This window comes from Malus domestica, chromosome 03 (assembly GCF_042453785.1).
Source record: "Malus domestica chromosome 03, GDT2T_hap1".
NCBI classification, from domain to species: Eukaryota; Viridiplantae; Streptophyta; class Magnoliopsida; order Rosales; family Rosaceae; genus Malus; species Malus domestica.
The window spans coordinates 33,717,688-33,835,000 of NC_091663.1; the positions used below are offsets into that span (position 1 = coordinate 33,717,688).

The 117,313-nt window shown below is 37.5% G+C and overlaps 11 protein-coding genes and 4 long non-coding RNA genes across 19 annotated transcripts; 6 read left to right on the forward strand and 9 right to left on the reverse strand.

Annotated features, from left to right (window-relative positions):
* Nucleotides 1–352: 352 nt before the first annotated feature.
* LOC114824054 (uncharacterized) lies at nucleotides 353–1,090 on the reverse strand. 2 transcript variants are annotated; one of them, XR_011579515.1, is made up of 3 exons: nucleotides 851–1,090; nucleotides 673–728; nucleotides 353–577 (listed from the first exon to the last, which is right to left on the reverse strand). It is a non-coding gene; the product is annotated as an uncharacterized lncRNA (long non-coding RNA). The 2 variants fall into 2 exon arrangements; XR_011579514.1 differs by having other exon boundaries at nucleotides 353–580.
* Nucleotides 1,091–3,371: 2,281 nt separating this feature from the next.
* Nucleotides 3,372–8,289, reverse strand: LOC103432081 (asparagine--tRNA ligase, cytoplasmic 1-like). The gene is made up of 7 exons (XM_008370250.4): nucleotides 7,857–8,289; nucleotides 6,812–7,376; nucleotides 5,217–5,807; nucleotides 4,300–4,556; nucleotides 4,084–4,213; nucleotides 3,918–3,976; nucleotides 3,372–3,759 (listed from the first exon to the last, which is right to left on the reverse strand). Exons 2-7 carry the CDS (start codon nucleotides 7,298–7,300, stop codon nucleotides 3,576–3,578), a joined length of 1,710 nt encoding a protein of 569 aa, XP_008368472.3. The 5' UTR covers nucleotides 7,301–7,376; nucleotides 7,857–8,289; the 3' UTR covers nucleotides 3,372–3,575.
* Nucleotides 8,290–16,933: 8,644 nt separating this feature from the next.
* On the forward strand, nucleotides 16,934–21,014 carry LOC139194289 (uncharacterized). Its single transcript, XR_011579051.1, has 4 exons — nucleotides 16,934–17,486; nucleotides 17,850–17,941; nucleotides 19,636–19,729; nucleotides 20,714–21,014. It is a non-coding gene; the product is annotated as an uncharacterized lncRNA (long non-coding RNA).
* Nucleotides 21,015–24,215: 3,201 nt separating this feature from the next.
* LOC103432074 (uncharacterized) lies at nucleotides 24,216–27,166 on the forward strand. Its single transcript, XM_008370243.4, has 5 exons — nucleotides 24,216–24,699; nucleotides 25,311–25,422; nucleotides 26,313–26,378; nucleotides 26,537–26,734; nucleotides 26,830–27,166. The coding sequence occupies exons 1-5, from the start codon at nucleotides 24,507–24,509 to the stop codon at nucleotides 26,855–26,857; spliced, it is 597 nt and encodes a 198-aa protein (XP_008368465.3). The 5' UTR covers nucleotides 24,216–24,506; the 3' UTR covers nucleotides 26,858–27,166.
* Nucleotides 27,167–27,784: 618 nt separating this feature from the next.
* Nucleotides 27,785–36,738, forward strand: LOC103432065 (actin-related protein 4). 2 transcript variants are annotated; one of them, XM_008370232.4, is made up of 21 exons: nucleotides 27,785–27,924; nucleotides 28,040–28,131; nucleotides 28,858–29,031; nucleotides 29,120–29,193; nucleotides 29,773–29,853; nucleotides 31,182–31,242; nucleotides 31,376–31,425; nucleotides 32,000–32,054; nucleotides 32,348–32,425; nucleotides 32,517–32,570; nucleotides 32,816–32,869; nucleotides 32,959–33,019; nucleotides 33,624–33,675; nucleotides 33,856–33,922; nucleotides 34,685–34,747; nucleotides 34,851–34,913; nucleotides 35,225–35,287; nucleotides 35,737–35,801; nucleotides 36,114–36,182; nucleotides 36,316–36,393; nucleotides 36,488–36,738. In XM_008370232.4, the coding sequence occupies exons 1-20, from the start codon at nucleotides 27,912–27,914 to the stop codon at nucleotides 36,359–36,361; spliced, it is 1,335 nt and encodes a 444-aa protein (XP_008368454.3). In that variant the 5' UTR covers nucleotides 27,785–27,911; the 3' UTR covers nucleotides 36,362–36,393; nucleotides 36,488–36,738. The 2 variants fall into 2 exon arrangements, 1 of the variants encoding a protein (XP_008368454.3); XR_011578900.1 differs by lacking the exon at nucleotides 33,624–33,675 and having other exon boundaries at nucleotides 32,959–33,044; nucleotides 33,830–33,922.
* A 407-nt stretch (nucleotides 36,739–37,145) lies between these two features.
* On the forward strand, nucleotides 37,146–38,052 carry LOC139194839 (putative FBD-associated F-box protein At5g38570). Its single transcript, XM_070819759.1, has 3 exons — nucleotides 37,146–37,151; nucleotides 37,529–37,657; nucleotides 37,747–38,052. Exons 1-3 carry the CDS (start codon nucleotides 37,146–37,148, stop codon nucleotides 38,050–38,052), a joined length of 441 nt encoding a protein of 146 aa, XP_070675860.1.
* Nucleotides 38,053–46,423: 8,371 nt separating this feature from the next.
* On the reverse strand, nucleotides 46,424–48,865 carry LOC103432055 (fatty-acid-binding protein 3, chloroplastic). The gene is made up of 5 exons (XM_008370223.4): nucleotides 48,482–48,865; nucleotides 47,578–47,679; nucleotides 47,261–47,416; nucleotides 46,961–47,175; nucleotides 46,424–46,734 (listed from the first exon to the last, which is right to left on the reverse strand). The coding sequence occupies exons 1-5, from the start codon at nucleotides 48,684–48,686 to the stop codon at nucleotides 46,576–46,578; spliced, it is 837 nt and encodes a 278-aa protein (XP_008368445.3). The 5' UTR covers nucleotides 48,687–48,865; the 3' UTR covers nucleotides 46,424–46,575.
* Nucleotides 48,866–55,786: 6,921 nt separating this feature from the next.
* LOC103427372 (solanesyl diphosphate synthase 2, chloroplastic-like) lies at nucleotides 55,787–59,890 on the forward strand. The gene is made up of 6 exons (XM_029100308.2): nucleotides 55,787–56,651; nucleotides 56,789–56,913; nucleotides 58,124–58,251; nucleotides 58,335–58,438; nucleotides 58,782–58,909; nucleotides 59,076–59,890. Exons 1-6 carry the CDS (start codon nucleotides 56,414–56,416, stop codon nucleotides 59,622–59,624), a joined length of 1,272 nt encoding a protein of 423 aa, XP_028956141.2. The 5' UTR covers nucleotides 55,787–56,413; the 3' UTR covers nucleotides 59,625–59,890.
* A 3,558-nt stretch (nucleotides 59,891–63,448) lies between these two features.
* Nucleotides 63,449–65,566, reverse strand: LOC103432105 (uncharacterized). The gene is made up of 2 exons (XR_528970.4): nucleotides 65,108–65,566; nucleotides 63,449–63,596 (listed from the first exon to the last, which is right to left on the reverse strand). It is a non-coding gene; the product is annotated as an uncharacterized lncRNA (long non-coding RNA).
* A 2,595-nt stretch (nucleotides 65,567–68,161) lies between these two features.
* Nucleotides 68,162–77,184, reverse strand: LOC103432113 (polycomb group protein EMBRYONIC FLOWER 2-like). Of its 2 annotated transcripts, XM_008370280.4 has the most exons (22): nucleotides 76,959–77,184; nucleotides 76,716–76,872; nucleotides 76,541–76,596; nucleotides 76,332–76,446; nucleotides 76,062–76,221; nucleotides 75,904–75,972; nucleotides 75,298–75,437; nucleotides 75,029–75,091; nucleotides 74,749–74,870; nucleotides 74,147–74,211; nucleotides 73,832–73,884; nucleotides 73,460–73,513; nucleotides 73,315–73,374; nucleotides 72,811–72,857; nucleotides 72,596–72,717; nucleotides 71,705–71,743; nucleotides 71,493–71,628; nucleotides 70,729–70,777; nucleotides 70,201–70,284; nucleotides 69,858–69,937; nucleotides 68,965–69,054; nucleotides 68,162–68,541 (listed from the first exon to the last, which is right to left on the reverse strand). In XM_008370280.4, exons 2-22 carry the CDS (start codon nucleotides 76,839–76,841, stop codon nucleotides 68,421–68,423), a joined length of 1,851 nt encoding a protein of 616 aa, XP_008368502.3. In that variant the 5' UTR covers nucleotides 76,842–76,872; nucleotides 76,959–77,184; the 3' UTR covers nucleotides 68,162–68,420. The 2 variants fall into 2 exon arrangements, with proteins under 2 accessions (XP_008368502.3, XP_070674599.1); XM_070818498.1 differs by lacking the exon at nucleotides 71,705–71,743 and having other exon boundaries at nucleotides 76,959–77,171.
* Nucleotides 77,185–80,471: 3,287 nt separating this feature from the next.
* Nucleotides 80,472–82,028, reverse strand: LOC139194840 (F-box/LRR-repeat protein At4g14103-like). Its single transcript, XM_070819760.1, has 2 exons — nucleotides 81,084–82,028; nucleotides 80,472–80,972 (listed from the first exon to the last, which is right to left on the reverse strand). The coding sequence occupies exons 1-2, from the start codon at nucleotides 82,026–82,028 to the stop codon at nucleotides 80,472–80,474; spliced, it is 1,446 nt and encodes a 481-aa protein (XP_070675861.1).
* A 12,601-nt stretch (nucleotides 82,029–94,629) lies between these two features.
* Nucleotides 94,630–95,806, reverse strand: LOC139194139 (uncharacterized). The gene is made up of 3 exons (XR_011578901.1): nucleotides 95,672–95,806; nucleotides 95,146–95,580; nucleotides 94,630–94,833 (listed from the first exon to the last, which is right to left on the reverse strand). It is a non-coding gene; the product is annotated as an uncharacterized lncRNA (long non-coding RNA).
* A 1,269-nt stretch (nucleotides 95,807–97,075) lies between these two features.
* LOC103432129 (putative F-box/FBD/LRR-repeat protein At1g78760) lies at nucleotides 97,076–102,673 on the reverse strand. Of its 2 annotated transcripts, XM_070818499.1 has the most exons (6): nucleotides 102,518–102,673; nucleotides 100,632–102,128; nucleotides 99,445–99,518; nucleotides 98,032–98,974; nucleotides 97,789–97,917; nucleotides 97,076–97,696 (listed from the first exon to the last, which is right to left on the reverse strand). In XM_070818499.1, exons 4-6 carry the CDS (start codon nucleotides 98,965–98,967, stop codon nucleotides 97,379–97,381), a joined length of 1,383 nt encoding a protein of 460 aa, XP_070674600.1. In that variant the 5' UTR covers nucleotides 98,968–98,974; nucleotides 99,445–99,518; nucleotides 100,632–102,128; nucleotides 102,518–102,673; the 3' UTR covers nucleotides 97,076–97,378. The 2 variants fall into 2 exon arrangements, with proteins under 2 accessions (XP_070674600.1, XP_028956145.2); XM_029100312.2 differs by lacking the exons at nucleotides 100,632–102,128; nucleotides 102,518–102,673 and adding an exon at nucleotides 99,933–100,422.
* A 1,593-nt stretch (nucleotides 102,674–104,266) lies between these two features.
* Nucleotides 104,267–104,956, forward strand: LOC103427382 (3'-5' exonuclease-like). The gene has a single exon (XM_008365437.3). The coding sequence runs from the start codon at nucleotides 104,267–104,269 to the stop codon at nucleotides 104,954–104,956; it is 690 nt and encodes a 229-aa protein (XP_008363659.3).
* Nucleotides 104,957–113,945: 8,989 nt separating this feature from the next.
* Nucleotides 113,946–116,469, reverse strand: LOC114824234 (FBD-associated F-box protein At4g10400-like). Its single transcript, XM_070818500.1, has 4 exons — nucleotides 116,289–116,469; nucleotides 114,729–115,666; nucleotides 114,438–114,572; nucleotides 113,946–114,350 (listed from the first exon to the last, which is right to left on the reverse strand). Exons 2-4 carry the CDS (start codon nucleotides 115,662–115,664, stop codon nucleotides 114,057–114,059), a joined length of 1,365 nt encoding a protein of 454 aa, XP_070674601.1. The 5' UTR covers nucleotides 115,665–115,666; nucleotides 116,289–116,469; the 3' UTR covers nucleotides 113,946–114,056.
* Nucleotides 116,470–117,313: the final 844 nt, after the last annotated feature.

The following is a 117,313-nucleotide window of genomic DNA, read 5'->3' on the forward strand; positions in this document are numbered from 1 at the left end:
AGGTAGATTTCTGAGCAAGTTGCATGCTAGCTAAACTTGCTATTATATATATATATATATATATATGTATGTATTCCTACAATTTCGACACAAGAAACTAGTATACTAACTACCAAATGATATTGAGGTTTCTTGTCTTTACATTCTAACAAAATTACATGATAGTACAAACAGAATTTGAACCACAGTAATAGGTGCTTGAAGTAATTTTTTGTGCTTTAATTTGTCATTCACACTACTTTAAAAAACTTTACAGTGCGTGAATTGACATCTTCACGTTGGGTTGAAAGCGGTACAGTATTACTTTAGTTTTGAACGAAATGAAGAGTGTATCTTTGAAAAAAAGAAGAAGAAAGATAAATTAATCTTTATGCAATTTGAACCAGCTAGCTAGCTAATATGCAAAGAAAGAAACATATATGATAAAGAAAATAAGAGTCATACGATTACTAGGTACTTCTTCGATCGCTGAGGAATTTATAGAATTACTGACAGGATTTGCTCCTGAATGTACTTCGTGCAACGCTTTCCTTTTGACATGATGATGATTTCCTTCAACAGATGATGAATAGTAGAGCTGCTGATGATTGACATGAAATAGATCAGGAAGTGCCTGTGTGAAAGAGAGAAGAAAAATATAGTAGTCCTCAAGTTTGTATTCTGTGTAGTTACCTTGACCCGGAAATCATTTGATGATTCTCTTACTACCTTAGTCTTGGTATCCTCATCTGAAACAAACACAGGTTCATGTTAACTCATCAGAATATATGTGCGGGAGAGGGAGGGAGAGAGAGAGAGAGAGAGAGAGAGAGAGAGAGAGAGAGAGAGAGAGAGAGAGAGAGAGAGAGACCTTGTACTTTTCTTGTGGCCAAACTTGAGTGAGCAAAGAGATCATGGGAGAGGGAGACTAGAAGGATTAGGAGAAAAATCAAGTAGAAGTTCATAGTGTTTCGTTAGTAGGGGATCATGATAGAATATTGGTGATCAACGATAAGAAGTGTGGTGGAGAGAGAGAGAGAGAGAGAGAGAGAGAGAGAGAGAGAGAGAGAGAGAGAGGCTCCAATGCAATGCATAGGGAGATGATGCTCAGTTCAGACAGTTTGAGATAGACAACAAAAGATAGTAGTACGTTTGTCTATTGTAGTTGGGGATGCACATGGAGAAGTGCATTCACACGCATGTGTGCATATAAGCGATCCTTTTATTGTAGGAGAACAACTTACATAGAAATTGTACATTATCACGTGATCTCTCGTGCCAGTACAACGAGAACATATGGACTAAGTTTTTTTATTTCATTGGCACCAAGATCCTATAAATTTTTTTATTTCATTGGCACCAAGATGTCATTGAAGCAGTATACTTATATCATATTAGTCGTTAACTCATTGCATGCTTCTTTGGGGATGTTTTTATATCTATTCAAGTTTGACTTGTTTTTTCGGCCTTTGGTCCTGAATGTGAGTAAAAGACGAAAAGGGGAGACGCATTTGGAAAACTACGTTTGTAACTAGGACAACCATGTAGCAGCGTTCCCAACCAATTATCGCATGAAATAGCTAAAACTTGACGGGGAGTGATAAGATTGCAATACTGTTATCTTAGACCATCTTCAATGAAAATGTCAAATTATAAGAGTTAAATTACAATTGATAGCTGATGTGGCAATCTGATATTTTATGTTAAATTTTATACTTATCAGAATTGTCAAATGTTATTTTCTTATTTTAATATACTTTTAAATTGTTGTAATTGTTAAAAAAAAATTATTGATTGAATGTTAGTTGAATAAAGGACCCACCATTAAAATGAACTAAAAATAAATTTGACATTAATGTCCAATTTGACTTCTAATCACAAAGCCTTTAAATCTAATAAATAAATAATACTTCGATTGTATAGACTTTTGATGTTAAATATGCACAGTGACATCCCACTTAAGATTTTGACATCTCATTCGAAGATGCTCTCTGGTCTCGTTTGGCAGTTCGGATTGTACTCTACTGACTATTTCTATCGGATTGGATAAATAATCACTGAATAGTACTGACTAAATTAGTCGGGCGTTTGGTGCAGTATCAGATTAATGATCGTATTATTTATATAGTGTTTGATATTATATCGGATAGGAGGAAAACTTAAAAAAAAAAAAAAAAACAAACAAACAACTGAAAATCTAGTTCCCAGATCTCTCCGCCCCCCCCCACCCCCCAAAACTTCCTCCATTTCTCTCCCTTCTTCTTCCCCGACTATGAAGAATCCCAAATAATGAAACCCATATCTCTCCGCTGCACCCCCAAACTCCCTCCCTCTCTCTCTTTTTCTTCTTCCCCGAAGGTAGTTGCAGGTGACAGGGAAGACGATGGCAGAAGGCGACGACAATTGCAAGCGATGGCAGAAGGAAAGCGACGGCAGTTGCAGGCAATGGCAGAAGGCGACGGGGACAGTGATGGCGAGAGAAGGTGACGGGGAGGACGACAGCGATGGCAGAAGGCGACGGGGACCACGCCAAGGAAAGGCGAGAAATAGTGGCTCGAGTTCGCGAGCGGAGAGCGAGAGCAAGAACAAGCGGAGAGGAAGAGACGAGGTTGACTAAGTTATACGGTGAATTTGGACGGTATAACAAAGCAGGTAAACACCGGGTAAAAAAGGTGAGCCCGGATTATTTAATCTAGTGCCTATTTAATCCAAACGGCACCAAACACCGTACACCATATTATTAGTACCATCTGATGCCTTATACGGTGTGCCAAACAGGACCTTAGTGTCTAAATTGCCCGTAAGCACCTTATGGTTTTGTTGGTAAATGTCTTCAGCTGATTGTGTTGTATCAGGAAAGGATTGAAAAACAAATGCAACAAAGGAAGCGGGCCATAAATAATTAAGGAAAACTAATTAAAAGGGCTTGAAAATTTTAAGTTTTAATGATAAGGACAAAATAAAGAGTAAAATAAATAGTACCATGATTGACTTTTTAATGTAAAAATATGATTTTTCGTTAAAATGAACCGTACTAAAAGCTTTTCGTTAAAATTCCCAAATAACTAATCAAAAGTTTGGCTCGCGTTTCAAGAGCTAGGTGTTAGGCTTTCACATGCTCACACAAAAAAAAAAAAAAAAAAAGAGTTACCAAAACATTTCCGATATTATTCACTTTTAACGAAAAACCACATTTATACATTTATCTGATACTATTCACTATACCTATAAAAAAGACTTTTCATTAAAAGAGAAGTTTTTTTGAACTTTTCGTTCTAAAAAAAAATCGATCGAGGAGAAAATACATCAACCAGCAACAAATCATGCATCCATAATCTTCCAACACGCAAGAAATCAAAATAAAAATTGAGCTCCGGAAATCACACGCACAATTTAAAGTTAAGAATCCGCAAAACAGGCATTTTTAATAGATCTGCTTTTCGAAGAAGAAATCAATTTGACAACAGCAATTCTTCGTTCTAAGTTCTTCCGAATAATAATAAGCCAATACTGTAGTTAACGTAGATAAAGGCAAAGTGGGGACACGAGCCTATATCAACTAATTCGAATGCATCCCTTTCAATCTATAGACTAATTCAAAGATCTGCTCTTCCTGGATATCTAGGGAAGGGAATAACATCTCTGATGTTGTCAATCCCGGTAGCAAAGAGGACCATTCGCTCGAATCCTAACCCAAAACCACAATGTTTGACAGTCCCAAAACGCCGCAAGTCAAGGTACCACTCGTATGGCTCAGCAGGCAGACCCATTTCCTCAATCCTGCAAGTCAGTTCATTTTAACATTACATAATACAACTACGCACTCCAAAGTATGGGGAGAGAGATTCTGCAGACGTCTCCACTGGAAAGAAACTAAATAATATAACAATAATAACAACAGCAGATAAGATCACTAAAACAGACCAATGAAATAATACCTGCTCATAATAATATCGTAACGCTCTTCCCTTTGGCTTCCCCCAATCAACTCTCCCACCTGAAATATACAAAAAAAACATAAATGATAAGCGAAAGATACACAATGCTAAAGTATACAACAGAGCAGTGAACTCAACGATACAAAGTTCAGAGTACAATGCCCACCTTTGGTACCAAAACATCCATAGCAGCCACTGTTTTTAAATCATCATTGAGCCTCATGTAGAACGCTTTGATCCCCTTAGGATAGTTGTAAACGATAACAGGTTTTTGAAATAATACTTCTGTCAGGTATCTGCACAAAACCAGAACGAATCAGTGAGGTCAATTTAATAAGTAACCATAATAAGACAAACCAGTAGACTAATTCTAAGGGACTACCTTTCGTGCTCAGATGCCAAATCAATCCCCCACTCTACATGGTTCTCAAACTTCTTGCCCTTTTTCACAGCATCAATTAGCAGATCTACTGCTTCTGTATAGGTAATCCGTTTAAAGGGTGTCTTAGCAACCATTGTTAGACGATCAATGCAAGTTTTATCAATTTTGTCAGCCATAAATTCCATGTCTTCCCTGCAGTCGTCAAGTAACCACTGACACAGAAATTTCACATACGCCTCTGCACAGTTCATATCATCCTACATGAATACACAAACTATAAGACATCTGCATGACAGTAGGATTCAAAAATACAAAAATTCATGAATACAACTCCTATGTTCCCACGATAAACAAACCATTCTCTAAATCTTACAAAGCATTCAAAAAAATGATAGAGAGAATTGAATTCCGACAACCAACTAAACAATGAAAATAAAGGACCTTTAACAATACTTCAAATTAAGGATACTAGAAAGCAGATATTAGTTCTAATAGAGAATCCTAAAAGAAGGCCAGACAGTCATTTTCTTGGACCACTGTAAAATCTGTATTGTAGCGAAGTAAACCTAATGCTGAGGATTTTGATATTAACATTATTGCATCTACATAGCATTTTGACATGAAAGTTGCCATTATATTGCAGATAATTCATCTCTAGCAACAGTGACCAGTGAGTAAGAGGGGTGTTTTAACAATACTTCAAAGTTCAAAAGAAGACACAAGAAACAAATAGGAATTAAAACAGAACAAAAGGGTTTAGGAAGACTGTTAAGAAGCTTAAGCTAGATTGTTGAATTAAACATGTTCTTAAGTGTAGGTGACCGAAGCATAACACTGGGATATAACATAGAAGACATATATACAACCTAACATTAAAGTACGCAATGCATCTTTGACCACAATAAAGCTTCACACACCTCAAGTTCTGCAAATGCAATTTCTGGCTCCACCATCCAGAACTCTGCCAAATGCCTTGAAGTATGGGAGTTCTCAGCTCGAAAAGTAGGCCCAAATGTATAGACGCTACTAAGAGCACACGCATAAGATTCGACTTGTAATTGGCCAGAAACAGTCAAAAAGGCTTGACGGGCAAAGAAATCTTGGGTATAATCAACCTTCCCATCCTTTCGAGGGATACCAGGTTTAAGCTTAGATCGCTCCTCCAGCTTTAAGGCATTATCCTTTGCCTTTTTAAGCTCAGCCACAGCAGCACCAATTTCCTGCTTACTTGCTTTAGCAGATTTCAGCTGTGCAACATCATCTCCTCTCTCCTTGATGATAAGCTTGGCAGCTTCTATGTCTGCTTCTGATGGAGGAGGGTTCTCAATCAGATCCTTTTCCAACTTTTCAGCTTCACTAAACAAGGTTGTGACTTGAAACATCTCACCAGCACCCTCACAGTCACTGGTGGTGATAATTGGAGTTTGCACATAAAGAAATCCATGCTTATGGAAAAATGAGTGGGTTGCAAATGCCAATGCATTTCTGATTCGGGTAACTGCAGAGATCTGAAAGCAGATACAATATAATCAAATCAAACACTAATTGTCAAAATCATAAGAGGTCCTACAAGCAAGATAAAACTAGAAAAGGCCTTGGAAGCAACACATTATCATCAACAATAACTGCCCTTTAAAATCTCTCCATAAAAAACCAATGTCATATTCAATCAACCATTTTTTTAAAGGAAAAAAAAAGCCTCCACATAATTCATATTTCATTAAAAATTATAAGAAAGAGTTATATTAATGAAATTAATAAGAGTCAACAAGCTGTCCAAAACCAGCATTACATCAATAAGCAGTAAGCTAAAATGGTAAAGAATACACTTCCTGACACAAGTTGAAACCCATAACATTAATTAGGCTCCTTAAAACAGCTGCTTTCCAATCAGCTAAACAATAAATTGTAATGTCTTAAAATGTGAAAATAATTGAAGCGCAAACAGAAGGCCAATCTCACTTAATCCAGTAACACCTGCATCCCCTCCCCACGGTGATTGTCAAAATTCCTTCTTTTCCTCTCAGACCAAATAAACTAAAGCGCCAAAGAACACAATATACTCAACATCATAATTTTTTTTGTTACTTCCAGCAAAGGCTTATGCCTTCTAACTTCCAAGAAAAGAAGGAAATGCATGAAGCTGGAATTACGCATATCTCATTCATTCTTTTCAATAACTACTACTACTTTTCTTCCCTTTTTAAATGAAACCAGATGATAACTACTAATTATCCATTATCTACGGATCTTTTCCTTTTCACCACTAATACCACAGAATGCTCTGATGGCCAAGTACATGTTTCTAATCAAACAGAACGAACTAAAATACATATACAATAGTGCATAAAGTTATATTAATCATAATGATAAACACAATTAAAAAAAATTAAAAAAACAAATCAACACCCAAGGGCCCAAGTACAAATTAAAAATTTCTATAGGCACACAATATACCTGCGTGTATGGTTTATGAGTTTAAACGTGTTTCATATTGATGCAAATAACTTACAGTGTTGGTTCTGGAACGCAAATGAACATGCTCCCTCAAAAACTCGAGGGTGAGTCTGGTCTTGGGCAACGGGTATTTAGCTGGGTCAACCAGACCCACATGGATCACCTTCTCAACATCAAGCTCCACCTTCTGCTTTTTCCCATCTGGGGGAAGCTTAAGCACACCATCCACAGACAGGCAAGTACCGGTCTGCACAAGCTGCCCAAGGTCATACTTGTCAGCCTTCACAATCACCTGAAGGTTGCTGGCGCATGACCCGTCATTCAGCTCCAGGAATGCAAATGCATCCTTGTCTGCCTTGCGACCAGTCTTCACCCACCCACCAATCCGAATTTTCTGCCCAGCCAACCCAGATCCTCCATCAGGTCGCGAAATAATGGAACGGATGAGGACTCTATCAGAAAACTCCGCTTTAAGAACGGAGGCATCGTCGCTTAAGGTTACTGCAGCAAGCTGGGCACTTGGAGGCGTGGAATCATCAGCCATTAGGAGTTGGAATTCACACTCAAGCCAAAGGAAATAGCTTGAGATGGCAGCTGGGTATTGTTACCCAGGCAAATGTCTGCAAAAGACAAAGGACAACCGATTATTACGATTCAATCTTCAAAATCAAGTGTGTGCATGTGTTTTCGAAAGCATCAAGAAAATACAAGAAAGGAACAACAGAAACAGGAGTAAAGCTAAACACAAATATAAACCTTCATCGAAATTTATAGCACACACATGCAAAACATCCATGGATGCAGCATCAAACACAACCAGCCAAACCAAAACAATGAATTATTAAAAATTTCTAAACTTTATCAATTATCTAGTATGCCCATCACACGCACAACCGAAAAGTCAATGAAATCACACTAAACATTTACGAAATTACACTAAACATCTACAAAATTACCCTAAATCGCAGTTTTTCCACATCAATTTCAATAATTTATAAGTAACCAAACAATGTAAGCGACGACATTTAAACTAAAACAGTAAATCCAAATTTCAGATTCTAAATTTCTGATAGCGAATTGTGAATAGGAAATTTGGTTACCTGACACGGAAGTGAAGGGTTTTTTCGTTTCACTGCAAAACCCCAAGATATTTCGATTTCAGAGTCCCCCTCTCGGTTTCTTGAAACCTTAGTTGTGCACACTTGGGGCCGCAGCCACTCGTTCGCTCGCTCACCACCGCAGCCACCAAAGAGAGGGAAGGATGGGTTCTAGGGCGAAATGAATGAAACGACAAAGGATACAAAGAGAGTAATGCTAGTCAAAAAATAGAATTTGGACCAACAAAAAAGGGCAAGAAATACAATTTTTTTTTCTCTCTTTTCTTGCTTTCAACTTTAAATGATACGTTTTTATTCTGTCCGTGAGCACAGTCAAGCAAACTCATTATCTCAGAACATCGAAGAAAACCAGCACAAATTTTCTCAAGTTAGGCTTAAACAAGTCATTCATCAAACTCTAAAAGGTTGCAAGTGCATCAGTGAGGCCGAAAGCTGTTTTAGGCACATCATCAGGTTGCATTAGAATCTAGTGGTATCCATCGAAGATCAAGCTTGGAGAAATAGGTAGCACCATGTAGCTCATCAAGTAGGTCATCAATCAGAGGAATAGGGTATTTATCCTTGATTGTCAGTGCATTGAGTTCTCTATAATCAATACACATGCGCCAGGTTCCTTACTTCTTCTTCACCACAATGATAGGAAATGAAAAGGGGCTATAACTTGGTCGAATGTACCCTGCAGCAAGCAACTCTTAAACAACCTTCTCAATTTCATTCTTTTGCAAATGAGCATAATGATAAGGGTGCAAATTGGGAGGTTTTGCCTCAGGCACCAATGGAATATGGTGATCATGCATCCTCGAAGGAGGCAGCTGAGAGGGTAACACAAACAAGTCTTCAAGGGCTGCAATGAGAAGTTGCAAATCTTGTAGTTAAGATTGTGCTAAATCACTTATCTGTCCATTTTGATCCTCCAACAAAAAGAGACCTAAGTGTGAGTGGGAGAGTTCCTTGTCTAAGTGGTGGAGTGAAACTTCCTGGATAAGTGCTTCCACTTGAGGGTTGTGATACAACTTATAGTGTTGCTAATTCTTTGTGAATTCCATTGTCAACAATTGGAAGTCCCAAAGGACAAGGCTGATTGTAGAAAGCCAATGAACACCCAAAACAACATCATATCCTCTTAGAGGGGGGAATAAAGGTCCACTTCACACTCATAACCTCCCAAAGATAGAGAAGAAGACCTGCAACATCCATAATTTTTCACTTTTCCTCCATCTGGAATCATAACTTCAAAACATTGAGTAGATTGAGCTTGTTGCCCCTACTACCTCAAAAGCTTTGAATCTATGAAATTATGGGAACTACCAGAGTCCAACAAAATCCTAATAGCTTGTCCATTCACCGAGCCATTAACCTTCATCGTGTGAACAATTTGCTTAACATTAGTACAATAAAAAACACATTCACTCAATTCCATGAATTGTAATTCAGGATTAGATTCATCAACACGCTAATCAAGCAGTCCTAGATCAAGTTCATCAATCATAAGCAATTGTTTAAGACCACATTTATTACCTTTTGTCCACTTATCTAAGCAAAACCAACATTCCCCTCTTTCTCCCTTTTATTGAATCTCATATAGACTCAATTTTTTAATAGGCAAGGTTCCAGTTCTTGGTATAGTGTGAGGATTAGTCCCTATAGGTTGAGGCTTAGGGTTAGTAGCAACTCTAGAAAAATTTGACCTTATCTCAGAAATCTTAGATTCCAATTGCACTGCTATAGCTATAGCATCATGCACAGTTGCAAGCTTAAGAAGTTTCAAATCAAATTTCAACTCACGTTTAAGTTCTCCCCAGAAGTAGCACTTGAGGAGAATCGGACCCAAATCACTAGTTCTATTAGCTAACCTCCTTAATTCAGCTATATAATCTCTGAGTGTACATGTTTGTCTAAGCTTGAATAGTGACTTAGCACTATCATCGAACTCAGATAGACCAAACACTCAACAAAATGCTTTGGTAAAGTTTTCCCATCGTGGTGTGGTGTGCGCACAGTCCATCCATTTGAACCATTTAAGTGTTTCCCCTTCAAGGTGAAAGAAAGCCGTGAGGACGTGTTGAGTGTTAGGCGTAACACACCCTAACTCGGAATGTCCATCTGGACTCCGAATCGAGCTATGTTGGTCGATACTAGAAGGTGACGAAGCCATAAAGTGTAGTGATGTGGAAAATATGAATAAATTTAATGTGGAAAATATGAATAAATTTAAACCTTAAAATGCCTAAGTACAAGGGTGACAAACGCTGCCACTAAATCCTGGAGGGATTATAATGTTTTCAAAAAGGTTTTTATAAAACTTTATTTTCAGGCTCACGCACCCTTATTTTTCGCCATTCCAGGATTTAGTGGCAGCATTCATGTCGACAAAGATTTCTGGCGTACGTTCATATTGAAGACTACTTCATATGGTATAATTCTCAATCTACTTTACTGTACTTTACTTATGCTCTAACATCAATTGTGAAATGAGTTCATTCATGCTCACTAGCACACTCTTATACTTAGACACTTTTAGGTTTAAATTTATTCATGTTTTCCACATCACTACACTTTATGACTTCATCACTCTTCTGGTGTCGACCAACACAGCTCGATTTGGAGTCTAGGTGGACATTCCAGATCAGGGTGTGTCAAGGCGTGTTGTAGAACATGAAGAATCGGTCTGCCTTGTAGATCTAGGCTAATGGATTATCACAATCAACGAAATGAGGGAAATCCACGCTGGGAGTCCAGGATTGGCTAATTTGGACTTCTCGGCAGTTAAATCGGATATGGCTCACGCGGTGGGAGTTGATCATGAATCACTGGAGCTGAAGAACTCTCACTTTCCCGGCGAATTGCGAGTTCCCAGTGAAACTGTTCGAAGTACATCAGAAGACGATTATCCAGATGGACTGACAGTTTGGACTACAGGACCTCAGAGATGGTAGTATGAACGAAAAAGTTCACCGCCTCAGTGATGATAGAGTGGATATAAGCAATGGAAGCTTCGAGAGCTGAAACACGAGCGTCTATGGGTGTCACACGAGCGGTAGTAGGTCGGCGGGGCATACACAAAGGAAGGGAACTAGGAGAAAATGGGTGATACCAATGTTAGCACCCAAAATCTAGATTCGACCCTATAGTAATAGAGGTTACATAGAGAATAAGAAGAACAAGGGAATTTCTATTTTAATTTCAATAATGATCGTTGCCTCCACTATCAAGAGGTTGTAACAAACTCACCAAACATGTGAGTGCTAACTCAGCAATACAAGACAAAACATAATAAAAATATCCCTTCAACTTACTAAAATACTACTAAATCCCAACTTATTACATTTCCATACTAAAACTACTTTTTCTTTTTCATTTTCGTCATCTTTCTTGTGATCAAGGTAATCACAAAATTGGGTCATAACACCAGATTGCAACATCACATTCGCATGTCTGATGGTCGCACCAGAAACAACACTCATGCGATCAAGGTGGACCCCACCACTCTCCAGCGCCTCAACGATCAGCTTCCTATGCGCGTCCTCGCCCACCTGGCCGAGGAAGCATGTTGGGTAAGAAAGTTTTCCACCATAGGCACCCTGGTTAACGCCTTTGTCGCCGGGCAGGGTCTGTTCGCTCTTGGCCGAAATGATCCCACGTTTATTGCGTAGCCGGTCGATTTCAACGTAGATGTTGGCATTGGCAGAACCGACCACCAAGAGCGGCATGGTTGTGTCGGTAAGAGGGGTTACTAGGTTTGGGGTTTTTGACGAGTCTATGGAGAAATAAGGAAATGAGTTTGTTTTTTTTTATTGAAGATTTGGGTTTACCTTGTTGATTGATCTGGTTTGGTGAGTTGAGAAATGGGTTTGAATTTTTTCGTGCCATTGATTTGATGGTGAGAATGTTCATAGGTGGGGCCATGAAATGACGAGAATGGTCCTGGCTTACCTTGAATTTTTTTTTTCTCACACAAAAAACAAGAGTTATTCTTTTGATTTCCAATGATTTTTCACGGGATTGAGGCCCCAATTAGAATATTTTTCTTATTTCTTTCATTGGGTTCGATTTGAGGCTATGACTTCTATGCAATTAATCAGTGTCATTATGAGTTTTGCAGAAATTAGGTGATCAGAAGAAGGAGAAAGAGAAAATAGGTGAGATAACTAGTTTTTATTTTGATATTTGCTTTATTCTCATCCTCCTTCATTCCTCCACCACTTGACAAGAAAGACTTCACACCAAACCCAAAAGTATTAGCTTAGGACATGACATACCTTTATTTTTCTTATGTCACAAGAGCATTTTAGAGTTAGATTTTTAGGCCCTTCCTGAACTAAAATTCTGACTCCACCATTGAAAATGTTGCTACTCAGATTGCACTCATTGCTCTCTATCTCTCGTCTGAGTGAACTTTCAAGAGTGATGATGCTAGAAAATGAAGGGAACGTACCCGACAGTTTTCTGTTGAGACCTAAAAATTTTGTCACTTTTACTTTCCAATTTTACACTTTAAATTTTGGAAAATAAGCCACTTAGTACTACAGTCTATTGGTATTTATTTTCACTTGTAAGTGAGAGGTTTTAGGTTCAAATTTCGTAGATGGTGAATTCAATACTAAATTAGGTTGTCCATTGTGTGACTTAGCCAAACTTGACATGCTTCAATCCTGATATTCCCCGAACACTATAATAGACACGTGATGGCCGACACCCGAGGGTGACGAAGGCCATTTATTGAATGCAAATGCTGAGAACTAAAAATAAGAATAAGAATAATAGAAATTTAAATATAATGAATATGAAATTTAGGAACGTGTTCAGAGCACACATCTAATCTAGAACACTAAAAGAAAGAATACAAAATTGAATGAATAAAGGAATGTGGGTCCTACACCGAGATGACTCGAAGATGCCAATGCGGAAGTGCCTTGATGCCGGGATTGTACGCCTTGATTCTAAGTCCTGAAAGAGGTGCAAAACAAACATGAGTGGACCAAGTTGATATATATATATATATATATATATATATAAAATAAAACAGTTATCAACATACTAACTCCCAGGTTTTATGAAAACACATATAGCATGATAAATAAAAATAGGTTTTTCGAAACCTAGCATGTCGTGTAAAGTCTCAAAACATATCTCGTATATATAGTAATCGCTAGTGAATGTCCAATCTCACTCCAGGCCCCATGCCAGCTCCCCGTCCACGTGCCAATTGCAAGAGGAAAATCACCTTCAGGCCTCGTGCCAGCTTCCCGTGTCTCTTAGCCCGTAGTTAGAGATTATTTCTTCAAGCCCTATGCCAACACCATAACCTTGCCCGTGACATAATCTATCCCTCGCCCCTTAGCGAAATAGGGACCACTAGGTAAGTACAAAACCATAGAACATACATATATTTGAAAAGCAACTTCATAGTATAAAGTCATCCATCATCTATACTATAATGAGGTATTTGAAACATGTTCTAAATATTATATCGTCATCCATCATTACTTTAGTCTAAAGAAAGCATTGCAATTGGCACTGTTCTTTACTGTTCATTGTTTTTGGACCCCAATTTCACTTTATTTACGAGGCTGCCACTGGCTCTCTCTGCTACTGATCTTCATGCCGCGTGTTATAATCATGGAAAGGCAGGGGTGCGATGGTCATTTTAGTCTGTAGGGTTTCGAACGGGATGGGTGGGTTAGAGATTTTCATTTCCTTTCTTTCTGATGAGCTGCAGTGGGACTCGGGGACAGCATGCCGTCGGGAGAGAGAGAGCGAGCGAGCAGAGAGAGAAGAGAGACAGGGAGGAGAGAAGAGAGACAGGGAGGGAGAGAGATAGAGATTTAGTGAGAGGAAGGCATGCGGCTTGCAGGCAGACAGAGTCACAGGGGGTGTACGATTCGAGGGAGAGAAAGGGGGTTGGTTTCGAAAGCTCTACCTAGGGTTGTTTCAAATCTTTTGTGCTTTAGGATTAGGTTTACAAACTCTATTCATATCATGCAGCTTCAGATTCGAAATTGTGATTTTGGTCGGCAAGAATTCTAGGGTTTGTGACGTTTGTGAGGTTTACACATTTCAATCTCCTTTTGTCTTCGAATTCTCTCTAATTTATTGCTATGTGATGTAACTCTTATTCTGTGTATTTTACTGATCAATCGAACATGCAAAGGTAGTGATTGAAGCCTTTTGTTGCTGGTTTCCCTTCGATTCAAAATGTAAGCTTTCTTTCAATTCCTAGATTACTGTTTGAATAAACATAGGTTTTAACTGTTCATGATTTTTGCTAATAAATTAGGGTTTCTTGCATTGTATTTTTTTGTCGTTCTCTTGGTCTCTTTGCGTCTCGAGAACCTAATTGCAGGTTCCTTTTCCATCTTCAATCTTTGCTTTTTCATTTTTTTTTATTATGCTGCTTTTCTATTTCCAGGTTCTTATATGTTTTAATAAGCTTTAATTTCGTTTGATTAGCTTTAATTATATTTGATGTAGAGTATATCTATGCTTTGAAGCTCTGACATTTCCAGGCTGTGATTTGGTTTGACGTTTTGTGCTTGGCTTTACTTCTGTGCATAAAGAAATTTAAGAGTTTTCTCAATTTAAGTGTTTTTCTCAATTTGTTTTGTTCTGTGCATTTAAATTTAATTGTTTTTCTCAATTTTTTTCGTAATTTGTTTTTCTCAGTTTTGGTTATTTGAACACCTAAATCATGTTCTGTTTTTTATCATGTTGATTCAAAGAATGGCCCTTTCTTTTGCCAATCATTTAAACCTAAATGATTAAAAACAGTTCACACATTTGCTTCCATTTCCAAGCTGTCATTTGGTTTAAGGTTTTGTAATTTGCTTTGCTTCTATGCATTTCAATTTCAATGTTTTTGTCAATTTGCATTTTTATTTGCATATTCCAGCAAAGATAGATATTTTTTGGCCAGCCAAAAGTATAAAATGTCAATTTATTGGAGGTGCTTTTCATTTTGTGATTTAATTTTATTCCAAGATTTGTTAACCCAATTGCCATTTTACATTTAAGTTAAGTTTATTCCAAGGTTTTTCATTTATGCCTCTGTTACTTTAAAGCTTCATGTTTCTTTAAACTTCATGTTTTACAAGAATCTAAGGCACAGATGAAACTGTGCCAAACTTGGCATGTGGTCATTCAAACAATTGAATGAAAGAAGAAAATTATGGCAAAAGTGGTTGTTTGTGAATGATTGGACATAATTTTGTTCTTTCATTCAATTGTTTGAATGACCAAATGCCAAGTTTAGCAAGGTTTCATCTGTGCCCTGGATTCTTATCAGCCAAGCATCCCTGTTAATGAATCTGGATTCATATGGTTGTTGATTTGAAATTGCTTTTCACTGTGAGCAGGGTGCAAGTGGTTAATTAGTTAATTGTTTTCACTCAAGTTTTGCTGATTGTTCAAATGAGTTTTAATCACCTAAATCACGTTCTGTTTTTAAATAGGGAGGTTAGTGGGATCTGTTTTGATAAGTCCCTTTATCTTTCGATGTGAAACCCACAAACCAAGTAGTGACGGTTGAAAGCCTCAAACATGGCAGGCGTGAATTGGAGGTACAGTGACGGTCAACAATTGCCTCCGTTGTTGATGAATTTGGCCGTCAGAAAGAATCTTACGGTATGTTGAATTTCTTGAATTTCCATTATTTGGGTTTCCTCTATCCTAATTGCGTTGTATTTCTCATATCAGAGCTGTTACGGGTGGAGGCAAGCTAGAGCTGGTATAGATTATGAATATTAGTTTTGCACAGCGCTGTAATTTTGATTGGTGAGATCATCCTAATTTAAAAAAAGAACAGCCATCTTTCAATTCAATAGTAAAGGCCCTCATTCAAATATGAGTTTTGCATAGCACTGTAAATAGTGTGTAGTTGCAGAATTCCTATTTTGATTGGTAGCTTTGTTGTTTTTTTGTTAAGTTGATTTTAATTTATAATTAATTTACTTAATTTTTAGTACAATTATTTGCTTTCTGGTATTTCGAATCTTTGGATGGAGTTAGTCAAGAGGGGATTGTAATTTTTCAAATTTAGGCTCGACAAAATGATTGAAATTTTGAAACTTTAGGCAATTGAAGGCGTTTGATTTGAGTTTCCGCATTTGATTCAGTATGTAGTATATGTGACTGATTATGTTTTTGGTTGAGGATTGGGGATTTTGGGTGATTAGGTTTTAGTTTCTAGCTTTTGGGTTATTGGGTATATTTTGTGTGTGTGTGTGTGTGTGTGATTGGAGATCCAATCGCAGCGACGAATTGAAGAAGATGAAGATCATAGTGATGAACGGAGACGAACAGATCCTCTCCTTAGACATCGATCCTTATGAGATTGTAAAACCCTTACTTTTCACTTTAGTAGAAACCCCCAATTGATTTTATAGTTCTTTCAATTAATTTGGAAGTTCAAGTTCTCCTTTTTTTTTTTTTGTGATAGGTTGAGAATGTGAAAGCTCTACTAGAGGTGGAGGTGAGAAATTTCATTTAATTCATGATTTATTGTTGTTTTTATTTTAACCTTATTTTTGTGGGATTGTGCTGTTTTGGGGGAAAGCAATATTAAATTGAGTAAAGTTTAGGTCTTTCTGTAATTGGGATTTAGAGTAAGAGATGAAGAACTCAATATGATTGTAGAATTAAAAGTTTAGAACTCTTTTGGTTTGGAAGCTAATTTTAAATTCAGTTAGCTGATCAGTTAATAGAGAAATGTATAACGAATGAGTGCTCTTGGTGTCAGAGATGAAGACTTGAAAATGATTGTATCCAATGACGCCTTGAGGTATACTTGATAATGTTGTACTTTATGTGTAATTCACTGTATAATGTTCATGCATTTAATTGAAGGGGGGAGGGGTGATGTCGGTGTCACAAAGAGGTTTGCATGGTTTGCACAATCACAGGGGTGGGCGTAGGATTTCAGGGAAAAAAAGGGGGGGGGACTGAGCGGTGAGGCTTGAATTGGGGGGGGGGTTGTTTCTGCGTGTGTGGTCTTTAGTGAAATATGGATCCATAACAGCTTTAAATCTTATGCTTTTTACATGCTTTACTACTTTCTAATTGTTCAAGTCTGTCAATCGATTGATGGGTTTTTCTCTCAAATCATGAAAAGAAACCATATCTATGAGAAGGCCATGTTGTGTTGAAACTCTAAATTTCACTCTTTAGGCCCTCTTTGACTTGAATTCATAGCCAATGTGACTGCTTTTGCAAATTGAATTCAATTTTTAGCTCGGCAGAAGGCGTTTAAATTGGTGCAACTTTCCACTTCTCAGTTCTCTAATCCTAGGGTTTTGGTTTTTTTTTTTTTCTCTCTCTTCCTCTTGGTACTTTGATTTGGGGTGACAATGATGTACCCTGATCCACAACACCACAAACAACAGCACCCACAACATCAGCAACAACACCCTCAACATCAGCGGCAACACCCTCAACATCAGCAGCACCAACCTCAACATCAGCAGCAACATTTGCAACACCAGTAGCGTCAACAATAGGGCGGAGAATTTCATAGCCCCCCCTGGGCGCCACCGGCCCCAATGATGCATCAGCCGTCGGTATGCCCCCCGGAGTATCACAACCCACCTGTGCTTGCTCATCCTCTTCCTCCTTATGATGGTTTGTACCAAATTATGCCTTTGTCTTTGCTATTTTGTTCTGGTTCTTTTCGGTTTTGGTTGGAAATTAATGGAGAATAAAAGAAAACAATTGAATTGTGGGGAAGTACCTAAACAAGAATTTGGTTGCATTATACTTCTTTTGTTGACTGGGATTTTCAACTTTAAAGCGCATTAAACCTTTAGAATTGGTTTTGGATCTTGAAGTTATTGAGATTTGCAATTTAAAAGGGTAGGCCAGTGAGGCCAAGGGTGTAAATGATATTTGAAAATAGTGGTTTAATTTTTTTGAGAGGTTTAGTGCAGAATTTAATATAGTTTCCCTTTTTTTTATAATGAGTGACAAATGGTTTGTTTGTTGCAGCTCATGCTGACACTTTTCTTGGATAAAAGATGAGAAAGCTTACACAGAGGAGAGCAGTTGATTATACTAGCATTGTCGTGCGATATATGCAGGTAAAGTATTCATTTTTTATTATACTTTTGTTCTCAGCAAGAAGTCATCCTTTAATTTGACTGGCACATGTAGTTTGGGTGTGCATTTATTTGTTCATTTTTCTATGTTATATGAACCCGTATATTTTAAAAGTTGTCATGCGATATGGTCTTATCTCTTCTTAAGGAAGACACCATCATTTTAACATCTGTTCCGGGCCAGTAAACAGTCTAACAAACCTCCCTGGAACAACCCAACCACAACCCCTACAAAGGGCAGATCAGAACAGCAAATACCACATAAAATTAAAAACTCCAGTTCGGATATTAAACTCACAAAAGATCACTATGTTATGTCCTTTGGATATGTCTGTTTCATTTTAGGTGTAAATAACCTTTTTAAGGATTCAGGTTGTCATTGTCTCTTAAACTTGCAAATTTATGTTAGTGATCAAGTATCCTAAAATCATTTATTATTGTGTTCAGTTACTGGTATAATTTTTTTTTTTTTGGTCAAAATGGCGAGTTTCTCAATACAGTTTTAATTTTTGTGCGAATAATGTTTGTAAAAAGTGTGTTTTTATTTAGTTCACCATTCATGCTTTTAAAGATAAGAAGTCCAATGCTCTCTCAGATGTTAGTTTTGGGAGGCAAAGTTTTGAGCTTTCTGCATTAAATGTCTTATTTTTCGGACAAAATTTTGTGTTTTAAGATGTAATGAACAAATTGTTGCTGGTTGGGTTTTGTGTTGTTGCAAATTTACTTGAGATCCTCACTTGATATCCCATTTATGCTTCCTATGCTTCCTTCTGCATAAGGACCAACCCTGGACATCCATTACTCATACACTTCCTCTACTTTATAGCAGGCTGTGCTACCGAATTTGAGTTAATTTTTGTAACTTTTTTGTTAATTGTTGAATTGGCTTCTAATTATATGTTTTTGCCTTTTTAATTTACCGAGAAATTGATGAAATTAGAATGGAAAGTTGTTTATTTGGTCAAAATAGTTGAAAATTCACATTCCTTAATGCTATTTTATTGGTTGAGGTTGAATTTGGTACTTTTCCTTGGGATGCAAAATTTGTACTGTAATATTAACTGGATATACTCTTACTTTGATCTACCTGTTTAATGGGCAATAATCTAACTATCTGCTGAGTTGAAATTAGTCAAATAGGTTCTTTATTGACTGGGCTTAATAGGTTTTTGGTGGCATTTTTTATGAAGGTAATTTTTTTGGTGGGTTTTGTGTTTACTGTAGTGAATTTTGGGTGATTATGTTAGTGGCGTTTGTATTTGGGTTTGGGCTTGATGGGGTTTGTTTTTGATGATTGGTTGTTGGTTATGAACTTACTTTCTTGGATTTTTTTATATTTTGTTATTTAAATGTGTTGTTTTTTTTTTTTGGTGAAGAATTAAATGGAATTTTGTGTAATGTACTACATTGATGAGTGCTTTGTTTTCAGTCCATTCTTGGGTACATAATCTGATCTCCTGATAAGGGGCATCACCTGAAAAGGTATCACATGATTTGATTTCAGTTCAATGTTTCGTTCATTGTTCGGGGTTGTTATTATCAATGTAGAAGTTTTGTTCTCAGTTTGAGGTTCTGAATTATTTTGATTGAAAGTTTCGAACTTTATGACTTACGATTGAAAGAATAATTTTCAACTATTTTCATATAATGCAATTTCTGTTCTTGCAATTTGTTAGGAGCAAGATCGGTTGTTGAAACACCATTTGTGAGAGTTTGTGCGTCAACTAACATAAAACAAAGAAAGTCTTCACACCAAATGGATGGGAATCGGTAAACCATTCAGAACCTAAAACTCATTTCCTTGGTAATCTCCATTACTTATTGAATTAGTATTGTTATTATTATTATAATTTTTGCCCACAAAGAGAGCTTGATACTAAGAAAATGAGAAGCTTATGAAACCACAATAGGGTATAAATAGTCAATAATTTTATCCATTTGCTCTATAATTACTGCATAAAAAACTAAAAACCTAGACTATCTGCTGAGTTGAAATTAGTCAAGTAGGTTCTTGATTGACTGGGCTTAATAGGTTTGTGGTGGCATTTTTTATGAAGGTAATTTTTGGGTGGGTTTTGGACAAGAAACAAGAACCATTTTGCTTCATTGTTCCAAAGTATTATGTAGAGATTGCTTTAATATCTTGGCTTCTTGGCTGTATGTCGGGTGTCTGAGATAGGATTTAGGAGATCTGGTTTAGGTTTTGCAGAGAGAGAGAGGGGGGGTGTTCCGAAAGAAATGTGAGGGGATTTAGGCGAGGGATTTCAGGGATTTGTTTAGGGTTTCTTTTCTGCAATTTGCAGACAGACAGATGGGACAAGGGTGAGAAAGAGAGATGGGAGAATTTTTTGTGAGGGTAAAGGGAACGGGTAAGGGAGGTATGGGTATGGGTAGGGGATGGAAAAGCATTTCGTTTTCCATTTCTTCCTGAAACTCGAGGGATTTATGCGATTGCAGAGAGAGAGAGAGATGGGGGTGTCTGTTAGGTGCCCTTTAATTGTCACTTTTGTGATTTGTCCATCCTTGATTGTTGTGTGATTCATTCTCACGAACGTTCTATGCACAAGGTTTCATATTATTCCTTCCTTTTAATTTTGATATTATTGTGCTTAATTTCAATTCTGTTTTATTGGGTGATTGGATTAACAGACCTTGGATATTTTGGTATAATAATTTCACATCACGTGTTGCTCTTTTGCATCACCTTAATTGTTCGTCAGATGCTAACTTTTAATTATGTTTTCTTTGGGTCAGTCTCCATCTGGTAAATTTGTCCATCCTTCTGGAGTGGAGCACTATCTTTCTAACAGCATAAATGCTCTGAGAAACTGCCATGGAGACAAACAATTGTTTACTCCATTCTAGGTATGTTTTTCTTTAGTATTTTAGAGGGATTCTTAACTCTTCCCCATTGTAATCTTAACCTTTGTATCTATCTCTCTCAAAAGACGATGAGAGTAACAACTGTTGAAAAGCAAATTCTCAGATGTATCTAAGCTTATACATACATTGGACAAAAACTGAATCTTAAATTGGGGCAGTGAGTTCTGCAACATCCTGGTGCTGCATATATTGTCACTTTTAAAAGTTGTTTTATGTCATTTTCGTAGGGCAATTTAGTAGATATTTAGCACATAAAAGAAGATGCGTGAATCAATACATTTAACCTAATAGTGATTTGGTTCAACGTAAAGACTACTGCTAGGGCACTCAAGTCATTTTCTTAATTTGTGCGCATATATATTATACGTAACCAACACATGTTTTCAAAGGACGTTAGTGTTCAAGCTCTGTTGATATTTTATTCAGTTCATTTTGATTTTGTTTTTCAGTTGTGGTGATAGGATTGTTTTTTCTCTTTTCTTTTTTCTTTTTTTCCCCCCTCTGTACAGCTTTTCTAAAATTCAACTGTTGTTCTCAATTTGGTTATTTGAACCAAGGCCAGTTAGGATGTGCCTTTGGAAGGTCTCACTGCTTTTAAAGTTGAATGGTGCCAACTAAATATAATGCGTTCATTCTTCAGTGTGTGAGCGTATGTCTATGCACTGTATTTAGGGGTTGTTGTACGATTCTAGGGAGATAAAGAGAGGGGATTGAGAGGTCATGCTAAGGAGAGTATATTGCTTGCCACTGAGGAATATACTTCATATAATAGCAATGTGATGATGTGTGGCATATGATGTGTGGCATGCTTTAACTAAGGAATATTTTTGTGTAGTAAGAAAGCCATATAGAGTCACATTTTTTGTTTTTTGGTTTTTTTGGGATTTGGTAACTGAAATTTTGTGTGAACTAATGTTTTTTTTTTATTGGAAACCATCTCTTTCTAATAAAAGACGTTCAGTTTTTCCCACAAATTGTACAATGTGTTTATATGCCAGCTCACTTGAATGTATATAAAAAAGACTTTGTTCATAATTGTGTTGAATTTATTCAACTTAAACGTGTTTTATTCATCCGATTACACTTGAAACAACAGATTCCCGCAGCAACGCGCGGGCATATTTTCTCGTATATTCTATAAAGAACACGGGTAATAGGAAAAATAATAATAATTCAAACTAGCATCAATAAGCATGTTATCTCATAAAACGTAATCATTAAATCAAGCTTTTCATGTATGCATTTTTACTATTAAAACATGCATTTTAGAAGGGGTCCACTCACCTTACATTGTTGGTGCACAACCGTACAAATAGGAATAATAGAATCACCGCTATTAATTTCACCTAAGCACATAAAGAGTACAATTACCAAAACTATATTCAAACGATTGAATTTGGGAAAACGGACATTAAAAACAAGTTAAGGACGTTGAATTACCCTAAGAAGGGTCCCGAATAAATTTATAAAAAGTCAACACGAAGAATATTCCTTGGAATATTCCAACCGGATGTGAGTTTGGGCCGAAAGGTCCTATGCCCAAAGGCCTTGGGTTATAAGGGTTAATGGGTTAGGCTTTTAAGGGTTTCAAGGGTCACGGGTTGGGCTAAAGGCCCGTGGGTTTTGGGGCTGGGTTCAAGGAATTAAAGGGTTTTGGGCTGGGCTTGAAGCCTGGCCCAATTGTTCTTGGGTTTTTAAAAGAAAACCAAATAAATAAAATAAAAAGGATTTGGGTTAGGTTTAAAGCTTAACGAGTCAAGGCCCTGGGTTTGGTCGATTGGCCTTGGGCATGGAAGCCCGCTTCATGCTGGGGAAGAAGGCCGGATTTTGGCCTGAGAATTCTCGAGCTCCGGTGGAGCTCGAATCTTAACCATTCTAAATGATGTAAATACCAAAAATATAGATATCAAGGCAAAGAACAAGAATATACCATGAAAAGGTTGAGCTGACGTCGAGATCGGCCGAAGAATGCTAGCAAAGGCCGAGTTCCTCGTCGAAAAACATGGAGAATATTTCCCCGACATGTTTATGTGTCCAACAACATACAACACACTTAATTTACTGCCACACAACGTAAAATGACGAGTTAGAGGTTTCCCGAGGCTTACCCATGTCGGAGGGATAAGATATCTTGTTGGAGTCAAACTCCAAATAGTAGGGGTACCATTGTGCAGAGAGAGAATGAGAAAGAGAGATAGAGAGAGATAAAGAGAGAAAGAGTAGCACGGTGGTGTGGTGGTGTCGTCGTCGAAGTCTCCTTGGGTGTGGGGGTAATTGGGTGTGTGTGTGTGAGTTTGGGGAAGAGGGAAAGAAAGAGTTGTAGAGAGTTTCGGGGAGAGAGAGAGGTGAGTGAGAGAACAAGGAGAGAGCATATGGGGGGAGAGGTCGGGGGACACAAATTAGGGGTTGGACCCCTTAGTGTAAAATATATTATTATACTAAAAATTTTTGGAAAATACAAATACAGAGCCTTTCAATTTTACCGAAAAGTTTGTGTAACATAACAGAATGAGGATGTATTTATTCAATTGAAAATGGGTTAATTTTTGAGGATGTATTTCTTCAATTGAAAAAAGATTTTTTTTTTTTTTAAGGTCAATATTTTTATAAAGTTATCATTTCTTTTTGTAATAATATAGGTGCCCACACATTGAAAGGAGAAGAAGAAATAAGCGGTGGATGACAAAGCTACCAATAATTCACCGTCAACAAATCATTAACAAAGTGATAGATGACTCACTTACAATAAATCGCTAACAAAGCTTTTTGGTTTGTACTTTACGCTATTTGCTATAAGAGTAATGCGAGGGAGACTAAAATTGTAAACAAAGTTTTGAAAACTACAAGACATGGAAGTTGATAATTGATTTATTACTTACACATTGATAAACGTGCTTATTCTTATTGGTGATACATCATTTAGTTTGTAAATTTAGTCCCCCTAACATTACCCTTGTTATAAATAGGTGATGAGAGCTCATTGGTAAACACACCACTATTCTAAAAATATCTGACTGGACGTTAGGCAACTGACCACTGTCTTGATTATTTCCTAGACGTTTGAAAGTTAAGAAAGTACGCCTATATTCGCCTAGGTCGCGTTTCTCACTTAAACAGAAAATCGATAACTTTTGTTTTGTATTCTAATATTTCAATGAATTTTAAGAGAATTTTAAGAGACTTTGTAAATGCTTAAATGAACACTTATTATATGCTTGTTCTCAAAGTTTTCAATATAATATAATAATTTACCATTTTGTTTTGTAATTTATATATATCCCGTAGAATATGTGTGAGATCTCGTATTCGTAGTTTTGACACATTTGTATTAACCACGATGGTTGACAATGTGAAGTACAATCCAGAAATGATGACGTAGCCAGCAGAGAGACTCTTTCTCCAATACAATCTCAATGAGAGCCACATATCCAAAAACATAAATCTGCTGCTCCAAGTCCCTTCTAATACCGTGATCCAGCCAATCCAATTGCAGATATCAAATCAAAAGCAGAAGAAAACTATTAATCAACGGCCGTGCTTTAACTAACACCATCATCGTTTTTTCTTCGATAACAGAAGATCAATCTCAGCTGACGATTTCATGCCCATTCGGTTGTTGCAGGACCTTTGAAAGGTATAAGAGAGCTCAATTTCAAGGTCGTCAATGGCGTCTTCTAGTTTTTGTTCGAGCTTACCCACAACAACTGCTCGCATTTCCTCCAAAACCCAGTTCGTATATGGCTTGAAATCCAAGAAATTAATTTTGGGTTCCCGATCTTTGGTCAAACCCCAGAGGCTTTTCTCCTCTGTTCGTCGTATAATGGGTTTATCTGCTTCTTCCCCAGACAGAACTCAAGGTATTTTCTTTTCTTGATTATATATATATATACACACACACACACACACACACATGGTTGATGCTAGAGAGAACATCTACCAGAACCATATAGTCTCTAAAATATGGTCTAAAAGTATGCTATTTTCCTCTCTGTGTGTGTATATATTCATGGGCGTAGATGGTGTCCCGATGAAAAATTCAGTCAGAGTTTTGGTTCTCATTTAGTTTTATCTAGAGAATTGCTTTGTAATTGTATTTGGTAATGGATGATCTTTTGTTATCTAATCTCTTCTTGGAAGCGATCGCTAAGACCTAAGAGTCGCTTCGCTTTCAGATAACCAAAAAGCACTTCGAACAATGTTTAGCAAGAAACTTGAAAGTGTTTTCAAGTGCTTATGGGTTGAAAAAGCACTTGGAGTACCCCTGGATAATTTTCCGAGATGCTTTCAATTAAAGTTCTTCTATAAAAAGGCATGGCTGGGTCATATGCAATTATGTTGCAAAAAGTTCAAGGTTTTTTTACACGAAATTGATTTTGGTTATGTATATGCAGGATAATCTTGAATGTCAGGTGTTAAAAGTTCAAGGTATTTTTACACGTTGTGTTTCAATTTTGTTGGTAATGTGCAGAGACAGGTGTTGGTGATTACAAATCTGTAAGTGATCAAGAATGGAAGGAGAAACTCACAGAGGAACAGTTTTACGTTACTCGTAAAAAGGGAACCGAGAGGGCTTTCACTGGGTATGCTTCTTAATTCCTACTTCTGTTTCAGATATTTGGTAACTTTGGTTCATCAGTGTGGACTTTCATATGATTGCAGAACACCTGCTATAGCCAAAAGTTTGAGTTTTTGTTCATTTTTGGGAGCTTCTGAAGGCTGGAAGGCCTGATCAAATCTAGAGAATTTTGGAAACACTAGAAAGTTCAAAAAATACAATTTGAAATCTGAATTGAGTAATCATCTTGCAAGTTAATCTAAGTTTTGTTACCTATGGCTGTCCCGTTGTAGTCGTTTGCTTGTCTGGGATTTGGCCCTCTGAACCTAAAACAATAAAGAGGCCTTTGATAAACGAGGATGCTGATTAGTTCATTTTTCTGCGCTTATGCCCTTGAGTCTGTTAAGTAGGACAATATCTATGTAGAATGTGTTAGCTGATTAGTTCTTTGTTGACTCTGCTATTTTTCGCCCTCAGTCACCTCTCCATCTAGAACGTTGGAGAATTTTCTGGCAGCTCATGCATCGTAACCTTAGTCGTTATGTAGCATGCGCCTTATCTGCTGGCACAGAAGGAGACTTATCGGCCTTTAACTGTTTGTGTAAAGGTCTTCATGGTGCACTGTGCATAAGTCTAGCAAGGCTTTCTAACCATGTCTCGGAGCAAATATGACTCATGAACAAGTACTTAGGATGGTATATAGCATAAAGGATGGGTTTTCTCTTTTCAGCCTCATGTCTTGCACACACATCTTTTTACCAGTCGCAACCTGGAATACATGGCGGAATGAAAAATGTTGCTCGTGCTTCCCACATAAACACATCCAAAACGACCAATGTCGAGACAGCCACTTGCATTATATCAATAACCATTTTCTTCTGTTATTCATGTTGGCTTTTTCCTCTTAATCTTCAGGGAATACTGGAATACGAAAACTAAAGGAACATACCATTGCATATGTTGTGACACACCTCTTTTTGAGTAAGTATCATTCTTACTAATTTTGCATATTGTCCTGTATCCTAGTGGATAGGGTGATGTATTTTCACCCATGCGTCATGGGTCGAACTTTCCATTGAACATTATGCTCTTGTGTATTCTATAACATTGACTGATATTTCTTATATTCTCTTCTGCAGATCATCTACCAAATTCAATAGCGGAACTGGTTGGCCATCGTATTACCAGCCCATAGGTGACAATGTGAAGTCCAAGTTAGACTTGTCTATATTTATGATGCCTCGAACTGAAGTTCTTTGTGCCGCTTGTGATGCTCATCTTGGCCATGTCTTCGATGATGGTCCACCACCAACAGGAAAGCGTTACTGTATCAACAGGTGATTAATCACTCACCATTTTTTCTCCTTTTGCCCGGTTATTGAAGCATTTGTAGTCGTTTTGAGGTGATGACTCATGAGAAACTACCCTGCAGTGCCTCCCTGAAACTAAAGCCAGAGTAGGAAGCAACACACCCTTCTTGCGGGCCACCGGACCAAATACGTTGCCACCAGAGGGACACCGAGGTGGAGTGAGTCGCTTCGTTGAGTGAGATCGAGAGTTTAAGTAGTTGTTATGTTCATGTTACATAATGATAAGGAACTGTTGTAATACATGTTTATGAAGACCTCAAGTGCATATGGGCAAATTCCTTAGGCGAAATATACATATGCATATTAATATCTCATATATAGATTAGATTGCAGTATATAGTCGTTATATTGTACTTCTTTAATCTCTACTTTTGATTGAAATCACGATATGATTTAACATTTGAGTATCTTTCTACAACGTGTTGCAATCTGAGTGATTGTTTTGGTGTTTCATTACATCTTATCAACCTAGAACCTTAGGGTGCCTTTGTTTGCTATGGTTAGTATTCACTGGACTGGACTAACATTCATTGTAGTCTTGTGTTTGGTGCTGCAAAGGATTAACTTAAATAACGTCAGGTCGGACTCGCCTCGACTCGGGGCTTCGTTAAGCGTAGTTAGCTGATCCAGATTGAAAGCTTGGTATTAGTTAAGAGTATGTCACTGCCACTCATTCGATAGGCACACAACTACCAACTCTCTTATGATTTATTTATCTACGAATTTCAAATACTGACTAATTGATATCGGTTCTCTTTATTCATTAGTATAGACAGATATCGTTGACTATTCCAACTAAAAAATTTGAATTGAATTGTGCACACTATTAATTCGGTCAATTTCTGTAACTGATGTCACAATTTTTCTCATTAACCAAATTAAAAAAAAAAAAAAATTGAGTTCAAGTGGGACGAAAAAGAAAAAGAATCGAGGATCTGAGTGAAACAACAACACATAATTAGGGGCAAATTCGTAATATAGTTAAAATTAAAAATAAAAAATAAAGATAAAAACGCTGGTTTTCCCACTCTAACCCCCGAAATCCAAAATCCGTTAAACCCTTCCCTCTTTCCTTCTCCTCCAGCACTCGCAGAGCAGCCCGTCTCCTTCTTCCCCGAAACTCACCTCTCAGAAAGCTTCGATTATGTACGGAGGCGGTGAGTTCCGAGAAAACCTAACAGCACTCGCATGCTACAGAGATTTCTCTCTTTTTTTTCCTCCATTTTTTTTCTGATTTTTTTGGGGGAATTTCTGGTTTCTTTGGTGTTGCAGATGAGGTATCAGCTATCGTGCTTGACCTCGGCTCGCACACTTGCAAAGCCGGCTATGCCGGTGAAGAAGCGCCGAAAGCTGTCTTCCCTTCGGTATGTGCTTCCTTTCTGCTCAATTTTTAGTTCGACTTTGCATAGTGGCAGTTACAGTTACTCTGGTATGTTCTTTTTATTCTTGAAGTTCTTAATTGTTGTAGAAAATTTCACAACTTTGTTACTATGTTTAATCGAAATGCGAACTTGTAGTGGTAGCACTGAGGATTTTCATTTTATAGATTTGGGAAATGTTTACCCCTTTGGTCAAATTTAGTGGTAATGCAGAGTGTTTTTCAATTGCCCATTTGAAACTTTTAAGATTTTTAGCTAAAGAATTGTTCTTTATGAGTCATTTTGGGTACAGATTTGGTGTTTCGACCGTCCCAAAGTATTTGAATTGTATGCTGTTGTTTACTCAGAAGAATGATGAGTCCTTCATCTCAATTTTCCACACCATGATGGATAATGTGAAACTTTTGATGGAACATCTTTAATAGAGGGGGCGTTAAGGCTGGTGGGATATATGTGTAATCATTTGGAATTTTTGAAGAATGGATGAAGCTTTTCATTTTTTTTTTCCGAATTTTTTTAGACTTATTAGTTATGAAATTTATATGCATCGAATTTCCAGGTATTAGGGGATGGACCTTTCTAATTAAATCAGTCACATTAGGTGTAGAATTTGTTTACTGTGCGTCTGCCTGTTAATTGGATATTCATTATCACTAGTTCAAGTGAATTAAAAATGTAACCTTATTTTTGCATCTGTTTTTGTTCATTTAGGTTGTTGGGTCAATTGATCAGATGGAAGTTGATGCAACTGAAACGGAAAACAATTCTGGATCTGCTGTAGATCCAAAGAATAATTCAAAATCTCTTGATTCTGACAAAGCCAAGGGAAAACGCAAGTTATATGTAGGATCTCAATCCTTAGGGTACCGTCGGGATCATATGGAGGTCAGTTTTGAATTAAAGGCTTTTGTAATTGAAGCACAGTTCAGATCTTTTGTAATAATATTTTGATTAACTACTGCTGTTGTATCAGGTGCTGTCACCCATAAAGGATGGAGTTGTTGTTGACTGGGATGCTGTGGAGGGTATATGGGACCATGCTTTTAGGTAACTACTAATGGATGAATTATAATGGGTTAAATTTTTTTTTCTCATTTCAATTGTTGATTAGTGAGTTGATTTAAGTGAGATAAGGCATTCATATAATGCAACGGCCTGAGCAGTTAGCTTCTTCTACTAGGCTTGTGGACATAATAGTCCTAGTTTCAGTTTAGGATCTAATGATCAACAAATGATATATTGTAATTTTGGCAATCTATCTAGTACTGTTTTCTGTCGTATGTTATAACTGCGGTAATGCTTTGGTACAAAATTTCCTCGCTGATATTGGGTCAGAAGAATATTGATTCCATCTCTTTTCTAGGAGTGATCATCATATGTTATAAGTTTCTCTTGTCCAATTATATTCCATTTTTCATTTAATATGAGTTTGGACTTAACAGATATTGTAATACTGTAGCAACATATGTTGTTCCAAAAGTCCCATCCAATACTTTTACATATTGTGAAGGCTTGGATTTTATCCTTTTCCTAGTTAGTTCTCCATCTAGCAATTTCTATTTTCCAATAATTTAATTCTATTTCAGTATATTACCATATCACTAAGTGCTTTGCTATTATTTTCAGGGAATGCCTATTGGTTGATCCTAAAGAGCATCCAATGCTACTTGCAGAGCCATCTTCGAACACTCAACAACAAAGAGAAAGGTAATTTGGTAATTATTAAATTTTCTGATTAGTTCAAAATTGTAATTAAGTCAAGCCAAAATGCTTATGCGATTTTTTGTGTATTCTTTTGTGATAAACTTGGACTTCAGGGTTACCCCTATGCCTTTGAAAAGCTGAACTTTAGGTTTGATTGATGGGAAAGAGATAATTTAGGTAAACATGACATTTAACTACTTTTATTTCTCGAAAACGTAAGTGTAACAAGTTCAGATTTAACCAGGGATAGGCCTTTGGAGATAGGTAGCTTTGTCAATGGTATCATGACTTGTAGATTTAGACTGGTTAATGGGTGTGAACCATGTGGTTTACTTGATATTACTTACTTAAGAGCATCTTCAATGGAGAGATGCAACTACAAGTTCTACTCCAATGGGGGAGATGTGAACTTGGGATCCCATTTGCTTTTCTCTCTTTACTAGCGGGGTCCACCTTCAAAGATCTTAAACAACAAGATGGCTATTTACAGTTTTGGGCCAAGATGGGTACTTACATCTTGTCCATTGGAGTGCTTTCTGGACAACAAGAGATGCATAATGTCCATTCCAAGGCATCTTGCATCTTCCATTGGAGATGCTCTTAAGTATCATATATATAATCTTATGCAAGACTCTGATATACAATGTGATGTTTTCTGTTGTCGAAGCTGATGTCTTGATTATGTTCCTGTACTCTAATTGCATATTTGTTGTTTTTAACTTGTAATAAATGTTCCTGTACTCTACTTGCATACATTGGTTTCTTTGTTTTTAACTTGTAATACTTATATGGAGTCACTTGAGAAAATGGTTGTATTAACTCATTAGATTGACAAATGCATATAAATTTTTTGTTATCACATACAAGGCTGGTAAATGTGATATATATGTTATGCAAGTCTGTTATAGAATGAACTATAGTTTTTTGCTGTGTAGACTGATGGCTTCATCATGTCTGTGTACTGTTGTTGCATACCTAGATTTTGTTTTTCTTAAGTTTCTAACTTGTAATAATTGAGAGAGGATCCTTGCTGGATCCTTCAATCACTTCCGTTCATCGTACATCATGTGGTTAGAAATCATTGTACATTTTTTTATTTAAAATTGAATATAAACAGTACCAGACGAAAACTGGCCGCACGATGTACGATGAACGGATGTGATTGGAGGATCCGGTGAGGATCCTCATTCGTAATAATTATGCTGGACCCACTTGATAAAAGGTTTTATGCAAATGATATTATTTGTTACATAATTATTGATGGTTTAAATTGGTGTCTTTATGTAGTTTACTTTTTATGTTAAGTGATGGTTTTATCTTGTACCCAACAGGACAACAGAACTTATGTTTGAAAAGTACAAAGTTCCTGCCTTATTTTTGGCCAAGAATGCTGTACGCCCCTGTTCATCTCATCTCCCTGATTCCAACTTGTAGAACATGGATTACTATATACAGACTCTGTTCTTTGTTTCCTTTTAAATATCAGACTGCAATTGGTGAGTAACTGGAATTTCTTTTATGCCAGGTTCTCACATCATTTGCATCAGGCCGTGCTACCTCATTAGTAGTTGATGGGTAAGAGACTACATAATTTTGACTTTCGCCATATTTAATTTTAGTACTTGCACATCCTCTTTTGTTTTATTACAATTATATATTATTTCATCCTTTCATTTTCACGCTTATGCATAAGCTTAATTAAGTTAAACTGTTCACTTGGGACTCAATTTCTGTTCATGCAGACCATGGATCCACATGTTTTTGCTTTATGTTAATCCCAAGAAAGAGACTGTTGATGTCTATACAAATCCGTTCATCTTCTAAAAAAAATGTCAAAAAATTATCTCTATCAGTCGACTTTTGGTAAAAGTGGACACATGCAGAAACTTTCTGAAAATCTGATGTTTTTGGATGTAACTTTAGGAATCATAAACCAAACGATAATGTATCAATTGAATTTTTCAAACTTTATGGAATACTACATCTGTGGATTTGAAATTGTTTTATTACAATGTAGAACTTGTACGAGTTTTTAATATCGGTTCTAGTATGATTTAATGATGTATTGATTGTCCGTTTATATTTTGCCTGATTATTGTGAATGCAAAACTAACATATGGTATTATGCAAAATCACAAAATTTACCTAGTGGTGGAGGATCAACTACAGTTGCTCCAGTTCATGATGGCTATGTTCTTCAAAAGGTATTTCTCACTTTTCTTACCAAATTAAATGATTGATCTTGACAAGAAGTTAATTTGTTGGTCATTGTTATATGGTTACATTTCAGGGTGAGCTATGTCTTTTATTTTGTTCATGAGCTGCTTGTAGACTGAACTCATGCACTGTATAAACGTCTTTAGAAACCTTCTGTCCAAATTGAAAAAAACTGAAAATTTAAGAATGCTTGTTTCTATGATATCATTTGTAACCAATCATTCTCAATTTTTTGACACTCTTTTTCTTTCCTGTTTTGTTGTTTTTCAACTTGTTACAGGCTGTGTTATCTTCTCCTATTGGAGGAGAATTTCTTACTGATTGTTTGACAAAAAGTTTGGAAAGTAAAGGAATGACGGTGAGTGACTACACAAATTTGGTTTTGGAGGGGAATCAATGGCCTGAAATTACTGTTGTATTCTTAATTAATCCTTCTTATTTATTTGTAGATTAAACCCAGATATTCTTTCAAGAGAAAAGAAACGCGACCTGGAGAGTTTCAGGTACCTTTTGATTTTATTGGTAGATGTATTAAAAAATAGTTGTATGCAAGAGTTGCAAAATATGCTTCCATTCTGAAAATTATAGTGGTGGCTTGGTATACTGGCTGTCTGGTGATTAATTGTTCCTCTGGAACTATGCACTTTTGTTTATCTTGTTACCAATTGTGAGACTTGGTAGGTATTCGACTTTGATGCATATTTTTGTTTTCCTTATTTAGAGCTTAATGATATTCTCAATGTTGTAGGTAGTAGATGTTGATTTTCCAAATACCACAGAAAGCTACAGACTCTATTCCCAGGTTTGTGATTGACCAGAATATTTCTTATTGAGATATGAATCACATGATGTATTATTTTTCCAATTCTGCTGAATGTTTCTTCGTGGCAGAGGATAATTGCTAGTGACATTAAAGAATGTGTGTGTAGATCCCCGGACACTCCATATGATGGTTTGCTATTCATCCCTTCTCTCAAGTGTTTTAATATTTTTAGACTATAGACTTGGTCAATGACATCAATTTTTGTTCAGGATAGCAGATTCCATTTTTCGTTCAATTGGCTATTATGTTATTTTTGCTACTGAGATTAAACAATATTCATTTGTATAATACCTAATATTTGGAAGGGAATTTGTTTGGATTTTCCCTTTATTCACAAATGATATCCTTGATCGTTGCCTGGAGGTCCATTTATGAACTTATTTTCTCTAAAAGGTTTCTTGATTTATAAACTTATTCAAATGTTAAGGCAATTAGATGTGCAGAGATAGCTTAATTCTTTGACAGCTTGATCCGTTGGAGTTTTGGGATTTTTGCAGGCAAAGAATGCTTAGTTTTTTGACAACTTGATTGCTTGGAGTTCTACGATATCGTTTACATTTACATGATGAATGGATGATGCTCTACTCTTTTTTTTCTTTTTCTTTTTTCAATGAATCAACCTTGTCAGTTATTTTCATATTGTCCGTAGCTGTATTATATGCTCTATTCTTCAAGCAAAGAAAAAAAAATGTTCAATTAGCTTTCTAATAGGATTTTCATTTTCATTTTCCAGAAATCGCGTATTCAAACATTCCAATGACCTCATATGAGCTTCCTGATGGCCAGTGAGTCCTATTCTTTTGCATCTTTGAATTCCTTAGATCTGGTCTTAATCTTGTTAATTCATGGTGCACTTTGTTAAATGATGACTGCCTAATTTTGCGCATATTGTCTACTATTTAATTAGCCTTGATTTCTGTTTCTTATATAAATGTGTAGTTACTTTATGATCATGCATGATACAGGACAATTGAAATCGGTGCTGATAGATTCAAGATTCCTGACATTCTATTTAACCCATCATTGGCTCAGGTGGATGTCTTCTGAACTACATGATGCCAGCTTGTTACTCTTTTCTTGAATGCTTGAAAATCTCATGGGACACATTTGCATTTAACCATGATCTGTTATTATTTATTCAATAATTTCATTTAATTGACGCTTTGAAGTTACCAATTTCATCTTTATATGTGAACCTTGTGTGAAGTGAGATATGGCTGTTTCATTCTGACCAAATTATTATTATGTTTCTGACAAGAAATCTCTAGCAAAGTACAATGGACAATAAGTCCATCATATGCTCCGTCTGTTTTCAGCGTTCTTTACACTTAAGTGCTGACTCAAAGAATATCTCGAATTTGTTTCTTTTGACTGTTTTAGTTTTTAATCAGTAAATTGGCTTTCGTGGAATAGTTCATTACTTGATTACTAACTTCTTCATGTCTACTGATTGCATGGGTGATATTTTGATATATGAAATAAAATATGCTTGTGAAATAGAGCTTGGTCAGTCTCATAATTTGATTAGGCTCCTGGAATTTTTTTTGGATTGGATATTACAATTTAAAAAAAAAAAAAAATTGCTGGACCACATTATACAAGTCAATTGTAAATTGTACTTCATAAGAAAGTTTGATCCCTGATACTATTATGATATCCCTGTTACCAAATGCTTTTCTGTTGAAGTGATTTCTGGATGGATTAGTTGCATAAATATATGTTTTAATTGGTAAAGAATAATATATTTTTCATGCGTGTTTTACCTGTCATAATTTGTTTGCATGAAAATGTCAGACAATTCCTGGTATGGAGCATTTTGCAGAGATTGCTCCCGCTGTTCGTGGTCTTCCACAAATGGTAATTTTTTGCTTTATTTGACAATAAGTGGGTGTATTTCTCTTTTTTTCTTTTTCCCCCTCAATTTTTAATTCATGGTTAACCTCTCTGGTTTGCTCTCCAGGTTATCGAGAGCATTAACAAGTGTGATGTGGACATCCGTCGCGAATTATTTAGTAGCATACTGGTAAAATGCATGCACTCACTTATTTATTTTTCTTTTCAGAGTGTGAAATCACTTATTTTATGCGTGATATCTCTTATGTTTCCCCAAGTAATTGACAAAAATTAGCAAAAATTGGTTTACTTTAGACATCTGGATGCAAATAAATATCTTTTGGGACTTACTGAGAGTGTTACAATTTCTATGGGAATATGCGGACTTCCTGAAAGCGTTACATCCATTAACCTCAAAAGTTCCACAGAATTTCTTCACATGCGACGTAGCAGAACATACTTCAGAAATATAATATGGTTTTCCTTCTTTATTTTATACAGCTTGCCGGTGGCACAGCATCAATGCAACAGCTAAAGGAACGCCTTGAGAAAGATATGCTGGAGGTATAGCTTTTAAATGAAACACTACCATGGTCTTATTTCTCTTTTCCTGTTTCTTGTTATTTTTCTTCCAGCCAACGTTCGGTTATTGAATTTGGAATCTATTTGGTATATGGTTTCATTTAGCAGTAACAATTTCACGATCTCAGAATTCACTGTAAGATTTTAGTACTAAATGTGTTTGTGCCATTACAACTTAGGAGACTATGATCTTATTGTTGTGTTGTTCAATGTGTTTGTGCCGCAAGCAATAGCAAACATGCTTTTCCCCATTTCCATCAGTTCATGAAAACATTGGCCATTGGCTTAATAGTTTGATGTCATTGTTTTATCTACTCCCCTTTTCCAACTGGTAGTGTTTATTTGATTAATTATTTATAGCTTCATGGGCATTGAATAAAGACATAGTATTTCTAGTATGAATTATTAAAATCCCGTCATTCAATCTGCAGGAGTCTCCTCAAGCTGCTAGAGTCAAAGTATTGGTGGCTGGCAATTCAACAGAAAGGCGATTCAGGTAATATGCATAGCTTCAAGTCCTCTTTTCCTCTGCCCATGCCGGCACAAGATCCCGTACATAAGCAATTTGGCTGCAACTCTGCAACTGTTTGTTAATTTTCTGATTTATTTCATCTAAGGATTTACAATTTCACATCAATGATGCATTAACAGATCAAACGATGTGAAAAATGAATTGTGAAACTCACTAAACTGGTTTCAAGTTTCACCTTATCTAGTTATAGCTTATGTGTTGTTGAATTTAGTGTTTGCAATATACATTCATCCAATTTCTCATCCCCTGACTTCATGTTGGTGTTTAATTTTGCAGTGTTTGGATAGGCGGAAGTATATTGGCGTCTCTTGGTTCATTCCAGCAAATGTGGTTCTCCAAGGCTGAGTAAGTTTCATGACTTCACCAGTCTTGCTTATCTGTATTAAACGGTCTACATCGTAAATGGTGATTAAGAAATCATGTAAAGTGTTTTATAGTTCCTTCTTGATATTTTGCTTCATATGATTGCGATTGACAGGTACGAGGAGCATGGAGCTTCTTACATACAACGAAAGTGCCCTTGAATTTTCTGTTTTCTGATTAGCAAGTAGGAAAGGTTTGTGCTCGATGTCAACTTAATTATTACTTCCGGATTCTTATATTTTCTCCTAATATAAATTATAAACGCGAAATTACTTTTCTACGTTCAGGTCTCTCTCGTTCTCCATCACGCTAGCCTTTTCCCGAATGATCAAAGCTTCAAAGCCCGTGTTGTCGAAATGGATGGAGGGATGCTTTGTTTTGTATCGATCATCGCTTATCCCGTGTACCGCAATACTTTTCACTGCTGTAGCTTGTGTTAATGTCCGTTGATTAGGGTTCAGAGTGTTCATCTAGTTTATACACCAACTTTGCTAGCTCGACTAGTTTTATATGTCAAGGCCATATAACATTTCTAACAGCTTATGTTGCTTCTTACACGACCCTCTTTATTTATGGCCATCGGATTGATTAAACTAAACAGATTAAATAGGAGTGTGTGAAAGGCTAAAAAAGACATGTGAAAATCATTTCCCATCGCGGAAATGCATGAATTCGGATACCAGCCAATATTACTTGGGTGCACCCTAGATCGCATTTATCCACCCGAATTGCAATTGACAAATTTTTCGTCTTACAAATGTTATAATCGTTGCTGTCATTAACTATGTCGTAGATCACAATTTCAAAATCATCTAATAAATAAAAAAAAATAAAAAATTAAGAATACCGTTTAGCAGCCTATATGCATTTAACAAGTTGATGATTTTGGTTTTAATAGAAATTATCGTAACCATTTATTCCCTTGAATTTGATGAACAATTCAACATGGATGTGTGAAACCATTTCCAATTTGATTGACTTAGATGTCTAATTACTTGTCTAAATTACAAGTGACAAGTAATTACAAACCTTGTGCAATAAGCAATCCTAGTTTTACAGTATAATAATGTGGTTCAAATTCGTCTTTGGCGAGAATCAAACCTAAGACATGTCACTCACAAGTGAAAGGAATACCATTAAACCGTAGTACAAAGTGACATTTTGAACTAGATGGAGTGTAGAAACATCCACTTCATCCCACCTATTTTTAGTTGTCAATTATCATTGTTCGGCATTTATTCTATCAAATGCAATTCGGGATTATAACTACGTTCGCTTCCTGCGTGAGTATCTCTTTGATCATTGTTTTTAACTTCATTTTCATGTAGGGTGATTTGCCTGTTTTTGATAATTTGAACCAATTGGAGCTGGACTTTAGTGATTGCGATTACTCGGAATTGCTAACAAAGTTGCTCAAGAGCTCACCAAAGCTAGAAAATCTTGTTATCAAACGTCAAGTAAGATTTATTTCCACTGCTGCTACGTGTTTCCCGGTCTGCAGTCTTTCAGGATTCTCGTGTCATTCCTTCTTTTCAATGATTTTTAGTATTGTACCGAATCTGCTGAAGAATACTCAAACGCCGAGGATGAAGAATTTGATCCACCAGAGGCTGTGCCTATTTGTTTGATGTCACACCTCAAGATCACCACAGTAAACGAATTCAGGGGAAGACCGTATGACAAAGAAGTGGTGACATATTTGTTAAAGAACGGCGAAGTTTTGAATAAGATGACTGTTTCTACCATGAAGGCTTTTGGGGATCGCCAATCTGCAGAAGAGAATGCGTTGCGGAAGGAAGTTTTGCTGTTTCGAAGGGGTTCAAAGACTTGTCAAGTTGAAATGAAATTTTAGGTTTTGGTATGATTAATTTGCAGTTTGTTTTGTGTCACATATTTTCTCATCAACGTTCTTTTTCTTCTTCTAATTTAAAACATGAGCGCAATTCTTCTTTCTCATGTTTGGATCATCTCTTATGCTCACTAGTCATGCTTGTGCTGCTCTCCAATTTCAACTCATTTGGATCAACTCTTAAAATTTCTGTTACTTTCGTTGAATTTTAATCTAACGCCGGCTTTCCTCTGGAGATTTAAAGGCGACATTTGAGAATATATGTGTCGTTAACATGGGAGTCCGATAGTTATACCACGAAATAGAACCATTTTTTGAATCATTTGTACGTGTTTACTTACAAAGAGTGAAAACTTTGGGTGACCCAGTTTGAGAGAGAGATCATCAAAGCTTTGACGTTGGGTTTGCAATTTAGTTATATCGGGGATGTAAGTTCATAATCCTTGCTTGAGATTACTCGTGTTGTTGCCTCCCTCATCTTGTAGATTAGTCTTCTGTTATATCAGTATCTCAAAAGTGGAAATGTCCACGGCAGATTTTAATTTCAACGTTGAACTTTTATGGCCAACTTTTTTGTGATATATGTGCATTAATCATAACTGATGCTTTGCAAGTTCCGAATGGCGAATGCCCGTAATCGTCAAGCTGAAACAAAGAATCGAACACTACCATGTAACATGCCCATGATCAATGTTCTAGATTATTCTAGTAAGCAAGAGAGATGGCTGGAGCATGCTAGACAATTCTAGCATGTTATTAAGTTGATGGAAGAAGCTAGAGAGTACTAGCTTCCTTGGTTGCAAATGGAAAGATCTAGAAGCCACACTTTTGTGGCTAGTCTAGATCTTTCTATGCTAGAGGTTTGAAGAATACACTAGAAACTAGTAGAATGCCAAACCCTCACCTATAAATATGGGTGTGATGTTGTAGTGAACCAACAAATCAAGAGAGTAGTGAGTAGCAAAGGATCAAGTCCAAAGCTAGAGTTCCACTCCAAGAGTGAGAGTGAGAGTGTTCCACTACACATTGTGTGAGTGAAGTTTAGTGTGATAGAAAGTGTGTGTCCTACTTTCTTGTATCCATCAAGCCTTGTCTTTGGCTTGGTAAGACTACTCTTGTTGTACTCATCTTTTCATATAGTGAAGATTGATCCTTGTTTGGTGGACGTAGGCATAAATTGCCGAACCACATAAATTTTTGGTGTCCATTTTCTACTTTACTTTGTGCATTCTCTATCTTGTAGTACCGACATTCCTAACAAGTGGTATCAGAGCCCGGTTGGCTCGTACTACGAGATGGAAGGAAGTGGCACTATGATCAAACTCACCAACTCCAATTGGGTAACATGGAAGCCAAGGATGGAGGACATTCTCTATTGCAAGGATTTGCATGAGCCAATTGAAGGAGATGCCGCTAAGCCCGAGAGCATGTCCGATGCCGAGTGGAAGAAGATGAATCGCAAGGCTATTGGCACAATTAGACAATGGGTGGATGATAGTGTTTTTCACCATGTGTCTAATGAAACCAATGCTCGCGAGTTTTGGACGAAGCTTGAGTCCTTGTTCGAGAAGAAGACCCCAGCCAAGAAAGCCTTCTTGATCAAAGAGCTCATCAATGTGAAGTACAAGGATGGTTTAAGTGTAGCAGAACACTTGAACAATTTCCAGAATATCATCAACCAGTTGGCTACTATGAAAATGACGATCGAGGACGAGCTACAAGCGCTCTTGTTACTTGGATCCTTGCCAGACAGTTGGGAGACCTTTGTGGTGAGTATAAGTAACTCTGCTTCTAATGGTGTTCTTACTCTTGATAATGTTAAAAATAGCATGCTCAATGAAGATACAAGGAGAAAGATTTCTGGCACAGATAGCAGCCAAGTATTTGTCACAGAGAACCGCGGAAGAAGCACGAGTAGAGGGCCTAGAGGTCATGGCAGGAGTCCTAGCCGATCCAAGTCAAGGTTCAGGGGTGCATGCCACCATTGTGGCAAAGAAGGCCATATGAAGAAAAATTGTCGAGTTTGGAAGAGAGAGCAAAGGGAAGGAAACAATCAGAAGAAAGATGATACTGGCAATACCACCGCTGTCATATGTGGTGATGTACCAGAAATATTGTCTGTTGGTGAATGTCTGCATATGGGCAACTCTGACAGAGACATTGAATGGATCTTTGATAATGGAGCTTCCTTCCATGCTACGTCCAAACGGGAGTTCTTCAGTACATACAAAGAAGGTGACTTTGGCATAGTGAAGATGGGGAATGAAAGCTATTCCAAAATTCTTGGAATTGGTGATATCTGCTTAAGAACTAATCTCGGCTGCCAATTGATGTTGAAAGATGTGAGACATATTCCTGATATACGTCTCAATCTGATATCCATCGGTACCCTTGATCGACAAGGATATTATCACCATATTGGCGAAGGAAAATTGAAGCTTACTAAAGGCTTAATGGTGGTAGCAAGAGCACGACTTTGTTGTACGTTGTACCGGTCAAATGCCAAGGTTTTGAAAGGTGAGTTGAATGCTGTGGAAGACTCATCTCTAGACTTGTGGCATAAGAGGCTAGGCCACATGAGCGAGAAAGGCCTACAAGTTTTGGCAAAGAAGTCTCATATTCCCTTTGCCAAAGGTACGTCGTTAAACTCTTGTGAGCATTGTTTATTCGGAAAACAAAGAAGAGTTAGTTTTTCTGTTCCATCTACAAAGAAAGGAAACTTGTTAGATCTTGTTTATTCAGATGTGTGTGGTCCCATGGAAGTCGAGTCACTTGGAAGAAATAAATATTTTGTTACTTATATTGATGATGCTTCACGAAGGGTGTGGGTGTATTTGTTGAAATCCAAAGACCAGGTGTTTCAGACATTCCAGGAGTTCCATGCCATGGTGGAGAGGGAAACTGGGAAACCTCTCAAGTGCCTTCGTAGCGACAACGGCGGCGAGTACACATCTCACCAGTTTAGAGAGTATTGTGTAAAACATGGCATACGTCATGAGAAGACAGTTCCTGGAACTCCACAACATAACGGTGTTGCTGAAAGAATGAACCGAACCATCATGGAGAAAGTCAGGTGTATGTTGAGGACTGCAAAGTTATCTAAGCAGTTCTGGGGTGAAGCTGTAAGGACAGCCTGCTATTTGATCAACCGATCTCCATCAGTACCATTAGGTCTTGATGTTCCAGAGAGAGTATGGACTGGTAATGATGTGTCTTACTCTCATCTGAAGGTGTTTGGTTGCAAAGCTTTTGTGCATGTGCCCAAAGAGCAGAGATCGAAGTTAGACTACAAAGCTACACCGTGCATCTTTCTTGGTTATGGCGGTGAAGATTTTGGTTACAGATTATGGGACCCATACCAGAAGAAGTTTATCCGAAGTAGAGACGTGGTCTTTTATGAAGATCAAACAATTGGGGATTCGGATAAAGAGGCACAACCAGATGGCGCAGTCAGAGGAGTTGATCCATTAGCTTCAGATGAAGAAAGTCACGATGACATCCCTGAAGCAACTGCCAATGAAGTGCCTGCAGAATCAGATAATGCTGATCAAGAGGAGCCTGATCAAGATGTGCCAGACCATGAGATTGCTGATCAGGGGGAGCCTAGTCAAGAAGAGCAGATTCAAGGAGAATCCAATCAGGGGGAGCCTCTAGCCCCGCAAGAGAATGAAGATCAGGTCAGAAGATCCATCAGAAGTCGAAGACCGTCTACCAAGTATTCTTCATCAGAGTATATCATGTTGACTAATTATGGAGAGCCCGAAACATATGAGGATGCCAGAGCTCATAACGACAGTGACAAATGGATGAAGGCAATGGAGTCGGAGATGGATTCCTTATCAAAGAATGATACCTATGAGCTGGTGGAGCTTCCAAAGGGCAGGAAAGCATTGAAAAACAAGTGGGTGTTCAAATTGAAAAATGACGACAACATGACAAGGTACAAGGCTCGTTTGGTTGTCAAAGGTTTTGGTCAAAAGAAAGGAGTTGACTTTGATGAGATTTTCTCACCGGTGGTGAAGATGACTTCCATTCGAGTTATCCTTGGTATGGCAGCAAGCATGGATCTTGAGCTCGAGCAGTTAGACGTTAAAACTGCATTTCTCCACGGTAACTTAGAAGAGGAGATATATATGGAGCAACCCAAAGGCTTTGAAGTCAAGGGTAAAGAAACTTTGGTGTGCAAGCTCAAGAAAAGCTTATATGGTCTTAAGCAGGCTCCGAGACAGTGGAATAAGAAGTTCAACTCATTCATGGTGAGTAATGGGTACAAGAGAACTCATGCTGACTCTTGTGTCTATATCAAACAATTTTCTGGAGGTAAATTCATCATTTTGTTGCTTTATGTTGATGACATGTTGATTGTCGGTCAAGATGCTTTTATGATTAAAAAGCTCAAAGAAGAGTTATCTAAGTCCTTTGACATGAAGGACTTAGGGCCAGCCAAGCAGATTTTGGGCATGGAGATAATTCGTGACAGAAAATCCAAGAAGTTGTGGCTGTCACAAGAAAAATATGTTGAACAGGTGCTTGAAAGGTTCAACATGAAAGCAGCCAAATCGGTAAGCTCACCTTTAGCCAATCATATCAAGTTGAGCAAAGAGTCGTGTCCAAAAACATATGAAGAAAAGGAGAAAATGGCAGTTGTTCCCTACTCTTCAGCAGTAGGAAGTATCATGTATGCAATGGTGTGCACACGGCCAGATATTGCTCATGCAGTAGGTGTGGTGAGCAGGTTTCTCTCTAATCCAGGGAAAGACCATTGGGAAGCTGTTAAGTGGATTCTCAGATATTTGAAGGGGACTTCTAAGATGTGCTTGTGCTTTGGCGGTTCCAAACCAATCTTGGAAGGATTTACAGATGCTGACATGGGAGGTGACCTGGATGGCAGAAAATCTACGTCTGGGTACTTGTTTACTTTTGCAGGGGGAGCCGTGTCTTGGCAATCCAAGTTGCAAAAGTGTGTTGCTTTGTCTACAACCGAGGCTGAATACATAGCCGCTACGGAAGCATGCAAGGAGTTGTTGTGGCTGAAGCGGTTTCTCCAAGAGTTGGGTTTTAAGCAAAGTGATTATGGCGTTTATTGTGATAGTCAGAGTGCTCTGGATTTGAGCAAGAACACTGCATACCATTCACGCACCAAGCACATTGATATTCGTTATCACTGGATTAGAGATGCTATCGAGAACAAGATGCTACAGCTGAAGAAGATTCATACCGATAATAATTCTTCAGACATGTTGACAAAGGTGGTCACAAAATCAAAGTTGGAATTCTGCATTAAGGCTGCTGGGATGGACTCCAGGTAACTTGGAGTCATGATCGGAATTCCTCCCTCATGGACTGGAGGGGGAGATTGTTGGTATATGGTCCAGCCCATGATCAATGTTCTAGATTATTCTAGTAAGCAAGAGAGATGGCTGGAGCATGCTAGACAATTCTAGCATGTTATTAAGTTGATGGAAGAAGCTAGAGAGTACTAGCTTCCTTGGTTGCAAATGGAAAGATCTAGAAGCCACACTTTTGTGGCTAGTCTAGATCTTTCTATGCTAGAGGTTTGAAGAATACACTAGAAACTAGTAGAATGCCAAACCCTCACCTATAAATATGGGTGTGATGTTGTAGTGAACCAACAAATCAAGAGAGTAGTGAGTAGCAAAGGATCAAGTCCAAAGCTAGAGTTCCACTCCAAGAGTGAGAGTGAGAGTGTTCCACTACACATTGTGTGAGTGAAGTTTAGTGTGATAGAAAGTGTGTGTCCTACTTTCTTGTATCCATCAAGCCTTGTCTTTGGCTTGGTAAGACTACTCTTGTTGTACTCATCTTTTCATATAGTGAAGATTGATCCTTGTTTGGTGGACGTAGGCATAAATTGCCGAACCACATAAATTTTTGGTGTCCATTTTCTACTTTACTTTGTGCATTCTCTATCTTGTAGTACCGACATTCCTAACAGTTGCCTCCCACATCTTGTAGATTAGTCTTCTGTTATATCAGTATCTCAAAAGTGGAAATGTCCACGGCAGATTTTAATTTCAACGTTGAACTTTTATGGCCAACTTTTTTGTGATATATGTGCATTAATCATAACTGATGCTTTGCAAGTTCCGAATGGCGAATGCCCGTAATCGTCAAGCTGAAACAAAGAATCGAACACTACCATGTAACATGTCAAGTATCTAGTAAGAGAACGTTACTATTAATTAAGTGTTATCCTACATGTTTATTAATCTCACACACGTACGTTGTCACATTGCAGCAACGATCGAGCCTAATGCGGACGCAGAGTGTTCAAAAAGCTTGGGAAAATCCATCTGAGTTGTGGCCCATTTCAATCTGAGAGACTGATTAACCCTAAAATCTTCAGGCGCTTGAGCAACATTGAGTGCCTAGTTAATGATGGCAACCCTATTACATATGGTGCAACTGTCTCTTTTCAGTATGTCGCACCACACCGGTTCCCTCTTGATGTTTCCTCCCTCTCTTGCTCAAATTAATGTCTTCAATATGTACTCACACAAAGTAGTAGTGCTACAATGTATGAACTGCAGAAGTGGATAATGAGGAAGATTCGTTTTTATTGGATTTACAAGGCCTTGACTAGGTGTAACTTTTTTTGTTATTAATAAAATTTCAACTTGTGCCGTCGAGATCTTTAAAAAGAAAAGTAAAAAGGGTTGCAAGGCCCATTTTCTTATGACAGTTGTTTTACAATTTCACCTTGTTCGTGCTCTCGTCGCCTATGTTCTCGCAATGAAGGACAAGTTGGGCAAACAATTTGGATCTTCATAAGAAAAAACCAGAAAAGATCTTATTAATTTCCTTGTTGCTGTACAACTGAGGATGGATAATGTTGAACATCATCAACAAAAGAGAATTGCAACGGAGATTGATGTCAATAAATTTTCAAATGTGTTTTGGCTACAAATGAGGAGGAGAGTTTCGTGGGTTGCAAAACGTTTGATGAGTGAAAGAAGTTGTATAAGTCGACCATTTGGGTCCGTGTCCTTATTTTGTTCAACTTTCATTGTCACTGCTTGCTGCGGATGAGCCTTGTTAACAGAACCTGCATACAAATTATCAGTTGATTTATTGCAATAGAGTAGAATGTAATACACAGACCGGTCTGACTCGGTCCGGTTACTCGGTTTTGAATTTTTCGATTAATATGGTTTTTTTTTTTTCTTTTTCTTTTTTGTATCTTTAACATGGTTTGATTTGGTTTTCAGTTTGGCGGTTTTTATGCCCATCCCTACCTAAAATGTTTGCACCTCGAGCTTTCTTATGAAAACAAAAACTAAAAAACCAAGAAGGATGATTTGATAGTCCTATCGGATTCATATTCCTATTCCGATTCCTATTCTTGATAAGAAAATATTTGCATCGAATTCCTATCCTAGTAAGAAAATCATATTCCGATTCCTTTCTTGATAAGAAGATAACATTTGCATCGGATTCCTATTCCTAAGTAAGACAATGATATCTGCATCGATGGGGTGGTTGAGTTGTATTTAAACGCTTATAGTTTTATTTCCTTTCATTCATTCTCTTCAAGATCCAGTTAATTAATTAATTTTAATTCCAGTTTTAATGGCGGCTCCTCCACCTGTTAATTCTTGTTCGACATCGTCGACCAACTGTTGTTGCTGCTGCAGATCTTCGAAGCTTCGTCCTATTTTTGATCTGCTCTCAAATATACACAATCTTATGCCTATGGAGCTGGACTGCGTCAACTTTTCTGGCTGGAGGTATCGGATCGTCACCATACTGAGAGCTTACAATCTTATAGGCTACGTCGATGGCTCACTCAAATGTCCAGACAAATTCATCGTCCAAGATTCAACGACGGGGGAGGTGGTTAATCCGGCCTATGAGATATGGTGCATGGAGGATCAAGCAGTGATGGCGGGGATCAATGCTACACTCTCAGTTTATGACCTCAACAAAGTCATGGATTGCTCTACAGCCAGAGAACTATGGCTTCGACTGTATGAAAGTTTTCATATATAAAATAACTTGCTTGCAGCTTTTCAACCCTAAGTATGTACTTGACAGTTTGGCTGCTGCTCGGTCGATGGCACTGTTTTAAGTATTGCATTAGTTTGCCATCGAGCCGGAGCCTTCAAAGAGGCCTACCATGCTGAGGTTGTCAAGATGCGAGAGAGAAGATAAAAAATAACAAACCTGTATAAGACACTTAAATTTGTACGCCTGTTTATGCCTAAAATGTCTCTACCTAGAGCTTTCTTTCGTAATTCTCAGATATGCAAAAAGTGGATGAGCAACTGAAACAGACATTATCTGTCATGCTTATTTTTCTGTAAGCATTATTTGTGTTGTAGGTTGGACTTTAACCGGAGAGCAGTCAGCAAGATAGCTACCATAAGATGGTTGAGCAATATATTTTCTTTGAAATTATACCACTTCCCGGTCCAACTCCAATCCAAGGTACAAAAATAGATACATAAACGAAAGACATCAGCTCAAGTGGCCAACAGAGGAAATGAAAAAGCTTACTTGTAGCATCTACTTGAGGATTGATTCCAGTCCATTCAAAACCGAAGCTTTCAAGGAGGGAGAAACTGGAGTATCTCCGAAGAATACGTCAAACAGAGCAAAAGCCACGTTTTCTGATTCAATTTCAGCATCCACACCAGACGGAAGCCCATCAGACGAGATACAGACCTAAATATCACAATAAATCTCATTTGGTAAGATCGCATGCAAAGAAATTTTTTACATAGAAGTATAACATAACTATGTTGGTTTACGTTTGCAAACCAGCAAGCAACACAAACTAGTATCGGAATGCGTATCAAAGGAAATCCGAGAGAAACAATTTAGGGAAACATAGAACTCCCAAAAGCCTGCACTAGTTGGCACGCATAAGAAACCAGTAAATTATACTTACAAGCATTTTGGAAGGATCTGGCCAAGTCAAAAATATGAAAGTTCCTTTCTTAAGAGGTTGCCCTTGAAAGATGCTACGGAATGTGGATAGTGCAGATTCATCAACAGGAGTTGGTGATTTGATTCTTGGAGAGATGGCATCATTCAATGCGTCCCAAAAAGTTTTCCCATCAACATCTCTAACCAGAACAATCTGTAATGATTTCTCCGAAGGAGCTGCACTTAGGAAAAGTAACGTTAGCAACCTTTTTATATGCGAGTGTGTGTGGCAAGGAAGATGCACAATTTTTATGATTATTACATAGAAAAACGGAGCTGAACAAGGATGAATCCTCTTGAATCTCAGCGGTTGATCTTCCTTTCCAAGCATTCAAACTATTTAAGATGGACTGGTTCGCATATAGTCCTGCAGCATAGACTTTTACGCCAATAATTGCAAAGACCTTTTCCCTGTATCCTGCAACCATTGACAACATTGAAGTTATATGCTACATGCCTCGCCTCAATTTAATTAAAAGCTACTATAATCTCAGAATTTGTATCAAAAGCTAGCACATGGCTATCTTAATTTTCTTTAGAAAGAATGCATTTTGGTATATATGATATGAAGCAACTGACCAGTTCCAAGCAAGGTCAATGAACTCGAGCAACCTGGCAGACTCAAAGATGTTTGAAATTTCTCTTTGGTAACAGGCTCCTCCATATATTCTGCCCTTCCAACTGCAGTTTTGTATATATAGAAAAATACATCAGAATTTGTTATGAATGCAATCAAAGAAAATGCATAAGCATCCAAATATAACAAAATATATTTTCTTTACCTTCGTTCGTTGTCTCAGTCTTCAACGAAAAAGCAGAACAACAACAACAACAACAACAAAGCTTTATCCTACTAAGTTCGGTTAGATTTATGAATCCTAGAATGCCACTGCGCTCAGTTTTACTCTAAGTCTTCCGTTAGCTCCAAGTACTCCATATCTTTTCTTAAAGTCTCTTTCCAAGTCTTACAACTGGAGTTAGGTGTGTCTATAAGGTTAAATCTTAATCAGATTGTCTCCATGTTTTCAAAGTTCTGAAACCAGTATCAAATTCTACAACTTCACCAGGTATTGTTGTTTCATTTGAAGCAATATAATAACAAAATCGACTAAAGTCACTGACTTTCCGAAAACTACTCACTCTCTGACCAGAAATCTGATTGCTTTCCTGTCCTCCACCTCAATTCAACAACAATAAACCTATAAAAAAATATGACCACATTTACAAGATTTTTACCAGAGCTTTCTGCAGTCACACTATTTATCCCATGGACATTTTCAGATGCATTTCTTCTTGTTCTACATTACTGTTTTGATTTAAACAGAAAGAAAGTAAATTCTCTGCAGATAATTACCATGGCAACTGAAATTTCAAATGAAAATAATATACCAAAACCTTTTTAATTTCACACAGAACAAATTGAAGTTCAAATTCTGCAGATAACTGAAAAAAGAAGTGAGGAAACTGAGTGGGAATACTTCACCTGAAGTTGAGGAAGCATTCACTGCAAAAGGGGTCCGAGATTTAATGTTCTTCTGAAGGGAGAAGTGAATGGGGGTTTGGCAAATGAGAACACTTGGTTTTGAAATTCCAGTAAGGAATCCAATTCTGGGTTTGGGAATGCAGTTCCTGGTGGGAATGGGAGATTGGAGCCATTTGGGACTGCAAATTGCTTGAGCTTCAAACATGCTTTCGGCCTTTTGGATTCTGGAAAACCTGTTTTCGGTTTTCCAATCAAACTGTTTGGTAAGTGAAAAAGATGGGAGTTTTACTGCGCTTGTTTTTACTGCAGTAAATAAAGGAGAACTGTTCCGAAGTCCAGCTCTCTGGGCACTAATAAATGGAGTTTGAAACAAGCGTTGTAAAACCAATCATTAGTCGATCGATTATTTGCTGACTCTACGAGCAAACAAGGAATGGATTCATTGTCATGCGGCGTCTCCATGCAATAATACAATCTCATAAGTTAAAAGCTTATTGATATTATTGCTTAATTAGAATTGGAAACTACGATGATGGTAAACCAATTTCATATAAGTTTGAGGTTGTATTCGTTGCACAACTCAAAGTTTAAATGGTAAATTTGACCAGTTTCAAGTGTTTTATGTAGGACTTGATGAATCTCCGATAACGGTTGTCTTTGAAACAAAAATGTTATTCTTACTATATTTTTCATGTCACATTTCTATCATCTTTTTAATAAAAATGAAACTCACATACGTTGATATATATTAAGTTTAATATTTGGTTGTGTATCAAAATTAATTAACTGCTGTAATGGCAGTTTGTTTTATATACATCTTACACACACGCATGCATTTAAACAAATGCATGCAATAAACAAATGTGGTAAAGGTGGCGTGCTTGCTGCCCATGCTGCAACACATCAGAGCACAGGAGTCGAAACCATGTGGTAGTCTGCTGACAAGGAATATTGTACCCAGGTGCAGTAGTGGGACAAGTTCTCTCAACACTCCCCCTCAAGTTTGGAATGGATGTTGATTATTCCTAACTTGCAAAGCAAAGTTGTAAACTGGTATAAGCTCAGTGGCTTTGTGAAGATGTCGGCTGGTTGTTTCATGGTTGAGATGTGAGATGTCTCGATCATTCCACTTTGAACCCTTTCTCGTACAAGATGGCAGTCAATTTCTATGTGTTTGGTTCTTTCGTGAAAGACCGGATTCGAAGCGATGTGAAGTGCCGCTTGATTATCACAATATAACTTGACTGGACGTTTATGTTTGATACCCAAGTCTTGTAGAACAGATTTCAACCAAGTGACTTCACAACAAGTTGCCGCCATTGAACGATACTCCGCCTCTGCACTAGAACGTGACACGGTATTTTGTTTCTTGCTTTTCCAGGAGATCAAGGATTCTCCAAGAAATACACAGTATCCGGTGGTAGAACGTCGTGTGTCTCGACATCTGGCCCAATCCGCATCACAAAAGGCATTCAATTGAATTGGACTTCTTGCAGAAAGGAAAATACCTTGCCCTGGTGTGTGCTTAACGTATCGTAAGACTCGCTGGGCTGCCTCCAAGTGTGGAGTTCGAGGCTTCTCCATAAATTGACTAAGAATGTGGACAGCATACACCAAATCAGGGCGCGTGATTGTCAGGTAGATTAGTCTCCCAACAAGTCGTCGATAAGAGGAAGGATCAGTAACCCATTGTCCTTCGTCCTTTCTGAGTGATAAGTTTTGCTCCATAGGAGAGGTGGCTGGTTTTGCGCCAAGATGACCTGCATCCTCAAGTATTTCAAGGGCATATTTTCGCTGTGAGAGGGTGATCCCCTTGCTAGAGCGAGCAATTTCAATGCCCAAGAAATATTTTAATTGGCCAAGGTCTTTCAACTTGAATTGCTTCATAAGAAAAGACTTGGTATCTTCAATTGCTTGTATGTTATTTCCTGCCAAGATAATATCATCAACATAGACAAGGAGGGCAGTGAATTTACCATCATGGTTTCGGACGAACAATGAATAATCTGCCTTGGATTGTTGATAACCGGCCTTTCTAAGAGCACAAGAGAGTTTGATAAACCATTGACGAGAGGCTTGCTTAAGCCCATACAAAGATTTATGAAGTTTACAAACTCGTGTCTCCCCCTTTCGTCCGAAACCAGGAGGCAAGGACATGTAGACATCTTCTTCAAGATCACCATGGAGGAAAGCATTGTTAACATCAAGCTGGTGGAGGTGCCATTGTTGGACCGAGGCAACAGCAAGAAGTAGACGAACTGTAGTCAATTTTGCAACCGGAGCAAAGGTCTCTCGATAGTCTAAGCCTTCAATTTGGCTATAACCTTTGGCAACCAAGCGTGCTTTATATCTCTCAATGGATCCATCGGATCGAAATTTGATTTTGTAAACCCACTTACATCCAACCGGCTTCTTGCCAGGGGGCAATGGTTGCAGAGACCATGTCCTATTCGCAGCAAGGGCTGCCAGTTCTTCTTCCATGGCTAAACGCCAGTGAGGGTCGCATATAGCCTGTGAGAATGAGCTGGGTTCTATGGCAGCTGAAATGGAAGTGGTGAAAGCACGATGTCGAGCAGATAAACGATCGTATGTGAGGACATCAGACAAAGGGTAAGGAGTACCTGGTACTTTGGTCAACGCCGAGTGAGATGAAGGGACAGACCGAGAAGGGAGGTTGATGTCGATGTGATATTGTTGAAGATAACCAGGTGCATGAGTGGGTCGTTTAAGACGAGGTGGTGATGTGGAAAGAAAAGGAGATGAAACCGAAACAGGACTCACCGGCGAAGAAGAGGATGGATCGACGGAATCCTGCTCCAGTAGAATGGACGGATGAATGATGGGATCATCACAGGCAGTATCTTGAGTATGTGGAAACACAAGTGGTGAAACTGCAGCAGAAGATGAAAAAGGGAACACATGTTCATGGAAAATAACATCACGGGAGATAAAGATTTTACCCGTGTGAAGGTCGTAAACTCGATATCCCTTGGTGCCATATGGATACCCAAGAAAAAGACACCGTGTGGCTCTTGCATCAAATTTTGTGGGACGATGGTGGTGGGTGGAAGAAAAACATAAGCAACCAAACACTCGCAAATGTGCATACGCTGGCTGTTTGTGGTGAAGTATTTCATAGGGTGATTTGCCTTGAAGAAGAGGAGTGGGAGTCCTATTTATGAGATAAGTGGCAGTGAGGATTGCGTCACCCCAAAATTTCTTAGGAAGATGAGATTGAAAAAGTAAGGCTCTAGCAACATTGAGTAAGTGGCGGTGTTTGCGCTCTGCTACCCCGTTTTGTTGGGGAGTAGAGACACAACTTGTTTGATGGAGAATCCCCTTATCTGAAAAAAATTGGGTCATTAAAAATTCTGGACCGTTATCACTACGAAGAACCTTGACTCGTGTGGAAAATTGTGTTTCAACAAGGTGGATGAAAGTGATGAGATAAGATCGTGCATCTGATTTGTGATTCATTAAATAAACCCATGTGCATCTTGAGAAATCATCCACAATAGTTAAGAAATATTGTGCCCCTGTGATAGTGGGAACATGGTAACCTCCCCAAATGTCAACATGAATTAACTCAAAAGGAGCCTTTGTGGTGATAGAACTCAAAGGAAAAGGAGCACGTGTTTGTTTGGCTAATGGACAGATCAAACAATCATCAATGCTACAAAAATTCAAATTTTTAATGCAAGTAGAGAGATGCCGTAAGGTCGTGTTGGAAAGATGGCCAAGGCGTTGATGCCAAAGCTGAGAAGAAGAAGAGGAAACAATTGACGCTGAATTGCACGTGGTTTTCATCACATTATCAAGGTAGTAGAGTCCTTCTCGTTCAGTTCCCGTCCCAATCATCTTCCCCGATCGTTGGCCCTGAAGTAGACACATTTTATCAGTGAAGATGACAAAGCAAGATGAGGTATTAGTGAGTTTGCTGACAGAAATTAAATTCAGTTTAAATGATGGAACACAAAGCACGTTGTGAAGGATGAGATCATTCGAGAGATGAACTGTGCCAATGTGTGTGACATCGGCAAGTGCATGATTGGGTAAGTGCACTTGTCGATTGTATACCGGAACACTTGTGGTCATTAAGCTTGGTGAGTAGACCATGTGGTCTGTGGCGCCTGTATCGAAAATCCAGTTTCTTCCCTTATTGAGAGCAGAAGCACAAAAAACTCTATCTGACAAATTATTCATAGTAGAGGTGGTACCGACATGATTAGATGTGGAGTTGGATTGGCTCTTATCAAGGAGTGCAAGCAGGTTGTGATATTGCTCGGAAGTGAGAGCCATGGTGTGTTTGCTGGAAGAGTCAGTTGCCATGTCGGCAGGCAGTGGCTGTGCTTGGCAGTGCTCTGCGGCTGTGCTTAATGGCAGTGCTCTGCGGCTGTGCTTAATGGCTAGCAGGTAGAGCAACGACGATGGCTATGTAGTAGCTTGGCAAGGCAGAGAGTATGCAGCTTGCAGTGAGTGTGCAGCGAGTGTGCAGCTTGCAGTGAGTGTGCAGCGACGATGGCTGTGTAGTAGCTTGGCAAGGCAGCGAGTATGCAGCTTGCAGTGAGTGTGCAGCGAGTGTGCAGCTTGCAGCAGGTTGTGGCTGTACACAGTATAGCAGCGGAAGAGTGAAGGCAGAGCAGAGCAAAGGATTATCTGTGCTCTGATACCATATTAAGTTTAATATTTGGTTGTGTATCAAAATTAATTAACTGCTGTAATGGCAGTTTGTTTTATATACATCTTACACACACGCATGCATTTAAACAAATGCATGCAATAAACAAATGTGGTAAAGGTGGCGTGCTTGCTGCCCATGCTGCAACACATCAGAGCACAGGAGTCGAAACCATGTGGTAGTCTGCTGACAAGGAATATTGTACCCAGGTGCAGTAGTGGGACAAGTTCTCTCAACACGGGAGATAAAGATTTTACCCGTGTGAAGGTCGTAAACTCGATATCCCTTGGTGCCATATGGATACCCAAGAAAAAGACACCGTGTGGCTCTTGCATCAAATGTTATTCTTACTATATTTTTCATGTCACATTTCTATCATCTTTTTAATAAAAATGAAACTCACATACGTTGATATATCTTATTTTTATTGAAAATATTATCCAAATATGATATGAAAAATGTGGCAAGCATATCATTACTAATGTGAACTGTGAAGCCAGCAGTCGGTCGGTCACTCCAATAACTTGGGGTGTAATCCGAGGTGGCTGATGATGTGAGGGAGACGCAAAGTCCCTCTATACGTGGAAGTTGTTCTCAAAAGCTCCAATCTTTGCAACTTTTACAAGAGAATTCCAAGGAATTGGATCCTCTCTTGAGCTCAAGCTCATAATCCTTCTGATCAACACATGTGAGCCGTTAGATTTTGATCAAATAGCTATAAACAGGAGATTATTCTAAAAATTATAATAATTGTAACCGTTAGATTAACATCTAACGGCTTACATGGGCTGGTCAGCAGGATCCTGATTTTGTTCTTAGGAGAGGATCCAATTCCTTCCAAGAGCATCCCAAAACGGATCACTTAACTCACTAATTGATTGACCCCCGGTACTAAAAGATAGCCGTTACACTTTGACCTTTTCTCCCACTTTAAAATCCGACCTTTCTTTCTCTCTGATTCCGTTCCACCATCAGAAAACACAAAAGATTTCAACTTTCTTCTTCTTCCTCTCCTCAACTTTTTTGTTTCAATGGCTAAAATAGCTCTCTCTCTCTTGTGCTCATGCTCTTGTCCTTCACTTTAGGTACTTCTCATATACCAAATTTGGTATAACCACACAAAGGACCAAACTTTAAGGGGTGTGATATCCACACACTCATTTTTACTTCTTATATACTCTTCTAATTTTCGACCATCGGATCAAATGAATTGAAGAAGATTAAGGAACATAAATCGACAAGAGGTGTGAGAAGTAAAAAAATAATGTGCGTGAATAACACATCCCAAATATTAGCTGAAACTCATTTTTTTATCACAACCAATCAATCATGATATGATTGAAATTATCACAGTTATGGTCCACAATACCATGCAATGTGCATCACGTGAGCTTCTGTCAGGTTACTCACCTCAGCTCCTCCCTGTGACGACTCACAGTCTAACACACGAGCTGCTGTCAGGTTGGGCAAAGATAGAGTCTAACAACGAGCTGCTGTCAGGTTGGGCAAAGATATGATCCATTAGTTTCAGTGCCTATAAACTATTCCTTCAGGCTCAATTTACGATATTTCCTCATATTTAAAAACTAATCATTGTTTTAGTTTATAATTGAAAATTATCCTTGCAAGCATTTTACCAAGACTGGTAGCCGTTCAGTGATTTGATAAATAAACGGATACAATGTTATCGACATATAGTTAAATATTCACAATAATAAACGGACACAATTTTTGATAACTTAAAAAGAATGAACAGTTTAGATTATGAGATTATTTTATAAAGGATGCCCAAATAAATAGTAAACATTATATTAAGTTATTAACTGGTTAGTGTTTGAACATTCCTATATATTTACCTTTGGGTGTTCCTTTTCGACTTAAAAAAAATTAGAGAGGTGTTGTTATCATTCTAAAACTTCTAATTAGCTTGCCATTGTTTTCTTTTTGTTTTTTTAATGCAAAGGTGAACACTCAGCCATTGAACTTTGCATATTATAATGTATACATATAAAACATATAATAAATTGATATCTGCACAGCTATTTTTTTATCTCCGGGCCTCAAGCGTCCTCACAACTATCATGTTAATGTGATTGTCCGATATAATCTAACTAGACCACATGATATATTTTCTTCTGTGTAATCCTACGCAGTTGACCTAATCCCATAAATTTACTAAAGTGCTCTAACATACGGTTATGAGAATTCAAACTTTTATACAAACAAGTACAGTACCTTACGCAACTGACCTAATTCGCATCTACACTTGTTGACAAAAAAAACAGAAAAAAAAGAAGACCTAACCCGCATCTACACATACACAAAATAATAATTATTTGGGTTAATATTTGTGTAGATTTATAATAAAAAAAAGTTGGGCAATAATTTTATCACACTACAATAATTTGCAAATGAGTAGGATTCTCTTATTTCCTGTTACCATTCTCTCTCATCCCCTCCTCTCACACTCTTCTTTTTGTCTTATTCTTTATACAAAAAATTCAAAACAAAATGTAGACACGGCGTAATCGCAACCGTTTAAATAGGAAGGGATGTAAGAGGAGAGAGATTAGGAGATGAGAGAATCCTACTCCATTTGCAAAAGAGGTAAAAAAAATCAGACAATAGAATAATATTCAGGACATTCTTGAGAGAAAAATCTTGATAGGTGGAAGATCCACTATCCATGTGATGACCACCAGTCGTTCAGAGGGAAATTGATTTTCTGGCTCTCATCTGACCAACAAACTTGAAAAATTGCAAGGACAAAGCATTTGCAACCATAAATACAATTCAAACCTAAAAGCACTTCACTTCCTCTTCAAACTTCTCCCCACAATACAAAGGCCCAACTCTTTTTCTGAGGGTCACTCATCTCTCTCACTCTCTCCAACTGATAAGGAGGAGCAAAGAGAACTCTCTCTCTCTCTCCTCTCTCAAAAATATATACATATACATACATACATATATATATATGTGTGTGTGTGTGTGTGCATGTGGGCTTCTTGGATTCACTCAATTGCTATTCCAACTTGTGCTCAATGTTAAAACAGAAACCATTCCCAGTGGCCCCATTTGATTTTTTTCGCAGAGTTTTCTTCATTACCCACAACTGTTTTAATGACCATTTTCTTGCTGGCGTTTCGTTTCTGAGAAAATTTTGGTGATTTTCCTTTCTGGGTTTTTGGTATTGGTGGTTTTGGCTTGTGGGTTATTGAGTTTTGGTGACCTTGGCTTCTGGGTTTTTTCTTTGAATGATGTCAATGACATGCCACACTCTTGATGGGAGAGCAGTGTTGGATTTTGTGGCTTGTGGGTGTTCTTCCAATGCTTTGTTGGATCGTTATTCGGTAAGGAATTACTCAAAGACAAACTCCATGGGGAGTTGTCGAGGTTATGGAGCTCGGCTGAATCGAATTCGGTGTGGAGTTTCTTCAATGAAAACAGCTGAGACTCCAGCACCGAAAAAGGCAGCTGAGGCTCTGCTAAATGGTAAGGCAATAGAACTTTTTGTTCCAAGTTTGAACTTTTAATTAATTCAATTTATTTCAATACCATATGAGTTACTTCTATCAAATGCTTGAAGTTACAGTTTTTTATTTTTTTTGTTCTTGTTTTTACCGTTGTAGGTGTTCCTCAAGGTCTTCCACTTGTCTTGAATTTAACTAAAGAATCCAGAAAGCCGGTTTCGCTGACAAATTTGTTTGAAGTTGTTGCTAATGACCTCCTGACATTGAATCAAAATCTTCAGTCAGTAAGTGCTCCTTTTGGATTTCCTGGTGCCGTGTGATACTTATATCTATTAGGAAGTGTATGGTGTAGAATGTCTCGTGCCGGGCCCAGCTGAGTTTAGTTTTAAACAATCTTTTTCCGCTTGATACTTATATCTATTAGATACTATGTTTGCTTTCAAGAACAAAAAGCACTTTGACCTTTTCTCTTGAGGCCCTTTAGAAAAAAAAGTCTCAACACTACTCTGAGAAACGAGAATACATGTGTGCATATGTTTGTTGGCGTGGTGATGTGCTTCGGTTAGAAGCTGGCAATTTGGCATCTTTTTTATGTTTTGACATCATGACGGATAACTCTTTATAGGTACATAGGTCCTTGTTAAAGCCAGAATCGTTTTGATAAATGTACTAATAAGTTGAAGTGTCAAGCTTATTTGGAGGTTGTCTTGCCCTTCCCATTTTATTGACCGTAGGTATGAATATAATCCTTGTTCACTTATTCTCTCCATGCCTTCCCATTATATGTAGATCATGCTGTTATCCATTTGATTGCTTATCAGTTATAGTTGAGCATGCATATCCAATCGCAAAAGTCAGAAGTCCCTTGTCCCAGCGGTTTGGGTAGGCAATATAAATCTTTACCCTGTTCTTTCTTGTTTACCTTATCCCATTTACGAATTTTCTTTATATTTTCGAAATCATCATCATCCCTGCCTTCATTCCCAATCTTGCCGATTCCAAAAGGAAGAAATTCGTGTGATTGTCTGTCCTGGTGGTGTTATATTCATTAGTTTGAGTGAGCTGCATTCTTGGGAACACTTTTCCAGTCTTGAGCTTGCTGTACAGTGAAAACTTCTTATCAATCATCCTGGTACTGTTAACTTTTTCCAGTCTCTCGCTGCCGATTATGGCACCCTTGTCATACCAAAATGGTCATAGACTTTATTTCTGATGTCCTATAGCGTACATGATTGTCTAATATAATAATTATAGTTGACTTAGCAAGTATTAAGAAAATCAACCATGTGAATATAATGTTTTATCGCATTACTCCTCGTGGTTCAGCTCGGCTTTATGATTAAAAAGTTGTGTGCTTGATGATTTATGGAAATTTTAGATTAGTGCACGTTAGTGTCAGGGTGACCTGTGCTGAGATTATATTATCAGGCCTTATTTTCTGTTTATATCTACTTTAAGTGGAAAGGATAGTTTGTGATAATATGCTTGTTTCAGATTGTTGGTGCAGAAAACCCCGTCTTAATGTCAGCTGCAGAGCAGATTTTTGGTGCTGGTGGGAAGAGGATGAGGCCTGCATTGGCGTTTCTAGTGTCCAGAGCAACAGCAGAACTAGTTGGGTTGAAGTGAGTTTGATCCAATGTTCTTAAGCAGTGAGTATTGTATGAGGTTAACAGATTTTGACTTCACTCTAAACTTTTCTGTTTAGGGAACTTACCAAAGAGCATCGGCGGTTGGCGGAGATAATTGAAATGATCCATACAGCTAGCTTAATACACGATGATGTATTGGATGAAAGTGACATGCGACGAGGTAGACATCTTTATCTTCTTATATATGTCAGTTTTAAAGTTATAGAGATGTCTGTGTCAAAATATATCACAGACCTAACCTTTGGCCCAAAATTTTAGCTACTACGGTACCTGTCCATAAATTCTCAACAAACTTTCTACCTTAAATTCCTCGTTCTTATGAATGCCTGAAATGTCTGCAACGGTTGAGGGCAGCGGCTATCTAGAAATCATTGCCAGTGAATGTCTAGCACAAAGCGACTACCACATATTGCTCATGCTTTTATTATTTTATAGTGTTTCATTTAGTTGTTTTCTTTTATCCCCATAGATCCAATTCCAATGAATTCGATCCTTATTTGCAGGGAAAGAAAGCGTTCATCAAATGTTTGGTACAAGAGTGGCAGTTCTTGCTGGGGACTTCATGTTTGCACAGTCGTCATGGTATCTTGCAAATCTAGAAAACCTTCAGGTCATCAAGCTCATCAGCCAGGTAAGTTGTGTCATGTTTATACTCTCGAAGCCTTCATGGACTGCGATCTTGTTTCTAAAAGACTTCAAACTCAAAAGTTGAAGAATAAAACAATTAGAAAGAGGTTGCAGTCTGTTGCATACTTGCAACCTTTAATTTAGACGTAATTCTGTTAATGCTATGGCAGGTTATCAAAGATTTTGCAAGTGGTGAGATAAAGCAGGCATCTAACTTGTTTGATTGCGATGTCGAACTTGAGGAGTACTTGCTTAAAAGCTACTACAAAACAGCATCGTTAATTGCTGCAAGTACCAAAGGAGCTGCTATTTTTAGTGGGGTTGACAACTACGTAACGGAAAAAATGTACGATTATGGCAAGAATCTTGGTCTGTCCTTCCAAGTTGTTGATGACATATTGGATTTCACACAGTCCGCGGAGCAGCTGGGTAAGCCTGCTGGAACTGACCTCGCCAAAGGAAACCTGACAGCCCCTGTTATATTTGCTTTGAAGAAAGAACCAAAACTAAGAGATATAATCGATTCAGAATTCAGCGAGACTGGTTCTCTCGACGAAGCCATTGCATTGGTTAAGGCTTGTGGGGGGATTGAACAAGCACAAGAATTAGCGAAAGAGAAAGCTCATCTTGCAATCCAAAATCTCGAGTGTCTTCCCAAGACTGCTTTTCGATTGGCTCTGGAAGATATGGTGATGTTTAATCTTCAACGGATTGATTAGAGGGCTAATTTTTTTTTGGAAAGCCTTTATAGCTGTGGTAAGCATAAAGGAAGAAAGGTAAAAGATTGAAAGCTTCAACCGTTGCAAGCACTTTTCTGCAAATGTACAAAAAGTGCTTCTGGGTAAAGGTATATATGCTATAGCTGAAGCTCATTATAGTGTTGATTTAATTACACCTTCTTCATAAATTGGCATAAAAATGAAATTAATACTTCACCATTGTTGGACAATAAAATTCTGAGGTCATCAATAATTTTCACCAAAAATATTCCCTTGTTGTTCTTTGAACTTCAACAATTCCATGTTTGGTATATCATTCGTGCGTGCACGGAAATGATTGTCACATAAGAAATTTCTCGTAAATTTATTATGTCTTGATTCTTAAGTTTTTGTGATATTTGAGTACCTTCAGAAAAAGAAAAAAAAAAGAAAAAAAAAAGGAGAGTATATGCAATTTAGGTTTGTTCTTTTGAAGTCATTGAATATTGATATTCAATTCGATCTAAGGTATTAAATATCGATGATATCGGAAATATCGGTAGTTCAAAAACACGGAAATTTCGATGGAAATATCGGGATATTATCGATATCGATAAACATTGAATAAAAACCACGGAAATTGTAAGAAAAACTTGGAAATTTTTATTGAAACTTTGCAGGATGTTTATGTAGTCAATTATCTATTAGTTTATCACAAAAAAATTGGATGGAAATGCATTGCATGATAGATATAACTGATTTAAGTTGATTATATAGCGAGCTGGCAAACATTGTGAGTGTAGAAAATATGTAGTAATTAATGAAAGAAGTTTAAGCACACCATAATCATTTATATATAATGAATTAGTACAATATTTTACACTTTATACATTGTATGGTAAGATACATGAGTGACTTAGCAAGGTCTAAAATATCGATGATATCGGAAATATCGGTAGTCCAAAAAAATATCAGTAGTCCAAAAACACGGAAATTTCGATGGAAATATCGGGATATTATGGATATTTTAGACCATGTCGATCCAATGTTGAAATCCAACCAATCCAAAAAAAAAAAAAAAAAAAAAAATCAAATGATCAATTTTATTATGAAGGAATGATCTAAAATATCAAATTTAAGTTTTTGGCTAAAATACGTCCCTAAATTGATATTTAATGACCATATCCGACCGTCAATGGTTGAACCATATCAAGTTTGTAGAAGTACCACAAAAAACTTTCTTTTATTATAGTAGTCCCCCGCCGATCTTTCATTTTATTAAGAAATATAAGGGCAAGAAAAAGGAAAAATACAAGCGGGGGACAAAGCCAAGATTATCAATGACAAAATGATCAATGAAACCGATAATAAGGGCAAAATGAAATGTCACGAGCATGGGTAGAGACAACAAAATTTGGAACTGGAGACCACCAGTGATAAGCATAACTTCTGCCCCAAATGAAGCTAAAGAATAAGCAACTAGATTTTCTTGTCGATAAATATGTATACATATAAATCACTTTTGACAAAATCATTAAAGAGGATTTTACCAATCCACCATAAGAAACCAAGAGACCGCATTAGGAGTCTTGAAAAGATAATGAATAACTAACATGAAATATGTTTCAATCCATATATCCTTCCAATCTCTGACTACAAATAAAAAGCTTCAATTATTAATAAATTTTTTACATTCTTCTTAGGAAAAAAACTTGCAAAATCACTTATGAGTTGAAGTGCTTATTAGATAAGCATTTTTAGAGAGGTCCGTTGGTTTAAAAAAAAAAAAACTAAATTAAATGGGTTAGGTTGGATCATATGTTCTGATTGTGGAGCGGCCCAATTCCACCCGCTAAATTATAGTTTAACCCGACCCTTTCGTTTGCTCGTCCCCGTTTTCCCTTGGCCTGATACACAAATTCCTTCGGCCTTTCCTGATGGCAAAATAAGCCGTGGATCTGTCAGCAACTACATCAAAGTTCATGCGTTTGCTCCACGTCACTGACGCCTACCTTTGCTCCTCCACCCTGGTTCGTTTCTAAACCCTAAACCCTAAATAGGTCTGATGTCAAACACGTCGAATTCGGGGTTACGGGTCAAATTTGGATTGGATCAGATATAGCCCATGGGTCGGATCCTGGTTTGCATCGGGTATGGAGTCGGGTCGGATTCGGGTCGGGTATGAACATCGGGTCGAATCTGGGTTTTTGGATCGGGTCGGTTTTGACCTGGATACCCTAAACCCTAAAACCCTTAAAACCTTAAACCCTAAACCCTTAAAACCCTTAAAACCTTAAACCCTAAACCCTAAACCCTAAACCCTAAACCCTAACCCCTAACCCCTAACCTAAACCCAAACCCAAACCCCTAAATCCTAAATCCGAAACCCCAACCCCCTAAACCCTAAACCCTAACCCCAAAATCCTAAATCCGAAACCCCAACCCCCTAAACCCTAAACCCTAAACCCTAAACCCTAACCGTAACCGTAACCCTGAACCGTCAACTCTAAACCCTTCTCTCGACCCCGACATCACCACCACCCACCACCACCAAATTCACCACCCACCGCACAAAATCTTCCAAACACTTCCTCGGATTCGTCGAATTTCTTACAAAATTTACAGCCATTCAAGCTTTCTAGAGAGAGAGAGAGAGAGAGAGAGGAGATGAGGCTTCTGAGCGACTGGGGACAATGGAGAAACGTAGCAAAAGAAGCCATGGATCTGTCAGTAACATTAGCAAAGTTCATGGGTTTGCTCCACGCCACCGACGCCAACCTCTGCTCCTCTACGGCCCCAGTATGCTCCCTACCCTGAACATCTCCGGCATGCTTCTCTCCGAACACGTGTCTGGTCGCATTGGGATGGTGGGTTCCGGCGATTTGGTCCTGGTTTGGTCTCCGACGGACCCTCGGAAGATTGTGACCAAGCGTGTCCTGGGTATGCAGGGTGATAAAGTCACCTACTTTGTCGATCCCAAGCACAGCGACAGGTAGCAGACGACTGTGGTATGTGCAATTTTTACTGTTTTTTTTGTTCTAGTTTGTTGATTTTATGGTTTTGGTAAAATTTTTGTGATTGCAATGAAATTTTCACTGCATTTTGTACTTTGGGAGTGTTGGTTTTGTTGTAAAACAAGTAATTCATCTACATTTTTTAAAAAGGTTAGTAACTTGTAATTTGAATGGCATGTTCTTGGTGGTTTTAATGGCTTGTTCTTAATTGAAGATGCATTGGACGTTTCGGTTCAATAGAGCTCCATTTAGGAGTAGTGCGTATAGATTTGAATGAAGAAAATTGAGGTTTCATTATAAAACCAATAAGAAATATAGGAAGTAGCACAACCTCTTATAAGCCCTCATGCAAGATCCCCTCCTCCCATAAATGTGGGACTCATTCTCAACATTGAATGGCTGCTGGATCATTGAGGTTGTGATAATCACTAACATATTTGTATACTGGCGGTTGGGACGGCCATCGACAGTTTTTTAACAAAACTTAGTGGCCATCTAACATATTTGACACAACCTTCTTATTCCGATCATGACGTGTAGCATATTATCAATCGAAATGCTAGTTTTGACAAGTTTTATTATCCTGTGTTCTACCTGTACACAAATTCTTTTCTTTGGGTGCTTTTCGGATTCAGAGTAGGCTGTCATGTGTGTTAAGCACCTTGAGTTATATTATGATCAAGCAATTCAAAGTAGAGCTCAAAAGCTTCTTCCCTTGTTTCTGATCTTAAAGCTGTTAGTTTCCTCTCCTACGAACAATGTTCACGCGCACGAAGAAGCACACACGCTCTGTTCCATACTTCGACTCAAAAACAATGTAAGCGCAAATCGTTAAGCCTAAAACTTTTTTATTCAACACCAATAAACGTATTACTTTTTACCATAACCAGAAGAAGAAGGGAATGACCAGTCTGTCGTATTCCGATCAGTAACATAGCAACAGATGAACTTTACTGACTTCTGCAGTCTTATCAGCAATCTGCAAGGAAAACAAGCGATGAATAGAAAAGGTCACTAACAGAAAGTAGAGTCGTAAGTTCCAACAGTGAACTGAAACAGAACTACGGAAACTTAGTATGGGAGGTTCTATCGGTCTGGAGAAATCAGAAATTAATTAAACGAAAAACCAAGAGTCGATTGCACTGAATTGCCAAAGCAGCAAATTAACAAGATCAAGCAAAACAGATCAGATAGGGCAGGCAGATAGAGATAAGGACAGTGAATTACACAATGTTCTAATAAGTCCTGCTTCTGACATTGCAAATATTGTTCGTCATCACATGATAACTAGCACTATTTCTAGACAGCCAGCATTACCCCGTTAATCAATATAGTGTAATATATCACTGCATACCTCTGTTATCAAATGGTAAACATGAGCAGTTAATGCAACCTTCACCAAGAAGGTCAAAACACTAGCCACCGAATCTCGGAACTCAATCTCCTTATTGAGTACTTAATTTACAGATATGAAAATGATACACCTAAGTAATTATTCCTGGAAATGAGCAACAAAAGGATAAATGATTCATGCTTTAAGTACAAGTCATCTAACAGCACTCGGCACATCAACCGCCATAACATTATAGAGTCATTATCGAATCCTAGAGACTTGTTCAAAATAATTCTTGGAGCCACAGAAAAAAAAGAAACAAAAGGGGCGAGGGGACGAGAATTCCATCACTGCTAAATGAAATTTGAGTGATGTCAACACTACTAGATGATTCAAGAAAACTGACTTCTAGTGCAATCAGAATTTTACCTTTGTTTCATCCAAGCACAAACTATTAAGTTCCTCCTCTTCATAACCTTTCCCCTTTGAAAAATTCCATACAGATTGCTAAGTCTAGTGTCTTTGGAAGCAGAAGCCATTTTATTGTTTAAAAGAAGCATCTGCAAAAGAAACTTATCGCATTTGCATACAGTTTCTTCCTCTATTTCTCCTGAAAGTTAATTATCGAGCCTAACAGCTACTTCTCTGTTTCGGGCCACTATTTCCTTTCTTCTAATTAGACCCTATTTCTAATTCCATCGTTTTCAAATACCACAACAAACTTGTAGAAATGGTGACAATCGCCATCCAAGACGGCCAATTTTCAAGCTTGTGTAAACAACCTGTCGACATTGCTGGCAACAGGCTTGGCAAAGAAATCTAAGATGTCGTATCAAACCCCATACACAATGACATTTTGAAGACTCTGTGACGCTCGCAACCGAAACTTGTACAACTATAAAAACTTAGCTTCTTGATAATTACCAAGGTTTTCATTTCGCAATTAAACATTTTCGCCATTTCCTCAGCATCAAATCTCTTCCACAGCACTAAAGTTTTGATTTCCGTAAGAAACCGATTGCAGTAACGAACAAATGACACATAAATATTCAAAAACATAAAAATTAGCAGACCATCACAAAACCCATTTCTGAAAGCGAAGAAATTGCAAACAAAAAGGAGAGAAAACAATAGAAACGAAGAGCTTGAGAACTTACCGTTTTGGGAGGCTACCAAGACGCTTTCTTAACGCCATTCAGCATGCCTTTGGAGGCGAGAGCACGGAAAACGATACGGGACATACGGAAGGTCTCGTAGACGGCGCGTGGGCGGCCGGAGAAGATGCAGCGGTTCCTGACGCGCGTGAAGGAGCTGTTCCGGGGCAGCTTGGAGAGCTTGAAGCGGTTCTCCTCGCGCAGATCGCTGGGAAGGGTTGGGTCCTTGCAGAGGGCCTTGTACAGGTTCCGCCTTAGCTCGTATTTCGCCGCCAGCAAGCGGCGGTGGTGGTCTCGAATGTTGGCATTTTCTTCAGACACTGACATCGCTGCTCTTTTGGGTCAAATGGCACATTCTCTGATTTTGGTCGATGTCGGGTCCTAGGGTTTTAAGCTTTGAAGACCTGTCAAACCGGGTCGGATTTTTACAACAGGCTTTTCTGAAACGAATAGTAGAAGCCCAACTAAAAAGATTCACACTAAAAGGCGCCATTCAAACTTCAAATCGGTGCCTTTCTCTTCTGTACTTTTAACAATAATCTCCAGTGCTTTCAGTCTCATAGCGTTCCATCGTTATCATCTAAAAGATGGGAGATTAATTTGCTTCAGACCTACGTGTTTCATGTTAAAATAAAAAAAAAAAAAACTTTCAAATTAGAGTGTGTATATATATAGGAAATCTTTAAGGGAAGAGATTCTATTTTTTTTCTATAAAAATGGGAATTAGTTGTGGGATCTACACTACATCGAACTTTAACGATCCGAACTGTCTATTTTTCAAGTTGCAACTCATAGATCATCCTTGCAAAATATTAGCTAAATCGGAAATGTTTAAGACGTCTAATTGGGTTTAAAGAAATTAATGAATACTTTGTTATATAAGAAACAATGAAATTTTATCTTGATAATTAAATAGGCAAATGGGGGTAAGGCTAGCCGACATTCACCTCTCCCAGACCTTGCGTAAAGCGGGAGCCTTGTGCACTGGGTACGACCTTTAATTAAATAGGCAAATGATTTCGGATTGAATTGAATTTTTACAAGGATGATCTATGAATCGAAACTTACAAATAAACGGTTCGGACCGTTGAAGTTCGACTTGGAGTGGGCCCCACACAAAATCCCCATTTAAAAAAAAATGGGAATCTATTTGCATAAAGTGCCTATATATATAGGAAAAGGATCCTCGCCCTGAGGATCCTGTGATAGTGACCGTTTATCGTATATCGTGCGGTCAGTTTTTGTTAGGTACTATTTATATTTAATTTTAAATTTTAAAATTTGAAATTATTTATGACCGATCCTTTTCGATATATATACACTAGAAGATGAGCACAGACTTTGTCAAAAGATACAAAATTACTATTTTGCCCTCCTCATGTCAACATTGTGTATTCAAAAGTGAGGGCAAAATTGGAAAAAAGGGCAAAAAGTTGACAAGCCCTCTCCTCTTACTAGAATAAATATACACTTACAACTTTAAGGTGACTTAGCGCATCAAAAGTTGGTTTAGTGCTTCCAAAGACTTACAAAACTTCTTATTGTGCTCGAGTTTGCCAATTCTGATTTTGACTTGGTAAAACCATTGCCCAAACAAGCAACACTGAAGTGGTCTCTTGCCCAGCAAAGTAAAACAGCTTTCACTCTTCAATCACATCTTCAATGCTCATTCCAATGTTTTTGTTGTCCCCATGCTCCTCAATTTCCTTCAAGTTGGACTCCAAAACTATACCCAATCAGTCATCTTTAGTACCTTCACCTCACTTTATCATCTTCTCTCTTCTTATCTATAACACCCATGAGTAAACCTTTTATATCTCAATTAGCTTCCTTCAAACTCTTGTTCATTTTGGTTGGTAGAAACCTGCACAAAAAAAAAGCACTACTTCAATATTTTTTGGAAGACATCAAGAAGATTAAGTGTGGTTCACCGATTATTGTGACATTTGTAACCTAGGCTGTTATAGAAGAGAAATTTCGGTGTCCGTGTGACTCCAGACACAATAAAACTCACATACGCCACTGACCCATAACATTGAGGCCCACCACTATCCATGTCATGACCTCACCCCTCTCTCGCACTACTTTTATGACTCATTACCTCCGAGTTCTGGATGGAAGAATTTCTCGTTATAGAGATAGTAAGATGTAAATTTTGTAATGTTTTTTTTTCCAATGAAAGACGATTCAAATTTTACCCCATCCTAGAAATTATCAGCACATATTGTGCAAATAAAGCATATTAAGTACTAGCCATACTTTCAACTTCTCCAAATGGAATGCTGAGTTGATAATCTTTCTGTTAATTAGGACTTGGATTAGTTACTAGCCTATTTTGATATGCGGTTCGGATCGTTGATGGGAATGTTAAAAATAAGTGGCATACCATAAGAGTTCACAATTTGATGGGGAAATGGGATGACATGTGGCGCAATATCATGGCAGCAAGAGAGTTTGATGGGTTTGGATTGTGCTTGTTGAGCCCTCCTTGGTGTCTCCAATTCAGCACCCTCCATGCCCATGTAATTACTATGCACACCAAGACAACACTTGGTGCAACACAACTAGCCATTGATGCTTCCAGTACTACTTTTTGTGTTAGCTTTTTGAGAGAACATTAGACAAGGGTTCAACTTGGAAACTTGTTTGGGAGGTGGAAATTGGTCTAGGTTTTATTTAGTGTTAAGTCACTAAATTAGTGTGAATACTAATTACGTAGCCCCTTATCCAAGTCCATATATACAATGTATTTATTACAAATCATTGAGTTGAAAATGACAATTTTGTCCGGATAATGCTTGACTACTAAAAATGAATAAGAATTCCTGCTCAGAATTCTTCGTGTCGGATTCACAATACTTTATGTTTATAATCAAAATCGTTCATATTAAAGAAAACTACCAAGCTCTACCAATTTTATTGAAATTGAGCCACAATTTGTGGGCAAAGACATTTACAAGCATATGAACATTTACAGTTCTAGCTAAAAGGATTCTTAATTAAGTAATTGAAAAAGCAATGAAAATATAAGCTGAACACTAAATCACACAAAAGAAAGAAGGTGAATTATTTTTATAAGAAATTGATTGGAATTTATTTGCCCATAGTTTCTACTTACATATTTTCTCTGGTAGATACATGGATTATAGTACAGTTCTACATTCATCTGGAAAATCGCATACGGCTCTGATTACAGCAAGACAATAAGCATAGAGAAAGTAAACTACGAAATAAGAACACATCGTACAAAATGCAGGCACCAAGATCAGCACAGCAGTAAGAAGATGCCCGACTCTGATGAACAAAACAATCTCTTTTAACTTTGGGGTTCCGAAGCCAGGCTTTGACATTGTTCAAGAATAATGTTACAGTTGTTCATGGTGCGTGCATCAAGGAGACCATGATTCCACAATTTGATCATAAATAATCTCCAACACCTGCCAAAGTGATTTGTCATTTGAGATTCGTGAAATATAATCAATAGCAAAGCATGATAATACTAGTTGTCTTCCGGATCGTTTTTGCTGGATAGGGGGAGGATGATGCAAAGACAAAATCACTTTATACAGATGTGATAAATCAGATCATACGATTCACCTGTTCATACTTCATAGCAGAAGGTAAAGTCCTTGAACTTCAGGGCAAAGAACGAAAAAGGTTTAATATTATACCAGGTCCACATCTGAACGCCACTGTACATATAATCCTTAATTTTGCGTTTGAATGAGGGACTTTTAAGTTCATGGAACTCAGGCTTAATTTGTTAGAAATGCATTACAAAAATTAGATAAGAGGGGGTTGTTAATGACTATATGCAACAAATTCGAGGGAACTAACAATCAAACGAGTGCGATTAATACCATATCAGAGCAGGGGATTTGACAAGATCATGCTCGTGCAATCTCGAAAATGCCTCACATGCCCAAGGAATATGACCGTCAGCCAATACCCTGCCATAATTGCACAAAATAATTCACATAAAGAATCAAGAGAAAACTAAGGGCCTATTTGGTATTCTATTTGAAATTTTTTATCATTTCTCAAAATATTTCTTAAGAACATTTCTTGATAACAATTTTTTTTAAGACTAAAAAACTTGATTGGTTTGCGATTTAAATTTTTTAAATCTTATGACTTAAACTAGACAAAGAGATCTAAAAAGAGGGGGTCGCAGGAGAGGGAGAAAGAGGAGAGAGGCGGACAAAAAGTAAGAGATGATTGAAGAAAAGAGAAAGAAGAGAAAGGGTCGGACGAGATAGAGAGGAAGAGGAGTGAGAGAAAGAACTGAGAGAATGAAGAGAGCAGATTGGAGGGAAGACGAAAAAGGTAAAAACAAAACGAGGAGAGAGAAAGAAGAAAAGAGAGAGATAGATTTGGAGTGGGAGGGAAGGAGGGAGAGAAAAGAAAGAAGTGAGTTTGAGTTTATATACTCTAAAAACTCACTTTTTATGTTTTTAGAGAATAGCCTATATTTTTAAGTTAAAGTCTTGAGTTTAGTTTTTGAAAATAGTTCTACCATACAAGTTTTTAAGGTCTAAAACTTGAAAATTGTTTTTGAGTTTAAAAAGTTAGATTCAAGTAGAGTACCAAACAGGCCCTAATGTTTATCCACACAAGAAAATGAAGTTGTCCGTTTTTCTCTTGACCTGGTGCTTGTCCATCATTGAGCATTATTCATGCAAATGAAGAGCCCTACCAGACGTGCCATGATATCAACGGTTGTAATTAAAAGAATTGAGTGTAGAGAAATTACTGTTGCTTCCTCACGAAGGAGTTCCACATATGCATCATTTGCTTCTCATCTTTAGTCACATCAACAAAATCATCAAGCATCTACAATAGAGTAAAATACCACTTATTCATTTGCTAGATGCCAAGTCAATGTAAAGTGCTGCTAACATATTCCCAAATAAGCTTCCAAATGTTCAACGCAGATCCATGTGCACAGGAATGCAAAGAAAATAAAACAAAGTCTAGATGGCAAGAAAATATTTTCCTCGATGACTCAATCAGCCATCAATAAAGGTCTTGTCTGACTGAAAGTCAGTTGTCTAAGAAACATATGGTATTCGCAAGAGAGAGGTTCAGTTTTATACCCTTCGGTCTTCAAGATCAGCAACATCATCATCAACCTCATCCTCACTATTCTGATCTGACAAAACTTGTTCCAACATCATCGGCTTCAAGCATAAAAATAATAATTAGGAATTCAGTGCCGCATATTCTAAGTAGTGTCATTTAAATATATGAGCCAAAAAGAAACTAAACTATTGACACCTGTTGGCCTTTGGAGCTAGCAACTGAGCAAGCGGCTGATAAAGCAACTGTTGCTAGCAGCCCTCAATGATTATACTAATATAGAGTCATACCATAGCAGTTACAGACTTATGATACAAGTGCAAGAATAATTTACTGTGACAGAACACGTGCTAAAGAAAAGAAAAAATATTATGGTGGGTCAGGCCAAAAAATCAGATTGCTCTCTCGTTCATACACCAAGGAAAGAAAAATTGGCAAATTCACAAAGGCTTCCATATATGACACTTCAGAGTATATGATAACTGAAAAATTCACAAAGCTTAATCAGCGTTCGGTGATGCATTCATCACATAAGTTATTCTCACCTGGGCCCTATGTGAGTGAAAGAACTTTCTCTTCCGCAGGAGGGCACAGCTGAAAATATAGAGAAAACTTCTAGATAAAAACCATATTCATATGTGGCCACATGCAAGACTAATAATCGACATGCAAAAGCAAAATACCACAGTATAAAGAACACATTTTAAAATAATTGAAAATTAACTTTAATGGAAAGTATTACACTGCTGATACATTGGCAAGTGAAAACACAGCCTGTCCACACATGATCAGTTTTGAGGGTGTGCGTCTGTGCGTGCATGCATGCATGTGTGTTTGTGTGTGCATGTGTGTGTGTGTAGATTGACAAGTTAACATCAGAGCAGCTTGGGAGCAACGGTTAGCATCCATCTATTAAGGTTCAAATTCACATGCATGCACAGGCTCAACAGAGCTATTCATCCATTCAGGTTGTTTTATCAAGTTTTGCTGAACCAATCCTTTTGGTTTCAGGAAAATAGGAACTGAACCGAACCAAATAACCAGTTCAGGTCACTTTAAGTCAGTTGCTTCATATGGTTCAGGTTGAGGAAGTTGTTGGACAGCGCTACCAGAATTTTGTTAGTTTTATTAAGAATGAGTAGCCATGCATCCAAGCAACATATGATGGATCTAAGCACACGCGAAGCCATAGATTGGTAGCTGAAGGCCAGGTAAAACCTCATACATTTGGCTTTGATGAGAATCATATACACCCATAAGTAATTACACTGCAGTATTTCATGAGAGAGAGAGAGAGAGAGAGAGATACTTTCTAGGGTCTGGGCGCTCAACAGATAACTTTCTTGTCTTTGCAAATAGAAGCGTTGGAGGTGCAATATTGTTTCCCGATACTGACTGAACGCAACCAGGATCACCATATGACTGTAGCGTGGAGCTTGAAAACCCTGCAACATTAAAGCTGGATTAAACAAATTTCAGAGACAGCAGCACCAACCGTATCATTCTGCAGATTACTCCTACCTGATATTCTAGCCTTATCACCTCTACTAGAATGAGCATCTGAGCAAAGAAGTTGAGTGTTTGACGACAATATCCGGAAAAGGATTGCATTAAGAAATATTAGTTCAATCTGCCTAAAAGAATAATAACTCCAAAATTCTTTTCAGACATTAGGTAAGGAAAAAAAAATTACAATGCACCTTTAACTCAATATGTTCTTCTCAGCGTAAAAATAGGAAAAGTTAACTATGTGTTACAAACATAGAATAGCTATTTGTGTCACTCCAAAGCAAGTCTAATAGAGACATTGCTCAATTATTCAGGCCTAATTTAAGTGAATTCTCGTAGAAAATAATATTCGACAGATGCTTTGCAGGCACCTGAAGGAGTTACTACATAGGTCTCCAGGAGAACAATGATATTTCATCTGCAGTCCGGAGCTTGAAATTTCATGTTGCAGGACATGTTCAGATTAACTATGTCAGGAACACTTCGGGTTCCTAACAATAATCCAATCAACTAGTCAAGACACACATGAGGATTGGTTGATCCATAATTTTTGGACCATACACTTATTTTGCAAGGAATTAATACTTATTCAAGTCTTCACCATTACTAAGATATATCTTTCCCATATAATTCCAGAGAAAATAATTCTTAGCTAAAAGACAGTTCAAATCTTTGACACAGTTCAAAAAGCCTTATTTATTCCATCTTTTTTTGTCCTTTTTGGTTGTCTAACCTCCATTGACTTTAAAACAACAAACACCCACCCAAAGTATAACATTGCCAAATACATATAAAGGAGAAACAAAGAGAGCTTCAGCACCTTCTACTTTCTCAAATTTTTAATAATAATCGATCACGTAGTCAATTCAGATAGTTTATGTGAACATGAGAAAGAACATGTACCATCGGCCTTGTCCAAAAGCTCACAAAGTCCAGAAGGAAAGTCAGACTCTAAGACGTGAGGATGTACGTGCTTTGCATTTTGATATAGGCTCTTGGGTCTTCTGCGTCTTAGTGGCTTTGAGCTGGGAAATGCATGAGCTTGCTCCTTTCAGTTTAAGGCATTCATATATCTCAAATAAAATTACATATGGGCCAATAAAGAAGAGAAAACTTACCAAAAGGAGAATACTTGTTGCTTAGGATCAACACCATCAGCAACAATCTGAAGAGAAAAAATAAGATCTAAATTTCTGCAGCTAGTTATCAAGGTATTTCTGCATTTTTTTTCTTTTGTACCACTACCATCTGTTTTTTAAGAGAATGTATTCTCAAAGTTAACTACAATTCATAAATTGGCATAATAGTCGTTTCATCTGTCATCTTCGGCAGCCAACATCATCTTTACTATTTCAACATGTATATGTCCAAAGAAACTAGAAAAGATTATATCATGATGACATTTGCCCTAATCTAATTCCAAATTAAACATAGGACAACTCATGATTGGGGAAGCAACCTTGTATGGGACTTGCTCAATTCCTCGGGTAACAATATACACACACAATGTAACATTAAATTTTACTGAATGGAATGAAATATGGTTGCTAATACTTAATACAGAACTTGATCGCTGAGAAATGTTATTTTGCTCTATCATCAAATAATAGAAGAACACATACCTCAGATCCCCAATTATTAGTTTTCACAGACACATTTACAGCTTGATACTCTTCGGTTACCTATAAATAATCATCATTTTAGTAGCCATCGGTCTACCATAATTAAATGAACATAATCCCACTAAGGTTCTCACAGAATACTAACCCAAAATTCAAAGTTGAAGAGATCATGTGATGAGAACAAATGATGTCTCAGACCCTACAAAAAAGATTGAATAGATTTTAAGCATCAGTCATAAGTGCACTAGCTATTGGTTCAATTTCAGATTGCTACACTCCTACTTTTCCCATAAGCTTAAGCTATTAGAATCAATTCTATGTGTACCAAGACTTCAACTACGAGAGGGCAGGTACTATTTTTATTTTAATGTGGAATTGAGTGGCACAATTTGAGCACAAGACCTTCTGCTTTGATACCATGAAAATTTGTTATTTTTCCTAAAACCTAAGTTGTTAATATGTGAAGTAATTAGTTATCAATATACAATAAAAAACAGATTTTGGCAGAAAGTTGCACCTTGAAGCTTGCACAACTAACCAAGCAAAATGGACAAGAAAAATCTTCAGTTACTGCAAGATGAACAAAGGATTATTTCACAAACAAGGGAATGTGTATTCATTGGTATACAAAAATATATTAATTGGTTAAAGAATGTGAGGAAGAAGAAAAAACACATTAATTGGAATACAAAAATATTTTTTTTGTCTTTATTGACAAGGAAATGGAAGTATAGAATAAAATTACCAATTTCCATATTTTAACTTTAAGCTGCCAACATGTCCCATAACGAAAATTTGGAAGTTGCCAACAATTATAAGATATCATTAATACCTTCTGTCCGTTGCAATGTATTGTTGTAGTATCTATAATTAAAAATCACATTTCCTGCCCTTAACCTGGACAACACAAGTAACAAATATTTAAGCATATTGCCAAGAGCTCAAATATAGACATATACATACTGATATAAAAATAAAATCCTCATTAAAATCAGCTTAAGATCACACAGATTTTGTACTCTCCATGAATAGCATGACAAATCACCCATTTGCATGCAAGAAAATGAAGTATAAGAAGTTTTGTGGGAGTATATCCAAATTAAGTTCATAGAGTCTGTTCTTATGGAAAAATACCACGAGACTAATGATCAACTATTTCAATTTAGACTAAAAAGGTCGTACCCAGTGCACAAGGCTCCCGCTTTACGCAGGGTCTGGGAGCGGGAGCCTTGTGCACTGGGTACGACCTTTTTAGTCTAAATTGAAATAGTTGATCATTATAAAATACAAGTAGTGACCCAAAAAATAAGTTTTATAAATATGATCAAACAAAAAACAGTATCCGATAACAACAATTTCAGGGAAGCAAAAAGTTAGAAGGAATAACAGAATGACGTGAACAGGCAAATTTACTTGATGAGAGATGAAAATTACCGAATGATATGAGGCAATGATGAAGAAGGAATGTCACTACATATGTAAGTGCTATAAGGAGATTTTTCCCTAGCACCAAATTCCTCTGCAGAAATGGTGACCTGCACTAGCTGAGAAATGACCTTTGAAAGGCCCAAGCAACCAAAAGTAACAGATATTCATCAGCAACGGTTGCCAAGAAGAGAATGTTGAATACACATACATGTATGTTCCGTGCCTAGAGAGAGAGGAGAGATTCAAATTATTGATCTAAGAAGAAAACACTGAAAAAAGAACATACAACAGTTTCTGGATTATGGGGAGTTGCAATCATAAGGCACTTGTCCTCATTTAAACAGCTCAACTGCAATAGGGAAAAGACCAAATCAACTGAAAGTGGAGAAAAGAAGGCCTACAATTATACAGGTCCAATCACGAATAAGAGATTGGAGAAAAACTAAATTATTTTGACAGCTACAATGTCATAAGGTTTACCACATTGTTAACCAGGAGCTCTTAGTCAAGAAAATTACAAATAGTTAATCAATAGTCAGGGAACTGATGCCATACCTTCAAGAAGCAAGAGCGCATGTCAGTCGTTGAAATCATCTCAGCTCTCTGTCCCAAACCAAAATTAGGAGAATTCTCCCAAGAGATATAGAGTAATTCAAGTGGTATCTTGCTCCATAGACAATATCCTCCTGCATTTGCTGTCAAGCAAAATTGACAGTGAATTTAGAACCAGAATAAAAATAGAACTGATTTGAGCAATCAATCTCATAAGAAAGAAGATTAAAGTCGGTGAATTAATTCTCAATATTACAAGGTACAAAGAATGTTTCATCTTTCACTCCACATATCTTGGTGTGAAGAAACATTTATTCACATAGTTTAGACAAGGCATGACATAAAGTGTACTCGTCCTATCTTATTTTTAAAGTGGGTAAAATAAATCAGAAATTCAAAAATTTAGGGAGCTGCAAATGGGTCATATAGTTAAACATCTGGTCTCTGCATATCGTAATGTGCCAGCATCATGTAGAACATAAAGTTTACTAAAGAAATCCAAACTGCAAAATTATGTCAGACCTGTCACAAATTTAAATTTTAATCTGTTAAATAACATAACAAAATTCAAACATGTGATAGAGCTTAGCAAGTAAAGCTTTAACTTACAAGGGAAAGAAGACATATCCACAGGACCCTTGGATAAATTGATTCCACGAAATGGATTTTGTGCTCCCACTACAATGAACTAATATATGAGCCCAAACATTTCGATGACATCCACATAAAAAAGGTTTCCATACCAACAAAATTTCACAAAAAAGTACCAAAGCTGACGAGCAAGATTGCAAGTGAGCCAGATTTAGCCTCCAGTGTTAGCTTATTAATGTCAGGCAGAATAAAATGTGCTTGAAGTTGACTACTCCCATCAACCCCAGTGGAATTGCTTAACATGCAAGCCCGACTGAATCGATATGTAGCAGAATACTTGTTCATACATTCCAAGACAGAACTCTTATCAGATACATGAAAATGAAACCGGAACAAAGCAACACACTGATTAACAATTCGAAAACTAAAAACATACATAGACATACCTCTGGAACCGCAACATCAGGAACTAGTCTGGCCAAAAACACATACAAAGGAAAGAGATTATGGGTTTGTACACCTTCCTTCTCATACATCGAAATGGAAACCGTCATTTGTATCCTAAATTTCAACCAACACCAACCCAGTCAGTAAAAAAAAAATTAGCACACACTTGTATAGACACAAAAGTTCAAATTTTAATTGCTGCCATTACCTCCTTCTGTGCTTGGCCTCTATTTTGTAGCTCAAACATCTTTGAAGAAACGCCGGCTACATTCGAAAAATGCACACAAACCCATTACAAAGTGGCCACCGAAGTATAAATCCTCGATTTCATTGGTCACGTAAATGCAAATAATTTAGCTGAACAATACGAAATAAATTAGTACATTTCTAATAGCGCGGCGTTGGAGAATGTTGTAGAACTCAACAGGCTTGCAATAGACAGAGAGGCTTTCCTCCGCCGCAATTTCTTCCTCCGCCGACATCCGCACCCGCGCCTCCTGCCGGCACATGTTACCGCTGCCGCTGCTGCTCCTCGCGTACCTGCAACCAAAGATTCAATTTTTCTAGGCGAAAGTCGCAGCAACAGAGGAGTGAGAGAGAACCCACATGAGGAAACGAGAGCTTACGGAGCCAGGAGGAAGAATTGGAGCTGAAGACGAAGAGATTGGGTGGAGGAGAAGGTTTGGTGTCTGCAATTCTTCTTCTGGCTTTTGGGTTCTTCTCGGTGTTTCCTTCCTCATCGAAAATCGCGATGGACGCTCTCTTCTACCAGACTCCCTCACTCAGTCTCTGCGTTACGCTGCCATTTTTCTCAGCTGGCAACTTCGCCTCTTTCTTCAGACCAAAAATTATATTTATAATCCTTTGCCTTTTGTTTTTTTTTAATTTTTTTTTAAGAAAACTAATGGAAAATGTTTGGAAATTTTGAGTTTTAACGTAAAGATAATAAAAGATAAAATGAATAGTACATGATTGACTTTTTAGTGTAAAAATGTGGTTTTTCGTTAAAGTAAACAGTACATGAAGTTTTTCGTTAAAATTTCTTCTTCTTTTTTTCCAAGGTTTTGTTTTCGCTTAATTTTGAAGAAAGAAGAAAAACGATAATCAGGCACGCTTTAAATAATAACAATGGACGTTTTATAAAGCGACGTGTATAAAATAAAAAATATGTAGTTATCATTTCTCGTTTTAGTAATTTAGACAGATGTGTGATTTGCTTGGCTATAAATCTAAGTGTAATTTTTAATCCTTTTATCAATCCAAACCAAATATTCAAGATTTTTACCAAAATATAGATTATGACCAAGAAATTCAAAAGAGAGTGATATGATCTATGAGTTCAGTTGACCAAAACCAAAAAATCTATGAGTTCAGCTACAACGTTTATAGTCTAACTCAACTAATTTTGGGATTTTGAGATTCCTCGAGATTGATTCATGTTTGACTCGGTTGTAGTATTGTTTTTTTTGAATGTATTGGCTTTCCTTCTTCACATTGATGAGGCATCTATTAGGAATGTGCATTTATCATGAGACTTGTCATGTTATAAGTTTATTTGTGTTTGCTTAAATAATTTTTAATTTTTCATCAAAGTTCAAGCTGGTTTCAGAAATGAGCTAAACCAAGCTAAGGTTCAAGCTTAATCCATAAACGAGCCAATTTCGGCTTTAGTTCAAGCTTGAAACTGAACAAGCTTTGACCGGCAGTGTAAATAGTCATATTCTGCAAGACTTGGCCATTCTCTAGCAAATACTTGGGTACTTCAATCTGATCATCTGGATTTCCCCTGAATGCCCTCATGGAGATAGCTTTGATGTGCGACGTCAAACAAATAGGAACAAACTCTGGTGGATTCCATGGAAGATCTGAGTCCGCATAATCTCGGTTTACTTGAAGCTTAATCATCAAGCTTTTGTCAATTTTGGAGGGGCGGCGATACTCATACTCATTTTGCAAGACAAGGGAATGTAGAGCAGGTGATCTCTTGAGCAACTCTATTAGCATTTCCCACCCCTAACAACAGCTGTGAAGAACCAGCGTCAAATCCATTTTCTCAAAATATCAAACGCAGGCACAGGCACCTTCATCATCTCTAGCTATCATGCCAATAATGATGAATCTTGGCTTCGAGTAGGGATTATTTACTCTCCAAGATATAACTTGACAAAAGCTGCTCACACGATATCAACTTTTCAAATATTTGGTGCATTTATAAAAAAAAATTGTCTACATCTTGAAGTGCTCAGACTTATGCTTAACCCCTTCAGTTTAGGCAAAAAACTGTCTGAAAGACTTAACGTCAATGGTCAAATCTTCAAGTACAGGGCATTGAGATAAAAGTTTTTCCATTGAGTGAGTCTGAGGGTAATGAAATGTGATGTAGGAATACTGGCAACAAAATCTGTCATCAGCTTCATAACCATTAGTGTTTTGCACATGAAAAGGCTTTTAGGCAATTCAAATTGCTCGTAATTATCAGATGATTGAACCCGAAGATCATGTTCCTCAGCATTACGCCTAATAGCAGTGCGGATCGAAGCATCAACATGAGAAAAGTCATCCACATAGTTATTAAAAAGACGGAAGTTTTGAATGTTGATGAGTCATGAAAGAAGAGCACACGATCAACAAACTCCGAAAGTCAGCAGAGGAGGAGAAATCTCGATCGCTGAAGTCTAGATTGGGAAAAGAGACAATATGTTCTTCCATCTTGTAGACAATACGCTGGTACTCACAACATGTTTTGCTGAAGGGAAAAAAGTATGTGACAAGGAACTGCATCTGGTAGTTCGCTGATCCAATTTTTCGAACTTGCTTGACTGTCAGACTTCGGACCCATTTGTAACCTGATGCATTTTGGGAAATATTGTCATGTTGCAGCACGCTTTTTAACTTGGTAATTCACTGTCAAGAAGCTTTTGTATAAAAAACTTCACATAGAAAAGGCTTTTCATTTTTTGGTCAATCTTTATGCTCTATTTTTGCTAATCAGAAATTGATGCAGAAAAAAAAATATAAAATCAGAAATTTCCTTTGTTTTTGAGTTATAATAGCTGTACAATGAATGATAAAAACAAGTAAATTTAAAATGTCTTGGCATATGTTTTGTTTAGGGACCATTTGATAACCATTTGGTATTCAGTTTTCATATATTGCAACATCAAAATCTCATTGTCACATCCCAGTCTCGAGTCCACCGTAACACGATATTATCCGCTTTGGGTGCCGGTCACGCTCTCACAGTTTTGTTTTTAGGAACTCACACGAGAACTTCCTAGAGGATCATCCATCCTAGGATTGCTCTCGCTCAAACTCGCTTAACTTCGGAGTTCCGATGGAACCCGAAGCCAGTGAATTCCCAAAATATCTCGTGCTATATAGAGGTGGGCATGTACATATAAGGCACATTCCCTCCTCTTCGTTGTTCGATATGGGATGTTATACTCATAATTTCAATCATAGTAAAGTCAGAAAGTTTTACCATCTACAGAAACAAACAAGGGGAAAGACTTGAATTTCTAACCCTATTTACCAAACAGATAGTAAGAGGGTTTAGTAACAAATAGTTCGACCGAAGACTTAAGCATTGTTCATCCACGAAGCAGGATAACTAGATAAAGATACGAATTCATTATCGTTCCCTTTTGAAAATTTGTTTAGGCTATTGCCTCATTTGGTAGGCCGGATAATTAAAGGATGGGAGATTTTTTGACGTTAATTGGACTTCGGAATGGGATAAGATCTATCTGGCTCAATTGACAAGAACTAAAAAAAAAGACCAAGTAAACAGGTGAAACACAAAACGAAAACGATACTCAATTAACTGTTTGCCTAGCAGGTAGGTCTCAGACTAAAAAAATAGGCACAATAGTGTCAATTGTTTGTCAAAGGGGTGCTCGCTTGAGCAAATCAAAAGAAAATGAAGGAACAGAATTAACAGGGGTAAAATGCGGAGTGCTCGCCTAACAGATATATTATGCCAAACCAGCTTCAATTTTCTCCAATTATCAAACGCAGGCAGAAAACAAGAGTGTTTGAAAGTTGATATAAGAAAATACACCACGGAAATAAAACTGCCAATGATTCTTTTACAACTTTTAAAATGAAATCTTTTGGAACCCTAGAATATGATACCAAGCCTAAAATTGCATTTCAACTTCACACGTCTTCGAGCCCCTTTGAAACAGCAAAAATTCCTCGAACAACGCCTTCTTCTGTTCATCCGAAGTCACCTCTGTAGAAATGGTCATCTTATTCAGCACTTCGCCGTTCTTTAACAAATACTTTACCAATTGCACCTCATACCGCGTTCCCTTGTATCTGTTCACAGTGATAGTCTTGAGGTGCGACGACAGAGAGATAGGCACAATCTCTGGTGGATAAAATTCATGCTCAAAGTCTTCTTCATTGCATTCTGAACATTTCACAAACTCTTTATAACAATCAACGAACGCGCCAGAAATCAGGCTGCCTGCTGGAATAGGAGTACTATAGCTGTAACTGCGTTGTACTTTGTGTTCAAAGACGAGATGTTCTAGATTAGGTGATCTTTGGAGTAACTTTGTTAGGAATCGCCAGTAATCACAGTCAAAAAGAACCAGCTTCAATTGGTTCAAATTGTCAAAAGCAGGCAAATCACCCTATATGGAAATAAGTTCAAGCAATGATCACAGATAAATTCATACAAAAACTGACCATTTAGTTAGCATAATTCAATGTAGTGTAAAGAAACAAGTTAAAGAGATACTTACCTCCAAATTATGTGCTGAAAGAGACAGGTATTTGACATTGCAGATATCTTTAAAAATCGCAATTGCACGATCATGTTGTTCTGCATATTGGTGAATATCTTCCACATCTGCAGACTCTCCACTAGGCTGTTCTTCGTATGGGAGATCAATGTTTGCTTTCACTACGGAATTTTCATTGATCGATAAAGAGAAGTTTGACAAGCCATATAGCCTGACGTCAAGGGACTCAAGTTTGGGAGAATTAGTACAAAGCTTGAAATCCTCATCAAAATTTTCAGTTTCTATACTTAACACTAACGTCTTCAGTGCTGGTGCAGAGATGTTAATATCTAGACTTTCAACATCATAGTCATCCAGAAATCCACCTATAACCAAGTCTTCCAGTACAGGGAAGTAAGACAAAACCTTTTCCACCGAGTCAACATCAGGATGATGAATATCAACATTGAGGAACTTGAGATTTGGGAAACACTTTGATGTAGGAGGACGGGCAATAAAATGAAACTGCAGCTTCAAAACTTTTAGTGTTTCGCACATGAAAATGTTTTGAGGCAATTCGAAATTCTGGTCTGGTTCTGAGTGATGAACACAAAGATCAAGTTCAACAACCTTCCGTTCTATTGCAGCGTGAATCCAACGATCAACAGGCGGGTGTTCGAAGTAGTCGTCGTCACAATGAAGATGGAACTTTTGGATCCGTGATAAGTCATGAGAGTCAAGTACTTGATTCACAAATGCCGTAAAATCATTAACCTCAGGGTAATCATCGTCACAAAAGTATAGATTGGGAACTGAAGTCCATATGTTCTTCCATCTCTTAGACAACACGGTGGTCCTCACCGCATAATTAGTTGGAAGAAACGAAAGTATATGACAGAGAACTTCACTTGGTAATGCGCTTATCCTATCACTCACTCGCTCTTGATTCTTTGGCATCGAACCCATTCGTACCTTCCAGTAAAAATTTATAAAAAAAGATAAGCCAAACTTTTACAATCTAAGGGAGAAGTAAATAAGCCAAATTTTTGGCATATCATACTTCGATATTTCATATCAAGAATTTTACAAATGAATGGCAATAACTTTGCATTTAACCACAATGTCCTCAAATGATAATTAATTGCCTTCCGTGATATCTATTTACTATTTCTTAATGGAAAAAAAAGAAATAGATCCAAGAAAGGAAGAATGCAATATTGGAACATTTCTTGAGGAACTAAATTCATTGAGAAAACAAAAACAACAAAATAAAGATTTAATATTTTTGTTGAGATAACCAACAGAAAGAATAAGACTAAAATCCCTCTATTGTTTTCGGCAGTTTTCTTGGTATCCAAACAAATGGTAATGTTAAGGAAGTAAACATGTTATTAGGAGAAAATCTGAATTATGAGAGTGGAGCACAAAACAAAACATATTTTTCAAAATTCATTTGATACAAAAATAAGTAATGAGTAATGAGTTTTTTTTTTTTTTTTTTTTTTTTTCATATAGTATTGGGAGCTCATTTTTCAATCTAGTTTTAGCTTCTCATACACCTCTTTTTACTTCAAGTCCTCATATTAAGTACATCAGAAGAAAACAACAGACATGATTAAACAAGAGTGTGTACGATGAGAAAAAGAATTTGTGCTTATCATTTCTCATGGTTATTTCGGTCAGTTTGAGATGAGTCTATTCATCTGGTAAATGAATTAAGGAGATCACATTCCAAACATACATTTCATTTGATAAAACAAAATTGAAAACTAAAGGAGTTCCAAAAATCAATCCACTCACCTTCGTAGAGGTTCTTTAGAACTTTGATTCGTCGTCTTAACAAGGTGCGAGTGTCAGGAGACCCAAATTTTGTATCTTAGGGTTTTTGGTTTCGTGCGGCGTTGAAATTGTGAGGTGATGAGGGGGTCAATGATTAGTTATTTATACATAGAACACTTTCATAGCAGGTCCCCTTGTATTTTTATATGAACAATACAAATCTTCATCGTACAGATGTCATAATCAGAATCGTTCATTGCGAACGCTACACCTCTCTTTGAGCTGTCTTTGTTTATCAAGATTGCTTAATGAAGAAGTATTACAAAATAAACTTAAGCATTTAAAACAATCTGGTAAAAAAAAAAAAAAATACAAGTTCTCATTCCCACCAAAGAAAGTTTATAATAATTATCATAGAATAGGAAAAACAACAATCAAATGTAATAAGAGCACTATTTCTTATGCAGCGTCCAATTTCTCATCAGCCATTGATCACCAAAGTGAACATCAGATACTGCAGTCAACTTCATAACAAAACTTGAAGGTTGAAAAATAAATGAAATGCATAACGTTAACCTCTGATGCTTTAAGCAAGAAATTGAAGTTTGTCCGAAATAGAGAAAATCTTAATTAGTTTTTCCACCCTTCGCCACAAAAACTTAATTGCTAATTAATTTATTTCATTCCTTCAAATTCAATCCATCCAACTTTGAAGGGGTTGAATATTACGGGCCAACATGAATGCTGCACCCCACAACTCTTCCACTTTACACAAAATAATGGTACAAAATGTATGCAGTAGCATCCATCCGTTCATCCAAATTACCCCTTACCTTTCTTTCTTACAGTTGTAAGACAAGCAAGTTCGGATATACTTACCTTCAAAAGATGAGCTAAAAGGGATAGATGTTTAACATTGCAAATCCTTGCTAGAAACGTGGTTGCACTGTCAGAAGCGAGGAATTGTAACATTTGTGTAATGGTCATGGAGGTCAATATGTGGCTTTGAATAGAAAGTGTGCATATTCTCTAGAATATAATCCGAGAAACCCAGCTGAACCAAGGCTTTCAAGCTTGAGAGTACATGTAAAAAGTTGTCCCCTTGTTTCTCAAAATGTTCAGTTCAGAAGCGTAAATATTTAAATTAAAAACTACACCATACCGAAGATATCCTTCTATAGCCAAATCTTCACGTACAGGGCAGTTCGGGAAAAGTAAAACATTGAGTCATTTTGAGGATAATTAAGTATAACCACTGTTCCAAAAATCTCTGCCTAGAACCGCCTGATGAAATTGAGGTTCCACCATAAAGCGAATTGGCTATATGAGGAGTAGCCTAAGATCATATAAACACATAGCAAACCTTATCCCTCACCGATGTGGGCAACTCTCAACACGCCCCCGCACGTGTGGTGGATTTTCAAGCCTACACGTGGACAACAACTGGGTGACGTAGAGCGCGTGTGGCCGTTAGGCTTCACACGTGAACAACCTTGCTCTGATACCATGATGAAATTGAGATTCCACCATAAAATCAATTGGCTATATGAGGAGTAGCCCAAGATCATATAAGCACATAGCAAATCTTATCCCTCACCGATATGAGACAACTCTCAACACCGCCTAGGCGCTAGGCAGTTGACCACCGTCCTGATTAGCCTCTAGATGTTTAAAAATTAAGAAAATGCCCCTAGACCCGCTCAAGCGGGCGCCTACCTGCTCAAGCATAGGTCACAACTCTCACTTGGACAAAAAATCACATTTTATTTTTTCAATAAAATGTAAGAGGCTTGTTGAATACTTGGATGAACACGCATTATATACTTGTTTTTTTTCAATATGTTCTAATACTTATAATCTATATGTCATTTTATTCTACAATTTATATATGCTAAGACAATTATGTGTTTTTTTGAAGTATAAATATAGGCACTTATTTATACAATATATATTTAATTTACTTAAATCCGTCTAGACCCAGCCGTAGCACTTAACGTCTTTTAGAACCTTAAGTATAACATAAAGGAACTTGAGAGACTTGGGAAACAACCAGATGCGGGAACATTGATAATAAAATTCGACCTCAGGGTCAAAACCATTAGTATTTCGGATGTGAAAAAGCTATTAGGTAACTCAATAATCTGGTCTCCATATGTAGCAGCATAAAGATCAAGCGAAACAAAATTATATTTCTACCTAAAAGAAGTTTGAATCCAACCATCAACGTGAGAGGAACTGACCTTTTGGAAACAATCACAGGCAAGACCCATTTTTTGGATATCCGATGAATCATGAGAGGAAAGTACCTGCTCAACAAAATTTTAAAAGATCATCAGAATCAGCAGGAAAATCCCCGCAGCGGAAGTCTAGATAGGGGTAGAAACACATACATTCTTCCATCTTGTAGACAGATTGCTGGTCCTGACAGTCCATTATCTTTCAAGGAAAGAGTGTATATATGCAACAAAGCACCACATTTGGTAATTTGCTGACCTATCTTTAACTCTTGCCTGAGGCTTTGACATGAAAAGCTTGAAAGCCAGTGAACATTCCAGAAAATGCGGAACTGCTGTTAATTGGAACTTATAGGTTCAGCATCCACACGTAATAAAAAATAAAAAATAAATTCTTTTAGGGGTTTTATTTAAGACTGAAGCAAATGGAAAGTGAATGTATTTTTTCCACCCTTTATATATGTCTACACAGACTGTAGAGAGTTATAATTGGATGATTCTACTGATTGGGGTGAACCCGGAGAAGCTGCCATGAGGGAGGGGGGCGGCTAGGCTAGCGGATAGGCTTAGGGTTTGACAGAAAAAATTACCTAAACTACTAGTACCATATGTAAGATACTATAAATGGATAATTCTGTTGATTGGGGTGAACCCCTTTCCATATACATCACATACCCTTGTGGCACAAGTAATATTATACTTAAAGTAATTCGAATACAGAATTAATTACAATTCCTAAAGCACAAGAAATCTTAACTAGTTAGGTACTCTATATCAGGTAAAAAGAAAAATGCATGAAATTCTACGAGTCCAACAGAACAGAAAATTTAGCAAATTAAAATCTTAAATAAAATTCTGCTTCCTGAAGTATCAAATTTTATTTTCTAGAGAAATAAAAAAGATTCCAAAGAGGCGAACAGAACCCAGAAGAAAGTATTGAACGGAGCATTTTTCCAGGAAGAAGAAGAAGAAGAGTACCTGACAAGAGAAGAGCCTTAGTTGGTGGCTCAGATTGGTTACTGAGAAACGAAGGGAAATGCTAACAGCAGCGGTTTCACAATTTCTGCAACTCTCAAGTCTGAGAATTCCACAAGAACAGCAGCTCGTTCTAACTTTTATCTCTTTTTTTGGTCAAATAAGGTTTATCTTTGTTTGGCAGTTAGCATTCCATAAATCAAATATAAGTAGAACTGGATCTAGCATAGTTGGTTTAAGCACTTGTCGAGAGTAATAAATTGGTTGCTAATTTGAATTTCATTTACTGCAATTCAAATTAGATTGGATTATAAGCGACATTGGCAGCTACAAATAGCAAATTCGTTCATTGTCCTAGCTTCAATAAAGTACTCGGAGAAATGAAATCACACTTCAATGAATTCAACTTGACAAGTCTTTGAACCCCTTTCAAACGTAGCAAATTCCTGGTGCAACGTCTTCTTTTCCATATGACAACGATTTGCACATATCGTCATTTTACTTTAAACCATACCATTCTTCAACAAATACTTCGCCACTGTCATCTCAATATGTCGTCCCTGGAAATTCCGCACAGAGACAGTCTTGAGCCGCAACAAACAAACAGGCACACATTCTGATGGATTCCACTGATGCCCTGAGAACCTCGAACTAAATTCAGTGCTCGACACAGTTATTCAAAAAGAGTGAAATGAAAAACTTTAACAGGTGCAGGTTGGCATAAAAACGGAGAGTGTAAACACATTGATCATACTCACATCTTCTAAGACAAGATGTTGTAGATTATGTGATATCTGGAGCACTGCTTTTAGCAAATTCCAGTAATAGCAATCATGCGGAACCAACTCCTCTGGGAGGAAGTATCGATGACAACCACCCTTCATGAAATATATAAACATTGATCAAACATAAACGCATTAAAAAATTTACTTGCTATTTCAAATCATAAAGGCGTACGTCAACACGCACTGTGTTTAGGGAAGAAAGAACACTAAGATAGATCGATATCAGGGAAGGTAAACAACTCTGCAAGCAATAGTGTAAAGGAACAAGAATCAGGGTATACTTCTGCACATTCACCTGAAAGAGAGAGATGTTTAACACTGGAAATTGCTCCCATAAGCGCAATGACACGAATGACAAAGAAAGTACTTCATTCCTTTTCTCGACACGCTTCGAGAACAATATTGGCATTAACAAGAGAGCTTACATTCTAGAAAAAATAATATGCCATAGTATTCTGGCTAAGATTAATGCTTTTCAGATTTGGAGCAATAATTAAAACATTGTACGGACTTGTGGGACAAGCTGACAACCTTATTGTCAAAGTCTTCAATTTAGACGCAGAAATGTTGAAATTAACATCCACAGAATCTCCACGAGTGCCAACAAATTCATCAATAGTCAACCCTTCAAGTAGAGGGCAACAAGAAATGAGCTGCTCGACAGAGTTGTCAAGAGAAGTATGAAGTGTAATATGGAGGAATTTGGGACTCGGAAAACACCCGGATGTAGGAGGATAGTAAGTAGTACAATTTGAAGAAAGCTTCAAAACCTCCAATGTTTTGCACTTGAAAAGGCTTCGAGGAAACTCAAAAGTATCCCTGCGGTTATACTTATAAATATGAAGAAGATGAAAATCAAGTTTAACAACATTATGCCTGGTGGCAGTGCAAAGCCAACCATCAATTCGAGTGAAATCATATAGATCAATACAACTAAGAGTAAAGTTTTGGATTTTTTATGAGTCACGAAAGAAAAGTACACGATCAACGAATGTCATAAAATGATTGTGACATGCATCTTCACCTTCATCTTCATATTCCGGACAAAAATTTGGAATATAAACAAAGTGTAGATTAGGAACTTTAGTCCATATTTTGTTCCATCTTGTAGACAAAACGGTGGTTCTCACAGCATGTACCGTTTCAAGGAGAGAAAGTATATGACAAAGGATCGTCTCAGGTAATTCACTGATCCTATCTTCAATGCTTGCGAGGTTTGATATTGAACCCATTGGTAATGGTAACCACCTCTAGTCCTCTGTGTCTGTACATTTCAGTTCAGTGAAAATTGAAAAGGTTAATGCAAACTCTTAATTTTGATGCTCTGTAAATGCGTCAAATTTAAGTTTCTGTTTAACATACTACATTATATTTCGCTTTTTTCTATTTAAAATGCTAACTGGCTTCACATAATTATAGACATGAACTCTTGAAATTCCACATTACCATGAATTATATATGCTTAATTTTTATGGAAACAATCAAACCCCACTAGAGATTACCTACTCAAAATTACATTTTTTTTCCAGAGAAAAGCAGAAATGAAAAGACTTGAAATATTTTCTTGGTAACCAAACATTTGAGAATGTAATTGTTGTTGAATATATCATTCTAGCTCAACAATAGTTAGTTAGACAGTTGAGAATGTGGCTATATAAACTGTTGTCTCATAGTTGTAAATATTCATTCAATCAATACAATTCCTATTCTCTCTAAACACTCTCTCTCTCTAGAATCTCTCTTTTTTCTCTCTGCCTTCTTCCTCTTTCTCTGTACAAATCCTTCATCTTTGCAATGTAGTTAACATGGTATCAGAGCCACCAGGCTTACACCTTGGATTCTGGTGGTTCCGGTTTTCATTAGTTTTCATTGTTTTCTAGTTTTTTTTATTTATTTTCTACTCAAATTTTTCATAGAAATTTTGTCAAAGTTCTTCGGTGCTTCCGCGATTGTCCTGTCACTTCTTGGTTGATTTTTCGTCTGGGCTATGAACAAAAAAAAAAAAATTGTCGGTGATATCTGGATTTTTCATCTTCCATGCGTAGTCGGTGATTTCAGAAATAAAGTGCATCTGGGTTTTCTTCAGAATTTGGTGTTGCTTCGTCGGAGTTCGGATTTTCCTCAGGATATGGTTCTGCAACCTCGTGCATGGATCTTGATCCTTCAGGTCAAAATAGAAGTGCTGGGTTTGCTGGGTGCAAGCCATTGGTGGGTTCGAAGCATGTTCTCCCTCTGGAGATGCAGTTTTAATTACCAAAGATGATCTGGAAGGGTACCATGGAACTTACGACGACACTGCTCGGGTTCCATGCCTTTTCGCAATGTGAGCAGAAAGGTCTCACTCTCTGCTCTTTCTGCAGATTTTGGTATGGTTCTCTGCTTCTTCATTTCATAATGTTTCACTGAACTTGCACTGGATTTGGGTATGGTTATTGAAGTTCTTGGAGTCTAGTTGTTGTTCAAGATTGAAGTTCTTATCAGGTTCTTGATTTCTGGTTTTCACAGTGCACATAATCTATTTGATTAAATGTTTCAGTAAGAAAATGTTTGATTTCTGATCGAAACAGAGGTGAATATCTTCGTTCATATCTTCTCTAGTTGGGGTACAGATTCAAGGTTCGTAGAATGTCAGGTTCCTTTATCTTGCACTCTATGTGTTTGATGGAATGTCGCAGTCAAAGTTCTTTGCTTCAAATTGCATAATTGTTAGAGGCCGATAGCCATAAGTGTTGAAATCATGAAAATTGTAGATAAATGAGGTGTTTGTTGGGATAGAGAGGCCGATAGCCATTTCCCTTTTATGACCCACTTCAGAAAGGCCGATAGCCAGAAGTGTGTGTAAGTTGTTTGTTTCCTCCACAAGGCCGATAGCCTGAGTGAAAAGTTATGTTTCAGATATTGTGTGTTACTCCTTAAAGGCCAATAGCCGGAGTAACGTTCTTGAATAGTTTTTGTTTGTCGTTATTGTGTGCAACTTCATTAAGGCCGATTGCCGGAGTGTAGTTCTTGTTCCTTTTCTTCATTAAAGGCTGATTGCCGAAGAGGGTTGTGTTTCTTGATTTCTGTGATTGTAAAGCTTGTTGTTTGATGACTGTGGGTGCTGCTGAAGCATAGATTGTGTTGACTGATGAATGGGAGATTGTTGATTCTGTTGAAGACTAGATGGATGTGATTTCACCATAGAAGTGGAGATTGGACAAGTTTTGGGATATATCCTTGCTGCTGCCACGGCTGTTGTGGAACTATCTACTGCCACAGTTGGATATGATCTGACAGATGTAAACCTGAACCAGTTGGTTGAAAGGGTATTGGTAGCTACAGCGGTGAATCAGTTTGAGGGGCTGAAATTCTTTGGGAAGTTGATTGATGAGTATGAAATAACACTGCTCTTGAGTAATTTTTCAATGCTTGCAGCCATGGAGGATTAATTGATGATGGGAGCAGGGCTAGGAGTACATCGACAAGAAGGATTTCATTGTTCTGCAGCATTCATTCAATCTCAACCTGGGGATCCCAGTTGAGATTGAGGGGGGATGTTGAATATATCATTCTAGCTCAACAATAGTTAGTTAGACAGTTGAGAATGTGGCTATATAAACCGTTGTCTCATAGTTGTAAATATTCATTCAATCAATACAATTCCTATTCTCTCTAAACTCTCTCTCTCTCTAGAATCTCTCTTGTTTCTCTCTGCCTTCTTCCTCTTTCTCTGTACAAATCCTTCATCTTTGCAATGTAGTTAACAATGGTCACGATGTAATTACTACACCTGGTAAGAGCTGATCTGATCTACGCTGTGATAGCTCTGGAAAATACCACCAGTTTCTCTCTGCAACTCTCAACTCTCTAAATGGAACAAATGTGTCACTCAATGGACTGTAATGATGGTATTTTCAAGTGTTTGTGCTGTAGTCGAACCCCTTTTCACTAATCGTTTGCTTGTCTAAGACATTCTTTGGGGTTTATTTTGCTTCTTTTGTAGTTAGGTGCTTCGTGCTTACTGTTTTGGCCAAAGAAAGGTTATATACTGCTCGCCATGTTTTGGGCACCTGGGTTTGCTTCTTTTGTGGTTTGGCTTTCACTATATTGTGCATTTTGTCTTAATTACCATTCCACATGAAATAGAGACCACCGATGTATATAAGTCAATGAAAACTTTAGAAAGGACATATTTTCTTACCAAATTGTGTATCCCTTTTTCTTGTCAATCTAGAGAGATGGTTGTAAAGGCGTTTATCCTTACAGGGCATGCAATGATATTAAACTGGCCCGAAACATTAAAGACTGCCACCCTCCCACATAAATTGCATGTGGGTTGGTTTGGTATACATTTTCGTAGAACATGCTCAAGAGGTGTGCTCGGGTTGTGTTGCTTCGGTTTGGGGTCAAAACTGAAACCAAACCAACCTATTCTGTCGAGCTAAAATTGCTAACCGAAACCAATCAAATCGGGTCTAAAACTGATCATGTTGGTTAACCGACAATGGCAGGATGGTTTGGGTAGAGTGGGAGAGAAAGAGCTATCATCTGGAAAGAATCATGATGGTGGTGGAGGAAGGAAGAATGGAGGACATGACCTTGCTCCCTCCCTAAGCACAAATTAAACTCCCGACGTTAATAAATTATACTATAGTGGTCAAAGAGAGGCTAAAATACATTTTTGAGTCTTCAAGATCTATAAAAGAATGGTCCCCTAAAAAGGTGGGTTCCTCGAAAAACAAGTGAAAGATGGAGTCCTTTGTCGTGTAAAAAGGGCACAAGCTTATCTATGAATGTGTAAGAGATGTGGATGAGTGGTCTGGCAATGCCCACATGCCCATCATCTGCCATGGACTTTTCCATCATTTCTTCGCTTTGATTGAGTGGTGGCTCTCAATTCCTCGTAAATCCACCACAATTGCCCAAATTTACTTCAATTTGTGTGTGTTCTGGTAGTTTGTCATCATCATCCCCATCGCTGTCTCCTCCCTGGGGTTCTTTGCAGATGCAATTTCTTTTTTTTTTGGAAATATTTTGACCAAGTAACGTGAGTTTATTATTGGCTTTGGCTATTGAGTTGTATTTGTACACATGCTCCAATCCAAATAAAAGTCCTATCCTATGCATAAAGGTCCTTTGGAATTCATCGATGGGTGGTAGCCACTAGTCATCTAGTAGCTTTTTGGTTAATGCATCCCGTCTGTTACCAATGCTGTCTTTACTATACTTTGTTGCGTATGTTTAGTTCCTCACAAGCTCATAATTGAAGCCAATCAACTCATTGAACTTCAAGATAATTGGCCCGTCCCATGTCACTCAAGTTCAAATCTCACTTTTTCTAAATAAGATTAAAGTAGTTTTTTACTTTTTAATACATATCGTCTTGTACAAAATGAAATATCTTAGATCTACCCTCTGCCAATGGTTTTACTTTGAGAAAAACCCCACGTACACAATAAATGAAAAAACTTTTGCAAACCCCAATGATGACCCTTGGATCTGCTCTAATCCTTGAAATAAAACTCAAATTTTAAGTTATAAACTTATCTCAACTTACTTCAACCCTTGGGTCAAAACTCATTTCTGGACAAAATTTAGCTCAGAATTCCTCATAGGTTAGTGGGGCTAACCCACCATATATGCATATTTTTTTAGTTTTATATTTATAAATTCATTGAATCTAACGATTAAGATCTAATTTGATGAAATCCAACAGTAAAAAAAAAATCTAACGGTCCAAATTTAAATATAACGGCTAAAGTAATAAAAAAAACTTTTATATGTTTCGTATTCTTTTATAGTCTTTCACGAGTTTTATGGTGTCGGTTAGTTATTTTTTAATATTTGTCAGAATCTAAATATTTTTAGGTTAAAATGTTCATAAAATTAAATTAGGATAGTCTACATATTTTTTCTTTTAAAAAGTTACTTTAAGAAAAAAAAAAAAGCCTAAATTCATTATTTAATAATTTAGAGCTAAAATTTTAACTCTGAAGGGTTGAAGTAAAAAAGTTGTTTCTGAGTTAAAACTTAAATTTCCTGGGCTAAAAAATTTAGGTTTTAACCAAAGGGTTGGAGATGGTCTTAGGTGTCAGTTGTGTATAGCCGATTAACTCGTCACTCGTCCTCACCTATAAAAAACACTATTTGAGTCATGAGAGAATTTCATTGTTTTTAATTTGCCCTTTTTGCCACTTAGTACTACGGTAAAGTATTATTTTATTTCACTTGGTTGTAAGTGACAGGTTTAAGTTTAGAATCTCATGGATGGTATGTTCGATACCAATTTATTCTTCACCCCTTACTGTAAGAAAATACTTGTGTCCCTCCCATGAGAATCGACTTGTCCCATAACTTGAGATTAACGCATCTCCACCGTAAAAACATCATAATAGAAATTCATGCGTCTCGGGTTCGAAACTCTTCCTTCCTTAATTATTGTAGTAATTTCAAACCCTACCCCCTCCCCTTAATAATAATAAATTAAAAAAAATCATAATCAAATTCGTTCATTCTCTTTTTCAACATCTAAAGATAGTCTATGCAAAAAATATTCAATTGGAAGATCAATTAGTCATTCATGCATGTCAAGCCAATCAACGCTTTTGATATAAAATATAATCCTCATAATAAACCGTATATTTGTTAGATGCATATGAATGACTAAACGGTGTTCAAAATTAAATGATTTTTTTCGTATAAATTATAATAAAAGGGTTTTGATTATAATGTTTGTATGTTAACCATTAGTCTTAATCAGTATCTTCTTTGTCCCACCAGTTAGCCTTGAGAGGATCATTGACCTCCGCTTCCAAACTTCTCACCTCAGAAGATTGATAAACCAAAATCTGACAGGCATTGGAATTTTCTTCTCACCTCAGGAAACTATGCTACAATTGGAAATATTTTCAAACTTTTACACTAAAACTGAACAATTAAGAAAAAAGGCATTAGAAAAATACTAGATTAACAACTTTTTAAGAAATGGCAATGTCTGCAAAACAGTATCATATATTGCCCCTTCTATCATCACCACCATAGGTAAGTCCATAATAGAATTCCCAGAGAGTCCGAAGAACCTATCGAAAGTTGATACAAGAAAATATACCACAGAAAAACTAACTGGAAACGACAGATCACCTTCAAAAACGAAAGAGGATTTTTCTTTTCCTAACCCTAGAAGCACACTGGATAATAATTCACTTCTGAAACCCACAATCGCATTTCAACTTGACAATCGAAACCCCTTGATCATCTTCTGCATCCATTTACAGTGATGGTCTTGAGGTGCACCATCAGAGAAAGAGGCGCAAACGTTGGTGGGATTAAGTACTTGCCGGAAGTCTACTTCATTGGATCTGTAACAATCACACTACAAGAAAAATGACCAGTACACACACATAGTTAATTGTGCCCTATGAGACTTAAGGACACCAATATATGTGTTCTTTAACAATAGCAACACTCCAGTGAATTTGAACCATATTATTGCTAGCCCATTGTGAGACAACACTCCAGTGAATTTGAACCATATTATTATTAGCCCATTGTGAGACTAAGTTCATCCCCTCATCCTTAGTGTGATAATATCGTTTGTTCAAAACAATAACAACAACAACTAAATATCATGTGTGCCCTCTATGGGCATGCCCTTTGATCATAAGGCACAATATTGTCTTTTGTGCTCAAAGAGAGAAGCACAAATAAGGTTTTTTGGTGCCTCAATTTTGACATGTGTCAAATGATTTTTCCGAGCCATGTTAGCACAATTTTGTTATTGTGCCCAATAGGTTAAACGTTAAAAAAATACAAATATTACAAAATCAAATAGTAATACCACCGGTAAAAAATTATTCATACTGATAATGAAAACAATTCCTAATACATTTTTTCTTCCATGAAAATGAACTCAACTAAATCTAAGAATCTAACAATGTAACAAATATCATTACATTTGAGTTCCTCGCAAACCCAACAACACTTAACCACGCAAACAACCTTTAGCCCCTGCTCCAACCTCTGAAAAATGGCCATGAGTAAGAAACATACTTTGATATATACCAAATTATAGCGAACAAAATACGCAACTAAAAAGAGCAGCTAAACTATCATTACTAGCAACCAAGATGTACAAAACATTAATTTCTAAGAAAGATAGCATCTGCTAAAAACCAGAAAAAGAAATTGAAGTAAAAGAACATCATGCTACCTGAAACAACTGTGCTATCAAATTAGAATCATACTTCCTTGCCTGTTCAATTGCATTGCATTGCCGGAAAAAGATGAAAAGCAAAGCAACTGAAAAAAGGTTCGCAAATATATGCAACTCACCCTTGATAAGGAATCTACACAACCGTAAACAAGCATCTGCAAAAATCAAAGCAATTCATTCATCTTCTTTCACAATAGTTCATGCTGTTACAAACTCGAAAATGGATTTGTGCCAAATCTCAAATGCATTTTGAATATAAAATGCTTGAAGAAACCAAATTACGCTTCAATGATTTCAACTTCACAAGTCGTTGAGCCCCTTTCAAACATTGCAAATTCCTGGTGTAACTTCTTCTCGTTTATAATCCCAAGACCTGCATATTGCCATTTTACTCAAAACTTTACAATTCTTCAATAAATACTTTGCCACTGCCATCTCAACATGTCGTCCCTGGAATCTCCGTATGGAGATAGTCTTCAGCCGAAACAAACAAACAGGCACACATTCTGGTGGTTTTTACTGATTCTCTGAGAACCTTGAACTAAATTGGTGCTCTGACAGTTATTCAAAAAGAGTGAAATGAAAAACTTTAACAGGTGCAAGTTGGCATAGAACACAGAGTGTAAACACATCGATCATACTCACATCTTCCAAGACAAGATGTTGTAGATTATGTGATATCTGGAGCACTGCTGGTAGCAAATCCCAGAAATAGCAATCCTACAGAACCAACTCCTCTGGGAGGAAGTATTCTGGGAGGAAGTATTGATGACGACAACCCTTCATGAAATATATAAACATTGATCAAACATAAACACATTCAGAAATTTATTTCGCCTACTATTTCAAATCATAAAGGCGTATGACAACACCCACGATGTTTAAGGAAGAAAGAACACTAAGATATATCGATATCAAAGAAGGTACACAACTCTACAAGCAATAGTATAAAGGAACATGAGTCAGGGTATACTTACTTCTGCACATTAGCCTGAAAGAGAAAGATGTTTAACATTGGAAATTGCTCCCATAAGTGCAATGACACGATTGGCAAAGACAGTACTTCGTTCCTTTTCTCGACAGGCTTCGAGAACAATATTGGCATTGACAAGAGAGCTTACATTCTCGAAAGAGTAATAGGCCATAGTATTCTGGCTAAGATTAATGCTTTTCAGATTTGGAGCATTAATTAAAACATTGTACGGACTTGTGGGACAAGCTGACAAACTTATTGTCAAAGTCTTCAATTTAGACGCGGAAATGTTGAAATTAACATCCACAGAATCTCCACGAGTGCCAATAAGTCCATCAATAGTCAACCCTTCAAGTAGAGGGCAACAAGAAATGAGCTGTTCGACAGAGTTGTCAAGAGAAATATGAAGTGTAATATGGGAGGAATTTGAGACTTGGAAAACACCCTGATGTAGGAGGATAGTAAGTAGTAAAGTTTGAAGAAAGCTTCAAAACCTCCAATGTTTTGCACTTGAAAAGGCTTTCAGGAAACTCAAAAGTAACCCCGCGGTCATACTTGTAAAGAAGAAGAAGATGAAAATCAAGTTTAACAACATTACGCCTGGTGGCAGTGCAAAGCCAACCATCAATTCGAGTGAAATCAGATTCATCGATACAGCTGAGAGTATAGTTTTGGATTTTTGACGAGTCACGAAAGAAAAGCACACGATCAACGAAAGTCATAAAATGATTGCGACATGCATCTGCATCTTCATCTTCATATTTAGGACAGAAACTTGGCATATAATCAAAGTGTAGACAAAACGGTGGTTCTGACAGCATGTACCGTTTCAAGGAAAGAAAGAATGTGACAAAAGGATCGTATCAGGTAATTCACTGATCCTGTCTTCAACGCTTGCTTTATGGAAACAAACAGATCCTAGATGAAAAGGTTCAAGTATAATTGCATTCGATCAGGGAAACGAAACAATCAAACCCCACTAAAGATTATTTACTCAAGATTACATCTTTCTCTAGCGAAGAGCAGAAATGACTTTCGTTGTGATGTTTAGCTCATTCTCTTACCACTCGTAATCATCACCCTTGAATGTTACAAAATCTAATTGCTCAAAATGAGTGTAAAGATGTTGTCCCCTTATCCTTGGATGTTAACAATGGAGAAAAAAGGCATTACAAAGATACTAGATTAACAACTGTTCAAGAAAATGGCAACGTCTGCAAAACAGTATTATATATTGCCCCTTCTATCATCATCATCACCGTAGGTAAGTCCACAGTCGAATTCCCAGAGAGTCTGAAGTACCTATCGAAAGTTGATACAAGAAAATATACCACAGAAAAACAAACTGCAAACGTCCGATCACCTTCTAAAACGAAACCCTAGAAACACACTGGATAATAATTCAATTCTGAAACCCACAATCGCATTTCAACTTGACAATCGAACACCTTTGGAAACTGTAAAATTTCCCTGTATAAGTTGTCAAATAGATGACCTGGAATCCCTTTAATAGAAATGATCATCTTTTGTAGAAATGTCCCGTTCTCTAACAAGTACCTTACCACTTGCACCTCTTCCCGCCTTCCCTTGAATCCGTTTACAGTGATTGTCTTGAGATGGACCATCAGAGAAAGCGGCGCAAACTTTGGTGGATTAAGTACTTGCCGGAAGTCTATTTCATTGCATATGCTACAATCCTAAAAGGTATTCAAAAGAAAGAATGAAAGCATGAGAATCCAAAAGGCTACCATGTTATTAAACAAGTAGCATAAGTGGAAGTACATCTTACCTCGTGTTCAAAGACGAGATGTTGTAGGTCAGGTGATTTACTGAGTAACTTTATTAGAAATCCCCAGTAACCGCAATCATAAAAAACCAGGTTCAATTGGTTCAAATTGTCAAAAGCAGGCAAATCACCCTACATCAAAATAGGATCAAGGATCACAAAAGATATTCATGCAAGAATTGAACATTTTCTACACATAATTCTGTCCCAAATATAACGTAACGAAACAAGTCAAAGACAACATACCTCCAAATTACGAATTGAAAGAGACAGGTACTTCACATTGGAGATATTTTTCAGAATATCAATGGCACGATCAGCCTGCATTTTATACTGGAGACTATATTCCACATCTGCAGATCCACCATTGGACAGTTCTTCGTACAGGAGGTCAACATTTGCCTTGATGACGGAATTTGCATTGATTAACAATAAAAACTTTGACAGGCTATCCAGCTTGACGTCAAGGGATTCAAGTTTTGGAGCATTAACACATAACTTATGATCATTGCCACCATCAGCATTTCCATACGCTAAATTTATTACTAATTTCCTAAGTTCTGGTGCTGAGACGTTGACATCCACATCATAATATTCAAGGTATCCCCGTATTTCCAAATCTTCAAGTACAGGGAGGTAAGAAAAAAGCATCTTCACTGAGATACTTTCAGGATGCTGAATTACAACACAGAGGGACTTGAGACTTGGGAAACACTTTGAGGCAGGAGGATTGGCAATAAAATTGAATTGCAGCTTCAAAACTTCTAGGTTTTTGCTCGTGAAAAGGGTCTGAGGCAATTCAAAATAATCTTCTGCATCTGAGTGAACAAAAAGATCAAGTTCACGAACATTGTGTCTAATTGCAGTGCATATCCAACGATTAAGAATAGACGGTTCGACGTTGAAGCAGGAAGAATGAAGACAGAATTTTTGGATGCGTGATAAGTCATGAGAGTCAAGTACACGATCCACAAACGCCATAAAGGCATTAACATCAGGGTAGTCATTGTCACAAAAGTATAGATTGGGTACGGAAGTCCATATGTTCTTCCATATCTTTGACAAAACAGTGGTCCTCACAGCATACTTCGTTGGAAGAAATGAAAGTGTGCGACAAAGAATATCATTTGGTAATTCACTTATCCTATCACTAACTCCTTGACGCTTTGGCCTCGAACTCATTTGTACCCTTCAGTTAAAATTGAAAAAAGTAAACAAATAAAATATTTATTTAAGCTCTGCATATGGTTACTAGAATCTAATGGGGAAGTAAATGCGCCAACATTTTAGTATAATATATTTTGATATTTCATATCAAGAATTTACAAAGAATGGCGGCAATAACACTGCATTTAACCATAATGTCTTCGACTGATAATTGCCTTTCACAGATATATTCCACCCATGAAATTCCACTTTGCCAAGAAATTTTTATTACTAAATAGAAACAAACAGATCCAAGAATAAAATATTCGATACCACAACATTGTTCTGGATGCTTTATTCAATGAGGAAATAGAATCAACAAAATAAAGATTTCATCTTTTTCTAGAGACAATCAACAGAAACGGTAAGACTTAAATTTATCTATTCCTCTATAAATTTGGCAGTTTTGGTAACCAAACAGATGAGAATGGTAAGGAAGTCAAAATGTTATACCTGGTAAGAGCTGAGCTGCTGTGATGGCCCGGGGAAAATATGAATTGGTTGTCACCGCCACTTTCTCTGCAACTCTGAAGTATGAGAGTGAAGCACAAAACAGAACACACATTTGACTTCGTACTAAAACAAATTGAACAACATAATGAGTAAAGACAAGGGGGAAGTTATGGTGGAAATGGCCCTTCCCCTTTGCACTACCACCTCCCTAAAACATGCAGAAATTGGATGAGAGTTTGCAAAACATGCAATGAAATTTGAATTGTTCTGATGCAGTAATTTGGGATGAAGAAGCTCTTTCCTAGTTGGAATCTTCTATATAAGATGATATGCCTGTTACCCTTGGGTTTCTTGCAATCAGTGATTCTTTTCAGCTGATAATTGAATTAAAAATATTACATTCCAAACATGCATTTCATTTTGACAAACCACAAAGGAAAAGGAAGGGGGTTTCAAAATAAGACTTAAGGGATTCGATTATTGCTCACCTTTGCTCTTGTAGAGGCTTCTAAGACCTTTGATTCGTTGTCCTAAAGAGGTGCGAGTGCCAATTGAGGATCAAAATTTTGATCTTTAGGTTTTCAGTTTCATCCGGCGGAAAGTTTGAGGGGGCTGAGGGGTCAATAAAGATCTATTTATACCCAGTTCTATTTTGTATTTATTAGAATTCATAAGTTGTCCGTTTTTGTTAGAAATATTCTATCTATGTAAATTTTCCTTGTTTATTGAGTCCCTCTATGGTTTCTTGCACAATAGCAGGAAGAAAATAAGCACTCCTATTCACACTGAAATAATAAAAATTCAGAAAATCAAGTGCACCCATAAAGTGAGCCACTTTAGGCTACACCAGACCAACAGGAACAAATTCTTCACTCTAAACATTGCATAGAGCCTGAGATTCACATATGACCCCTCTCCAAGTCCTAAGCAATTTTAATTCTACAGTATATGAAGAATTTATGCAACGAAAAACAAAGAGACTGCGTACTTATGTTCACCTTTGATAACAGACTCATGGCAAAAGATCATCTTCAACGAAGCATCCATTGTTTCCATTTCAAACATCAACAAAGCTAAAATTAAATTCCTAGATAAAAACCCTTATAAAGCCAACAGTGTCACTTCGATAAATTCAACTTGACACATCTTAGAACCCCTTTCAAAACATTAAAAATTTGCTTGTATACCTTCTCTTTGTTAATCCAAATTCAGGAGCATGAAAAGTCATCTTCTTCAAGACTTCACCATTCTTTAGCAAATACTTTGCTACTTCAATCTCATCTACTCGTGCCTTGACTGCCCTTATAGCGACAGTTTTGAGGTGTGATAACAAACAAGAAGGTAGAAATTCTGATGCACTCCAATTAAGCTGTACGGATATATATATCTGAAGATATATACCAGATTTCTTCAAGCATTACGCCTAAGCATTCTTCATTGGATGTGGCCAGGTGTACTCTTGAGTGACTCTATTAGGTGTTTCAACCAGAAGCAGCAGATAGGAGCAAGCAGTATCAATTTTCTCAAGTAAACAAAACTCCTTTGTGAAATATAAAGCATTAATCAAACAGAAATTCATGTGAAAATGAAACATTTGGTCATGCATAATATACTATTTGGAATCATAGTTGCCAAAAGGGGAAAAAGACTTCAGTTATAAAGCTATGTTTGGTACCTTCCATAATGCAAGTGAAAATCTTTTCATGCAGGTGGCATTAAGCATCTTTATTATTTCCTTTCCTTACCAAAACATTAGTAGTGAGTTTCTTTCAATCTATCATACATAATGACAGTACGTAATGCACAGAACAAGTTAGGATATGCTTACCTTAAAAATATGACCCTAAAAATACAGATATTCGGCAGTGGAAATTCCGGCCAGAAGCTTATGCATACGGTTACCAAATGCATATTGTTCATCGTCTTGGTACCTCCAATTGACAAAATCTTGGCTTCGACTAGGGGTTTTGTATCCTCCAGGATATATTTTGACAAAAGGCCCTCGTTGAGATGAAATTTTTAAAGTTTTGTAACTTGGAAGACCAAATGGAGTTCTAAAAACTTATTCTTATCCACTTCAGTTCATGTGCAGAGATGTCAAAGCTCAATACTTCTCCAAAATCTCAGTCAAAGTTCAAATCTTCAAGTACAGGGGGGACTTCCACTGAGTGATTTTGAGGATACTGAAATGTAACATGGAGGACTTTGAGACATGGGAAACAACCAGACGTAGGAATATTAGCCATAAACCTTCACCACCACAGGTTCAAAAGACCACATCAACATCTCACCATCATCTGATTCAACCAAAAGATCAAGTTCCGCAACTTTACGCCTAATGGCAGTGCGAATCCAACCATCAGCATGAGAGAAATCCTGGCTAAAATCCTCGGCAAGGGAATAAAAAACACGGAATTTTTTTATGCTTGTTGATTCCCGAAAGAAAAGCACACAATAAACAAACTCTGAAAAGCCAGTAGAGGAGGAGAAATCTCGACTGTCGAAGTTCAGATTGGGAACAGAGGCCCTTATGTCCTTCCATCTTGTAGACAAAGTGCTAGTCCTCACAGCATCTTTTGGTACAAGAACCGAAAGTATACGATAAAGAACTGCATCCGGTACCTTGCTGACCCTCTCTACCTCCGGCTCGAATCTTGGATTCCGAACAACAACTCATTTGTAACCTAATTAAAGAAACCGAAAAGACATGAAATTGCATAGAAATTAAAGAAACCGACAAGAAACCGAAAAGAAACCGAAAAGACATGAAATTGCTCAAACCTAGAGGTCTCTGTAGACTTAAATTAAAAATTAAAAAGTTAAAAGCTCTTAAATTTATGCTCTGTTTTGTTACGCAGAATCTAAAACGTAAATAACAGAAATAATTGCAAATTTTTACATCAAATCCCACTGTCTCAGTAAATTTTTTACAGATTGAAACAAAAATTTCACCAGACATAGTATAAATACACAAAGTTCAGACTTGAACTTTCAGTTCTTTCCATTTACTTTTCTCAGTTTTCTTGGTAACCAAACAGATGGTAAGGAAATCAAAAAGTTAGGAAGAAATTACCTGATAAGAGTTACGAGAGGACCAGAAAAATGCTAGCTTTGGTGAACGGTGAAGAAGCTGATTGGTTGCTGAGAAAACCGGGAGAGATTGTGGCTGTTTGCCCTTCTCATACCATCTCTGCAACTGCAACTGTCAAAGTTTAAACGCAGCGCTGTTGCTCTTTCCTCCTTTGCTTCCATGGAAAATTGCACAATTACCACATGAATTTTCCACTTTTGTGGTAATTACCACACAGACTAAGCTATTTTGCAATTACCCACCCAAATTTTAGAGTGTTTTACAATTTGGTTCCTTTAACGGAGGTGATTTGCACACACGGTTTTTTTTCTCACCTTTCACACTCTTTGCTTTGTTTTTGGCTTTCAAGTTAGTTTATTTGGACGATAACCACAAGACGTGAGACTCACAGACGTATGTCTAATGGAATCATCAGGTGGGTTGTCGAGTTCAATTTCAACCTGTTGGCCAACCAAATAGACTTGGTTGGACTGAGTTTCACGAGTTTCACCAGAGATTCAGATAAAGCCGAAAGGTTGTGAGATTATTTCTTATTAGCATTTTACCCAAACTAGTCCCTCATGACGGCATAATTCCTCACTTTAGAAACTAATTTGAAATCGATAGAAGTAGTCATGAGTTTGTCCATCACTCATTTTGGTTTTTCTGTGAAAAAATCTCTTTTAAATAAAAACCAAAATATCAAAAATACCCTTAATATAATAAACAATTGGCCAAAATGATTTGCCAAAAATTGAGGGTAACTCTGTGATTTTCTCCTTACGTAACAGAGATTTTTTACGAAACGATCAAAATGATCAATGGTGAACAAACTTAGAAACCAATTTTATCGATTTTAGTCTTAGGAACCAAAGTGAGGAGCTATATATTGATATCGATATGGGTTGCATTCGATGGAAACGATAGAAAATTTCTAAAAATGTTGAAATTTAAAATGAAACTTGCCATTGTAGTTGTCGGTATTTTAGCTGAAATTTCAAACACTAGAACTAATCAATTAGAGTAAATTGTAGCAATGATCCCTCAACTTTAATAAGATTGGAGCAATGGTTCTTCAACTAAAAATCTATTACCATTGGTCTCTCAACTTATCAAAATGAGTAGCTATAGTCATTTTCATCAATTTCATCAAAATTTTGTCAAAATGAGTTATGTTGGAATGATCATTTATACAATTAGGGTCCCTCAACTCATCAAAATGTGTAATTATGGTCATTTTCATCAACTACGTCAAAAATTTTGTCAAAACAAGTTATGTTGAAATGACGATTGCTACAATTGGGTTAAAGTTGAGGGACCAATGGTAATAGATTTTTAGTTGAGAGACATAGCTGCACGTTTTGATGAGTTGAGGGACCAATGGTAATGAAGTTTTAGTTAAATGACCATTACTTCAATTGAGTTAAAGTTAATGAATCATAACTACAATTTACTCAATCAATTAATTACATGTAAATTACAATTGGAAATATCTTATAAATTTATTTAGTGGTCATACATGCGGTCGATCATCGGAGTACATGTAGTTGATCATACATGCGAATTAAAATTGGAAATATCTTTCTCCGGTGGCTGACGACGAGGGTGATACCTGCAGCCTGCGAGTGATTGTATGCATGCGACTGCCGACGGGTCCATTAATAACCGTTGGAATTCAAAACGCCCCGTTTGGGGTCGGTTTTCCACTTTATCAAAACCCAACCCTCGCGTTGACCAATACCAGAGGGGAGGATGGCGATCAACATCGTGGACTACGAGCTACCGTACGACACCCACAACGTGTACGACGTGTCGTTTTACAACGACAGAGTCCACACCATGGTCACCAGCAACTCAGCCATGGTGGAATCGTGGCTCTCCAACGTCACTCCCGCCAACCCCAACCACCGCATTGTTGGCCTCGACGTCGAGTGGCGCCCCAACAACCGCTACTACCACAACCCGATCGCCACCCTGCAGCTCTGCACCGGCCCCAACTACCCCGGCTCCCTTCAAATCCCGGCAGGCACGGTGCTGCCCGGCGTCTGCTTGGACCCCAATTGCCTAATATTCCAGATTTTACACTCCGAATTGATTCCCCATTCCCTATCCACTTTCCTCGCCAATCCTGCCTTCACGTTCGTCGGCGTCGGCATCGAGAGCGATTGCGAGAAGCTGCTTTCAGACTACAGGCTGCGCGTCGCCAACGTTGTTGATCTTCGGGGTTTAGCAGCGGATAGGTTGGGGGTTTGGGAGCTGAGGAACTTCGGGTTGAAGCGGTTGGCGAGCGCGGTGCTGGGGAAGGAGCTGGAGAAGCCGAAGAGTGTGACGTTGAGCAGGTGGGACAGTCAGTGGCTTACTTATGCTCAGATTCAGTATGCTGCTGTTGACGCTTTTATTTCATATGAGATTGCTAGGCAGTTGAATCTTAGGGGTGCTTAGATGGATTGGAATTCGACATTGTTGCGATGAGAATTCTAATGTTGATGTTCTTTTGCTTTAGTACAATTGTTTACAATGTTGGGTAGCTTTAGAAATTTGGATTAGAATGCTGGTTTATTGGAACATAATTACGGATTTCGTTCGATATTGTGGATAACTTTTCGTGTTGATGTGTTGTAAGTTGCACTTGTGAGCTCGTTTAGTAATTGCTTTACGTTTCTCATCTGATCAGATGGTTTTGACTTCGGCATCTGTATATAGTATACATGTATTGTTGTTTCCTGATTGACTCTGTTCAGTGCAAGTTTGTGGAATGGAATGGTGATGTTGAAACTCAGAGATGAAAATCGAAATGTCGGGCTTTTGATGCGTTTAGTAGCGTAGTAGAAATTGTTTACAATGTTGGGTAACTTTAGAAACTTGGATCGCTTGCTGGTTTTAATCGGTCATAGTTAGGGATTGGATTGATATCGTGGAAAGCTTTTGCTAGTGATGCTTTGTTAGTTGCAATTTTTGAGCTAGTTTAGTAATTGCTTTATGTTTTTCATTTGATCAGATGTTTCTGACTTTGGCATATGTATATGCATATATTGTTCGTTTCCTGTTTGAATCTGTTCAATGCAAGTAGGAAAAGAATCGGACACCTCCTTGTTAGATGTGTTGACGGGAGTCCGTGAATTGCTGCTTAATCCTTTGTTTCTGACTGTAAGAGCCAGTTTCTAATATTATTACGGCACAATGCATGTTCTTGTTTGACATATCTTGGGTAGGCTTCAAAGACTTAAGCTGTTAAAGATGTTCCGAAATTAGGCTCGCATGCATCATATGCTGCATGCGTGTTGATGCAAGCTCAAATTGTAAGCATCCTGTAGTAATGTACCGGGAAGTAAGAGCACCGACTTTATGTTTCCATGTTTACAATTCGAGCTTGCATCAAACTGTATTGCGATTTAATTTGTTTCATTCCCCCAATCTGTCCAGTTTTTAAGGGGGTTGAATATGATGGGTCTGCATGCAGGCCACACCCCTCCACTCTTCCTCTCTACAGAAAAGGAAGAGAAAACTCCTCCCCTTTTTCTGTGCACCTCATGTGTGAAAATCGCTCTACACCGTGGAATGGTGCATCGGATCAAAGAAAAAATCCGAGAGGTTATGAAGCTCGTATGAGTGACATTAATACAGACATGTGATTAAAAGACATCCAATCCCAATTATAAAACAACATTTCACAATCCTTTGAAAATCTACCACACCACCACCGTCGCCACCCAAACTCCACCATAATCGTGCTAGTGGCATCTCCCTGCCATATTCTTGAAACGTTGTCTGAAAAGTTATCGGATTATCATATTATATTATTATTGAGTTTAATTAGCGAGATGGAGTTGTAATTTGCAACATGTTCATAAATAATGTAATTTTGCAGCTGATGGGTTAGCCAAATTGGGTTTAAACAGCGAGAAGCCTCCTCCAAACCGATTACAAGAGATATACTTGCATGAACCGATTACAAGAGATATACTTGCATGAAGCTGTTGTATATTGTTACAACATGTCCCTTATTTTCATGTATTTTATTTATCAAAGTAATAAAGGTCGTACCCAGTGCACAAGGCTCCCGCTTTACGCAGGGTCTGGGAGAGGTGAATGTCGGCTAGCCTTACCTCCATTTTATGGAGAGGCTGCTCCCAATTATTTATCAAAGTAATGAAATTACAAAAATGCTCTTGACAGGCTAAGTGAAGATCCTAAGTGGTTTTATATGTAAAAGCATCTCCTTATGTAATTTCAACTTTTTCCTTTGTAATTTCCCTTCAACCAAAACTTAATAAGTATTTAGCTTAAGTCTGTTGTGCTAGGATAGCACCAAACCTTATGGAACCAACTCTTGATAACCCACAGGAAATATATCAAATGAAATGCAAGAACAAAATATTAAAGACACCAAGATTTTAACGAGGTTCCTCAACAGTCAGTGTAACTGGAGTACGTCCTCGGAGCAGTAGGAGCTCACCCAATAATCCACTATCAACCAAATGGGAGTTTACAAAGTGTTGGCAATCTCACAACCCAAATAACCCAATACACCCAATAGCTCTTACACACCACAGAAACAAATAGAGAAAGAAATATAATGAATAATTTCTTCTCTATACATGTAGCTTAAAGCTATTACAACAATAACTATGATGGATGATTGCTAACCAAAAAGAAGAGCACATTCTTCTTCTTTTCTGCTCTCAGTTTTCTATTCTCTGCAGCTCTCTTTGCTTTCTCAAAGATGGACTACTAAAACAGAAAATAGTGCACACTCCTTCCTCTCTCTTTCTCACTTCCGTATGCTAACATTCATCCATCCTAAAACAACTAATAAACAAAACCAAAGTAAAGACATAATGATTACTTTACAAACATCATCATGACTTTCCTTTTTTCTTTTCAACAAACATAATCATGATTTCTTTCACTTTTTTTTCTTTTGGTTTGTTTATTAGGAAAGGTGATGGCCACTTGGCCACAATTCAACAATCTCCACCTTGGCCAAGTTCCGAAAACGCTATGATAAGCCAACCAACACAATTGACCCAAAAAATCACTCCCAAACACTAGTAAGAGAACAATTCATGCCAAGCCAAATGCTCCAAAAACAAAACTCCTACTGCTCAACGCCTTCTTTATATAGGCATAATGTGAGCCAAGTTCAAACAGTGAACAAACTTGGCTACACCAACAACCTTAGTCAACATATCAGCAGGGTTGTCTTTAGTTGGAATCTTCTGGAGAATGATTTCCCCTTCACCAACAATTTCACGAACAAAGTGATAACGCACATCTATGTGCTTGGTCCTCGCATGATGAACCTGATACTTAGCCAAATAAATGGCACTCTGACTATCACAATGTACCTCCACTTGCTTCTGATCAACCCCCAAATCTTTAATCAGCCCATGTATCCAAATGGCCTCCTTTATAGCTTCAGCAACTGCCATATATTCAGCCTCTGTAGTAGACAAGGCAACAGACGACTGCAAAATGGACCTCCAACAAACTGGTCCTTTAGCCATAGTAAACACATAGCCTGTAGTAGACTTCATTCCATCCAGATCACCTGCATAATCTGAATCAACATAACCAACTGCAAAATGACCAATACCAGAGTCATCTATCTCAAAGCATAAACCAACATCTCGAGTACCATGGAGATACCTCAATATCCACTTAGCTGCTTGCCAATGCTCTTTACCTGGATTATGCATATATCGACTCACCATGCCAACTGCATGAGCAATATCCGGTCTAGAGCATACCATTGCATACATCAAACTACCAACCAAATTTGCATATGGTATATTTTTCATTTGCAGCTTCTCTTTATCAGTTTTAGGACACTGTAGAGAACTCAATTTAAAATGAGGAGCCAAAGGGGTACTAACCGGTTTGGTTGAATCATGAACTCCAAACTTCCGAATCAACTTCTCAAGGTATTGTCTTTGATTCAAACTGACGAAACCCTTTGCTCTATCTCTAGTGATCTCCATGCCAAGGATCTTCTTCGCTTCACCAAGATCCTTCATCTCAAACTCATTCTTCATTTGCTTCTTCAATTTCTCAATCTCTTCGACATTCTTTGAGGCAATTAACATATCATCAACATATATCAATAAATAAATGAAAGACCCATCTTGCAACTTCTTGAAGTACACACAATGATCATATTGACTTCTAGAATAATTTTGGCCTCTCATAAATTTATCAAACCTCAAATACCATTGCCTTGGAGATTGCTTCAAGCCATAAAGTGATTTCTTCAATTTGCAAAACAAATTTTCCTTCCCTTTCACTATATACCCATCCGGTTGACACATATAGATCTCTTCATTCAAATCACCATGTAGGAAAGCCATCTTCACATCGAGTTGCACAAGCTCAAGATCATATTGTGCAACAAGAGCTAACATAATACGAATTGAGGAATGCTTCACAACCGGAGAAAAGATTTCATTGTAGTCAATGCCCTCCTTTTGTGCATACCCTTTAGCAACTAATCTTGCTTTAAATCTCACATTGCTTTTCTCATCAGCATCTTCCTTCTTGGCATACACCCCTTTGCAACCGATAGCTTTCTTGCCCTTAGGCAATTTAGCTAACTCCCAAGTCTTGTTCTTCAAGAGAGAATTCATCTCATCACCCATGGCATTGCACCACCTCTCATTTTCTTCACTCTCAATAGCTTCCTAAAAATTGGATGGAATCTCATCAGTGATAATAGGAAGAGCAAAAGAGACATAGTCACTATACCGAGTTGGCTTGGTAATTTGTCTCTTTCCTCTGTTCTTGGCTTGGCAATAGACTTTTGAGGTGAAACTTCCTCTTCAACTTGAATAGAATCTTCAAGTTCAACTTCTTCAACATCTTCATGGTCTCCAACTTCTTCACTTGTAGTGGCTTCGACATCAGTGGAAATAGGATTTGAAGTACCAGAGACAACTTTCTCAAGCTCCACCTGTTGGACATCTTTCACATTTTTCTCAGAGTCTTTGAACATACTTTCTTCATCAAATGTCACATCTCTGCTGATTACAAGTTTTTTCATCTCTGGGCACCACAACCTGTAACCTTTGACACCACTACTAAAACCAAGAAAGATAGCCTTTTTGGCTCTAGGATCAAGTTTATTTTCAGTCACATGAAAATAAGCAGGTGAACCAAAAATACGGATATAGTCATAATCAGAAGAAGATTTTCCAGTCCATACCTTCATTGGTGTCTTACCCTGAATAGCAGCTGAGGGTAACCGGTTGATGATGTGACATGCATAATTAACTGCTTCTGCCCAAAATGACTTGCTTAAACCCGACTGAGACAACATACATCTAACCTTCTCAAGCAAGGTTCGATTCAATCTTTCTGCAACTCCATTTTGTTGTGGAGTTCCCCGAACACTAAAATGTCTCACAATTCCTTCCTCTTTGCAAACTTTAAAGAAAGGGTCGGATGTGTATTCACCACCATTATCCGATCTCAAAATCTTAATCTTTCTCCCAGTCTGGCTCTCAACCATTTTCTTCCAACTCAAGAAAATGCTCAATACCTCACTCTTGTGCTTCATAGTATAAACCCAAGACCTTCTTGAATAATCATCAACAAAGGTCACGAACCAATGTCTACCACTCAAAGAGGGAGTCTTTGTAGGACCCCAAACATCCGAATGCGCATAATCAAGAATGCCATTCGTCTGATGTACAGCAGTACCAAACTTCACTCTAGTTTGCTTCCCCAAGACACAATGCTCACAGAAATCAAGCTTACAAGTCGTGGCACCTTTTAGAAGACCTTTTTTCACAAGCCCTTGTAGAGCTTTCTCACCGGCATGGCCTAATCTCATATGCCACAATCTAGTAGTATCTGAATCAGATGTGCCCATATTTTCAGAGACTACAAATGCTTCACCTGTCACAGTGTTTCCCTGCAATAAATACAAATGGCCACATCTAGGAGCTTTCATCACAACAAGTGCACCATAAGTAACTTTCAATGTCTGTCCATCTGAATGAAACCTGAAGCCCTTGGATTCCAAAGTACCCAAAGAAATAAGATTTTTCTTCAAATTCGGTACATACCGAACACCTGTCAACTCTTTAACCATGCCATCATGCAACTTCAAACGAACTGTGCCAATCCCTTTTGTTGTGCAAGGATTGTCATCTCCCATGAACACAACGCCACCATCAAACTCTTTCAAGCTTGAAAACCAATCCTTGTGAGGAGTCATATGATGAGTACAACCCGTATCCAACACCCACTTAGTAGCACAATCAAATGATGAGGAAGTGGTTAAAGCAAAGTCAGAAAAATCTGTTTCAACCTCAGCAACATTAGCTTCAGAACTTTCTTTGCCTTTGGTCTTCAATTTAGGACAATCTTTCTTCCAATGACCTTTATTACGACAAGAGGCACATTCATCCCTTTCCAAAGGTTTTCTACCTTTAGAGTTTCCTCTAGGTCGAGACTGTGATTTTTTCCTACTAGAAGATGATCTCCTCTCCGATGATCTACCTCTAACAAATAAAGCTTCAGAGGTACTATCATGATTTTTATCTCTATGCCTCAATTCATAATTCATCAAGGCATTTGACACATCTTCAAATTTCACAGCTTCTTTACCATGCATAATAGTGATAACAAAATGCTCATAAGAGTCCGACAAGGAATTCAACAATATTAAGGCCTTATCTTCATCATTAATATCCTCATCTAAATTTAACAAGTCGGTAATCAACTTATTAAAAACATCAAGGTGTCTAATCATTTTTGTACCTTCTTTGTATTGGAAGCGGTATAGCTTTTTCTTCAAGTGTAGCCGGTTCTCTGCACTCTTCGTCATATACTTGTCTTCCAATTTTTGCCACAATACACTTGCTACCGTCTCCCGCATCACAAAATACTTCTGAGTTTTTGCAAGGCACAACCGAATTGAAGAGCAAGCCCACAAATTTAATTTCTCCCATTCCGGCTTCGACATAGCTTCCGACTTCTCTCCCAAAGCGGCAAGTAGATCTTGTTGAGCCAACACATCTTTGACCTCACATTGCCACATCCCGAAGTTGTTTGTGCCATCAAACTTTTCCACTTCGAACTTTGCATTTTGCACCGTAGTTCTTGCAAACCCAGAGGTGCTTCCAAAATGATTCTCATCTTGCCCATCTGACATCTTTGGCAACTAGACAGTACCCAAGAGCAACCAGTGCTCTGATACCAATTGTTGTGCTAGGATAGCACCAAACCTTATGGAACCAACTCTTGATAACCCACAGGAAATATATTAAATGAAATGCAAGAACAAAATATTAAAGACACCAAGATTTTAACGAGGTTCCTCAACAGTCAGTGTAACTGGAGTACGTCCTCGGAGCAGTAGGAGCTCACCCAATAATCCACTATCAACCAAATGGGAGTTTACAAAGTGTTGGCAATCTCACAACCCAAATAACCCAATACACCCAATAGCTCTCACACACCACAGAAACAAATAGAGAAAGAAATATAATGAATAATTTCTTCTCTATACATGTAGCTCAAAGCTATTACAACAATAACTATGATGGATGATTGCTAACCAAAAAGAAGAGCACCTTCTTCTTCTTTTCTGCTCTCAGTTTTCTACTCTCTGCAACTCTCTTTGCTCTCTCAAAGATGGACTACTAAAAAGGTCGTACCCAGTGCACAAGGCTCCCGCTTTACGCAGGGTCTGGGAGAGGTGAATGTCGGCTAACCTTACCCCCATTTATGGAGAGGCTGCTCCCAAGTCTCGAACCCGAGACCTACCGCTCATTCATCCATATGCTAACATTCATCCATCCTAAAACAACTAATAAACAAAACCAAAGTAAAGACATAATGATTACTTTACAAACATCATCATGACTTTCCTTTTTTCTTTTCAACAAACATAATCATGATGTCTTTCACTTTTTTTTCTTTTGGTTTGTTTATTAGGAAAGGTGATGGCCACTTGGCCACAATTCAACAAAGTCTCACCCGTCCATTCTTCCTTCCTTTTTCCGGCTACCCCTTTCTTTTCCTTCTATAATCCTCTTGTGGACATAGTGTAAAGGGAACAAGTTAGGACAGACCTACCTCGTTATCAGGATAGTCAATTGTAGCGGGGAGGAACTTGAGACTCGGGAAACAACCAGAGGTGGGAGGAGTATGGAGGTAATAAAATTTCACATCAACTTCAAAACCACCAGTGTTTTGAACGTGACAGGGCACTGGGGCAACTCAAAAAGGCCGTCAGCTACATCATTTACATAAAGATGGAGGAGATCGCGTTCAACAACATTATGCCTGATGTGAATCCAACCAACAATACAAGCTATATCCTCGGCATCAGACCAACGAAGAGAGAATTTGTGAATGTTCAATGAGCCATGAAAGAGAAGCACATGGTCGACAAATCCCATGAAAGCAGCAGAGTCAAGCCAACGTAAATCTCTATCGTTGAAGTTCAGATTGGGAGTAAAGGCCCATACATTCATCCATCTTGTAGACAAAACCGTGGTCTTCACAGTACCTTTTGTATGAAGGAACGAAAGTATGTGACAAGGAACTCCATTTGGTAGTTTACCGATCCTATCTTTAGCTGCGGCATGAAGTTTGGTTTCTTATATGGAGAATTTTTCCAGGAACATTAGTTCTAGAACTACAAGCAACAGCAAACATCAAATCGTTTACAGAGATGAAAAATTCAAAGGTTAATACTTGAATTTACTACTATTGCTCTATTGTTTTTTTCCCCTCAGTTTCTGTGGTAACCAAACAGATCATAACGAATCAGAAGGTAAAGAAGTCAAAAAGTTACCAAGAAAAATTACCTAATAAGCGCTTCTGGTACGGCCAATGAATAGTAAAAGCTCTGATTGGTATCTGAGAAACGGTAGGAAAATCCAAGAAAATGAGAACCGTAGTACTGTCGTCAACGTGAACGTCTCAGGCTCTCCCATCCTTGCAAAGTTTCGAAACTCGGTACTTCTTTCTTCTATTCGAGGGCACTTTAGTTTTACTGACATCTTGAAATTCATAAAAGTTTCAAGTACTTTCTTTCTACACAAGCATTTGAAAGTGCTTCATTAACACACACTTAGCAAGTTCTTTAGACAGTACTGTTGTGTATTGTACTCAAATGTAGTCAAAAGCGATTTTACTTGTAAAATCGTCATTTGCAGCCTTAAGATTTCGTTAAAAGAAAATAATTTCCACAACACTATTTAAGCACACTCATGTTTATCTGCTAACCTTTATATCGAGTACAGCAAAAGACAATAAAGGACCGGTTTAAACATGAATGTGCGCAAGAGAAACAAACGTGTACAAAAATCATTTCTTTTGGTTGAGAGGGGGCTCAATGCCCAAACCAACGAAGCAGACAACATTAATATGGAAAGGGGCAGCAATATCTTGAAAGACCAATTTCCAATACAAACGAAAATATTGAAACTAAAATGCAAATAGATTATTCAGTACCATCTTAAGAAGAACTACATAGTTTGCTTTAGTTTTCTTTGCCAAAAGAACCTTTCTAAAACAGAGAATAAAATCCCTAAAACTCATCATGCTCAAATTCCACTTGGCATGCCTTCGAACCCCTTTCAAACCAACAAAATTCCCTGTATAACTCTTTTTTTTTCGGCTGAAAGTAATTGGTAAGAATATTCATCCTATTCAAAACTTTGCCATGTTTCAGCAAATACTTTGCCGCTTCCATCTCATCCTCCCTTCCCTCGAATCGCAATATTGAGATGGTCTTGAGGTGCGATGACAAGCAGACAGGCACAAAAGCTGGTGGATTCCATCCGTGCTCCAGGTGTCCATAATCTTCGTCGCAGATTAAACCCTGACAGTTATTTGAGGAAAGAATCAAAAGAGAATCATTAAGAGCAGCATGCTGGTATTACGTAGCAGACGAGGAGATAAAGCTTACGTCATAAAGTTGTATGACAAGATATTCCAGCTTTGGTGATCTCTTGAGCAACTCTGTTAGCAAATTCCAGTGATTGCATTCATAAAGATCCAGCTTCAATTGGTTCAAATAATCAAAAGCGGGCAGAAGGCCAGGCTTCATGAAAGACAAAGTACTGATCAAAGATAAACTTTTGCAGAAAATTAAACATTTGGTTATATACAATATCTCAAATCATAAATTTTCCAAAACGAGAAAAAGGCATTAACCGCAAACAATAGGTTTGGAACAAATAAAGAATAATATACTTACCTCCAAAAGATGAACTGAAAGGGTTAGATGCTTAACATTGTGAATCCCAGCCAGAAGCCTTCTTGCACGATCAACAAAGCACGGTGCTAATGCACTTGCATAATGTTCAGGAAGATAAATCTTGGCTTTGAAGAGATGGTTTGCATTCTCCAAATGGTAACTTGAGAAACCCTCCTCTCTGAGATCAAACGTTTCAAGCTTGGGAGCGAAAATAAAAAAAATGTCCCCATTTTTATCAAAATCATCATAGTCCAGACTTATCCTTAACCTCCTCAATTCAGGAGCAATGATGTTGAAATTGAAAACTACACCATATCGATGAGAACCTTCTATAGCTAGATCTTCAAGTACAGGGCAGCTCGAGAAAAGCTTACAGATTGAGTCATTAGTAGGCTCTTCAAGTACAACCCGAAGGAACTTGAGATTTGGAAAACAACCTGATGCGGGAACATTGGTAATAAAATTTGAACCCAATTCCAGAACCCTTAGGGTTTTGCACGTGAATACGCTTTCAGGCAACTCGAAGGTTTGGCCTTGATATGAATCAGCCAAAACACTAAGTTCAATAGAAAGATCAAGTTCAACAACATTATGCCTAACAACATTGCGAACCCAACGATCAATATGAGAGAATCTGATGACGTCGTCACACAAACAGTGAAGACGGAATTTTTGGATGTCTGATGCATCATGAAAGGAAAGTACACGCTCAACGAAATTAAAAAGGTCACCAGAGCGAGAGAAATGCCCACGGCGGATGTCTATATTAGGAATAGAAGCCCATACATTCCTCCATCTTCTAGACAAAACGCCGGTATTCACACAACATTTTGTTTCGAGAAACGAAAGTATGTGCAAAAGCAACGCGTCTGGTAATTCACTGATCCTATCTCTAACATTTTCTTTACCCCTTGACCTCAAGGACTTCAAACACATCCCTAAAAACATGGTACAATGTTGTAAATTTAAAGACAGCTTAAGCTTTCGTACTTAATAATTCATATAAAAAAATTCAATAAATTATGTTTTATCTGAGTTAGAAACAACAAATCAAAGCAGATAAAAGCACATGCATGTTCTTACCCTTGTATCAATAAAATAAAAAATAAAAACGATTTTTCAATTACTTATGTTTTATTTACATGAAAATGGATGCGGATCTAAAGCGAAAGAGTAAGGCCTTCTGACCTAAAAAATTACATGGTAAGATATGGTTCTTTTTTCTTTCTTTTTTTAATAAAATAATTTCCTCTATATTAGTCAGAAACAACAAATCAAAGCAGAAAAAATATCATGCATGTTCTTGCCCTTGAATCAATAAAATCAAAAATAAAAACGATTTTTCAATTACTTATGTACATGAAAATGGATGCGGATCTAAATCGAAAGAGTAAGAACTTTTGACCTAAAAAATTAAAGGGTAAGATCTGATTTTTTTTTCTTATAACAAAAATTCCTCTATATTCTTTTCTGTTTTTTCTCGGCAACCAAACAGATGGTAAGTCGTTTGACAGAAAAAAACAGATGGTAAGGATGTCAGAAATTCAGAAGGTGAAGTACCTGATGTGAGCTTCTGGGATCGGATGGACCCAGAAGAGTGATCAGATTTGGTGGTTGGTGGACGATAAAATTGTGATTGGCAGCTGAGAAACGGTGAGGAAAGATAAGAAAGTGAAAAACCTGAAGAGAAACCCTATCGGGACTTATTTTAACCGCAGCTGCTGCTGCTCTCAAAGTGCGAACATTTCAGATTCTCTTGACTCGAGAATTTATATAAAGTCACCATCTTTGACCTTTTTACTTTGGTAAATGGGGTTTTTATTACCAACCAAACATGCGATTCCACAAATGGTAAAGAAATGATAAGCAAACAAAGCATATGGATACGGTAGGTGCTTTTGTGTTTTTATTTTTTATTTTTTTCAATAATAAAGAAAAGCTATTTTTTAAGTAGAAATAATTTTTTTGGAAATGAAAAGTTGTAAGAAATGAACAAAAATGGTGGTGATTCACAAATACTATGTGGAAACGAACTAAAAAAAAAGAGATATCGAAGTAGTACTTGTAATGTCGAATAATTAGGATCAAATTCCTTGAATAGCTCCTCGTTTGCACACTGAAGAGCCAAATCCAACGAGAGCAAGAATCATTCTTTTACATAAATTCTATCTGTTTGCAAGGTGTGTGCGAGAAACCCGTCCAAGTGCACTGATTAGTAGTGCATTCATTATTTCCCTTAGGAGAACGAGGTTAGCGATGATTGTTTCAGCCTGGGAAACAGTCAGTTGATGTAGGGATGAAACAAGCACAACTTAATTTCGCTTGTTCATCCATCTTTTCCCTTTGAAAGCCCGTTTTGAGAAGAACTTGGTGAAGAAAGCATTGGTGGTACTTCTCCCTAGACGTGACTTTGGCCCTCCTATTTGTTGAAACATGGAGATTCAACATTTCACCTTCTTTCACATTGTTGAAATGAGATAGAAATCTAATATGCATTGTCTTCATTCAGATAATGCTCTTACACAAGTTACAACTACCTTTTACTTCCCTGTACAGAATCAAAACAAGTTCCAAATTTAAATTGT

Excerpts from the sequence above, each read along its gene's own strand:
- LOC103432055 (XM_008370223.4), bottom strand. The coding sequence starts at position 48,686 with ATGTTTGAAGCTCAAGCAATTTGCAGTCCCAAATGGCTCCAATCTCCC. Across the intron at positions 47,680-48,481 it reads GAATGCTTCCTCAACTTCAG|TTGGAAGGGCAGAATATATG; the intron begins GTGAAGTATTCC and ends ACAAAACTGCAG. Across the intron at positions 46,735-46,960 it reads CAGATCCTTCCAAAATGCTT|GTCTGTATCTCGTCTGATGG; the intron begins GTAAGTATAATT and ends TGTGATATTTAG.
- LOC139194839 (XM_070819759.1), top strand. Across the intron at positions 37,658-37,746 it reads ATCTTGTTATCAAACGTCAA|TATTGTACCGAATCTGCTGA; the intron begins GTAAGATTTATT and ends AATGATTTTTAG.
- LOC103432065 (XM_008370232.4), top strand. Across the intron at positions 32,870-32,958 it reads GCTACAGACTCTATTCCCAG|AGGATAATTGCTAGTGACAT; the intron begins GTTTGTGATTGA and ends TCTTCGTGGCAG. Across the intron at positions 36,183-36,315 it reads ATGTGGTTCTCCAAGGCTGA|GTACGAGGAGCATGGAGCTT; the intron begins GTAAGTTTCATG and ends TGCGATTGACAG.
- LOC103432074 (XM_008370243.4), top strand. The coding sequence starts at position 24,507 with ATGGCGTCTTCTAGTTTTTGTTCGAGCTTACCCACAACAACTGCTCGC. Across the intron at positions 24,700-25,310 it reads TTCCCCAGACAGAACTCAAG|AGACAGGTGTTGGTGATTAC; the intron begins GTATTTTCTTTT and ends GGTAATGTGCAG. Across the intron at positions 26,735-26,829 it reads AAGCGTTACTGTATCAACAG|TGCCTCCCTGAAACTAAAGC; the intron begins GTGATTAATCAC and ends ACTACCCTGCAG.
- LOC139194840 (XM_070819760.1), bottom strand. The coding sequence starts at position 82,028 with ATGGGTTCGATGCCAAAGAATCAAGAGCGAGTGAGTGATAGGATAAGC. Across the intron at positions 80,973-81,083 it reads TTTCAGCACATAATTTGGAG|GGTGATTTGCCTGCTTTTGA; the intron begins GTAAGTATCTCT and ends ATTTCCATATAG.
- LOC103432081 (XM_008370250.4), bottom strand. The coding sequence starts at position 7,300 with ATGGCTGATGATTCCACGCCTCCAAGTGCCCAGCTTGCTGCAGTAACC. Across the intron at positions 4,214-4,299 it reads TTGGCATCTGAGCACGAAAG|ATACCTGACAGAAGTATTAT; the intron begins GTAGTCCCTTAG and ends GGTTTTGTGCAG. Across the intron at positions 3,760-3,917 it reads TACGATATTATTATGAGCAG|GATTGAGGAAATGGGTCTGC; the intron begins GTATTATTTCAT and ends ACTGACTTGCAG.
- LOC103427372 (XM_029100308.2), top strand. The coding sequence starts at position 56,414 with ATGATGTCAATGACATGCCACACTCTTGATGGGAGAGCAGTGTTGGAT. Across the intron at positions 56,914-58,123 it reads TGAATCAAAATCTTCAGTCA|ATTGTTGGTGCAGAAAACCC; the intron begins GTAAGTGCTCCT and ends TGCTTGTTTCAG. Across the intron at positions 58,910-59,075 it reads TCATCAAGCTCATCAGCCAG|GTTATCAAAGATTTTGCAAG; the intron begins GTAAGTTGTGTC and ends ATGCTATGGCAG.
- LOC103427382 (XM_008365437.3), top strand. The coding sequence starts at position 104,267 with ATGGCGATCAACATCGTGGACTACGAGCTACCGTACGACACCCACAAC.
- LOC103432129 (XM_070818499.1), bottom strand. The coding sequence starts at position 98,967 with ATGAGTTCGAGGCCAAAGCGTCAAGGAGTTAGTGATAGGATAAGTGAA. Across the intron at positions 97,918-98,031 it reads TTTCAATTCGTAATTTGGAG|GGTGATTTGCCTGCTTTTGA; the intron begins GTATGTTGTCTT and ends ATTTTGATGTAG. Across the intron at positions 97,697-97,788 it reads ATCTCGTCTTTGAACACGAG|GATTGTAGCATATGCAATGA; the intron begins GTAAGATGTACT and ends AATACCTTTTAG.
- LOC114824234 (XM_070818500.1), bottom strand. The coding sequence starts at position 115,664 with ATGTGTTTGAAGTCCTTGAGGTCAAGGGGTAAAGAAAATGTTAGAGAT. Across the intron at positions 114,573-114,728 it reads TTTCAGTTCATCTTTTGGAG|CCTGGCCTTCTGCCCGCTTT; the intron begins GTAAGTATATTA and ends TCTTTCATGAAG. Across the intron at positions 114,351-114,437 it reads TTGTCATACAACTTTATGAC|GGTTTAATCTGCGACGAAGA; the intron begins GTAAGCTTTATC and ends AATAACTGTCAG.
- LOC103432113 (XM_008370280.4), bottom strand. The coding sequence starts at position 76,841 with ATGTGCCGGCAGGAGGCGCGGGTGCGGATGTCGGCGGAGGAAGAAATT. Across the intron at positions 73,885-74,146 it reads TACATTGCAACGGACAGAAG|TAACTGAAGATTTTTCTTGT; the intron begins GTATTAATGATA and ends TTCATCTTGCAG. Across the intron at positions 70,285-70,728 it reads TTCACTCACATAGGGCCCAG|CCGATGATGTTGGAACAAGT; the intron begins GTGAGAATAACT and ends TTATGCTTGAAG.